This window comes from Cornus florida, unplaced genomic scaffold, assembly GCF_030987335.1.
Source record: "Cornus florida cultivar Cherokee Brave unplaced genomic scaffold, ASM3098733v1 CherokeeBrave_3.0.0_Hap2_Chr07, whole genome shotgun sequence".
NCBI lineage: Eukaryota > Viridiplantae > Streptophyta > Magnoliopsida > Cornales > Cornaceae > Cornus > Cornus florida.
Window position 1 is genome coordinate 18,411,486 of NW_026775577.1, and position 108,400 is coordinate 18,519,885.

At 34.0% G+C, this 108,400-nt stretch overlaps 8 protein-coding genes and 1 non-coding gene across 18 annotated transcripts; 3 read left to right on the forward strand and 6 right to left on the reverse strand.

Moving 5' to 3' along the window:
- Window positions 1-14,847: 14,847 nt before the first annotated feature.
- Window positions 14,848-16,868, reverse strand: LOC132266663 (jacalin-related lectin 34-like). Its single transcript, XM_059767596.1, has 2 exons — window positions 16,721-16,868; window positions 14,848-15,732 (listed from the first exon to the last, which is right to left on the reverse strand). The coding sequence occupies exon 2, from the start codon at window positions 15,720-15,722 to the stop codon at window positions 15,165-15,167; it is 558 nt and encodes a 185-aa protein (XP_059623579.1). The 5' UTR covers window positions 15,723-15,732; window positions 16,721-16,868; the 3' UTR covers window positions 14,848-15,164.
- A 23,176-nt stretch (window positions 16,869-40,044) lies between these two features.
- Window positions 40,045-40,653, forward strand: LOC132316340 (uncharacterized mitochondrial protein AtMg00810-like). The gene has a single exon (XM_059814833.1). It carries the CDS (start codon window positions 40,045-40,047, stop codon window positions 40,651-40,653), a length of 609 nt encoding a protein of 202 aa, XP_059670816.1.
- Window positions 40,654-47,258: 6,605 nt separating this feature from the next.
- LOC132266664 (bZIP transcription factor 44-like) lies at window positions 47,259-48,325 on the forward strand. The gene has a single exon (XM_059767597.1). The coding sequence runs from the start codon at window positions 47,772-47,774 to the stop codon at window positions 48,240-48,242; it is 471 nt and encodes a 156-aa protein (XP_059623580.1). The 5' UTR covers window positions 47,259-47,771; the 3' UTR covers window positions 48,243-48,325.
- Window positions 48,326-50,445: 2,120 nt separating this feature from the next.
- TRNAH-GUG (transfer RNA histidin (anticodon GUG)) lies at window positions 50,446-50,517 on the reverse strand. Its single transcript has one exon. It is a non-coding gene; the product is annotated as a tRNA-His (tRNA).
- Window positions 50,518-56,370: 5,853 nt separating this feature from the next.
- Window positions 56,371-60,152, forward strand: LOC132266668 (transcription factor bHLH110-like). Its single transcript, XM_059767605.1, has 7 exons — window positions 56,371-56,729; window positions 57,294-57,870; window positions 58,711-58,848; window positions 58,932-58,997; window positions 59,129-59,194; window positions 59,406-59,465; window positions 59,843-60,152. Exons 1-7 carry the CDS (start codon window positions 56,602-56,604, stop codon window positions 59,951-59,953), a joined length of 1,146 nt encoding a protein of 381 aa, XP_059623588.1. The 5' UTR covers window positions 56,371-56,601; the 3' UTR covers window positions 59,954-60,152.
- Window positions 60,153-60,990: 838 nt separating this feature from the next.
- LOC132266666 (phosphatidylinositol/phosphatidylcholine transfer protein SFH12-like) lies at window positions 60,991-70,920 on the reverse strand. 7 transcript variants are annotated; one of them, XM_059767599.1, is made up of 16 exons: window positions 70,847-70,920; window positions 70,607-70,676; window positions 70,212-70,350; window positions 69,550-69,802; window positions 68,645-68,744; window positions 68,286-68,552; window positions 67,927-68,004; window positions 67,268-67,369; window positions 67,136-67,185; window positions 66,811-66,910; window positions 66,598-66,693; window positions 66,127-66,243; window positions 64,688-64,805; window positions 62,100-62,500; window positions 61,545-61,631; window positions 60,991-61,447 (listed from the first exon to the last, which is right to left on the reverse strand). In XM_059767599.1, exons 3-16 carry the CDS (start codon window positions 70,237-70,239, stop codon window positions 61,430-61,432), a joined length of 1,815 nt encoding a protein of 604 aa, XP_059623582.1. In that variant the 5' UTR covers window positions 70,240-70,350; window positions 70,607-70,676; window positions 70,847-70,920; the 3' UTR covers window positions 60,991-61,429. The 7 variants fall into 7 exon arrangements, with proteins under 7 accessions (XP_059623582.1, XP_059623585.1, XP_059623584.1 ...); XM_059767602.1 differs by having other exon boundaries at window positions 66,598-66,684; window positions 70,607-70,920; XM_059767601.1 differs by having other exon boundaries at window positions 62,100-62,494; window positions 70,607-70,920.
- Window positions 70,921-71,672: 752 nt separating this feature from the next.
- On the reverse strand, window positions 71,673-76,407 carry LOC132266669 (disease resistance RPP13-like protein 4). Of its 4 annotated transcripts, none has more exons than XM_059767610.1 (3): window positions 76,314-76,407; window positions 75,659-75,768; window positions 71,673-74,457 (listed from the first exon to the last, which is right to left on the reverse strand). In XM_059767610.1, exon 3 carries the CDS (start codon window positions 74,442-74,444, stop codon window positions 71,886-71,888), a length of 2,559 nt encoding a protein of 852 aa, XP_059623593.1. In that variant the 5' UTR covers window positions 74,445-74,457; window positions 75,659-75,768; window positions 76,314-76,407; the 3' UTR covers window positions 71,673-71,885. The 4 variants fall into 4 exon arrangements, with proteins under 4 accessions (XP_059623593.1, XP_059623591.1, XP_059623589.1 ...); XM_059767608.1 differs by lacking the exon at window positions 76,314-76,407 and adding an exon at window positions 76,057-76,262 and having other exon boundaries at window positions 71,673-74,450; XM_059767606.1 differs by lacking the exon at window positions 76,314-76,407 and adding an exon at window positions 76,057-76,262.
- Window positions 76,408-77,266: 859 nt separating this feature from the next.
- LOC132316341 (AAA-ATPase At2g18193-like) lies at window positions 77,267-79,306 on the reverse strand. Its single transcript, XM_059814834.1, has 2 exons — window positions 78,350-79,306; window positions 77,267-77,758 (listed from the first exon to the last, which is right to left on the reverse strand). The coding sequence occupies exons 1-2, from the start codon at window positions 79,304-79,306 to the stop codon at window positions 77,267-77,269; spliced, it is 1,449 nt and encodes a 482-aa protein (XP_059670817.1).
- Window positions 79,307-97,501: 18,195 nt separating this feature from the next.
- Window positions 97,502-100,296, reverse strand: LOC132266670 (AAA-ATPase At5g17750-like). The gene is made up of 2 exons (XM_059767611.1): window positions 99,196-100,296; window positions 97,502-98,210 (listed from the first exon to the last, which is right to left on the reverse strand). The coding sequence occupies exons 1-2, from the start codon at window positions 100,210-100,212 to the stop codon at window positions 97,764-97,766; spliced, it is 1,464 nt and encodes a 487-aa protein (XP_059623594.1). The 5' UTR covers window positions 100,213-100,296; the 3' UTR covers window positions 97,502-97,763.
- Window positions 100,297-108,400: the final 8,104 nt, after the last annotated feature.

The following is a 108,400-nucleotide window of genomic DNA, read 5'->3' on the forward strand; positions in this document are numbered from 1 at the left end:
GCAATCCATTTTAGAGAAATATGGAACTTTGACTCAGCCTCTAAGTAAATATGGAACTTTGACTCCATTTATATGTAATTTTCCCTTCTTCTTATGGTGCTGTCCACCTTCGTAGCCGTAACCAGTGGAAGTGGTGGTCGTTGAAGTATTGGACTGCTCAGGCTTTTGGCCACCTGGCAACTTCTTCTTTATCTCATCTTTTAACCCTTTCTTCCTTCTACCACCATGTCCATCATCCTCCGACTACATAATAACACACATATATATATATGAACATACAAAATATTGTAAGAGATCAATCCACGCATATATATATACTCCGTATATACACACACACACATCAACACACAAACTTCTAATGCTATGTTCGGTAGACATGGAGGTGGAGCTTTGAAATTGAAATTGGAATTAGCTAGTGAAAATGGAGAAAATCAACTTAAAAAATTGAATCAAAATTTTCTTCAATTCCATCCATTTCAAGACTTCAATTTCATACACCCAAACACAATCTTATACTATTCTAATTTCAATTTGATGTTAAAGATGAAGAACTGTAGTCCATTAATATACATCTGCTACTCAAGTGAAATGTGTCAAACATTTGAAATGACTTGCTTGGTTCAGTTTTTTTTCTTCTTAAATATATATATATATATATATATATATATATATATATATATATATATATATATATATCAAGAAGTCAATAATTAAAATGGTTTTCTATGACTATCTATAAAATCTTACCATATATATATTTTTGTACAATTATATGATTCTCAATTCTGAAAAACAGAAATTGCTGTCGAAAAACTGAACTAAATAGAGCCTCAGTGTTTACACAAAATATTTCATTAAATTATTTCTTATTTTTTTTTATTTTGAAAATTAAAATCACATAGTGAACTATGGACATGGAAAATATTTTAAACTCTTAAGTAAAATAAATGCTTGTTTGGCATGAAATTTAAATCGAGCTGCTTAGTTGCAAAAGTATAACATAATATAAGGAAGTTTCTAACAATTATTATATATAAATATGTAGAATACGAAAGTAAAGATGACGAAGAAATTACCGAGCTTGAACCGGGCTGCGGGAGCGATGAAGGATGCCACCGTGATGGTGCCGCTGCCCTTCTACGTCAGCTCCGGCACCGTACATACCCGTGTGTTGAAGCGGGTTGCTAAATACATCAGTTAGGCGAATCGGGTTACCATATTCATCAACCGGTCTGCCATATTCATCAGTAGGTAGGTGAATCGGGTTGTCGTATTCATCAACCAGTCGGCCATATTCATCAGTTGGTAGGCGAATCGGGTTGCTGTATTCATCAACCGGTGTGCCATATTCATAAGCAGGTAGACGAATTGGGTTGCCGTATACATCATCCGGTGTGCCATATGTTAGAAAACGTGCTAATTTTAAAAACTTTTCGAGGGATTTTAATTCATAGATCTTGATTCATTACATAGAGACAAGTTTAATACAAAAATAAAATATGATGTATCATTCAATTAAAAGATTGAATACTTACATCAAAATTTGAGTAAACCTTAGATCTCTCCTCTAAAGTGAATGTTCTCACTTATTGTAGATCCCTTTTGTTAGACTCCTTTTCCACGGATCTCCATCTTCTTGGTAATAGTCTTACCTTTAGAAATCACTCATAAGCCTCCATGAATGACCTTGGAAAACTAGGCTTGTTGGAGCCTCCATTAGATGAGAACACTAACCCTAATTTTCTAGAGAGAGAAAATTTATTCCTTTTTCCTTCTTCCAAAAATCACACCCCAAAAATATACATAGACGATGTATATTTATAGGCAACAAAAAGATAAAGAAAAGGAAACAACAAATCCTTCTCAATTTCTAATTCACATGTCTCAAATCTAATAGGATTCCAATATCAAGTTGGGCTATGAGTGAGAATCCATTGGGCCTATTATTTTATTGGCTATAATGAATTAATAATTGGCCCGGTCCATGGACCCAATTCAATTAATTCATAAATTAATTTCTACTTCACTAAAAGAAATTAATTAAACTTCAATTAAATAATAAATAACCACTAAGTCAATATTGCACTTTGACCCCTTTATGCATAATTAGTTATCGGATAAATAAAGCCATCAATCCGACTACTTAATTAATATATATATTTTGGTACCATTGATTATTTCTGACTCGATCACAATAAAACATTTGTTTGACAAAAATAATAATTTAAATAAATAAATATATAATAAATCATTTTGTCTAAAAAACATATGAAGGCCTTCGAATTTACTTTGTGATCAACCATAATCAACACAAAATAAATACAAGTAGCAATGATGCAAATAATGAAAATATAACCATCTAACTATTAATTACATAACTACCCAAAGTGTCGATCTAAGGATCACGAAGAATCCGCCGAACAAATCAAAGTAATTATTAATTAATAAAAGAGTTTATAATTTTCTCATACTTAAGAGTCAAATGCCATGACGGTGATAGGAAGCAATTGCATACGACGGCTCTCGCAATATATCTCAACCTAACGCGGATTCAGTTCAAGTCTTAATTAATTATGAGTCCATCCATAATTACCGACTATGAACCATTTATGATTACTATTTATATTCATGTATTGATCGCCATCACATATATATATAAATATCTCTTGTAATCAAGTGGACACTATCAATTCTATAATGAATCGAAACATAATACATTGAATTCACCAATTGTATAAAAACATAAATATTTCATAAACGTTAGGAACATATGTCACTTTAATCCAAATAGAAATTTGCCATGCCAGGGCATATAAATCCCAACAGCTCCCACTTGCCCTCATAGCCAATTCAAATTGCACCTAACTCCAATGTTATCTAGATGATGATCAAAATTATTGATCAATGACACCTTTGATAATGGATCAACAAAGTTGTGTTCCAATGCAATGTTCTAGCTACAAGTACATTTTCTTGCCGGACAATATCATGTAGAACATGATACTTCCTCTCAGTGTATCTTGTTCCTCTATAGAACCTTGGGTCATTGGTTTGGACTACTTCTACACTATTGTCGCAACATACCTCAATAGGCAGGCTAGTATACTCCACAACCTCTAAATCAGTGAGATCAAACCAATAGGCTTCCTATACCGCCTTAATGCTGCAATATATTCCACCTGCAGGTTTGAGTCAGCAGTTGAAATCTGCTTAACAATCTACCAACTGATTTCCATTCCATTAAGTGAACATACACTAAGTCATGAACCTCATAGTATCTACTTCTGATTGAAAATCAGAACTAGCATACCTGACTAGGGCCATATCATCATATCCATAAATGAGTATGATATCCTTAGTCCTCCTTAGGTACTTAATGATATTTTTCACAACAGACCAGTTATCAAGTCCAGTATTGGACTGATCTCTACTGACTATCCCTACTATGTAGCGGATGTCCTGTTTGGTATAGACCATGGCATATATGAGACTCTCATATGCCGAAGCATATTATTCTAGTCTCATTTGCTCAATCTCCTTTGATAGTCTTGAAAAACTACTTACTAGAGAGAGCCATCCATATCAATAAAGCAAGAACTCATTCTTTGAGTTATGCATACCAAACCTGGTCAAAACTTTATTAATGTAGGATTATTAAGATAAGCCTAATTTCCTTTTAACCTGATCTTGCAAAAGCTTGATCCTATGAATATAACTTACATCTTGAAAATCCTTTATTTAAAAGTAATTGAACAATTACATTTTTATTGATGACAAAACTTCCACGTCATTATAAATGAGTAGGATGTCATCAATATATAGAATTAAGAAAAATAATGACATTCCCTTGTACATTAATGATTTATTCACTAAGAAATCTTCTGGTATCTTTTTGTAGATTAACTTGCCTTCCATAGGTATCACCCTACTAGAAAGTTCTACAAGATCTCAGAATTTATTAGAATACATAGATTCCAACTCTGATTTCATAGTAACTCGCCAAAACGATCTGTATCCATATCGGTTCACGCTTCCGTGTAGCTTACTAGGTCCAACTCATGTTTAACAGGGATGTCCATAACGGTCTCACCTAAAAACATGATTCTGTCGGATTGGATAATTATTTTCCCACTACATCAATGTACCGATGAAGGAATCTGTGTACTAGATGATGCTAACGCATCAATAGGGAATTCATCTATAATTCTAAATCTCTATACTAAGTGTGTTCATATGTGGTACATCTGGCACTCATACCATATTCTCTAACACTATGCTACTAGGTATGTGATTCATAATATGATTCTCCTATAGATAAACAGTGAGTGAAAACAATCAACTTTTATCTTTGAGATCATAAAATAATCCATCCTAGTGACATTTAGAGTAGCTATCAAATCTAGCATGCCTATGATCTGCTTCCAACTTACTTGTCCATATCAAGCGCACATGTGCAAGACTACCCCATATGTGCATATGATTCAAACTAATATTTAGTAAAAAAACACAGCTCAACGGTATCCTTGAGACAGACTAAGATGGAATGCAATTCATAATGCGCATCGATGTCATTAACGCTAAACTCTTAAATGAAAGAGATAATGTAGCATAGCTGATCATAGATCTAACCATGTTAAGTGGAATTCTGTTATTCATATTTGACACCTAAATACATTTAGCGTCAATTGCGGAAAACTGGTACATAATACCCTCATTGACCATATAGTCTTTGCACTATCCCAAGACATACTCATATCCTCGATCAGATCGAAGTGTCTTGACAAGTTTACCTAATATGTGTTCCACATCAGTCTTAACCTTCTCAGAAAATACCAAGAGTTTAAGACTTGTGTTGCATTAGATAAACTTATCCAAAACGTGAGTAATCTTGCTTGGATGTTCATAAGACCACACGTGTCAGTGTGTACCGACTCCAATTGTCCTTTATGTCTGTTTCATCTGGCTGATTAAGCCCTAAGAGTTATCTATCCTTCAAAACAGGATTCACAAGTTTGGTTTAGGCTCCTCTGCCTCACTAGGTAATAAACCTTCTTTGACCAATCTTTGAATCTCATTTTGATTGATTACAACCCAAAAATAGACACCAAAAAATACAATGAGTTAGGAATAACAAATTTTCTCTTAACATTCAATCTAGAATATGCAACATTAGTTTCTACATCCTGCAAATCTTAAGAGTTTGTGATTATAGTATATTAACCATCTTTCAATGCACCAGAAGCAATCGCATATCTATTCAATTTTATAAAACCAGTTTTAGAAAATAACAACACAGTTTTTATAAACCACAAGTGAAACAAAAATTAGATAGCATCTAACCTCTGTGCATAAAGATAATTCTCTAATACTAATATCCTCATACTCTCTAATTTCAGATGTAATACTCCCACTGACTTAGCTACAACCTTGACATCAGGTCAAGTACAAATATATTCCATATCATCGAGGCTTCTGGATTCTTGAAATCCTTGCAATGAATTGCAAACATGTTTAGTGGCTCCAGAATCTATTCATCAGGAATTCATAGATACAACTACATAACATGACTCAATGATTAAATATATATTTTCCTATGCCACGTCATTGCTTAGACAGTTTGTCCTTTAGTGTCTTAGTTAGCGACAAAAGAAACAGTTTTCTTTGCCCTCAACATACACTGCCTTATTCCCTTTAACCTTTTGGATACCCATGTTTTGTGCTAGCCTAGTCCTATTATCATCCTTCTTTTTTACTTTGCCCTTCCACTTGGGCCTAGAAGAAGATAGTATAGACTAGATTAGATTGATAGGAATATTTATACTATTTGATTATCCTTTCATTTGTTACCAATTCTATAAGAATATTAGCGAGTATGAACTCAAACTGATTCCTTATTTAGTTCACTCTAAAAGAGTCGAACGAGTTTGGTAACAAGGCAATAATCATGTTAACTTGAAACTTACCACCCAAGTCAGCCCTATTGATCTCCAGTTAATTTTTTAAATAATAAACAATCATTTTCCAAAATTCGATTTCATATTGGAGTTCCTTAGGCTATCTTGATGCTATTCAAGTCTGATATAGTACTTTAGCATACTCTCTATCTAATCTCACCAAAACATCTTATTGACATTTAACATGATGCTTGAAGAAAATAAAATAATGTAAATGTTAGCTTTGGAGCGTATTCGAGGTAATCTCTAGAATATTGCACCAAGTCATCTCATTTGCCTTATTTCACTTATTCAAAGCATTAATGTTCTCTTGGGTATTTTAAAGTAAAAAGAATTAGATTTAGGAGTAGTAAATACATTTGTACCCTTATGTTATGAATAAAATATCTAAGTTCCTTTCCCAGTCAATATTAATGAGGTCCAATTACATTGAATATGTAAGCAAGCAGATAAACTGGATTAGACATAATTAATCTTAATATAAATGCATTCATACAATATGCAAGGTGAATTATTAATACTGTCATGCATATTTAAAATTAAAATGAGTTTGTTTACCACATAATATAATAAATCTCAATCGAACAAGAGATCATTATCATTATTAGTAAACAATCTCTTTTAATTAATGCGAGTCCCTCAACCCTGTAGTATAATAAATCAACCAATCAATATGTCAATAACTTATCCTGATGGAGGAGTTCATTATTACTATTGTTAGGATTCATTTGCTATTTGATGAGCACTTCCATTAAAATAATAATATGTGGGTCCCTTAACCACTGCATGAAAAATCGGATAATCAATACGCCAATAACTTATTCGGTTGGCGAAGTTCATTATTGTTATTGGTGGGCAAATCCCATCATCTTCGTATATCTTAAGACAATGCCTTGTCTATCTATATGAAATGATTCCCGATTATGTTTAGCCTTTCTAAAATCACCTAGTGTAGACCACTCCGTTGGGGAGCTAACACTATTGATTTTAGATTGAGTGTATAATGTTATTAAAGCTCTAATAAAAAATAAAACATTAAATATCTTGTCATTATAATCTAGACTCTTTAAATCATGCGTAGGGCCTTATTTTTAAAGATCTAATTACAATGAACATTTAATATTATTATTTTTATGAGATAACCATTCTTGTAATATTAAGACTCTTCAAATCATGCGTGGGGCCTTATTTTTTGAAGACCTAATTACAATGGTGTTAATAACGAAGGCCATGGGGCAATATATAAAAATCCCCGCTCCTACTCAATTTTTTTTTTTTTAATCATTCATAATTAGGGTTTTCATTTTATTCAAATACATGATATGATGCATGCTAAACGTCTTGATTTTAATCCAATTAAATTTAGAAAATATTTGGACTTTAAATGATTCACTAATATTTAATTTGAAGCACACTTTAAAAATAATTTACAAAAAATAATTTTTCGTTTCCCAATAAGTGCTCTCAAATTAATTAGTAATCAAAATTCAATTAATTTTCATAATTTAATTAATATAAATCAAGTCATTTAATTAAATATCATGGATCCAATGCATGAATAATAATAATAAACAATTATTTATTTCATGCATCAATTAAATAAATAAATAACAGACAGAAACAATTTAAATGACCAATGGATTCAACTTTTAACATTTAAATACTATTCTTGTTGTACGGGCGTCCATCAACGGCTTGTCAACACCTGTAGAGAGCTGGTACGCGCTAGGAGAAGCAAAACAGCACTTGGAACGCACCCGGAGGGCCCCACATGCGCTCACAAGCGCCTGGGGCATGCACCAGGTGAAGGCACGCGCCCCCACGCGCCCCCATGCGCTTGCACGTGCCTGGAAGGCGCTGCAGCTCATGGCACGCGCATGGACGCTCTTCCACGCGCCTACACACGCGCGTGGAAGATGCTTGCTTTACCTGGCGCGTGTTCCTCACGCGCCAGGTAGTTGACCTTTTCAACTTGACTGGCGCGTGCTCCTCACGCGCCAGTAATTCCTTCAGCTTCAATTTGGCCGATTGCACCACAGTTGCACTACACAGGATTATTTCTCTCATGTTGATTACAATCATTGGCTTCTATATGTGGTTGCACCTACTTCTGGTGGATCGCGAAGCACTGAATCATCTAACATTCCTTCCGGCACTGCCCTTGTCGCCGACGACGCTCCATCGCCGGATAATCACCGATAATTTTAAAAAAATAATTTTAAAAATTCCAGAAAATTAAATTAAGCCCAAAAATTCCAGAAAAAATCCGAAAAATTCTGGAAAAATTCTAGAAAATTACTGAAGCATAATTTAACCCTCTTGGACCTTCTTGAATCTTCATAGCAACCTTTGATGAATATTACATGGCTTTAAAAATATTTACAATTTGAAATACAATGGCAAAATTAAATTACATCATTGAACTTTCAAACGGCTAAATCAAAGCCTTAATTACAGTCATTCAAAGATAAAATTACATTTAATTAACCTATAAGCTTCATCCATGGCCCAAACATACATCATCATCCATTCACAATTATACATACATCATCATGTATCAACATATTAAATCATACATCAATATATATATATATAATTTGGATCCATGATGATGATTTTGATAAAAACATGATCTCTAGTAATGAATCAAACCATGCTCTGATACCACTGTTAGGAAACGTGCTAATTTTAAAAACTTTTCGAGGAATTTTAATTCATAGATCTTGATTCATTACATAGAGACAAGTTTAATGCAAAAATAAAATATGATGTATCATTCAATTAAAAGATTGAATACTTACATCAAGGTTTGAGTAAACCTTAGATCTCTCCTCTAAAGTGAATGTTCTCACTTATTGTAAATCCCTTTTGTTAGACTCCTTTTCCACGGATCTCCATCTTCTTGGTAATAGTCTTGCCTTTAGGAATCACTCATAAGCCTCCATGAATGACCTTGGAAAACTAGACTTGTGGGAGCCTCCATTAGATGAGAACGCTAACCCTAATTTTCTAGAGAGAGAAAATTTATTCCTTTTTCCTTCTTTCAAAAATCACACCCCAAAAATATACATAGACCATGTATATTTATAGGCAACAAAAAGATAAAGAAAAGGAAACAACAAATCCTTCTTAATTTCTAATTCACATGTCTCAAATCTAATAGGATTCCAATATCAAGTTGGGCTATGAGTGAGAATCCATTGGGCCTATTATTTTATTGGCTATAATGAATTAATAATTGGCCCGGTCCATAAACCCAATTCAATTAATTCATAAATTAATTTCTACTCCACTAAAAGAAATTAATTAAACTCCAATTAAATAATAACTAACCACTAAGTCAATATTGCACTTTGACCCCTCTATGCATAATTAGTTATCGGATAAATAAAGCCATCAATCCGACTACTTAATTAATATATATATTTTGGTACCATTGATTATTTCTGGCTCGATCACAATAAAACATTTGTTTGACAAAAATAATAATTTAAATAAATAAATATATAATAAATCATTTTGTCTAAAAAACATACGAAGGCTTTCGAATTTACTTTGTGATCAACCATAATCAACACAAAATAAATACAAGTAGCAATGATGCAAATAATGAAAATATAACCCTCTAACTATTAATTACATAACTACCCAAAGTGTCGATCTAAGGATCACGAAGAATCCGCCGAACAAATCAAAGTAATTATTAATTAATAAAAGAGTTTATAATTTTCTCATACTTAAGAGTCAAATGCCATGACGGTGATAGGGAGCAATTGTATACGACGGCTCTCGCAATATATCTCAACCTAACGCGGATTCAGTTTAAGTCTTAATTAATTATGAGTCCATCCATAATTACCGACTATGAACCATTTATGATTACTATTTATATTCATGTATTGATCGTCATTACATACATATATAAATATCTCTTGTAATCAAGTGGACACTATCAATTCTATAATGAATCGAAACATAATGCATTGAATTCACTAATTGTATAAAAATATAAATATTTCATAAACGTTAGGAACATATGTCACTTTAATCCAAATAAGAATTTGCTATGCCAAGGCATATAAATCCCAACTATTCATCAACCGGTTTGCCATATTCATTGGTTAGGTATCGTGAACCGGGTTTCCGTACAATAGATTGGCGAATCGGTTTGCCATACTGGCCTCTGTATTGTGCCATACCTTCAAAACCCTAAAATTAAACTCAAAAACTAAATTGAGAAGAAAAGTTGAACGCTGGTTTATAACTATCTGATATGACTATAAAGGTAGTATAGTATTGTCAAGCTGCATGTCACGTGAGAACTACACGTGTCATGTGAGAAGTAATTTCTGCTGACACGTTAGGATTTGTGTTTACGTGGCAGTGTTACAAGGAAAAGCAAGAGGATACATTTCACCGCCACTACATGTGTAATTTTATTTATTATTTTTTTTTATTGTAATTTTCACGTGTCATGATCTCATTAGACTACATGTCTTTTGATAATGAAATAAATAAATAAAGAAAGAAAAATAATCGTGGATATATCAAACTGATACCTACCTACTCTAGTGCATGCGAAGTATTGTTCTAACTTTAATTTGATCCCAGTCTAAGTGACTAAGTGTATCTATGTGTGTATATACGTACAATATACGAACACAGACAATATATATACCTTGTCTGGATTTTGGACAAAAATGTTTTATAGTTTTAATTTCAACAATTAAAAATCTACCCTCGTATCCTGCATAGTTTGACTTGGATTTCAAACGGTAGTTTAAACTGTGAATATATATATATAGTTGATCTTTAGTACTCTAGATTTGCAAAATCATATAACTTCGATAAAATTGTTGCAAAATGAATCAACGCAAATAACTAAATCATGATCGTAGTGTACTTAAATTTTATCTGGCGGAAAAAAGCTATTTTATAGTTTTAATAACCGGAATGTTGGAGGATTTTACCCGATTAATCCACGTACCCGTGTAAGAAGCATCCCTCCAATACATTGGTGATTGATTCCACTTGACGGATTGAAGACTTTTTAGAAGGAAAGGCCTAGCATGAGGGAGAAGAGCCTGTCAGTTTAGTCAAGGTGACTTGCGTGGGAACCACACAAGGGCTCAAAATGCATGTATATAATATGCATACATACATACATACATATATATATGTGTGTGTGTGTGTGTGTGTGATTGTGAGTTTGCTTGGGTGGTAGCAGGCAAATCATCCTTGGCTACCAAACAAGACTCTTATCTTCATGTAAGACCTTTCTTCCTCTCGCAAATCTATATAGGTTGTAGAGATCAGATGCAAATGTTTGGTTCCAAGGCTCTATATTTATAGCCAATTAGAGAACATATATAATAGACGTACATGCATATATGAGATATATATATTCGGATAAAATCTAGCTTCTTTATCAATTTGCCCATTCCATAGTCAACCCTTTTCTCTTTCCTTTTCCACCTCTCATCACAACATCGATCAAGTATATCTTCCCATCAAGGAATGGAATATATTCGATCTCTTTAAAATGTGGGGTCACAATGTGTAAAAGTTTTGATATGATTAGGTAAATAGTATTCTAGATTTTTTTCGTAAGGTAAAATCAATAAGAATTAAGCATTCACATTGTATAAAATGCATTCACCTCAGCTCTGGAATCCATCATTTTTTACGTTACACTAAAAATTACTCGATATTATATAATCTCTGAACCGTTGATCCTAAACCATTATCATGTGATACATCAATAAATACATGAAAGATGTGAGCTTTATTTATCATTTTACTGACTTACACACGCATATGTCCTTTTTTACCTCAAATATACACACGTACCTTAAATAATATATACTATAAATATATATATATATTTCCTTCTAAAGTGAACAGTTTCATTCCACCAAAAATATGCAAATTGTTCCAAATTATACTTACAGAAGTAATGACAAACTAACACATCACCTCTCTATTTTAAACAAACACATTGTAACTCATACATATTTCCTCTGATTAATTAAAACCAACTTCAAAAAAACATATACCCAATCAGAAATTCAAATCAAGTGTCTTAGAAGGGGTATGTGGGCAAAAAATAATTAATTTTGCAAGTGCCCTTTTACCACAAATATATATTCTTTTTAGGGCACTAGTAGAGTGTTGTTCACTCCAATCGTGAGCTTTCCATGTCAATGTCGATCATGTTGATCGCGTACTGGGGATGAGGGCTCGACCAAGTTGGTATGAGTGAGTCTTGACCCGCCTTAAAGGATTTGATACTCTCACTACTTGCAACATCGCATGTTCGCTCAACATTCATTTGTACTGCTTACCATTAGTTATCTGTCTTATAGATTAATTCACTTGCTAAAGTCAGCACATCCATGTCGTCAAATTCATCCGAAATAGTAAAATCACGGACCCATTTGCTCAAAATTTAATAAAAATGTTGTACCAAGGTTTTTTTTTTTTTTTTTTGTTGTGTGTGTGTGAGTAAATGTGAATTTATATAGAGAAAGTAAAAATAATTACATATTTGCTCAAAATTTAATTAAAATGTTGTACAAAGGGTTTTTTTTTTTTTTTTTTTTTTTTTCTTGGTAAGTAAATGTGAATTTATACCGAGAAAGTAAAATAATTATATAAAAACATGGGTATATGGTATACCCCAGGCCCCAATAATATTAGAACAGCCCCAGTTTTCAAAGGTGGAGTCCAAAACCCATACGGTAAAATAAGCATTTAGTTCATTCCAATCGGGCCCAATGGCCCAACTACATCAATTAACTACCAACTATGAGCCTTTGAATACATCGCGACCGTGACCAATATTGAGTGCAAGACGAATGAGCCTGTTGGAAAATAAACTTGATTTTAATATTTAGTATTTTCAAGTATTTTGTATCCATGATGCATGTGTGAATTTAGCATGGGTAGTAAATTATTTTAGTAAGAGTTGGTGTGATGTTGAAAGTCATGTAAAATCAAGAGTTATGAGAGTTGAGCCTAATAAATATTATGTTAGTGGGAGTTATGCCTATCAAAGATTATGTTAGGGGGAGAAATGAGAGTTATGAGCATTTACATGCAATTGATAGATATATATATGTTCAATCTTAAGGGCTATATAATCATGTACTCTAACAATTTTATATGAGAATAAGATAAGCTAGTAGAAGTGGAATAAAATAAATTTTCAAGTATTCCTCTATGTCCTCTTCTCTTCCTAAATATTGAGTGTTCTGTGTCTATCCCACATATTTCTAACAAAGTGATATCAGAGTAAAAGTCAACTTAGCCATGAGTCGGAGGGTCGATAGAATGTGAAGAAATGGTTTGTTTGAGTAGGATCAAAAAAGGATTTTGGCAGGTTCCATTCACTGACAATTGTTGCTGCATAGGGACAGTTGCTCCTATTGATCGATCGATTGAGAACAGCCGAAGTCACACAGATTCGATAATGGACTTCAAAGTTTAAAGATCGAGGAGGAAGGGATTTGTTTCTGAAGATTCGATAATGCCAATTTGTGCCAGTGAATGGTCAGACAATCTAATATGTTTGTTGTCTGTTGATAGTCTATCCTTGTCTGTGCATTAGAGTTAGTAGATAATACCTGATATAGAAGACCACATGGTCGCTAACTATCAAAAAATACCATTGTGTCACTCTCATTGTTGATTCTGTGTTTGATAAGTGATTGTGCCAGGCGTCTGTTCTGCATTAACTTTCTCCAAAACCATGAATAAAATCCATGTACTGGAAGTTTTAATTTGAAAATTTAAGACAAATAGGCAAATTACACAAATCACCCTCCAGGTTTTCATCATGTAAATAGAAGTTGGAGCAGTAATCCAGAAAGCTCCAAGTTTAACATTTGAGCATAATGGATTGGGGTAAATTTACATTTTTGACCTACCGAGATTGTGTAGTATTAAGTTCTCTCAACAAATTTGGTTGGGACTCTTTTTTTCTTTCTTCCCTCTCATATATATATATACACACACACACACACACATAGGGGGTTTTGACAAGAATAACCCTATTTATTAATCTTCTTATGTTTGTAAGTTAGTACAATTATGCAATTTTGGACTCATGGAAAATCTTCTCCCCAATTTTTTTTCCCTCCCATCCGGCATTGACCGAGCAGTTGTCAGTTGGTTGGATTTTTGGCCGGAATCTATATTTTAATTTTGGCTTCTCATCGGAATTCATAGATTCGGACCGAAATCATCCATAGATTCCGACCAAAATCATTCTCTTGTCGTTGATCTCATCTTATTGAACTTGGAGTAGTCAAATAAACCATGAGAAAGTTGAGTTTCATTAATTCTAATCTGAATGCATGTTTTAAATCTGGTCTGTATATATGGTACTAGAAAGCACTTTTATTTCAATGTTTTCTTTCTTTGAAGAACCAAAAAGCCAGGCTTTCCATGATCAACTTGGAATTGATGTTATTGATGTTCATTGTTCGTTAAAAATTAACTCTTGGTTACTGCGAGAAATGGAGATGGCCGTTGTAACGGTTATAATCTCAAATAGCCGTTACTTCACATGTTGTTTTCTGAGTTGGGCCAAAAGATTATATCCTTTTGGGCCTTCAGGTCTGTAATTTTTTCTTTGGGCTATGCCCAATCACCGATTGTGATTCTCTTTTTGTTCCCAAGTTTATTTACTTTTTGGGCCTTTAGGTGAGTACTGTAATTTTTTTTTTTTTTTTTTTGTTTGGGCGCTGTAAATATTTTTACCGTGCACACACGGTTGCTTGAGCTGCCAATAATAATAATAATAATAATAATAAAAACATATTGCACATAGTGAAATATAAGGAAAAATAAAGACAAAAAATAAAAAACAAAATTCAACCAACAGCAAATATTTATGTAGTACTCAAAAGAACAAATAACACTTCATATCACAAACTATATATAAACCCATAACACTTTATAATACACTGTATAAACCACCGCAAACATAAAACTTAGCGATGCTTATTCATTAGACTCCATATTTTCACGTAACACCCCAGACTGCTCACTCCTTTCACCTAGAAACAAGCATACATATATATACACACATATAAACTATATATTATATTATATATATATATATATTTAAACCCAACACAAGACATACATATAAACTACTACATATATCAAAGACACCTAAAGTTGCCCACTCCAACCTTCCTAGCATCACATATCATTTCTTCTCCGGTGCTCACCACCGAAGCGTGGGTCCTCCTCAGTGCCTCTTTGTCCGGTGCCCGTACCAGCTGCCCTCGTGCCAGCTCCGGTGCCATGTGTGCCCGGACCGGTTGCTGCTCTAGTGTCACCTCCGGGACCACCATAAATGCCAGTGGCGCCAGTTGCTCCGGTGTCGAACGCTCCACCTGTAGTACTTTCATACATAGCCGTAGGATCATATGCACCCCTAGCGCCGGTATCATGTGCTCCTCCGCCTAGACCAGCATCATATGCACCAGTAGGACCAGATATTCTGGTGCCAGGAACGTAGGTCCTCCCGGTGGCTGCTCCGTATGCACCGGTAGTGCCGGTTGTTCCGGTGGCGGTGGTGTAGGCTCCGGTGGTGCCAGTAGCTTTGTACTGAATATCTTCACATTGGAGGCCGGGTCTGTCGTAGTAGGGGTCTTGATATTCGTCGGTTGGGCGGCCTTGTTGTCCGGCGTGCTGGTCTCCGAATTCGTCGATTAGGCGACCTGGTTTGTTGTACTGGTCACCGTACTGTGCCATAGCTTCAGACCTGAAAAACTTGTAATATATGAGTCAATTGAAAATTGGATTGAAACATAGAATAAGAGAGTTGATGAAGAGAGATCGATGTTGATTTGAGCTTATATATATAGGCATGCAAAGGTGGTGGATAAGGATAAGTTCAATCTGCATGCAACGTGAAACAAGGTGGTGACACGTTAAATTTGGAGGTTGGTGTACGTGGCAGGTTTTGGATGACACGTGTCTTGTAACGTGGTCTTGGGATGACACTAGTCATTACTTAGGTGTTCAAATGCGAGGAACCGGGATCTCTAGGTCAGACATGGGTATGACAGTAATTTGTCATCCAAATAAATTGAGAATATCTTAATTAAATTAGGGATACAAGAATAATGAAAAGGTGATATATTTTATAATTTATTTGTCTGATAATATTACCGTATGTGTCGATGTAATCATGTGCAGCAATAATATGAATGTGTACATCAATATCAATGCATCCATTATAATATTTTTGAAGTAATGTGTTACATTTTTTATTTAAAAAAATAAACAAATTTCGATTCTAGATGCAAGAATGAGAGTCAAAATTAATAATAAAGTATGAGAGTCAACTTTATGGTCTTATGTATAATACTTATGAACTTAATTTGTAACGCACTTGATGTGTTGCATAGTTATCAGGTGATTGATTCAAGACTTAGCATTATAAAAGATACTACATGTTAAGCTGGACTAAACTTATTATGTTGTTCATTAATATTGAAAAGGGCTTATTTAACCAAATATATCTATCTATCTATCTATGTGTGTGTAGAAAAGATTTGAAATAAACAAACATGATATCATATATATATGAAAACAATTCATCTAGATAGTAATAATTAATCTCCCTTGGCAATAGTTATCTGAAAACACACACATTTGCCTGTTGCACTATGGATAATGTCAAGCTAATTTCCATCAGGGACATATATATATGGAAGAAGAGAAGGCCTAGCATGAGAGAGAAGAACCTGTCAGACTAGCCAAGTTGACTGCCTGGGAACCAAACAAGGCTTCAAAGCACACACAAACACACACCTTGGGTGGTAGCAGGCAAGTCATCCTTGGCTACCAAACAAGACTCTTATCTTCATGTAAGGCCTCTCTTCCTCTCTCAAAACCAACCTCTGCATGCAAATTCTTGGTTCCAAGATATCTATTTATAGAGAATTAATATGTGCATGCATGCATGCATGAGTGACTAATGCATGCATCATCTAGTAGCCAATGAAAAAAGGAATATATTCTATTCAAAATGTAAGGTCCAAATGTGCTTTTTATTTGATTTATTCTTAGACCTGAAGGAAATGGAATTTCAACGGCTAAGAAAAGCGATTGAACACTTGTGTACTGGCACTGGTCTGGTCAGGTCAGCTTCCACAACTTGCACTAGTACCGAATCAATTTGGCAACCTGTAACTCCTTTAAAGAGCCACACCAAAAGGTTAATGTACGAATTAAGCTCCTTCAAGTAAATCTGTGGGCAAGTCAAGCTTTGATTAATTGCCTCATTTATTATGACTGAAACTTACTGTTCCTAGTGCTGAACTTTCGTGCAAATTTGATCTTTAGCACATTCACAAACACGAGAAATTATTATGTGTATGGGAGAAATTATGAAGTGGTTTTGAACCATTTCATACTTGGTGCATGGACCATTTTAATAAAAATTAATATATTCTTATAGGTCCACCCTTGCTCGCCATGATATGAAGCCTGTTTTTATGTGAATTGAGTGTTGGCATTATGATAATATTAGTTGATTTTATCACTCGTGCCATTATAACGTTAATCTCCACTCACATCAAATATAGAATATTATTTTTTTAAGATGTAAATATGCATAATAGTGGAAAATGAAGTTAATAAATCATAAACTATATGTAATAGAGGAAAATGAAGTTAATAAATCATAAACTTATTTGTTCATAATCTTCTTTTTAATCTTATATTAAAAAGTGTCCATTGCACTTATGAATTATATATAATAATCATAATGTCAATTTTAGAAAAAATATATATATAGGTATTCATATCTTCACTCTCTTTTGTGCACACAGATCTGGATATATCCACCACATTCCAAATTTCGACACATGTCAATTTTAATTTTAATAAATTACTTTAAAGACTGATTTAAAAATTGGAGAATCAAGTTCAGGACCCCACCTTTCAATTATTCTCTAGCATCACATTAATTTCATTGATATAATTTATTTACTTTGCTACAGTTATTGATACGACGAGCCACAAATTTTGACCTGAATCTTTTTCTCCCTTTCCATGTTCATGACTAATTTGACATTTGGCGCATAAAAAGCAACACAAAATGAATAAAGCAATGACTGAATAAAAGTTTCAAAAGGCCAAAAAAATTAAAAAAAATATAAAAGTTTCAAATTCTATATGCTCTATAAAGCTTTGATGATGAATGAACCATGTCAAGATAATTTGTTCTCTATGCATCAGAAAAAAAAAAAAAAAAAAAAAAAAAAAAAAAAAGGGGATAATTTGGTCTCTCTAGTCCATGCCCTTCCATTGTTCTTCACTTTACAACATTATCGAACCATCCCGATCATGATCATATGCCCCCACGTGAGGAAGACGAATTACCTTGTCATCCAGAAGGCATCGCGCGAACTCTAAAAGATAAAAAATTAATTAAAAAAAATATCTCTCTTGCAAATTCAATCAATTGGAGCTAATTTACTTTGTAAAAATAATGCCAAAATTTAATTTCTAATCATACCCGTATAGATGAATGACATTTAGCCATAATATAATCTACATTGACAGAAAATATTTATATTTTTTGTCTGAAAATTAACAAAAAAATATAATCTATATTTTTTTTTTTTTTTTTCCAGTTGAATAGTATAATATATGTAGTATGTACTAAACGTTTTAAATATCATATAATTAACTAAATAAATTTTTTAAAGGGTTTTCATATTTATTGTTAATCATTTTATTTAAACAAAAAATAGTTATAATATGACAATGTAAAATAATGTCTTCACAATCACTCTCTTTTGAATAAGTTTATTTTTCTAAGACATCTACCTATACAAGTGAACAAATTTGCCTTGGACAATCTGAAAGGTGACATAACATTACAAACTTAAGAGCAAACTCCCAAAACAAGGAACCAGACAAACAGTCCAAGATCAATCAACTAGGCATATCAAGCAAGTACAACTTAGAATAAGTATAAACATAACTTAGAATAAGTATAAACATAAAATTAAGGGTAAATTAAATTAACATCTTTTGAGGGTTGGACATTTTTGTCAGTAACAAAAATTTTAAAAATGACTAAGTCATCTTTTCTTTATATTAAAAGATCCCAATAATCTTTGATTAGGTGTTTTTCTTAAAAAAAGGTAAGATAATATAGTGTTTACAAGATAAAGAAGAAAAAAAAAAAGGTAATAGAGTCTTTTTATTTGATAATTTTTTTTATTAAACTATTATTTATTTAGATAAGGATATGAAACGCATTTCTTACTTTTAGGGGAAGTCAAAGTAATAAAAGTCAAACGCTCAATCGATGTGTAATTTGCTCAAACCTAAGGATAGATCCATGTAATTTGTGAGTTGCGTTGTGCGAAGATTGTGGACGTAATTTGGATTTTAAAAACAGTTAAAGGGAGTGAATAAATGTGACGTGATGTTTTACCCAAACTTTTACTTGAATTAATTTTACCGAATTAAAACAAACCAATCAACCGACGAATAAAAAATAAATGTAAGAAAAGTAAAGTTTGAGAGGAATTTTAGCAAGGAAAGCCAATTGAAAAAATCTCGAAAGCTTTCATGCGATCTCGAGCGAAACAATCTACTATATATGAAACAAAGTACAATGAATTTCGACTCAGCCTTGTTGACATTTTACCGCTTGTAATCCAGGATTATACAGATTGTACAACTGTAGGGTTGAATTATTTACTCCTTGATTTAGGACTAATTGGTAGGTAATTAGTTTCCCGATTATTGTATATTTAGTTACCTATTTTAGCTAGATATTATTCTATAAATTGAATGTAATACCATCGTGAATAATATTTTTGAATAAAGTGTTAATTCTCATATTCTTTCTCTGAAATTCAAGATGGTATCAGAGCCATCATTGAACCGTATTTTTTTATTCTCTTTGAATTTAGCTTTGAAATACACAGACCCATACACAGCCAATACATCAACAGGCATCTCATATCCATATACAATCATCTCAAATCCATATACACAGAAATTATCAACCCTGAAATTCACCGATCTGCCATCGCAAGCCACAATCGAACAAGCTGCACCGTAAGCCGCAGCCAAACTGCTGCCTACCACTGCCTACAATCTGCCATCGCCGGATCTGAATCTGTCGTGAACCAGTCGGATCTGAATCTGCCGTGAACCGCTGCACCACTGCTTGCCAGCGACTCTTCAAACGACAACAAACCGCTGCACCTCGAATGCCAAATTACCGGATCATAGCTATCGCCGGATCTTCATCGGATCTTCTCCATCATCACCGTCGTGTCACCGGATCAGGCCACTCTCTGCCGCTGCCTCGCCGGATCGCGTCGTGGTTCTCTGCCGCTGTCTCGTATCCAATTTTTTTTTTTTTTTTTTTTTTATATATTTCTCTCTGTTGCTTAACAGAGACTAGCTTGAATATTGTTTTTTATTTTTTTATTTTATTAATATATATATATATATTGAATCCTTTAGGACGAAATCTGTTCCTATTTTTGTTCAATCTGAAGGTGTTTTTAATGCAGGGATTAGTCTTACTGAATCCAATTATGATATTTGGTCCCAACTGATGGAGATGCATATTGCTGAAAAGAAAAAACTTTCCTATATTCGTGGCAAGACTAAGCCACCTACTGAATCAGAAGATGGTTATGACAAGTGGTATGCCGAAAATCAGAAAGTGAAGCGGTGGCTATTAATGTCCATGACTCCAGAAATTATGAAGCGTTATTTACGCTTACCCACTGCTAACAAAATCTAGAGTGCTCTATTAAAGGACTTTTATGATGGGAATGATGGGTTACAAGTTTTCGCCTTGAACCAAAAGGCCTTCACCGCCAGACAAAATGGAAAATCTCTATCTGAATATTATGGAGAGCTAACTGAGGTTTTCCGATATATGGACTATCGAGATAAAGTGGTCATGAAAGATCCGGATGACATTGAAGCATATCGAATTCACATCTTTCTTGCCGAATTAGATGGTGATTTTAAACAAGTTTATGGAGAAATTCTACGCATCGATCTCAATCCAGACTTGGAAGGCTGCTACTCTTTGGTTCGACGAGAAGCGGTACGTCGTGCAACTCTGAAAGGGGAATCCGAAAACTCTGAAGCTTCAATCATGATGGCTCGAAACAGGTCTAAGCAAAACTGGCAGGACCGTACTAAACCCAATCAATCTAAAGCCACCAACGGTGTAAATAAGTTTACCTACAAATGCAACCATTACAATCAGACTGGTCATACCAAAAGTCACTGTTTTGAACTTGTGGGATATCTGGAATGGTGGGATCATAGTCGTTGAAAGAAGAATTCAACGAAGACCTCCACTGCAGCAGTTGTTCAGACAGATGATGCTAGTGTTAAAAAGGCCTTGGGGTTGGTAGTAACTGGAGATAATGGTAGTAAGGTTTTAAATATTTCTACACCTGTTGTTAATAGTGCATGGATAATTGATTCTGGTGCTACAGATCATATGACATTTGATTCTAGACAGGTCTCCCCTATTAATTCCTCCTCACAACAATTTGTTTCTATTGCCAATGGTACTTCAACCCTAATTATTGGGGAAGGATCTTTGACACTCACTGATAATCTGCATTTAGATTCTGTTTTAGCTGTTCTATTTTTATCTTCTAATCTGTTGTCCGTTTCCCAAATAACCACAGTTTTATCTTGTGTTGTAATTTTTTGGCCTAATTTTTGTGTGTTTAAAGACATCCAAACAAAGCAGACGATTGGTTGTAGTATTAGGTGAGGGAAGCTGTATTACTTGGACTTGATGTCAAAAAGTTCCGACAAATTCTAACAAGCATTGACAATGGATGGTTCTAAGGGGAGACAAAGAAATCTGAAATCTGGCTGTGGCATTGACGTCTAGGGCATACTTCCTTTGGTTATCTGAAAAAATTATTTCCTAGTTTATTTGAAAATTTTGATGGTTCTAGTTTCCGCTGTGATGTTTGTGAACTAGCAAAGAACCACCGTACTTTGTTTCCATTATGTTTGAATAAAAGTCCACTTCCTTTTATAGTTATACATTTTGATGTTTGGGGTCCGTCCAAAGTCACTACTTTAGATGGATCACGTTGGTTTGTTACTTTTATTGATGATTGTACCAAGATGACCTGGTTGTGCTTGATGAAATCCAAAAGTAAAGTGAACTTATATTGTTTCAAAAGCTTCATAAATTGGTTGCAACTCACTACAATGCACATGTTCAGGTTCTCCGTAGTGACAATGGTGAAGAATATAAGAGTTTTGACCTTCAACAATATTTAGAAGCACATGACACTATTCATCAAACCACTTGTTTCAATACACCCCAGCAGAAACGGGGTTACAGAGTGCAAAAATCGCCACTTGTTAGAGGTTGTTTGTGCTTCCTTGATAGAAGCTCATATGCCGTTATCGTATTTGGGAGAAACACTTACCTCTGTAGCATATCTAATCAATTGAGTACCTTCTAGCTCTATTGACTTCCAGACACTATTGCAGGCTCTCACTGACGCAGTTGTTGCTCCAACCGTCCCAAATCTACCTCCTCATGTCTTTGGTTGTGTAGCATTTGTACACCTCCATAAGCATCAACGCAACAAACTAACTCCTCGAGCGTTACAATGTGTTTTTCTCGGATATACTACTCATTAAAAGGGGTATTGCTGTTATCACCCTCCAACTCGATGAATGTTTATCACCATAGATGTTGTCTTCTATGAAGACTCGATGTATTTTTTCTCTGTGTCTGAACTTCAGAGGGAGTACCAGAAGGAAATTCAAACTCTAGATTATGATTATCACACTTTTGAGGTTGAGGACGGCGATTCTAATGGTGATGACTCACAAGTTAGACCAGCCAATCAGAAATCAAGCAAATTAGATTTGAGTGGTATAAGTTTGGATCAAAGTGGTGATGAATGCCCAGAAATGAAAAGGATGGCACCAACCCCACCGTTGTTCGAGTTTGAGTCCCTCGCAACTGATATATCAAACCAATCACCTGCTGAGGATGTTCCTGATTTAGTGCCTGAGCCACTCAGAAAACAATTACCACAACGTCACAGTGGAGGTATTCCTAAACCCACATATGAACCCGAACTTTCTAGTAAAGTTAAGTATCCCATGAGTCATTATATGTCGAACCATCGTTTGTCAGAATCAAATTTATTATTTGTAAATCAATTATCTACTGTATCTATTCCTAACAGTGTGCAGGAAGCCTTAGCTGACCCTAGGTGGAAAGCAGCAATGAAAGAAGAGATGAAATCCTTACAGAAAAATAAAACTTGGGAACTCATTGATCCTCCACCAGAAAAGAAACCAGTAGGGTGTCAATGGATTTATACTGTGAAGTATAAAGCCGATGGCATAGTTGAATGCTTTAAAGCAAGATTGGTGGCAAAAGGTTACACCCAAACTTATAGAATTGATTACACAGATACATTCGCACCTGTAGCCAAAATCAATACAGTTCGTGTCTTGTTGTCTTTAGCTGCGAACTTGGATTGGCCATTACAACTATTTGATGCGAAGAATGCCTTTCTGCATGGTGAATTATCTGAAAAAGTCTACATGGATCTCCCACCAGGATGCATGATACCCGAAAAGTATAGTCGGAAAGTCTGCAGGTTAAAGAAATCATTGTATGGGTTGAAACAATCTCCAAGAGTATGGTTTGGAAGATTCACAAAGTCGATGATAGCCTTTGGCTACCGTCAGAGCAATTCAGACCACACATTTTGTGATACTGTAATACCCCTAGTTTTAAAAAGGATAAAATTGAGATTTTTATTTATTGATTGATTGATTAATTGATCTAATTATGTGATTTAGTTATTTTGTTTTTCTTAAGTGATTAATAGTGTGTATTTAAATTAATATTGTTTAATTGTGAATAGTAGATGTGTATTTAATTATTTATTGTCTTGAATTTATTTATGTGTTTTGAGTGATTATTTATTTGCTTTCCTTATTTGTTTTACGTGTAATTAATTACTTAGGTTTAGGGTGTTACGATTATGTAATTATGGGTGCTGACTTATAGGAGGTTGGAATTAGGGTTAAGTTTTTATGGTAGCTTACATATTTAACTTTACAAGTCTGCTAGGGTTAAAAACAAACCTATGCACGTAAGAATTCTTAAAAGAGAAAACAGAGGCACGCATAATGGTTTTGAGAGGAAACTATAGGGGCCACCAGTTAAAAGTTCAACCGTGACATGAAGGTCGTATCAAGGAGGAAGGAGTGGATGGATTGTGGTATTGGAACTGAGCAGTAGGAAGGTTGCCGGTCGTCCGTTCGTCGGAAACTCCATAGACGACATTGTAAGGTTTCAAACCGAAACCTAAAGGCAAGTTTCATTCTATCTCCTTCCTGTAAACTTGTGTTCTGTGCATTCTATATGGTCTCCAGGAAATTAATTTAACTTTAAAATGGAAGGTTGATACAAGATTATCAGACTGTAACCTGTTGCATGCTTAATTAACTGGGCTCAGTTCTCTTGCATAAATTGTGTTGTTTTCGGTTTAGATTTTCGTCAATTGATTTAAATTGGAACATGAAGGGCTTTTAGGGTTGTTTAGACTCTAATTGAACCTTGTAAACTTTAAAAAAAAAAAAAAATTCAGAACCGAAGGATGGAGTTCGCCGGTAGCAGAGAGGGCAAACAGGGGAACCATAAATTGTTTCGTTTATGGTTTATATTTTGTCAATTAATTCATATTCAAATTGGAGAAGATTCTAGGATTGTTAGGACTTAAACGGACAGTAAAATTTATTTAATTAATGTGCTTGAATTTAAAGGAATTTAATTGTATGAAATTGAATTTGTTTTATGACTGTTTTTACGGTTGGATTATATACCTGTTTTAACCATGATTTCTCTTGAATGTACACTTGTTTTGAATCATGTAGTAATGCAAAATTACTTCTTATAATTAGTTGGGATGGTCTGGAACTTAAAACAATGGGTTAGGAACTTGAACAGGGGCAACCAGAAAGTTAGAAAGTGTCCGGAATTGAAGAAGACGGAGGTTCAAATAATGGAGCAAGCTCTATTCTTCAAAGGAGCCGGCTCCATTGAGATGGAGCAGGCTCTAAACTATTTTAGAGCCGGCTCCAAGAGGATAGAGCAGGCTCCAAAATATAATGGAGCCGGCTCCATTTTTGGTAATGCACAGTAAGTGCGTTTTTGTGATTTTTCTGATTTCAGGGGCTTAAATGAAATTAATGGAAAGTGGTGTGGGGTTTTAGATGTTTAAAATCAACCTATTAAAACCATAAAATAGTTAGTATATGCTAGTGTTTTAATATTAATGGACATCATGAATTTTTAAAAAGATTAATGTGCATGTTGTTCAGGAAGGAGAAAGTCTTAAATTTCTAGTTTGGTTAGCCAATTGAATGGACTGAATTGAAAGATATTTTAGGGATGTTGTACCAAAGATATTTGTGATATATTTAAGTTCCATGAGGTTTGGTTGGGTTGTGGTTGTGGACGTCATGTAATTTAAATACATTGTTGCATGCTATCAGGAGTGGATGAGTTTTTATTTGCCGGTTTGTTTTAACCAGTTTATTTTGGTAAATATAAAATACCATTAGGGTTGTATATAATGTGTTGTGAGACTTCTTAGTTGACATATTATGTCAAGGACAGGTTTTAACATGGAGGATTTAAAAGGACGTCATGTAATGAAACAATAATTTTCATGCCGTCAAGGATTAAGAAGGATTTTCATTACTAGGCTTTGTTTTAATAATTTAAATGAACTAGTATGAGAGTATGGTTAGGGATGTCTAGTATAATGTGCTCAGCTCATATTTCTGATAGCCATTATACCATGGTGTGGGTGTTAATTGATGAACTGTTGAAATTTCTGTTTTGTCAATTGGATGGATATGGATGGTTTAAATTGTCTATCAATGCTTTAACAATTTAAATGGAAGTTTTATGATTATAATCATATACTGGATGCATAATTTGGTTATACATATAATAGACTGTATTTATGTTTATTTTGGAGTATGGTTGATGAATATTTATTATTAATTTGTCAACTATATTGGATGGAGGATGGTATGCACCGGTATGGGACGGTGGCATACTAAGTATGGATTAGTTCAAACACTATAACCTACCTATTCTGGATTGAGGTGTGAATTTACCATAAAGGTTCAGTCCCACTCATATTTGTGTCATATTAATTATGAATTGAATGACCTATTTTGGTTTCTGGATGGATTGTTATATTTATATCAGACCACTACAAAAGATGGATGATATTTTGTATTAGGAGTATACGGACTTTATATACATATCATTATGGTGCCATGATATGAGCTTGAGTCTCAGGACCATGGTTAGGGTGCGTATATCACCTAGGATGGATAACTGGACACAGATGTTGTTCCCTGGTAGGTCTAGATACACATGACCACAGTATGTGAGATTTGTATGGTATCTCTACTCAGGCTGAAACAGACCTATTGGACTAGTGAGCGTCTTATAGTGTGTATCTATATCTATATGGACTATTTTAGTTATTGCCGAGCTATCTAGGATGTATCTGCGTATCGGGTTTATGTATGGATTGTAGTAGTATGGAACTTGCATGTGGGCCTGACCCACCCTTATTTTTCAGGTGTTCGTGAGTACCAGACTTAAGGCTTGATCGTGGTGATGCAGATACAGACACTCACTCTTCCGACTATATAGGAGTTTCTTTCTTATTTTAGTTTTGTGTTTTAATTCTGTATTTCATTTACAGTTGAGGATTATTAGGGGTCCACTTGGTGGATTCCTGAGTTGTAAGGATTGTAAGGTTTAAATTATATTAAAATTTTATTTGAAGGATTTTTCGTATTTAGGATTCTTATCAGCTTATTATTATTTTATCTTATTTCATTTTTTTTTTTTATTCTGTGTTCAATTACATATTGATTGTTTGGTATCCCTCGGATCTGTGCTCAGACTTGATCACCCGTGGCTCTAGAATCGAGGGGTATCATAGATACCCCCGAATTTCTGGATGCAGGTTGGCCAAGCCCACACCCGAATACCCGAGGATATCAAAACAAATAACAATAATCGAACACAGAATACAACAAATGAAAATAAGAATAACCAAAATGCTGATCAGAAACTAAAACGATAAATAAAACCTTACAATAAATTTACACTAATAAAATCCCCTGACACAAGTAATCCTCTAATTGAAATTATAACTTGAGAATCAATATTGTGGACCCTGGAAACCAAAACTGAACAATCAATGCTCTACAATAAGATACAGAAATCCCAAAGGAAACTACTATGTAGACAATCCGGAAGAGTGAAGTAAACGGTCCCTACTCAGCACGAACAATCCCTACTCCTAATGAATACCTGAAAAATGATGGTGGGTCAGACCTACAAACAAGTTCTATTCTACTATAGCCCAAGCAGAGGCCTGATACGCAGATACATCCTAGATAACCTCAACAAGAGCTATATAGTCCATAACTATATATATATATATATATATATATTTCCACACTAAAGAACTCTCACTAGACTACAGGCCAGTTTCAACCTAACTAGTAGGTAACATGCAAAACGCACCCGAAGTGGGCATGAGTACCTAGACCTAACAGGGTACACCTCAAACCATCATAGCCAGCTATTTATCCCACTGCATATACGCTCCCTAACTATCGACTCTGATACTTAAGCTCATATCGAGGTACCATAATTATATATATAAATTCCATCTAAAACTAATGCAGTGCCGCTCAACTGTTTGTTGCCAAGACACGACATTTAATTAGGATTTAAATATTATAATTAAATCTATTTCCTTAATCCAGAATAGGTAGAAGTTAGCGTTTTGATCTAATCCGTACCTAATATGCCACCGTCCCATACCGGTGCATATAATCTATAAAATCCATATAATTGATAGAACAAGTAAAGCAGTTCAACAATTAAAATCCAGAATAGGCAGGGGTTAGCGTTTTGATCTAATCCGTCCCTAGTATGCCACCGTACCATACCGGTGCATACAATCCTTAACATCCATGTAATTGACAGAACAACATTTAATGGTTCATCAATTAAAATCCAGAACAACATCCATGAAATTGACAGAACAAAATTTAATAGTTCATCAATTAAAATTCAGAACAACATCCATATAATTGACAGAATAGAATCTAATAGTTTATCAATTAAAAATCCAACATAAGCATAAATAAAGTCTGCTAAGTATATGACCCTCTTATGTATCCAAAACAAGATTTAAAAATCATGTCACAGTCCGTTAAATTGCTAAAATAAAATAAAGTAATTAAATCATTTTTATCCGTTAACAGCATGCACAATTGTTTAAACTTTCATACTGTTAAATCCATTAGCATATAGATATTAATTATGCAATATGGGGTTTAATATTACATGAAATAATGTTTAGAATCCTTAATATTAACCCAGAACAGTCCAGGAACCCCAAAAATATCAAAATAGTACTTAAAACCACGTCCAGCACACATTTAAGCATGAGAGCAAACTCTCAAAAGTTGAGAGCCAGCTCTCAAGCAATGGGAGCCGGCTCCCCTACCTTGGGAGCTGGCTCTGTGACTTAGGGAGCTGGCTCCCTCAATCCATGGAGCCGGCTCTCTCTCTCACAGAGAGCCGTGGCCAAAAAACTTAGGGAGCCGGCTCCATTCCCTTGGGAGCCAGCTCTGTCCCTACTTTCTATCATCATCTTTGTCTTCGACGATGTTAAAAACCCTCTGTACTGTCTTAGTTTAAGTTCCTAGAGGTCCAATTATGTTCCAAATCATCCAGAAAAATTATAAAACCCAATACGCAACATTACAAGAAACTTAAAACAGAATTGAAACAAGTTATACAGAAAATCAATTTCAATCATTCAACACATATATTACGGTTTAAAAACTGAATTAACATGCATACTTAATCAATTTTAATATTCGTTTAGTTCCTGGAGACTACCTAGGCATGCACAAAACACAGGTCCAAGGAAAAAAGTAAGAAATATAACTTACCTTTGGTTTCAGTTTTGAAACCTTAAACCGTCTTCTCTAATATTTCTGATGACTCCTTCACTGCCATCTACTGCTCCTGGTTCAACCCACAAGCAACCCTCTTCCTTCCTCCTTGATCCGACCTTCAATCTATGGCCAAAACCCCAACTGATCCTCTCAATTTCTCTCAAACCTCTCTATATTTTACATTACCTCCATTGATACGTGACTAGGGTTCTAAACCCTTGGCAGACAAAACATAAATATATATAGGCTTATTCAAAACCTAATTCTAATCCTACTTACACCATAAGTCAGACGGAAAGAAAAATTAAAATATAATATAAAATAAATATTTATATAAGTCGGCTATCCCACATGATTTCATAAAAGTAAATAAAATCCTAAAACTATATTATACATATATAATGAATAATAATATTAATTTAATCATTAATAATAATTAATAATTAAACTAACCCCAAATACATATATACCCATATATATATGTATAACCATCCATTGGTATTAACTGTACCCCTTCAACCTCCTATCTAAGTAGTCCATGCAACCATAACGGTTGGTCTATTACTACTTTCCAAAGCCAACTCTTTAAAAAAAATTAAAATTAAAATTAAAATTAAATAATTAATCATTTAAACTAACAAATCTATAAACTAACAAATAAGTTATAAGAAATTTCACACAATTAAACCACATATTTCAAATAAATAATTAAGCAAATAAAAACTCAAAGTCACATAAGCACATAGCCACATATTTCATTAAAATGCACAAGAAATAAAAATTAAATTCCAATTATATCTTTTGGAAAACTAGGGGTATTTGTTAACCCTAAAACCAATTTTGACGATCACAAAACATTAACTGTGTTTTAAGGACTAACATTTGCCTTGGGAACACATAACAGGTTTGTTACTTGAAGTCTAAAAGCGAAGTGGAAATCAAGGAAAGGTAAAGCCAAACAAGATATATGCACTCCAAAGACAAAAGAAAATGAGTTATTCACTTCAAACTTCAAAGGTGAAACACAGAGAAGAAAAGTAATCAAGTCTGGCTTTTCAAATGAGGTAGATAGGTTTGGAGAGTGCCATAGATTCAAATGTTAAAGTAACGTATGAATGTCATAAAGCTCTCACATCCTAGGATCATTCAGTCTTCATATCATGATAACATCATATAATTGTTCATATATCTTTGAAGCCTAAGAAAAATAGGAGGATGGAGGTTCACAGTAGGTTTGGTTTGGCCAAAAGTGTTTCAGCTGACCAAACATGAAGGTTCAGCTGATCGATAAGGTTTTCACAAAATTATATATGTATCAGCCGACCAAAGATTATCCATCAGCCGACCGACAATGAGTTTTCTTAAAGTCCCGAGAGCAGTGATTGTTAATAACCGTTTCGGCCGACCGACGATTGGGGATTTAGCCGGCTAACGAAAGGATTTCAGCCGACTGATGCATAGTTAAATTCAAATCAAACGGTTACCTGTGAACTTGGATTACTGACACCTCATCTGCAACAGCTATATTGACCTTTTCTCTCTATAAATAGGAGCAGCAGCTTGTGTTATAATATACACCTACAAGAAAACAAGTTGAAGAACATTCAAGAACTTCATTCTAGAGTATTCAAGGCAATCATTTGATCACTCGTTCCTTATTAGAGATTTGAGCTTCATTTCATTCATTTACTTACTCTTGTTGTGAGTTTACAATTGTAAATCTATCTTGAGAGAGATTCAATCTTGTACTTCAATTACAAACTTTTCTACAAACTTGTAAGGGTTGGTGTGACCCGAGAGAAGCCTAGGAAAAGGGTGTTCTCTTAGTAAGAAAGGGAAGCAAAGACTTGCTTCATGTGAAGGTTTGCTCTCCACCATTAAGGAGAAGTTCTAGTGGATTGGGAAGTCTCAAGAGGGGTCTTGAGCCGAGGAATAGGAGTTTTCGAACCTTACTAAAAATCTCCGTGTCAATTGTTTGCAATTTCTTATCCCTATCTCTCTGACATTTATGTTTTGAATTATTATCTACTTTAATTGATTATTGCATAATTGTTTATCTCTAGTTGAAATTGTAAATTATTTTAATTGGTCATTGGCTCTATTCACCCCCCTCTAGAGTCTATTAGTGTTTAACAATTGGTATCAGAGCTTAATCTCTAGTTAAAGATCTAATAATCTTAGAGAACGATCATGGCCAATTTTCATCAAGAAGGTCAATCTAACAATAGACCTCCTTGGTTTGATGGAAATGATTATAATTATTAGAAAATCAAAATGAGAGCATTTCTAAGAGGTCTAGACATCGATGCTTGGAAAGCCACCGAATAAGGTGATCACATTCTAACCAAAGTTGTTGATGGCCAAAGAGTTCCAAAAATTTATGATGAGTGGACTCAAAATGAGCGTAGGCTTGTTCAATATAATGTCATGCCTATCACAAATCTCTATTGTGCTCTAAGCAAAGACGAATTCAATAGAGTTTCGGATTGTGAAACGGCCAAAGAGATTTGGGATAAACTTGAAATTACATATGTTGGCACTAGTTATGTCAAGGAATCTAAAATGAACATGCATGTCCATAAATATGAATTATTTACCATGAACAACAAAGAAACAATTAGTGAAATGTATTCTCGTTTTACTAACATTATCAATTCTTTGAAGGCTCTTGGAAAGTCATATACATCATCCGAAAATGTGAGAAAAATTCTTAGGTCTTTGCCTAAGAATTGGGAAGCTAAGAAGACCGCTATTCAAGAAGCTAAAAATCTCAACACACTTCCTATTGATGAGCTCATTGGTCCTTTGATGGCATATGAGCTAGAGATGAATAATGGAGATGACAACAAGGAAACTCACAAGAAAACTCTAGTTCTTCAAGCCACTACCAAGGAGGTTGAAGTTGAGAAAGCTCTCGATAATGAAGAAGAGAAAGAAATTGCACTCATCACCAAAACCGTGAGAAGAGTTCTTCAAATGAAGAAGTACCAAAAGAGCAACAATATCAAAAGAGGTGGTTCCACAAGTGAGCAAGGAAAAAGAGAAGCACCTACTTGTTTTCATTGTGAAAAACCGGGGCACTTCAAATCGGATTGTTATGCATACAAAAATGAAAAGGAACGGAAAAAGAAATCCCAAGCCATGCGTGCTACATGGGAGGATGATGATTCAAATGGATCCGGAAGTGATGATGAACTCAATGAATTGGTCAATCTTTGCCTCATGGCCGATGAAGATGAGGTAAACTCTAACCATGACTCATTTGATTTAGAAACTACTTATGATGAATTAGTTGATACTCACAATTACTTGCTTGATACTTTTAAAGAATTGCATGATGAATTAGGCAAGATGGTTCCAAAGTGTGCTAGTCTTAAAAGAGAAAACTATATTATCTCTCAAAAGGTTGAAAAATCTCTTCTTGAAAATGAAGCATTGAAAAGGAAAAAGAATGTGAATTAGCTAAAGAATTAGCATCTATTGATTTAGTTTCCGAAAATAAGTCCTTGAAAGTCATAATTGAAGATCAAATTGAGACTTTAGCCAAGTTCACAAAAGGTAGAGAGAATTTAAGTCTTATGCTTGGTAAGCAAAGAAATGCTTACGCTAAGGATGAGCTTGGATATGATCCTCACAACAAAGATTCTTATTTAATAAAGAAGAGAAAACCTTTGAACGACTATTTTGTTAAAAATTCATCTCAAAGTCCAAAATGCAATTATTGTAAAAGGTTAGGATATAAGATTAATCATTGTCCCATTAGGCCATGCAAAACAAAAGAAATTTGGGCTATTAAAGGAACATATATGTTTTTTCCTAACTTCCATGGACCCAAGAAAATGTGTGTACCAAAAGAAGATTACTTAAATTCCTTTTGTAGGTTTGCTTGAAGACTTTATCATCATCCAAGGACAAATGGTTCATTTATAGTGGATACTCAAGACATATGACGGGAGATCGTTCAAAATTTCTCTCAATCAAGCCTCACAAAGGAGGAAACGTCACTTTTGGAGACAACTCAAAAGGCAAGGTCATTGGCATTAGATCTATTGGTATCTCTTCTTCCCTATCTATTGATGATGTGTTACTTGTCAAAGGCTTAAAACATAACTTGTTTAGCATTAGTCAACTATGTGATAAAAGTTATGATGTGCTTTTTAAATCGGATAAATGCATTGTTAAAAAGAATAACAATGAAGTGTTTCATGCTCTTAGAAATGGTAATGTGTATACTTTACTTTTATGTGAATTGCATAATCAAGATGTTAAGTGTCTTGTATCTTCAAATGAAAATAGTTGGTTGTGGCATAGAAGATTAGGCCATGCTAGCATGGAATTGATTTCAAAATTATCTAAACATGAGTTAGTTAAAGACCTCCCAAAGACTAACTTTTCAAAAGATAAAACTTGTAGTGCATGCCAAATAGGCAAACAAATCAAGTCATCATTCAAAAGAAAAAAGGATATAACGACTACAAGACCACTTGAATTAATTCATATGGACTTATTTGGTCCGGCGAGAGTAGCTAGTCTAGGTGGAATACTCTATGCTTTTGTCATTGTTGATGACTACTCTAGATTCACTTAGGTATTTTTTCTTACACACAAAAATGAGACTTACACAATTTTCTCTAAATTTTGTAAAAGAGTCGAAAATGAAAAGGAGTATAGGATTAAAACCATTAGAAGTGATAGAGGTAGAGAATTTGACAACCAAGACGTTGAAAGGTTTTGTGATGAAAATGGATACAATCATAATCTTTCGGCTCCTAGATCTCCTCAACAAAATGGAAATGTTGAAAGGAAAAATAGGTCTCTCCAAGAAATGTCTAGGACTATGTTGAATGAACATAATTCTCCTAGATCTCTATAGGCCGAAGCCATTTGTACCTCGTGTTATATCATAAATAGAGTCATCATTAGAAAACTTCTCAATAAAACTCCTTATGAACTTTAGAACAAAAGGAAGCCAAACATTGGTTATTTTAAAGTTTTCGGATGTAAATGCTTTATATTGAATGATAAAGACAATCTAGGGAAATTTGAACCTAAATGGGATGAAGGTATTTTCCTAGGGTATTCTTCTTGTAGCAAAGCATTTAGAGTGTTCAACAAAAGAACACTTGTTGTTGTGGAATACATACATGTCGTATTCGATGAGTCACAATTACCCCCTACTAGATGGTCATTGGATGATAAAGAGGATGTAATTGAGATTGAAAAGAATTTTGAGAATCTTGATCCATACAATTCATCTCTTGAAGATCTCCCCAAAAATGATCAAAAGAAAGTCATCCTCATAAAGACACACTTCCTAAGGATTGGAAGTAAGTGCCAAATCATCTAATAAATCAAATCACTGGCGATCCATCCAAAGGAGTAAGTACTAGGTCTCAAATTAATGATATATGCAATTATGTAGCTTTTGTCTCCCAACTTGAACCAAAAAATATTCATGAAGCCGAAAATGATAAGTCTTGGATCTTAGCCATGCAAGAAGAACTTAACCAATTTGAAAGAAATAAAGTTTGGAAATTGGTTCCAAGACCTAAAGATAAGACTATCATTGGAACAAAATGGGTATTTAGGAACAAAAAGGATGAATCGGGAACAATTGTGAGAAACAAGGTTAGACTTGTTGCTCAAAGGTATAACCAAGAAGAAGGAATTGACTATGAGGAAACCTTTGCTCCCGTAGCTAGGCTTGAAGCCATTAGAATGCTCCTTACATTTGCATCCCATAAAAACTTTAAGTTATGTCAAATGGATGTAAAAAGTGCCTTCTTAAATGGTTTCATTAAGGAAGAAATGCATGTAGAACAACCACCGGGATTTGAAAGCTATGATTGTCCTAACCATGTTTACAAATTGTCAAAAACATTGTATGGTTTGAAACAAGCTCCAAGAGCTTGGTATGAAAGACTAAGTGGATTTCTACTTGAAAATGGTTTTATTAGAGGAAAAATTGACAACACTTTTTTTACTAAAACCATTGATGGCAACCTATTAATTATTCAAATATACGTTAATGATATCATTTTTGGATCATCCAATAGTGTGCTTTGTGAAAAGTTCACTTCTAGCATGCAAAATGAGTTTGAAATGAGCATGATGGGTAAACTTACCTTCTTTCTAGGATTGCAAATCAAACAAACACTTGATGGCATTTTCGTTTGTCAATCCAAGTATGTTAAAGATTTGCTAAAGAAATTTGGCTTGGAGGAAGTCAAACATGCCAAAACTCCCATGAGTTCATCTTTGAAACTTGATAAAGATGAAAAAAGCATAGATGTAGATATCAAGAAGTATAGAGGCATGATTGGTAGTCTTTTATATTTAACCGCAAGTAGACCGGACATAATGTTTAGTGTATGCTTATGTGCTAGATTCCAATTTTGTCCTAAAGAATCTCATTTGTGTGTTGTTAAACGTATTTTTCGCTACTTATGTGGTACAACAAATTTGGGGCTTTGGTTTCCTAGAAATACTTCTTTCAATCTTGTTAGCTATTCGGATGCCGACTTTGCCAGATGTAGAGTTGATAGAAAAAGCACTAGTGGCACTTGTCACCTCCTTGGTCAATCACTAGTATCTTGGTCTTGCAAAAAGCAAAATTCCGTAACTTTGTCAACGGCGGAAGCCGAATATGTGGCGGCCGAAAGTAGTTGTGCTCAAACGCTTTACATTAAGCAACAACTTGAAGACTTCGGACTTAAATTTGACCACATTCCTATAAAATGTGATAACACGAGTGCTATTTGTATTTCAAAGAACCCTATTTTGCACTCAAGAACGAAGTACATTGAGATACGATATCACTTCATTAGAGATCATGTTTCAAAGGGCGACATTAAATTAGTCTTTATAAGCACCGATAAGCAACTCGCTGACATTTTTACCAAACCCATTCAAGAGGATACATTTTGCTTTATCAAAAGAGAGCTTAGAATGGCATATGAAGAGGATGTTCTTTCCAGCAGTTAAAATTGTGATAAAGGGCATTTCAGCCGACCGAAAATCAATCATCAGCCAACTGAAAGGCACAGGTTCGGTTAATCGAAGTTGTCTTGTCAGCCAATCGAAAGTCAAATCTACGATCTTTAATTAGGGTTTTAAGCCATTTTTTATTTCATTTTTCCTTTTCTAGGGTTTCTCTCTCTTCCTCGCCGTTGGATCACCTCTTCTCTTCCCAAGCTCTTTGCTAAATCTTAATCTCTCACACCTCAAGTTCATCTCCTCTGGTAAGTGAATCTCACGTTTTCATCAATTGATCACCCCTTCATTTAAGCACGTTTTATTTCAATCACTGATACATGCACTCTCTATCAAATATTCCAATTTCAAAATCAATCATGCACGAATTCTAAGTTGATTTTGTGGGTTAATGTTTATGAAATCCTAATCTCATTATGTGTGCTCATCTTAGGGTTTCCATTTATCTCTATCTCATATTTGCAAAACCTTAGATTTCACTGTGCCTAAGATTTGGGGATTTCCAAAACTCTGTGTTCATTGTGTTATTCTTAAGTCTAATTTGTGCAGAACTTTGTGGGTTTGCATTGGATTTGATTTTGCCGTATTTTTGTCCTATCAAAATCCTAGAATTCTATTAAGGCATGTTCAGTGTTATTTTTATTCTATGATTTTTATTCTATTAAGGCATGTTCACTTATTCAAACTCTTCTAAAAATTTCTGAGTTTGACTGCATATTCTTGTTATTTCTCTGTCAAAATTTAATCGGGCATTCAAATCATTTTCAGATCAATTTGATGTAGGATTTCTGTCAAAAATTGATTTGTGTTTGATTACTCTATTGATTTTCTGTCAAAAGGAATTTTCCAAAACTTCACCAAATCATATCATCCTCTGAGCCTAGGAGAAACCCCCCTCGCCCATCTTCCAAACGAAAGAAAACTAGTCGCACTGAGCAAGCCGAGGCTAGCAATGTTGAAGCCCTGCCAGTTTCCAACCTTACTCTTTTTTAGAATCCAACCATGAAAAATCTCTATGACACTAAGTTCTTTCATAGAAAAGTTACTTTCAGGAAAGTTTTGTCAAAATCCGAATGTGAGGCCCTTCATCTGAACACTTACGAACTTTTTGATGCTATAGGATTGGGAAAGTATGTAGCTATGAATGTCCCATTCTATCCTCGTTTGGTTTGTCTCCTTTACACCCATCTCGAAAAAATTCCACATACCTTGCAAGTAGAATCCTTTGTTGCAAGTACTAGCTTTACCTTAGATATTCCTACCATTCGAACAATTCTTGACTTACCCGAGGGATCCATCAAGTATTTCACCACCTTCAGGGGAGGAATTCAATAAGCTTGAGGCCGTTCGGCAAATGAGCTACAATAAGCGGATCACAAATACTCACATAGTTCATGCCAAACAGCTCACTTTAGAAGCTCGGGTCATTTATAACATTATCATGTATGCAATCCTTCCCAAATCCGGAGGTCGCTCTGATGTCTCATACATGGAGGCATTCCTCATTTGGTGCATCCTTAATGGTAAGGATTTTGATCTTGTTTTTCTCATGTTTTATCATATTCTTGAGTGCCAAAAGAGTGAAGACAAACACCTTTTTTATGCCATGCCATTGAGTCTCATCTTTCTAGCAAAGGGGGTATCCATTGGACGAGAAGTGAAAAAGGATCAAGGGCCCCGGAACAAACTCACATCCACCACTCTTGGATTAATGGGATTTAAAATGGATAATAGTGGGCATTGGTTCAATCCAATTGAACGCGCTTGGAATGAGGCCTTAGAGAGGGGAAAGCTTCGAGATGATGGAGAATTTCTCGTCCCTCCCAATATTCCAGCTCCTGTTGTGCATGAGGATGATAACCATGATGAACCCCTTCCAGTTGATCCTTATGTTCCTCTGCCACCTCCACAGATCGATCCAGCTATTCTCGAGCTCCTCACGCAACAAAATGCTCTTCTTCATGAGCATATCAGCATCTCTCGCCGGACTGAAGCTAAAGTCAATGATGTGGTCGGTCGTCTAGACACAATTGAGGGTGATGTCAACGCCATCAAGAAGAATCTCGAGGAACTGCGTATGGCTGCTGATCTTCCTCCCTACTAGTCTTTCTCTGCATTACTTTTCCTTATTTTGCAGTCTTTATTTTGCTTCTTTATGCTATGTTTTCTTTTTGAGGATGACAAAAAGGGGGAGAAAATGTAGTTGATGTTTGATTGACAATTGGTTTATTTTGGTGGTGTTTGGCTGAAACTATGTTGATGTGTTTCTAGTTATAGTTGTTGACACAGGATTATTCTGGATAGACTGTTTTAACCTTGGACAGACTGTTGTACTCATTTTTCTAAATATCAATGTTAGTCTCTATATAATTCTCTGGATATATCTACTTGTCAATTTTATATACAATGCATAAAAATAGGGGGAGACTTATATGAAAAATGCCTACTTCCAGTTGCAGCCTTAAATTGTCTTTAATTACCTGCTATGAAGTACAAATAAGCATAATGATAGGGGGAACATGTTTAAATGTAACTCCACTTATTTCTAAAACACATCAATGTTTTGTCCTCATCAAAAATGGGGAGATTGTTAACTCTAAAACCAATTTTGACGATCACAAAACATTAACTGTGTTTTAAGGACTAACATTTGCCTTGAGAACACATAACAGGTTTGTTACTTGAATTCTAAAAGCGAAGTGGAAATCAAGGAAAGGTAAAGCCAAGTAAGATACATATTACATACTCTAAAGACAAAAGAAAACGAGTTATTCACTTGAAACTTCAAGTGTGAAACACGGAGAAGAAAAATAATCAAGTCTGGCTTTTTAAATGAGGTAGATAGGTTTGGAGAGTGCCATAGATTCAAATGTTAAAGTAATGTATGAATGTCATAAAGCTCTCACATCCTAGGATCATTCAGTCTTCATATTATGATAGCATCATATAATTGTTCATATATCTTTGAAGCCTAAGAAAAAGAGGAGGATGAAGGTTCACAGTAGGTTTGGTTTGGCCAAAAAGTGTTTGGGCCGACCGAACATGAAGGTTCAGCCGACCGATAAGGGTTTTCACAAAATTATATATGTATCAGCCGACCGAAGATTGTCCATCAGCCGATCGACAATGAGTTTTCTTAAAGTCCCGAGAGCAGTGATTTTTAACAACCGTTTCGGCCAACCGACGATTGGAGATCAGCCGACTGACGAAAGGATTTCAGCTGACTGATGATGTTCCATCAGTCGACCGACGCATAGTTAAATTCAAATCAAATGGCTACCTGCGAACTTAGATTATTGACACCTCATCTCCAACAGCTATATTGACCTCAAACAGCTATATTGACATCTTCTCTCTATAAATAGGAGCTGCAGCTTGTGTTACAATATACACCTACAAGAGAGCAAGCTGAAGAGCATTCAAGGCAATCATTTGATCACTCATTCCATACTAGAGATTTGAGCTTCATTTTATTCATTTACTTACTCTTATTATGAGCTTACAATTGTAAATCTATCTTAAGAGAGATTCAATCTTGTACTTCAACTACAAACTTTTCTACAAACTTGTAATGGTTGGTGTGACCCAAAAGAAGCCTAAGAGAAGGGTGTTCTCCTAGCAAGGAAGGGAATCAAAGGCTTGCTTCATGTGAAGGTTTGCTCTCCACTATTAAGGAGAAACTCTAGTGGATTGGGAAGTCTTAAGAGAGATCTTGAGCCGAGGAGTAGAAGTTTCCGAACCTCGCTAAAAATCTCTGTGTCAATTGTTTGCAATTTCTTATCCCTATCTCTCTTACATTTATGCTTTGAATTATTATCTACTTTAATTGATTATTGCATAATTGTTTATCTATAGTTGAAATTGTAAATTATGTTAATTGGCCATTGACTCTATTTAACCCCCTCTAGAGTTTATTAATGTTTAACGGTATTACACATTATTCCTGAAGAAACAACAGGGTAAGATCACTGCACTCATTGTATATGTAGATGATATGATGGTTACAGGGAATGATCCTAAAGAAATGAAGGCTCTCAAGATATACTTGTCCAGAGAATTCGAAATGAAAGATCTAGGTCCTTTAAGATATTTTCTTGGGATCGAAGTATCTCGATCTAATAAAGAAATCTTTCTATCTCAAAGAAATTATGCCTTAGATCTATTACAAGAGACTGGCATGACAGCATGTCAACCAGTTGAGACACCAGTGGAAGAAGGACTGAAGTTATGTGTTGAGTCCAACCAAATACCTGCTAATAAAGGAAGATACCAAAGACTTGTAGGGAGATTGATGTACTTAGCACGCACGAGACCGGATCTGGCTTATGCATTGAGCATTGTTAGCCAGTTTATGCATGATCCTGGAGAGCAATATATGAATGCAGTTATGCGTATTTTGAGGTATCTAAAATCTGCTCCTAGAAAAAGAATTTTGTTCACTAAAAATGTTGATTATCAAAACATAGATGCATATACTGATGCTGATTGGGCTGGAGCTATAGATGATAAGCGATCTACTTGTTACTTCACTTTTGTAAGAGGTAATATTGTTACATGGAGAAGCAAGAAACAAAATGTTGTTACTCGCTCGGAGTGCAGAAGCTGAATTCAGAGGTATGACGCTTGGACTTTGTGAAACTTTGTGGTTAAGACTTCTCTTAAGAGATTTGGGTTATTTACCTGGGCAACCGATTCGACTATATTGTGACAATAAAGCAGCATGTGATATTGCCCATAATCTAGTTCAACATGATCGTACGAAGCATGTCGAAATAGACAGATTATTCATTAAGGAGAAATTGGATAAAAAAATTGTGGAGTTGCCTAAAATGTGATCTGAGGATCAACTAGCCGACATTCTCACCAAAGCAGTCTCAAATCAAGTGTTTTCAAAATTTTTAGACAAGTTGGGCATGTGTGACATCTATGCACCAACTTGAGGGGAAGTGTTGAGATTTTACCGCTTGTAATCTGGGATTATACAGATTGTATAATTGTATGATTGAATTATTTACTCTTTGATTTAGGGCTAATTGGTAGGTAATTAGTTTCCCGATTATTGTATATTTAGTTACTTATTTTAGTTAGGTATTATTCTATAAATTGAATGTAACACCATCATGAATAATATTTTTGAATAGAGTGTTAATTCTCATATTCTTTCTCTGAAATTCAAGAAGCCTCACACTCTATCACTCTACCAAGAACCAATTGTTGTCTGTATGAGTGAGCGATCACACTCTCGACCCTAGGCTTACTTCCTTGACCCTTGTAAAAGGATTGCTAGTAGATCAAACAACACTCTGCGAATACTTTAACTACTTCAAAGTGTGATCGCTCACTTATATTCTTCAAATCAGAATTTGTTGAAAATAAAAAGAACTTCTACTTTTTTGTGAACTGTATCAATTGATCTTTAATGATTTAGACTTCGATCAGAAAAAGAACAATATCCTAATTCACTCGTGTGCGTAGTACGTATGTTCTCGCTATGAAAAATAAATACTCAAGAAAATCTCATAAATTTGGCTCTCAAAATAATGCTAAAATTTGTATGCAAAAAGATCACGTGTTTATATAATTTTTTGACAACCTATTTACATTTGGAAAACAAGTTAAATTCGCGCATCAAAGTCTCCCAAAAATCTGATAAAAAATGTAACATAATTGAAATGTATACGAAAAGAACCTCCAATTTGGTTACAGGGAATGTGCAACCGGTTCCAGTATATCGCAACCGGTTCCGTGAGGCATATTCAAAAATGTATTTTAAAAACAACAATGCAACCAATTGCGTGAGAGCACAACCAGTTCCACAGGGGCAATGCACTTTTTGAAAAAACTGCATTTGAAAAACTTTCGAAGTGCCTACCTAAAACTCGCTAAAGATGAAATAAAGTGTTTCACACACTTACCTCATCTAATATGTTATTCGATCATATTACAACTCCCGATCATTTCTTCTATTTAACTTCTGAACTCGAGACTCAAGAAATAATTTTTTTTTAGTAATCCATCCTTATAATTTGTTCAAATATTACATTCCCCCCGCCCGCGTAATTACTAATATGCATATTTTTAGTCTCGCGGTCTCACCTGCATGTAGGAATAATTTTGGGCGGGTCATCTAGTGTGTTTTAGTGGGCTATAGTTCAATGGGCTGGCTTTTACAAATTGCCAATGGGCCAGGGCCACACATTTCTCTTTTCAGTCCATTGACAGCGAAATGTACATCACCTTAATTTCAAAACTTTAGTTTCAATGTGCAACTTAAAACATTGGTACTTGGTGAAAATGTCTCATTCTAAAAAGTACTCGTATTGTCGTAATAGAATCACAGCTGTAAAAAACTTAAGTATCCGTTTGAATCGAAGAACTTCAAATGAATAAAATTTGGTTCAGATATTAAAGAAGCATAGTTTAAATTAAGATATTCGGGTTTAAAGTCAAATTTATTACTCGCATAATTTATATTTGAAATTTTGACTGATAATATTAGAATTACTTAGAGTCGATTTGACAATAGTTTTGTTTCGTGTTTTATTTTGCTGCTGGTATATTTGTAAGTGATCGTAACGAGTTTGGTAACTTTTGTTACAATTTGAGAAGTAGTGCATTTGTTGCCGAAATTTTTTTTTTTTTTTTTAAATATCATTTTGGTTTTCAATTTTGTAACTCTTTTTTACCAAACATGTTTTCATGTTTTTGCTTCCAGAAATCTTGCAACATATTTTTAGGTTACCAAACATGCTTTCAATCACTGTTGAAACATTGCTCGATGTCTCGGATGAAAATAAAAACACAAGTCTCACACACTCATTTGCTTTGTTAATAACTTGAAGTTTCAACCTTTCATTTGGAAAAAAAAGAAAATATCACTTGACCTAACTGTTTCAATAATTTTATTATTATTAGTACTCGGCAAGAGCCTTCCATAGGTTACACTTTTAAGGTGTTTGATTGAGATGGAGGCCATGGCCATCTAACCGTGGAGTACTAACGAACTAAAAAAAAGTAAAATCTATGTTCGAATTAGGTCACCTCATTTTTTCGATTCCCTCTCGCTAAATCTCTCTTCAAAGCTAGCTTCACATATTTCAATCCAATGATGACATGATTGAATCTGGACAGCAGAACGTGATTAAATCTAAACAACAAAACGTGATTGAATTTGAACTGTAGAATTAAGGTATGCAAAGTATAGATAAAATATTTGACTAAAGAACATCTTGAAAAATGAGGCAAAAGAATGTTCTCAAACAAAGTTTCGATCAAAGGTATCTCTACCTTTTAATTAAAAGGTTGAGTGTTGGAGACCTTAGTAGAACAAAAGTATGCAAAAAAATATGTTTGCTCTCACATACATATACTTGAACTCTTGAACTCTTAACCTAAAGAACTACATGCAGCCTAAAAAACTATTATTATAAGTTAAACAAATAAAAAAAACAAAAAAATCTCCGCACATGTCTAAATGTTCTCCCCCACCCCTTCCTAAATCACATGTCTAAATGTTAATAATCTAAACTTCACTCCTCTGCATCTAGTCAAATAAGCACAACAATTTTCATTTTCCTTTTTGTTTAATTAAATGCAACATTTTTTTCTTCCCTCAAGAACAAAATTTCAACCCTATTATTTTAAGAGGTTATAGATCAAGCATGCTCTTATTTAAGATCTAAACTTCTTTAAACTTTAGATCATTTATATTATAATTACAATTTGCTGTCAAGTGGTAACAAAGACTTTAATTGGCTATCATCATCATCACAACCTTTTTCAATCACACCTCCAATTATAAAATTTGAGCATATATACACACACACACACATATAATTAGTTGGCCACATGCTTTCATCATCTCTCTTAATTAATACTAATAATATAAATAACTCTTCTCAAACAATGATCAATTATAAAGAGTGAATGACATGATATGTGAGCTCATGTATCATTATTCATTTCTCTTTTTTAGTCAATTAAAGAATAATTTTTTACACCTAATTCATCCCACTTATTTGACTCCACTTCATATGGCCGGTGTGGTGGGCTGCAATTGCCATGCACATGAACAATCTGTTTTTTGCTTGTAAATTAGATTAATACAAAACTTTTTTCTTTTTTTTTTAAAAAAAAAAAATTTGAACTAAACTAAATTTACAATATTAGGTTATTTTAAGTCTAGGTGTTGTTTGATAAAAATGAAAATTAAATACGGAAAGTTTTAAGAAAGTTTTTAAGTGGAAATTTAAAAATAAATATTTTTTGACATATTTTTGAATTTTCAGTTTAGCATTTAGTGATAAGTGATATCCTTATTGCTTAAATTTTTATCCCATTTTAAGTAGCGTTTATCCATTTTTAGCGACATTCAAAGTACGTTATTAAATACACTTAATTGAATACACATTTAATTTATTCAAATTTAAGCACTGAATTGAATTATCAAACGGCACCCTAAACTTAAAATAACCATCCTCTCCAAAAAAAATTTGGGGTGTTTTATTTTCTTTTTTATTTCTTATTAGTTCATCAATTAAAAGGCAGCCAAGGCATGGTGCTAGGATTGGAAATTGGAGGGAAAAAAAATCTAATACTTGGGTATTATTTTCAAAAAGTGACAACCTAACTTTCTTACATGTTCATTGATTTAAAAATTCAAAATAATAGAAAACAAGTACAAAAACTATGTGTGTCCTGATTGCTTTTACTCAATTTTCTAATAGAACTAGAAAATAATTACATCACTTGCATATTCACACGAGGAAGGGAAAAAAAAAAAAAAGTGATTTAGAGAAAGTTGATGATAATACGAATAAGGTAAATTATATAAATGAGAATTTTTTTTTTGAAAAGCTAGAATTAAATAAAGAATATCTATTAAATAGAGTCATTTTTCGCTGAGGCTAAAAAAGTTAGAAGTATGCATTCTTCCTTTTGTATGCAGAAAGACTATAATTTAGAAATTTTATTTTTAATTTGATTTTTAAAACATGATTTTCGTATCAAACAAGTTGCAACATATAGCTTTAATATAGGGGATTTTTTTTTGAAAAAAAATGGAGGAAAAAAAAAAAAAAAAAAAAAAAATTGAAAGAAAAGAAGAAGAAGAAGAAGGTGTGATGACAATGACATGACTAGTGGGGAAATTTCATGCTATTATTGATGATGTAAGCCTTTCCGTGTGCTTGCTTCTTTGATCAATTTTTGTCAAAATACATATTGGAAGGACAAGTCAGAGGGCACAACCTTTTCTTTTTTATAATCTTTGCTACTGAACAATATAATATTATATACCAAGTACATTACAAATCTCAAAAAGGTATGAACTGGTTAATTAATTAATTAATAACATGATTTAGATATTTAAATTTTAATCTGGTAGCTGGCGGATTCCATATACAATTGGACAACACGTAGTGGGCAATCCTTTTCTGACCCAAGATAAATTTGTGCCAAAGTCAGTGGTTCTTTTGAAAAGATTAATGAAAATAATATAGATAAGTGAGTAAGAAACTATGGCTATATACTTCAGATTGTGACCGAAATGTGACACTTTATCTCCTACCAATTATACAATTTAAATGTTAGGACAAGTATGGCTCATTAAGTTTCGTAAGGAATCTTTGGACTAGAAAAATGAGAAAGAACTCAAGAGGGACAACATCTCTTTGGTTCTTCTTCTTATTATTCTTCTTCTTATTAAATCAAATCGAATTGCACATTCTCCCCCCCCCCGCCCCCCCCCCCCCCCCCGGCGCACACACACACAAAATTGATCCTTTTGTAATAATAACTTCAAAGAGAAGTGTTGAAGAAAGTAAGAAATTAATTGAGAGAAGTTATTAGACAGTCTTTAATCAAATCATGTAGTTTGGTCTAATTTAAAGTTTTGTTATTAAGAAAAATAGATCTATAAAATTTATTATTTTCAACGATAGTGATGTCAAGTCTCTTAAAACACTCTATCATCCAAGTGTACGTAAATACTTGTTTAATAGTTGGGTAAAGTGCAAAAAATCCCCCTGAATTATTATCTTTTTGCAACTAACTCCCCTGAACTAAAAATTGTCCCCCTAAACTATTGATTTGTTACAATTAAGGATAAATTTATCACAAAATACTATTTTACCCTTTGTTATTAAATTTGTCATTTCTTATTAAATTATTTTTATTATATTTTCTCTTATTTAAATATTAATTATACTATTTACCTTAATTTTATAACTAGTATCAATTGATTATAAAAATGAAAAAAAAAAATTGTAGCTATCCTTTTTCTAAAATGATTAACTTATTATAATAAAGCTTATTATACTCACTTTAAAAAAAATTAGTATAAAAAAATATATCTTTTTCAAACAATATTCATGAAAAATTAATAAATTATATAAATAAAAAAATATCTTCTTTTTAATGCAATATATTCATGAAAATTAAGAAATGAATTAAATTGTTTCGAAATTTTCTATTTAAGATTTTTATTTAAAAAATTAAAGGCAAACTTATGCAAATTTAATGGAGAATATTTTATCAAATTATTATGAATTTTTTTCATAATTTATTTTAACATGAAAAATATATCAAGTGTAATTCAATAAGAAAGGGTATTATGGTCATTTAATGAAAAATAGGTAAGACAATGGGACATTTTATAACTAAATGTGATAGTTTAGGGAGTTTTATGCACAAAATATAGTTCAAGAGAGTTATTTGCAAATTTAAACATAGTTGATGGAGTTTTTTGTACTTTACCTTTTATAATTTAATTAATAATAAGATACTTAAAAAAAATCTTAACATGAGTTTTGATTGAACTATACTGACTTATGGTACAGGACTATTCCAATCAAAACTCATTTAATTATGAAACAACATACTTTCATTTCTATTTACTCTCTCTACATATAAAAATAAATTATAATCATTTCTTAAAGAGTGATGATAATTGCACTCCACTTTTAACTAAATATATTCGTCTTGTTGTATTGTTTTAATAAAGTAAAACACTAACATACTCCTCATACCATAATACCTAGTTTTTTTAATAAAAAAAATTATGAACACATATAATTTCACTTTAAAATTGAAAGATTGGAGTGCATTAGGTAATTAAAAGGAGTGTTTGGCTCCTTTATCATTCTTCATATTCAATCAATTTAAATTTTTTTAGTAGTGATCCATATTTTTCTATAAATTCCACCACCAACACTATCTCAAGCCTCTTTCTCAGCTCTCCTTTTTTTACCTCTTGAATTTCTCTCTTAGATCTTAAGTGAAGTTCTGAAACTCTGCTCTCAGAAACTGAAGTCAGACTCTCCTCTTCTCCCCTAGCTTTCTATCTTCTCTCTCAACGGACACACACACACAGATATATCCCTCTATCACATACATAAATACATACATACATATATATATACACACACACATATTTGATGCATAATATCTGTTTCTTGATGTTTGACATATATTGATGTCTCCAGTAATCAGTGAAGTCCTCCTTTCTGGTTTCACCATAAACTCCACCCTTCGTCGCAGAAGCCACTTGGTTCAATCCTTCTCTGTTGTCTTCCTCTACTGGTTCTACGTTTTTTCATGAACACATCACATCTCATCAACCTCTCCATTAAATCTCATTAAAATAAATAGACAACTCTTTTGGCGACGATAAAATTTTCTTTTTGCAACAAATTTTTACTTTTTGCGACGAGTATTTGAACTAAAATGGCTTCTTCTAGCAAAGCTGCTTCAGGGTCAACTCAGCTACACAATTCAGGTTCTGAAGATGATTTGCAGCAAACTATGGATCAAAGGAAGAGGAAGAGGATGATATCCAATCGGGAATCGGCACGGCGATCGCGGATGAGGAAGCAGAAGCACTTGGATGATCTGATGGCCCAACTGGGTCAACTCAGGAATGAGAACAATCATATTCTCACGAACGTGAATGTCACCACTCAGCTGCACGTGAACATTGAGGCTGAGAACTCGGTGCTCCGAGCTCAGATGGCTGAGTTGACTCACCGATTGGACTCACTCAACGAAATCATCAACAGTTTGAACTCACCAAACAATGATCAGTTCTATGAAACAGAGGATGCCCAGATATTCAATGGTGGTGATTTCTTGAATCCATGGAATTTGATGTATGTGCATCAGCCCATCATGGCTTCTGCTGATATGTTCATGTACTGATCATGATCATAATCATGTTCATGACCTTCATTGTTGAATAATCTTGGGTTAAATTAATGATTATCTATGGCTTGTTTGTATTAGTGGTGGTGTTTTGTTAGATTATTAATAAAACTAAGGAAAAAAAAAAAATTTAATTTAAGGTGAAGGATGGACTTGGCAAAAAAAGTGGGTGATTTTTTGTGAGTGGGTTAATATATATATATATGTGGTTGAAGAATTGTATCTACATGTAAGTGATCTATGATTATTGGTTAATATTAAAAACTCTATTGGTGAATGATGAGTTTGTGGCAATAAATTGTTGTATCAACCTAAATTTAAGATTGTATTTTCAATATATTACTCCGTATGATTGTTGTTGATGTGAACAAAATTTATATTTGGAGTTTTAGACAAGCAACATTATTTGATTGTGGATATATGTTTAACATATTGGATGTATGTATGTGTGTGTGTGTGTGTGTGTATATATATGCATGGGGTATGATATGGACAAGCTTAGTGGACCACTAAAATATGATTGTTGGATGGTATGTGGTTTTTTGTTTGATCCTGCTTGAATGAATTAGAAAAAAAAGGTTCAGTGGACATGAAAACATAAATGATAAAGGTTGACATCAAACTCTCATTATTGGTTAGGATAGAACAAAATCAAACGCCAAAAAGTTCTAATCCATAAAGCAATCCAAATACAATTATGTGTATTATTGATTGTTTTTTAGGGCTTTTTTTCCCTTACTACTTCTACTCCTTGATAATATCATTTTTTTTTTCATTGAATATCTAAGGAAAAATATCTAAAGGCGGGATTAGTTTAGTATATTTGTTAGAGTGAATTAATTAAGTTTATTGATAGTGCCATTCATTTCTGGTTATCAATGATCTTTATTAATTTATTTTGACAAATAAATCAAAGTAGGCGGTTTTATTGTGTGAAAGTCTACAATATTCAGAGATATCGTGTCCTAAAATTTCAAACCGTTGAACGTGGTCGTGGAAGCCACCTAATTGTTGATCCAACAACTAAGAGATTTTGAAAGTACGTAGTCTTAAAATATTGTAAACTTTCTTATAAATGCATAATAGGGTGAGGTTATTCCCCAATATGTAACATAAGCAAATAAATAATTCTCCTAATATATATATATATATATATATATTATGAGCGAAAAAAGCTGATTTCAATGATGGATAATAGAGTGATCCCACTAAAACAGACCATTATATTGTAGTGCCAACAAAGGCCATTAAAGCTAGCCAGTGTGGTTGAAAACGTTGAGGCAGTCCCCTTCAATGATGACATGTGCGTAACATAAGCTTTAGCAATAGATAAGTTTAAATGTGAATCTTATTTATTATAAAAATTAGTTAATTATATATAAATAGGTTAGAAAAATTGATTAAATAATCATTTTACTTCTTACTTTGGCATAAAACATGTAAAAAAAAAAGAAAAAAAAAAAAGAAAAGAAAAAAGAAAGAAGCAAACTGGTTAGAACTAGAAAATTAAACGCAACGTAGGCTTATTTCTTTTCTTTTGGGCACAGTATTGGAAGACTGTTAAGTTTAGGAAATGAATCATGAGCTCTCTTTAATAATTATTTTAAGCTGTAATTTTGTTTTATTTTACAAATTTTGAAAACAGAATGAGAACCCTCTATTAATCATTCAAATCATAAACAAAACATCTTGTCAAAAGAAAGCACTTTTGATAGCATGCCGATTAATTTAAAATAATCAAAAGGTAACACTTACCGTAAGACTATGTATGTGGCTGACCTATCTTACGTCGAAAGATTAAGAAAGTTGGTGGCCTTATGACAGGAGAGCTAGCTACTAAGGCCCTACTATTTTTTCAATTTATGATTATAAAGCAAAACATGAGACATATAACCAGTACAATGATTATAAAAAATGCCAGTGAGCTACCAATAACTACGACCCCCGATTGAGCATAATATATTGTACAATTTTATTTTAGATTTTGCTTTCCTGATTTTGTAATTTAAAATTGTTAAACTTAATTGAGATAAAAGGATGAATTTAATAAAATCAATCATACAAGTGAAGCAATTTGTTCTCTGTATTTCTATAATATGGAAAATCAATAATGTCCACCACAAAAAAAAATATAAATAAATAAATAAATCCTTCAATTATTGGTCAACAAAAAAATCCATGGTCCAAAAATATTGGTTAGTGTGGCTGCTGGGATTCGAGCCCAGGTCTCCACGGCCACAACGTGGAATTCTTACCACTAAACTACAGCCACTGTGTTGTTAATTTTGTCCAAAAATAATTTTTATTTTTTATTTTAGGGCCTAAATGAGTCCAATGCAGGTTGGGCCGCAAAAGGAAGATAGTAAACCCAAAGTCATTAGTCCGTATTAATCTTCAAAAAGACATTTGCAAACCTATTTGATCCAATCCAGTTTAGAGTTCTTCTTGTAGCAGCGTCATAAAAAAAAATTGGACCAGGTAGGTGGCCCAACAATATCTAAAAACCTTGTATTTGAACAACTTTTTACTAAATTCAAAAAACCAAAAAACAACTTTTTACCACCACCAAGTTGTGTGGTCTAGTGGTATCCGGAGTCCGTTTCTATTCAAAATTATTTTGAAAGTTATTTGTCACGATTAAAAAAAGAGGTGGTTACGTAATATGTTACTTCTGGATCTTTATTTATTATTTTATAGGGTCAAAATCACGTAGTTTCGAAATAATAGATTTGACCATAATGTTGGTGTAGATATATAGAAAAATAATGTTCATTTTAAGCTAATGTCCAAACTATTTTTTTATTATTATTTTGAAAAATGACTTAGCTCACTAGTGCATGCACAAAAAGTGGCATATGTGTGTGCAAACGCACAGGGCTGGCCCTTAGGGTAGGCAGCCCAAGCGGTCGCCTAGGACCTCCAATTTGAAAGAGCCTTAAATTTAGGACATCAAAAAAAAATAAAAAAATAAATAAGGCCTTAAAGGGCCCAAACCCCTTATATATATGTGTGAGTAAATAATCCATGAATCCGTGAATCCGATTTGTGTGGATCGGATTGGATTGCTACACCCACAAATCAGTGGCAACTTAAAAAAAATATCAAATCCGTAGCTCACGGATTGGACTATTAAAAATCCAATCCAATCCGTGAGTTCGATTCGATCCAATCCCTGAAATTTATATATACATTTTTAAAGAATATATTAGTTAATTTAATTAGTTAATGATAATGAAATGTACTCTAAAGATCTATTAGTTAATAATTATTTAAATATATGAATTAATATTAATAAATTAAATTTTATTTATTGGGTTAGGGTTAAAAGATAAATAAATAATAAATAACATTATTTATAAAAATAAAATAATAATAATAATGGATAATTTAGATAAAACTTAATCCGTGAAATAACGGATTGGTGGCAAATTAAATTTTTTTTAATCCATTGAGAGTGAATCGGATTAGAATTGATCCCTAATCCGATCCGATTCGTGACCATCCCTACTTATATATAAAGAGCCTCGTATTACAGAGGTATTATTTTTTTGTGCACTTGGTATTACTTTTTGTTCAGAGGGCACTGAATTAGGTCATTTTTTAAACTAGTAAAGAATATATTTTTGACATCAATTTAAAATGAAGAGTGTTTTGTTATATTCATACCAGCATTTCAAAATCCATGCACATGTTATCCCTAAAAGAAACACAACTTTTATTTATTATATGCATGACTTCAAATGTTTTCCCATATTTCTTTCTGTTTATTTTTATTTTTATTTTTTTTTATTTTTTATTTTTTTAAGAACACAACACATGCAATTGACTCAACAACACTATAATGTCAACCGAAGCACTTTTCGATAAAAATAGTAAAAAGTATTTAAAAATTGGGATTTTTTTTAACACATGAATCGTTTTAGACATCTCAGATTATGACTTCATTTTCAACTTACTGAAGTCTCGCTCTCTCTCTCTCTCTCTCTCTCTCACACACACACACACACACACACACACACAGAATAAGAGCAAAGCTTGATTCCACGTTTCTAAATAGGCAATGATACAAAGGCTTTGGCTCCATTGTAGACTTGGTAGATAAACAAACATTATAGACAAAGATAGTGTTTGTATGTATGTATGTATGTATATATATATATATATTGGCATGGAAAGCAATATTATCCATATATAGTTGTATTATTTTCTCTCCCCAAGCTTATTAAAGATTAGCCCATACTGATAAGCTCTAAGGCCTTGTCTTTTTCGTAAGCACCTTTAATCCCACCAACTTTACACCTCATTTTCAGGGCTTTCCCACGAAGCTTTGTTTCCTCTACATCATGTGATGGAATCACTTTACATTAATCATTTAGATTTATACCAAAAATTAAAGCTAATTAATGAATATTTAATTATAAGCCTAAGTATTGCTTTGGATGCCTATAATTTCATAGCTAGTGCGTGTAATCGAACTCAAATACAAAGTTTTAATTTTCAAATGAGCAATAAATTAGTTGGTACAGGTCCTCATTTTCAATCTGGCCGGTGTTCAAGTCTTTATAGAGGCAGGGTATAACGGGTATTGAGTAGTGTTGTATACCGACTAATTTGTACCTATTTCACTTCCTATAATTAGGATCTGATATGGGACACCTCCAACATTCTCCTCTACCTGAATTCGCAATGTTTTCGTTGCGATCAAACTATCCTACCTACCCCATTAAGGTGGTCACCTGGATACTTTTGGCTCGAGCATTTGACGTGACACTGGATTAAGAATTGAATTTAATTCTGATACTAACGGTAACGAATGGACGCTTACCTGCTGACCCAAAAATTTAAACTATTATTATAGTATTGTAACGAATAATGTTATATACTTATTTATATTCATTTAACTACCCATTCAAATGTAATGTGAGACACCTCTTAAACGAAAAATGTTAAAGTTCACACTTAGTACAAACTTATTTTTCATTCTTATGTAAACATTTGAGTTAATCAATATCGTACTCTATATATATTTGATTTTTTTCATGATAAAGTGAGGTTGAATTACACTACTATAACAAAACCAAATTTTTGACCATGGTTGACTAGCTATATATATAGCGAAAAAGTGGTCCCCAGATAATGATAGCAAAACGAATTATTATCAAGTGGACTTATATATGTTATGGTTTATAAATATACGTAATATTATTTTAATGGGGTCGAAGCATAATGCGTATACAACTAAGATTCCAAATTTGTGGCTAGTTATGCAAGTGGATTAGAGAGACTAGGGACCTGTTTTTCTATTTTGGAATTTCAAAATGGCTAAAGGTGTTGCCATGATGGGATGGTTTTGCTAATTGTTATCCCCACACACACATTTATAAACTCAATCACACAGACCCATATTTTAAACTAAGATATTGCTTGCAATAAAAATAAAATAAAATGAAATGAAAGATATAAGTCGTAGCAAAGTTTGATACAATTATTTAACCACATTTATAACTTAGCAATATTTTTTCACCATTCAAATTGTAATGTCGGGATACAAATTCCTAAAAAAGAATATGTGGGTTTGTGTATTTGACGAAGCCAAAACTAAATTGATTGAATTCTCAAAGTAAAAGTGGAACATAGGTTGCATAAAATTCTAATATATTATTAACGAGTATATGTATTTATAATAAAGAAATCTTAACAGCAAAAAGAAAAGTTAAAATGCTAAAAATATATTTAAATATCTTAAGAAATTAAAAAAATAGAAAAAAAAACCTAACACTAAAAACTACTAAAACCTAAAATCCGAGGAATTGTTACCAAATTTTTTGAGATATTCAACTATCTTGAAAATGCTATTTCAAAGCATAAACAATGAAATTTAGCTAAAATACGACATCCTAAGCATCAAGACTTCTACTTTTTACGAGTTAGCCCGAATCCGATCGAGAATAGGTTCATTGAAAATGTCCCCAAAAATGTTTTAGCCAGTCCAATTGACTTCGTTAATCCAAAAAGTCTCTATAATCATTGACAACTCGTTCTATTACAAGGACAATAGTTTTTTTATCACAGTGGACAACGCTTTACACCACAGTTTTGAAGTGTGGTGGTAACGGCCATGGTAGTAAATTGCCAATTTTCTACCACTATGTTGGACCATGGTAGAAAAAAAACCTTCTACCACGGTGTTGGACCGTGGTAGATAAAAACCTTTTTACCACGGTTCTAGACCATGATATATTCGTGATATATTAAAAACTCTCTACCACGGAAAAAAAATCATGGTAAAAAAGTCCTTAGATTTTTTTTTTTTTTTTTTTTTTTTTTTTTTTTTTTTTTTTAAAATAGTGTAGCCCCTATCTAATTAAGGAGGGCTTTTTTATTTTTTTTATCCTACTACTACTACAACTACAATATAGCTTTGTAAAGATCAAACAGAAGCAAATCCTAAATAAATCAAAAATAGTATCATAACCAAAATAACTTACAACTGATCAATAACATCAAATATATAACCAATTCCAAATCATGATTTTATACAAATAAATAAATAAATAATAAAATAAAATAAAATTAACCATATACAAATTTCAAAGAAGTACATGATCTATACCTTATATCTTTACTTAACCAAAATAAAACAAAAAAACTTTCTACCATGGTTATTTTAATACCGTGATAGAAAGGGTCTTCTACCACGGTTCATACGGAATCGTGATAAAAAGTGCGTGGTAAAAAAGCTAATTTTCTTGTAGTGTTAATATAATTTGCCCTCCCAAAATAATATATATTTTTTTAATACATCCCCATAGGCCATATATAGTAATATAAAGATTGCAATTAGAAAACTAAAACTTGAGATGACTTAATGAAGTTAATTTGATAGAGTCCAGGATGTTTTGTTATACAATTAACTAGTTAAGGCCAAGCTTTATTAAATTAAATGTTGCCCAAATAAATGGAAAAATGAGAGTGAATTAAGGGTGGTTGGAACCTGGAACTAATTAATGGAAGGCAGGTACAGTGAAGGAAATGCCAAGAGGGAGAGGACAAAATTGCCCATAAACTCTGTCACACATTATGGATCCCATCACTTTTACTCTTTTTCCTGTCTGACCAACCTTGTGGGGATAATTAATATCTCATAATTACAGATTATTTTAACTAACATCTCATAATTACATAACTTGATAATTGACAACTTAATCTTACTTTCTGTCAATTTAATTTTCAGTTTTGCGCTACTGCATGTACTAATCACCATTCACCACAACTCTCTCTCTCTCTCTCTCACACACACACACACTCTCTCTCTCTCTCTCTTTCTTGAAAGTTTTTTATAACACTTTTGGTGCCCAATCAATTGTGGTGTGTTACAATCATTTGGATTCAGTAAGTTACAATTAATTAATCAATTATTATCAATATTAACCTTGTGTCGATCATCAAACTTATTGTTATTTTTTTGTTGTGTATAGTAACATTGTAAATAGATTTTAGATTTTTCATATGAGTGTTCATATGTTTATAAATTAAAATTTGTCCTATGCAGTAGAGCGTCATCGACGCATCGTACTATAATAGAAAATATCAGTCTAATGGTAGATTACAGAGTAAAATACAATGACACCCAACTACATGTTTTAATCACACAACTATTAATAACACAAAAATGAGAGAGGTTAAAGAAAATTAAATTTTAGAATATACAGTAAAAAAAGTAAAAAATAAAAAGAACTCAACCAATGATATCATATGATATGACATCACGCTGCCGCAAGGTCTAGTTATAGCCAAAGGTAGCTCATTTCACCGGTACAATAAAGTAGTGTTGGGTCCTAAACTAGGTTAAAAAGTACATGGCCTTGATTTTTCATAGAAAAATAAAAATAAAAATAATAAAATAATAAAAATACATGAACCTGATTAAAGTTTGAGATGTGGCTATATGGTGCAGAGCACATAGATGCAACCTTTTTATGTCGAGTCTACTTTCCATAATGTCACACCATGGATACCGACAATATGCTATGTGATAAAAATGCACCTGAACATGTGGGGTGAGACAGAATAGTAGCCATGATTATTCTCTAGTACCACTTTTATAGAGAGAGAAAGAGAGAAATCTATATAGAGAGAGAGAATATCATTATACTACCATATAGTATAACATTTCAATTCCAACTTTTGAAAACTATACTTTAAGCTGAGAGGCTTGAAATAAGAGTACAATAAAAGAAACAAGAGAGACTGTATTATAAACCTTCTCACTTGTTTCTTTTGAATAGAAAGTTTGGCAAGAGTCAATAATATTTCTATTTTGGGATCTTCTTCAAGTCCTAAACAAAAAATCATTATGGAGTCTGAAAATCTTCATCAACATCATCAGCTCCAGCCACAAATTGTTGGGTTGTGTTCTTCTTTAGCAACCCAATCTGGCTGTGGAGTATCAACCTTCAATGATTGGAGTCCAAGCATCATACCGTAAGTATAATCATTCTTCCAACCTACCACTTTTTTTTTTTTTTTTTAATTCTTTTCTCAACTGTTTAACCATATATAATTTAAATTTTACTCCAATGATTTAGGTTTATTTTGTTATTAGGTTCAAAAGTACCTCAAGAACATGACTATTACTTGTATTTAACATAGGATAGCCGTTTCTTTTCCATTTATTGAGGATTTACGGGAGGAGGGAGGAATCAGTGAAAGAAAATCCTCCTGTTCCTATTCTCTTTTTTCCTTCTCTTATCGATCTCCTTCTATTCGCATCATTTATTCTCCTGTATACATGATCCCCACCATTATATTGTGTATGAAAAAAATTAGAGACAAAAAAAATTTCAATAATAAAGTAAAAAGCGAGCTTCTAGTGCTCTTCACATATAGGCACTTTGCCGAAGCACGTTGTTCTTTTGTTACTGTTTTAGCAGTATTTTACACCACTCAAAATATGTACTAAAAAAGAAATGCATAATAACACCTTCATTTCAAATGTCACACTTATAATTGTACTAATTATAGCTTATCTTCTATGGTATGATGCAGAAATGTGAGTGACTATAGCACATACATGAATGAAATCCTCCCAAACTCATCAAGGGACTACTCAAGGCCAAAGAATGCAAATTCTACCATTCAAAGCACTGGTTTTTATGATAAGAGAAGCTTTGCTGACCAATCTGCAGCCAATACATTGCAATTCGGAATGATGACGACGAGGGAAGAAACATCAGAATGTCTCCCCAAATTTAGTGACATGATTCATAAACATGACCAACTATATGTACTTGATCTTGGTGAGACTTCTCCAATCATCGAGCCGTTCTCATATGGTGAAAGTTGCGGTATGTTGAGTGGTTTAGCTCCACCTAGGACTACTTATAACTTTGGGCATGATCCAAGTACTACAAGTATTTCAAATTTGGATTTTTCTTCTTCAAGAGGTTCAAGTTCTCTAGGTCTGAACTTGGCTTTGGATCTCTTGACCTCTACAAATAATAGTAATGGCGGGAGTTGCAGCCAGTCTTCATATGATAGTTTTGGTTTTCTTGGAGAAGATGTTTCTTTGGGCCAAGTTCATGTGGAAGAATCAAGTGATACTCCATCAAGTAGCTCAAACAAAGTGGGTACTTTCTCATATTTTCTTCTCCAAATCTCTTATTAGCTAGTGCTATATTAGTTGACAATCATATTGTGTGTGTGTGTGTGTGTGTGTGATAATATTAGTTGTTATATAGTAAATTGTATCATAATTGTGCTGTTATTAGTATGCTTTAAAGTTAAATTTATGAGGGGAAAGAAAAGGGTCTTGACATATTGTTTGAAATATTACTTATTCACTGTTTAATTTAGCATAAAAAAGCATACATGCAAGTGGTATTGACTATTAATTGAAGTAAATTTTGAAATACTTGCGTGATATATATATAGTTGGTACTTACCAAAAAAGAGAGAGAAAAATAAAATAAATAGAAAAACTATGCATTCTTACTAAATTTGTGCATGTATGTATTGAATTTCATCCTTATTGTCATACATTTAACTTAATATATAGGCATGTATATTACACATGCATGTTGATATTATGTATGTGATTGATTCCATCCATTCTCATATGGAATTAAGATGAATGTATGTAGATATATATTATATATAAATTTGTATGTTGATATTATATATGTAATGAACCTGTACACACACACACACACACACACACATATATATATATATATCTGAAAGGTGTGTACATATTTTTGATATAAGCATCATATTATAAATGGGGAGAAGGAACAAATTGCATGCAAGAGTTTGTAATATATGCTTAATATTTAACTTTATGTTTCTACATTTCTATATGTGGAATCTTAATACTAACTTTGATAGAACTTCCATTTATATATATATATATATATATATATATATATATATATATATCAACTAAACTTTAGTCTTTCGGTATAAGGCATCATCTGCAGCCTCTAAGAAGGAAGTTAGAAGAACAAAGAGAGTAATGGGTAGCTCATCTTCCGAACCAAAGCCATCTCACGAAGCAGCTAAGAAGTCTAGACTCACGTCACACTCTCCATGTCCACCTTTTAAGGTGTTAATTTTGAACTAAATAGCTACCAAATTAATTTTGTTTTTTATATATAAAAATAATTTTATACTGTGACACTAAATTAGGTAAGAAAAGAGAAATTAGGAGACAGGGTTGCAGCTCTTCACAGATTGGTGGCACCTTTCGGCAAGGTACTCTCACAACCCACTAACTGTGTGTGTGTGTGAGAGAGAGAAAGAGGAGAGAGAAAGAGAAATATTTTATTTGTTTGGCCATGCCAAGCAGCTCATGGTAAATTACTTTTGTAACGTGGAACATGCAGACTGATACAGCGTCCGTACTAACGGAAGCTATTGGATACATACAATTCCTTCAGAACCAGATTCAGGTAGTCTCAAAAACTCTATTTTCTCTTGATATTTTTTTATTTTTATTTTTATTTTTATTTTTTTATATAAAACATTAATTAAATGAGTGAAATTAATAAGACATGCATAAGGTTAGAACCCTTGAGTGTGTGTGTGTGTGTGCGTATATATATATATATATATATATATATATATATATATAACTCTGATCTTCAATTTAATTTCATGCAGAAACTGACAGTGCCATATATGAAGTCATCTTCCAACAGCCATTGTAGAACGATTCAAGGGGTAAGAAAATTTATTTTCTAAGTATTTAATGCAAGCTAGTCTTTGTCTAACATGGTATGTACATGTGTTGTTTAATGTTATATTAATTTTTCATTAATTTTGTAATCAAACTAATAAGTATAAAAATCTACATATATATTAAATTGATAATATTTCTACTTAGTTAATACATTTATAATTATTTTTTATCAGTTTTCATCTTTTAAAAATTTTATTTGACATGAAACAATTAATTCGAATAAATTGCAGACTCTCGTACTTTTGATTCATAATTTGAACAACCAATTCATAGTAAAAAATTTATTTACTCATTTATTATAAGTTCAATAATCAAATATTGTACTTCTCAGTACTTCTTATTGTTCACTATGTGACAGACTCCAAACATGGAGGATGGAGAGGAAGAATTGAAACAAGACGACCTCAGAAGTAGAGGGTTATGCCTAGCACCCCTATCATTTACGTCATATATATCTGCTTACAACTGAAGTGTATATATATATATGAAGCCATCCCCCTGACCTCCTCAGTAATGAGACCAGTATGCTGCTACAAAAATGGTAAAAGATCGTTTGTAAACAGTATGAAGATTTTTCGTGTTTTAGTGGATCAAATTGGTCATTCTCTAAAATGTTTCTAAAATAGAGCACCATTTAATCCATTAAAAGCTGTGTTGCTTCCAGTTCAGTTGATATGAGTCTTTAAGACTGCTAATCTGACTAGGGATAAAAGGACACCCACCTCATGCATTGCCCTTATTATATGCTTTATTTTCCATGCTTAAAATTAATGTTATATGTATTTTGAATTCTTTTTCCTGTGATGGAGGGTTTTCAAGGACTTGGATGCTTATTATTTTTCAAATGCTCCTTTTGGTTGTTAGTTTTTTTTTTTTTAAGGACAGTGACCTAGCGGTATCAGGCTCCTACTTTCCAAGGGGAAGTCAGGGGTTCGAATATCAGTGCAGACACGTGTGTAAGTACCAACTAAGAATCAAAGAAACAAAAAAAAAAGAAATTAAGGGCTGCGCTTCTCCAAAATGCCATATATATATATATATATATATATATATATATATATATTTTAAAGGTTGTCTCAAAACTTTCAACATACCAAGCGTGCCCTTCATATTTGAGAGTGAAAAAGAATACTAACCATATCCTAAAAACAAATCGTTGCCCAACGTTTATATTAGGAGCTCTTTGAGAATACAGTTCAAAATACTAACACATTAGTAAAATGAAAGTGATAATTTATGCTCTTCGTTTCTTTCTTTTTGTTCTTTTTGTTCTTTTTTTTTTTTTTTTTTTTTTGTGTAGAAGCATAAGTAAAGGTTATTATGCCAAACGAGCCTGTATGTAGTTGCTCCTTTTCTTCTTCAGTTTATAGCTCATGAATCCTCACAAACACAACACAATCTTGAACTAGAAAAAACCGGCAATAAAGGGCAACTATTAAAAATGGCAGTTAAAAATGGCTTTGGGGAGACAAAAATAAACTGGTAAATGCACAAGAGAAACTAGAGTAAACAAATCAAACATACATTTTGATTATGAGAAGAATCAAAATTACAATTTGTTTCTGTAATCAGGACCCAAGAACCATGGAACGGCTGAATTTCACTTCGTTACCGTCTCATTTTGGGTGCTGTTTTTGCTAATATTTTACATTTCCAGGGTCACCTTGTCCTTGCAACAGAGCCAATCATCACCTAGTACTACTAACCAACTGCCTAAGTGATATATAATGTATCACACTTTGGTCACCCTTCTACAATCAAACCATAAGGGCAATGGATATTGATTTTGAAAATCTTGTTAAAGATTATGACTCAATATCTATTCTAACTGCATTGTACACTCAACCAAAACCTTGGAAAACAGATAGCATTTGGGCGGTCTTGGAAAACAGAACAGCACCACACTACCGGTTTTCCCAGCATCCCTAAGCATCCATTATTCCCTTCACCAGCCGAATAGATTCTGCATTACAAAAACAAAAAACAAAAAACGAAAAGATGAGACAGCCTCAGTGAGATGCATGCAAATGCAGATGGAAAAAACAAGTTGAACGTGTTACGGTTTTAGATAATCCCAATTTCTTCTTCTTCTTTTTATCAATATAGGCCATGAGCTCATCTTGCCGGACGAGAACATCCCCCAAAGTCTGCATAAACAATGGCAGTAACAAGTCAGAACTAATTCTAATACAGTGCTTTGGTTTTCAAAATAAACATCTTACTGTTTTATAGCCTTCACATTACAATATATTTTATACAGTATATGAGGTCAGCAAAAGTGACCAACCTATAGAAAATTTCACAAAGTAATCTAGCACTTTTATTTTGTATTTATTAAGAACTTTTTCCTTTTAGAAAAATTGGGCAGATTGACTTCTCCCCAGTGTGAGGACAACAAAATATATTATTAATATAATCATCTAGCTCTAAGCTACCTCTCCATTGTTCTGTTCCAACTAAACGAAATCTTATGAGACAAACACGAAAATAAGGAAACCATCAGGTAATTCAGCAACTCCTATGGAGCCCAAACTAAAAGTGACAGAATGTTAAGAACTTAGTAGTGCATCCCGGACGATAAAAAGAACAAAAGGAAATCAAGTAAAACAAGAAACCTTCTTGGTCGCCATGAGCTCTTGCTCCAAGGCATCAACCCGGCTTAAAGCAGCATTCAGCATTTCCTCCTTCTCAGGGGGCATGGCTACAGGTTTTGCACTGAGAATGGTCATTTTCTCTTCCAATTCAACCATGCGTCTCACGACAGACAAGTACTCCCCTGCACCACAGATGGTAGGTGCTCGTAACTGGTGTGGGTGCGCCTGTCCTTTCATCATTGTATCATCACAGTACATGGGGCTGGAATAAAGAGTGGCATTGGTGAGCCTCTTGGGCATGTCGCGGGCCAGTCTGATCATGGTGACAACACCCATAACAAAGGACATGAAACCAGTGGAGCTCTGATTGCAAAACCCTTCAGGAGCCTTGCAAGGATCATGCATTGAGAAACAATCTGCTGCTATACAACAGAAAAGTCAATATGTACTAAAAAGGTTGGGCATAAGTATGTGCTTTTAACTAAATGGTTGGTGCTTTAAATTAAAAGAAAATATCTGGAACAGACCCCAGCAGAATTTGCTGGGGAAAAAAATTACAATAATCAATGGACTCAAATACAGATGAAAATGGTGGTTTCATTCTTCTTCTCTGTAGACTGTGTTTTCAATTTTTATTCAGAATAAGAAAAGTTCATGTTCATCAGACAGTAATATGGTTTAAAGTAAAAGATTATTGAGAAGGAGTGGACTTCAAACAGGAATTAAGAAAGGAGTTGCACATATGCCTAGAGTGGAAAGAACTTAAAACCAGGCGGGCATAACATAATGCGTTAGAGAAACAGGGAGGAAGAGCAAGACATTTTATGCTTAATGCGGGGAGGAACTAACAGGCACAGGGACATGTAGAGGGAGTTTAACAATTCTGTGTTTTACAGGTCTTGCTGCTCTATCAGATTTCGCATTTTTCACTCCAGTTTTAACCGTGTAATATTTTTTAATGGTAAAGATCATCTGAGTTCATTCAGATAAAATTCACAGAGACATTCGTTAGCTTTGGTATCTTGGATATTGTCAATTTCATCTCAAGTCTAGTAAATATACTTTAAGCAACTCACAAAGACTTATCCAACTATTTGAGATTGCCTATATATATTATGTTTACACCTAATTTAGAAAAAATAATAATTTATGTTTACATCTAGAATCATGATTAAAATTGTTTTTGTTGATGACATAGACACTTCTAAGAGAACCAATAGTAGAAAGGGAAATGCGAATGGAAATCTAAATAAATAAAAATGTTCAAAAATTAATAAAACTAAAGTATAATATATAGATGGTAAATTCACTAAAGATAGAGGAAATGACAATATAATAGTAACAACTAAAGACTTAATTATTACTCAAAATAACCACTTTCAATATTGAAGAGAGAAATCATGTAATAAGTAGAATTGGAATCAGATTGGACAAAATTGAGACAAGTTAGACATATAAAAAAGGTTAAAAAGGAAATGCTACAGTATTAGGAGTAGAATTTAGATGTTTAAAAAAATACAAAATAATCAATCCATAAGTGAAAATGTTGATATCAATGATAGCTATACAAAAAAGAGACATGAATATTAATCAATATATAATAGATAAATTAGGCCTATTAAAAAGAAGTTAGAAGAAAGTAGTCTTTGATGGTATATACATGTACAATATAGACCGATATAAAGAGCAAAACTAGTTAAAATAAAAGGTAAGAGAGAAAGATATATATCAAAACTAACATGCGACAAAACAATAAAGAACAGTCTTTTGGAAATTAAAAATAATAGGATATATAGCTAGTCATATAAAGAGCAAGGGCGAAAATATTTTATATGGCTGACCCAATTCGGTTGGCATCCAGGCAAGGATGATGACGATGACCATGATGATAATGATGCTGATTGTACATTAATCAAGGGATTTTAGTAGATCTTTACCAAACATTTTGGCTCATATGTATGTATGTATGCTATGACATCACTTTCTCAAAAAAGAAGAAAATTTTGTCTGACATCAATGAGGTACCATGCGAGAAAAGTTGCAGTTGCAACATATTAGACTAGTCATCTTCCAGTCCTAGAAATTACAAGTGGGACACACTGAATGATGGATTCTGACATAATTGACACACAACGTATCTCTTGATTCAATTCTTAAATTGCAAATTCAGGCTAACATGGTCAACATATTTATCCATTACACTGTTCAACTATGCTCTTTAAGCATTAAATGACAAGTACACATAACAAAAGGGTCATAGCAATGTAAATAACCAAACTAAATTGAGGCACATCTGAACCGACCACCTCAAGACAAGATTGAGACCCAGGAAACATTACAATGTCCCGAACTAGTGCCAGTTAGTTCTGAGCCCACGTATTGTGTTTGTGTGCGCGTGTATGTGTGTGTTCTTCTATCTTTTTTCTCCAAATATAGAGCGCATACTTTGTTATATAAATTATACAAAGTAAAAACTTTCTTCCCTGATGGTGAATTTTGCAAAATTTTACGTAGTGACTTATGCACTTCCCAAATTTTATGTCATAGCCACTGGAAAGCATTAAAATAAAGATTGCAAATGCATTCAACCAAAAAACCAGGCAATGTACCTTTGGAGAAGGTAAATCTGTCATTATTTACCATTTTTGCCTGAGATGTTTCAACAGTCTTATCAACCATTGGGACTTCATACCCGCATGGTTTATGGCAATTTTGGCTAACAAAAACCTGTGATTTTTTTATTCAAACAAAAATGTGAAAAAGAAGTAAGTCAGATGCATTCTTGTGATGACAAATGAGGGGCAAACAGAAACAAATCCAACAGAGATTGAATCAAACGCAAACTAAGGAAACCAATGATGTTTAATGTGCTGGATGTACTCCAACACTTTTTAAATAGCCTTTCTATTGTAAGCTTATACTTTGTAATCCATATATAGCGAAGTGTGTGTGAGTGGTGCATAAAGAACATTGATGAAAGAGAATGGAAATCAATCACTTCATTAGATTTCCCATTACAAGTACCAAGAGTAACAAAATATGAATAAATAAACAAACTGGGCTAAGGACATCATGAGGGAATAACATTATAATCTGTTGGCACAAGTTCCACATCATGGTGATCCAGAAAATCAGCTTGGCTGTAAAAAAACAATGATAATAAATAAAACCGACGTCACTTCTGTGACATATAATGCTAGAGGCCTCCAAACTGTCTCAGCAGTCTAGCTGCCCTACCTGATATAATTCTTTTTTCAGCTAGCTATCAATTTATACATGGACATTGTTAACAACCATCTACTCTAAAAGCTTAAACTATTAGAGAGGGTGTAACTTTGATATTTAAATCCTTCAACACGGCCCTTCATGTGTGGCCTTTTTTGGTCCAACGCACGTTTCAATTTTGATTATCAGGGTGATGGTGAGGTTTGAACACAGGATCATGCCTGATCTGATACCATGTCAAGAACCATCTACTCTAAAAGCTCAAGCTATTAGAGAGGGTGTAACTTTAATATTCAAATCCTTGAACAGATATCTTTTTTTTTTTATAAGTAATAATAATATAAAAAAGGCGCTCAAAAGGGGAACGCGTCCCTATTACAGAAATAGAACCGGGACTAAGACCCCAAGGAATCCAAAAAAATAATTAAATCATCAGAAGAAGAACAAGAACTCCTCTTCACATAAGAGAATAGAGAGCAAAGAATGTGATGTTTCACCATTGCCGTAGACAACTCTTTATCTTCAAACATTCTACTATTTCTCTCCTTCTAAATACACCACAAAACACAATGTGGGATAACTCTCCAGAAATCGCGTACATCCCTTCTCACGCGACAACCTCTCCATACATAAATCAAATCCTTAGTAGATCTTGGCATTACCCAACACATGCCAAACAACCCAAAAATAAGATTCCAACAGTCATTCGCCACAGGGCAATGCATAAGGAGGTGGTCAACAGAACAGATATCTTTTTATTTGAATAAAAAGATTATACATGATCTTTTTTCAATTTTTTGTAAAAGACTTAAACAATACTTACTGCTTCATGAATAGGAGAGAATTTTGGATGCTGTATATAGCTACTTGGATGTCTTAGAGAAGAAGATTGCAACTGATCCACATCTGATGCTGCCTCCTTAATGGAAGAGTTAGACCCCTATTACAATAATTATAAATACAAAGGAATCTAAGCAATTCACCACTGACAAAAAGAACTTTTACAAAGAAAGTGTAATAAGCCCATAAATTATGATTTAATAATATTAAATAAGTCATCTACATCTGAAGATGACTTCAGATTGTAAAAGTCACATCCCTGATTTTATTAACTAGAAATATAACATAAGATAATTCATTCATCAGTGACAAGAAAAACTTGAACAAAAGACAGTAGTAAGCTAACTGAGTAATAATACAGGGGCAGTCTATTAAAATTGCTAGCAACAGAAGGGCATATTCACAAACATTAAGAAAAATGAGATACGTATTGAAAGACTTGGTCATATCATACCTTTGGGTTCTCTGTTTCATCCTCAGACATTGTTTTCTCATCTGTAGCTTGATTTCCGGCTATCCTACTACATTTGGCTTCACCATTCTGCACCATCTGCTAAAATTATTGTCACCATAAAATTGCAAGTCAAAGTGAAAACTGAATACTATAGATTGTCAATAATCTTGTATATCATTTAGAGGTTAGTAAAACAAAAAAGTACTAGAGAACCTTCAAAATTTCTGGGTCCTTCCACGGCCCCTTATCAGAACGCATACAGCCTCCTTGATCGGCACAAGTACAGGTACCTCCTAAAAATTCTGGCAATTCACTGGAACAAAGCCAGAAAAAGGGGGATATATAAACAGTTCTATAAAGTGAAATAGATAAAGTGAAAAGCTTTAAATTACACAATGGAAGTTTATTTATAAAATAAAAATAAAAATAAAAAGACGTCATATTTCATATAAGAGGATAAATTTGAATTATTGCAAAAGACAAGAAAATGAAAATTGGGAAAAAGTGCAGGCTTTGAATCAATCTAGAAGATGCTTACCTTGCATCAATTATTTCAAGCAACTTGCTCTGGTACTTGTTACTTAGAACCTGTTGAATAATTCCATTCACTGATTAATTATATTTCCTTGATTGAAACTAGCAGTTCCAGCAGAGGTAGGTGACGTCTTACATGGATCTTTGCTGTAGTTTTAGGATCAAGGAAAGACTTAACAGTGTTCCACAACATTCGAAATCCAGAACCCGCGTTGATGATGAGCATGCGATTCAAGGTCTACGATGAAGAAAATTTTGCATGTGACATACAAAAGCACATCATCAAACTCCAAGACCATAGACAAAGCAACAGGGGCGGCTGGACCCTTAGGCGACTTAGGCCTCAAATTTTTTTATTTCTTTATATTATATCCTTCCTAAAATTTTTATTTCCTACCCTAACAAATAGATATTTAATAGGGACCAAAAGATTTTTTTTTTTTTTTTTCTCTCTCTCTCTCTCTCTCTATTTTTCAACAGAGGTAACAGAGGGTTTAGTAAACTTTTTCCACCGGAATTTGTAAAACTTTCCATAATCTTATTTTAACTTTATCTTCTTTGTTCTTTTTTCCTTATTATTGCTTACATATTTCCCATCCTTTTTCATTAAGTATAAGTTGTATAACTCTAAGATCGATTATGTGACAAGAAAGATAATTGGATTGACTATATATTAGATATTAAAATGCCACTTTTATATTTTTTTGGCCTAAGGCCTCAAATTATATTGAGCCGCCCCTGCAAAGCAAGATGCTGGTAGTATAACATTGGAAAATGATAAACACAAATCAGTACCTCTGGATAATTGTCATTATCAATCTTCTGAAGGCATTGGATAAGTTCCCTTGCTGCTTTGTTGAAATTTTTAAGTCCCTAAGGCACCAATTGAAGTATTAATCCGAATTGCTTTTTTCAGAATAATCAACTAACAATACCAATATGCCTACTTTGCATCCAACTCAGAATAATATAAACTTTTAAAGATACTTATCGTTATTTCAAAGATCTATGACAAGTAATATCTATTTCAAGTAAGTAAATAGAGAAGTTTTATTTTGGTTATAAAACTTGGGTTTAATCTAATCTAATTTTATTAGATTATGTTTTTGGACAAAACAAATTTAGTTAACATTAGACTAGCTATTCCCTCTTACCACTCCTTGCACATCCAGGATGGTAGTACTTTGATCAATGTGCTTTTTAGCTGCAACTGAACAAGCTGGGAACTTGACAGCAAAGGTCCTCTCAAACTCCTGTACATGGTATTTTACATAGCGGTCCATTGTTGTGGCTTGCATCAGCTTTGTGGCGTCTACTTTCCCCAGTCTCTCAATGTAAACTGGATGGCCTTCCTTATCCACTCCATGATGTCCTTGGGGATAATGTTCCTTGACTTCATTGACTTCCTTAAATTCAAAATCCTTTAAAAAAAAAAAAAAACAGAAGGGAGGACAATGAAATTCAGAAGAGAGGCATAATCTTGGCTAGCATTAAGAGTTCCTCCACTAAATACCTCCATGATTGTATCAGCCCCAAATTCCTTCCTCCAATTAAGCATATCGGCCCACATTTGCTTTGTTTTCTCAATATCAAATTTCCTGGCCTTCAGAAATCTGTGTAATCAAAGAGTAAATTAACAAGCTCATGTCGCCAGGTTAAAAACAGTAGAGCAGTGATGTTCCAACTGCTTTTTTATGACATAAATATTCCATGTGATACTAAAGGTACTCAAATCATTTACAGTAAAATACTACTAACATATTGCTAAACAAGAATCTCAAACATTCGACGTCTTTATATCCACATATAACCATATTCTCATGGGTGATTAAAAAATCAATTAAAGTAAATCTGACAATAAAATTCAAGAATTTAAGCACTATATTGTGCCCATACTTGCTTTAATCTTGTGAAGTTTACCTCTGTACATATCTATGAAGCTATACAATTTGATATTTGAACTTCGGAAAATTTAGTGTAGTGGCAATTGTGAAATTTCCATATTATGTACCTTTTAATTACACAAGCATACACTACAAACACAGTAAATTTATGATTACGTTCATTACCGATTCCTTCATCACATGGATGAGAAGGATTTTGGAAGAAAATGGCAAGGTTAAATTAAGGAAGGTATCGATTGTTTGATTCTCTGGGGTCTCTTCAGGATTTGAGATCAGCAAGATAAAAGATACCACGTATGTTATTTATTACCTCTCTTTGCACTGATTCCACCACAATGCTACTCCATAGATTAATATGTATATATCATATACATATTCTATGTTCTCCATCTTATTCTCTAGCAAATTTGCTAATGATAACCCCATCATAGATTTGAACTAAATGTATCCAAGTACAAAATTTAAAACCATGTGTTCATTTAAAAAAAGATATGAAAGAAGGAAAGGAAATGACCTGAGCATCATATGATAATCATCGTGCCTAGATGGTAGTAATTCATCCAATATAAGTGCTTGGCGCAAGGCATCTACGGCCTGTAATTCCTCAGCATCATACTCATCCTCGATTTCGGCGGACATGACTTTACTACTTCTCCTACCTTTTTTGGCAAAAGAATGTCTGAACTTGGTGGAGGCACTAATTGCTGCTTTCTTGAAAGACCCAATTCTAGTCTTCCTCTCATCCTCATTATTTTCAACATCAAGATCTGTAAAGAAATGATAAAAAAGGAATTAAGCCCTAAACATGATGTATCAAAATATGAACATGAAAAACCTAAATATAATTAACTGCCATTGCTCTTGCTATTTGGTGTCTTATTGAAGCATTAAGATTACAAAGGCCAACAAGGCCCGTCGAAATGAGAGGTTCTTGGCAATTTATTTCTCCAATAATTTATAACTAATGTCCAATTCCAGCAGAAATATTGCTAATATAAATATATTAGACGAAAGAATTCATAAAAATTTAAAATTACCTCAACTTTGTGGTTTCTGAAAATAAGCATAAATCTCCATGACTTTTATTGTTAGCACAAATTAAAACAAATTCAACTTAGTGAATCAAGAAACAGATTCAACTTAATGAATTAAGAGAAAGAAAAGTGAAAAATGTACCGGGTTTAGGCGATAGGGGTCCAGACATGTTGTCACTTGGAGATTATCAGTTAATCAATGAAGTGACAGCAACAAGGTAGAAGAATCAAGCACTCAAATCACAAATAAAGATGCCAGAAACCAAGCCCTAGCCAAATGCCTGCAAATCCCACCATTATTGAGCCATAAAATCAGACAACATTACATATATTTGCAGTATATCTATCACAATCTAAAACGTTAAAATCAAAGCGACAACACAGATGCACAAACAAGAAAACAGTCTCTATCACACAACAATTCAAATTTATACTATATACAATGAAAATTTGTAGTGTGTATTTTGTAATTGGATAATTACATGAAGAAAATTGACAAGTAATGAAGAAGAAAAAAAGTTGTAGCAGAGAAATTACCTCTGGAAAATGTGAGCGTGAGGGAGGGAGTGGAGTATAAATTACCGAATATTGCTCTGAACATGAAGCCCTAAGAAAAAGGCGGAGAGGTGAGAGAGAGAGGGAGTAAGAAAGTGTGTGTAATACATCTATAATGGTGGAGAGATAGAGGTATTTAGGGCTTTGATTCATTTGGGAACAGAAAGAAAGCACTCTGTTCCCAAAATGGAGAGAGAGAGAAAGAGAGAGTGCAAACCATACCGCTCACCCAACTCCTCCTAACGTCTCTTCCTTCTTTCCCGGTAAAATGATTCAGTATCTCGCGACTCATTTTGCTCGAGTACGCTCGCAATCATGTATAGGATTCTCGAGGCTTATTATAACGAAGACTCTTGGGCTGGAAAATCCAAGCCCAGTGAAAACAAGTGTGTTTTTTCTTTTTCTCGACAAGAAAACACATTTACACTATATGTCAAAATAATGCAATATTTATTTCTTGAAGTATCATTTTGCGAGTGCGCACACTAATTATTTTTTAAATGTGATATTTATTAATTTGAGGATTGATACTCATTATTTCAAAAAAGGAATACTCTTTAACATGAAAATGTAACACTATTTTCTCCAGTTTTGATACACAAGAAAGTACATGAACTATTTATAGTAAAAACTTTAGGATTGTTAAAGACTTGCGCCTTAGTGTCTCATGAATCATCAAGTTTCAAGATTGATTCTTGATAAGTGCAAACAATTCTTTAGGGGATTACGCCTGCAGACATAGTTCGAGTTTTAACCAATCCGTGTTAGGGAAACCTTGCACGAGTCCCGTAAATTAGTCGTGGCAAAGCCCGGACACATCGATTAGCCAAAATAATAACACTGGGATTATCAAGCTTGAGTTTGAGGCAGTCATTTTTGCCAATAGTATCAAACATTAGGTTAGAATACAGTTCATCCCTTACTAATATTCTTAATTATCAAGGACCAACATTGTGCCATCCAGAATAGGCTACATCAATGTAACATAAAATTCTTGATACAAATCTGCTAAAAAAAAAAAAAAAAAAAAAAAACAGCTGCACTGATATTTCAGAGTAATAAACTTCAATGACAACATATATGACAAACAATCCATCACCTTTTTTCACACACTACCAGTTTACAAATCTGTAAAAACTGATGAAATGAAGACTACAAGTTTAAAGATTGATATGCGACAAGTGAACCCACACATTCAAGACAAACACTATAAACAGATAAAATTACATGAAATCTTCTTTATACCATAGTTAAATTAAATCTAGTTCTTGTTCTCTTCCTTCTTCCACGTACCCCCTTTAAACCCAATGCCTTCAACCGGGAATGACTCCAACTCCGGACACCAACTAATATTCAATCTTCTCAAGGATGGCATTGCTTGCTGCACCACAGACCATTCCTCACTCAAATCGGATAAAGCTTCTAACATTAAGCCCTCGATTCTCCAAACAGTATTTCCGTTCCCCCAAAACCTCTCATTCATCTTTGCAAGATTCCCAGAGCAGATTGATAGATATCGTAGAAACGGAAGTGAGAGTGGGTTGAGCCAGATTGGGCTTACCTTTCCTGGATAAAATTTGAGGCACAGTTCGTGGAGTCGTTGAGGAGGAGACAGTCTATCAAGTTTCAGTATGAGGTCATTGTCATTACTCCCAAAGCAACTAATTGTCAAAAATTGCAGTTGTTGGAGGTTTACCAACACATTGACCTCATCATCTCCAATCTCATCACCTTGACTTAGTCGTAAACTAAGTTTTCTGAGCTGAGTCAACATTCTCAGCTCAGCAATACGACAACCCTCTAATTGGCTTGGTCTAGCAGGCTTAAATCCCAGCAATTCCTGAAGATTTGACAGCCTCCCTAAGCCTTTGGGCAAGTACTCCAGCGAACCACAATGGCTTACGTCTACGACAGTGAGTTTTTCAAAAGTCAAAATACAAGAAGGGAGCATCCTCAGATTTTGGCAGTAACTTACATCCAAAATCTGAAGCTTATGAAGCTTCTCTAGGGATGGTGGTACTTGGAGCAATGGATGGGTGTTGCTTAAGCTGAGATAAGTTAGGTGTTGGAGGGATCCAATCTGATCTAGCAAACCCGCGAGAGGCATTTCAAAGATTGATTTAGAAAGATCCAATACCTGCAGGTGCTGACATTCACAGAAGTTCTTTGCAATGTTTGAAGCAATCTTGTTCACTTCACCACTCCGGGTGGTTGTCAGCAATGCTCGCAACTTCTGATTGCCAATAAAGTATTTTCCATTCATGTCGCTTCTAATACCCAAATGCCGACAGTTAGCATCACATGGAATGGAAAATGCATCATCTTTCGCGATCTGGATCACCAAGTCACGAACCATGTCATGGGTTTTGCAAGTGTGGATCATTCCACTATAAGCCTTATCAACCACTTCTATCAAGCATCGATTCGTTAACTCTGAGAAACAATTTTCCCCAGCTTCAGTTGACATTCTACTGCTTCTGAGTGGGACAAAACCCACTCCCATCCACCAATGGATCAATTGCTCTTTTGATATGACACAATCCTCTGGATAAAGCGAGAGACAGAGGAAGCATGACTTCAGGTAAGGTGGGAGCTCATCATAGCTCAATTGCAGTGAAGCCATCACAGAGTCATCGTTTTCTGCCAATTCATCACGGAAATGGTCTGCAATTCTCTTCCATTCATGATAGTAGGGATCTTTGCAGAGCATCACTCCTCCAACTGCTTTGATTGCTAATGGAAGACCCTTACACTTTTGAACAATATCCTTCCCAACATTCACTAGCTCGGGGTGATTACAAATGCCTTGGGTCGGTGCAAATGCAATCTTACGAAACAGTAACCAACTATCATCTTCATCAAGGAACTTGGGCCAATGAGTTCTTGCTTCCGTGACTCCCATCATTCGAGCCACTTTCTCCTTTCTCGTGGTGACAATAACGCTACTTCCATTTCCTTTGGGCAATGCTTGATAGATTCTGGACCACCAAGAATTATTGGTGTCCCACACATCATCCATCACAATCAAATACCTCTTGCCTAAGAGGTATTGGTTGATTTTCTTCAACAACTCAGTTTGATCATCTCCCACACTAGCATCTCCTAGGCTCCTTAATATGCTTCTCAAGATATATTCTTCAGTGAATGTTTGAGAAACGGACACCCATATTCTCCTCTCAAGACGATCCTCCATACTCCTATCATTAAAAACTTCCTGAACTATAGTTGTCTTCCCCAATCCGCCCATACCAACAACCCCGATTGCTAAAATACCATCATTTGCTTCCAACAACCATCCTTTAATCTTCTGTTTGTCCCCTTCCAGCCCGACCACCTGGGTGTGGTCGTACAAAGGGGAGCTCCCTCTGGCCATCCGGTTCTCATGTGCTTCCATTGTGTATGTTGTGGTCGAAAGCAACGGGCCAACGTAAGATATGATGTCCTGTTTGATCTTTGTGATTTTCTCATTAATTTCTTTGAGGCGTTTCCCGGTTAGATATCGAAATGGAAGTTTTGAAGGCCTGAAGCATATTGAACAACATTTGAAAGCTTCACCACCATCATCGTCCTCCGAATGAGATTGGCAATCCGCCAGTATATCTTCAGCTTCATAAATCAGATCTCGCAAAGCAACCAAGACCGCGCGAAGAATCTTGAATTTCCTCTTGAGCCTGTCTGCATCTTGAAGGAAGCTTTGCATAAATAGCAGCTCACCCTTCAATCTCTCGAACTGGTCCCTGTATTCGCTCAATACGCGACTCTCCTCAGCAAGAGCTTTGAGCAGTTTCTCCAGGAACACAGTAACAACTGCATCCACCATTATGTTCTGCAAACTTATTTAGAAACAAAAGAAAATCACGTGTCTTGAACATCTGAATGTATCAAAGAAATGAGAATAAAATATCAAGACAGTTGACTTGTAAACTGGCATGTAATAGAAAAGATTGGACAAAGAGAATTCATGTGGCCGACCCTATTCATATCTTAGCCAAATTATATCAATACTGTGAAGGGTATACATGGCTATTCCTACATACATACATAAGGATTATTCAACCCTTTGGTGGCATTAATATTTTTAATAATCAAAAGCCCAGGAAAAAAAAAAAAACTGCATCCACCATGTCTATGTTCTGCAAACTAATTTAGAAACAAAAGAAAATCACACGTCTTGAACATCTGAATGTATCAAACTAATGGGAATAAAGTATCAGGAGAAGTGACTTATACACAATCAATTAAAAACTCCTCACTACTTATAGCCAAATTATATCAATACTGTGGGGGGTATACATGGCTATTCCTATATATACACATAGGGATTATTGAACCCTTTGGTGGTACTATAATAATGCATATTATCAGTAGCATGATAACATCACTAATGAAATTAATTGTCAATTATCATCCAACGTTATTTCATTTATATAATTTTCTTTTAAATTGATGTTCCCTCAAATGCTATCATTGCAATGAATCCTATATGAAAAAGAGAAATCTTATTCTAATAATTGTACAAAATTTCACTAGTTATGCTTACATAATACATATACATATATATTCTTTTCTTTTCTTTTCTTTATTTAATAGCAGTCACTATGAAATCAAGATAAACAACTATATATCCAAACTTATGTAGAAACAACAGAGAATCACACCTACCTTCCAAAAAAAAAAAAAAAACAAAACAGAGAATCACATCTCTTGAACATCTGAATTAATCTGAATGTATCACTAGTGGGAATAAGATATCAGGATAAGTGACTTATATACAGTCAATTAAAAACTCCTCAATACTAGTAGCCAAATTATATCAATACTTTGGAGGGTATACATGGCTATTCCTACATACATAGGGATTATTCATCCCTTTGGAGGTATTACTATTGTTCATATTCAAAAGCCCACAAAATATATATACATACATATATATTCTGTTTCTGAAGAGGAGTCACTATGAAATCAAGATAAACAACTGTCAAATAAACAAAAGAATTGCATCAATTAACAGAATAGGATAGAGAGTACACTCACAAAGTTAAATCAGCAAAATGTTTGCCCAGTAATGAGACAAGAAAGAACAATGGAGATCCTTTTTGTATGTCCCTCCCCAAAATCAGAAACTCCAAGAATCTGAAGCCTAGCTGTTAAATGAAGAACAAAAAGGTAAAAAAAAAAAAACAAAAACAAAAACAAAAAAAAAAAGAAAAAAAAAAAGAGTAAGAATATAAACATCATCTACCACAATTTAAAGTTGATCCATGATTGAAATCTATCATCTCTCTCCTCAATTATTGAAACCCAAAATTTACATTAACATCCCCAAATGTGTTTCTATTATACATTTGCAGGGGCATGTTTGTAATTTGATAAAAATTATGGGTCAACGAAAAAGCAAGTCATCCCTTAACTACTAGAATCATTAAACATACCTCTTCAATCCAGCCACAAGAAGGAGATTTGGGAATCTAATAGATAGTGAGTTGAATTGAATTTCAACGAAAGATTAACAAGAACTTCATTCATCGAAAAATGGAAAATAATCAAACCAAGTTTAAAGATGTTGGGGTCTTAATGCAATCAACTAGACCTGCCCTGGGCCTCTCCTCTCTTTTTTATGTACTCATGCTTGTGTGTATTTATGTCTAATCTGTGTGTATATATCTACATTCAGAAGATATATACCTACCAGGGGCGGTGGGACCAACACGGATTGAAGAAAATGAGCAGCACCACGGGGAGGAAAGTTCCATCACATAGGAGAGAAGATTCTCCTCTCTTTCCTACTACTGTTCTGTGACCCAAATCACGGTGGCCGTACTGGGTCTGCCTTCCATATAGAACCATCTTCTTAACCGTTTCAATTTTTAATGAAAAGGCTGACTATTCCGACACCGATTAAAAGATAAAAGTCTAAAATTTATCCATGAAATATTACTATTAATTCTCAAATTTATGCATGAAATATTATTATTAATTAACTCTAAGCATGTTTGTAATAATTATTTTATATAAAAATATATATATATAACATTTCAACAATAATTATTTTAAATTCTTAATAAGAAATGTAATTTTTATTTTTATACATATTTACCTACATCAATATAATATAGAGAAAAACTTTCTTGCGCCTGTTACACCATGCAACATGTATATCCAACAGTTTAATACGACCAATACAACAAACATGTTGGCGCTTATATTACATAAACATCCTGAATGTGCCTATTACGTTGCACGGTGCAACGGGTACAAAAAAATTTTTTACTCTAAGTAAACCTAACTACAAGATGCACTTTAATCCAACAAAATTAGACCAACATATATTTAAGCAAGTATTAATTCCATTTATATTCTTAAAATCATGTGATGCCTGATGCTCCTAGCAGATAGAATACAATACATTCCTTCAAAATAGGTACTCCGCTTAATGAAAATATCAATATATTAACTATTTATCGGAGGGACAAGACTTATCTACTTACAAGTGAATAAGTAATTCATATTGACAGCTGATTAAAGGCCGGTCTTCAATAGGTACAGTAATAACAAGCTATAAACTTTTAATTGTAAAAATTTAATTTATTCACAATAATACATTGTTATCGATCTTTCAATATTTTGATCACTTCGTCATCATCAATTCAGATTTTTCTCTAACCCTTCCTTTTCTACAGTTTCTTCCAGCTTTTTTTCAGCATTATTGTTTCTTAGCCTCTTCCCTTCAGACCCTTCCTGAAGTTCACATCCACCATTTTTTTCCTTCATCTCATTGGCTTTAATCTGCTTATGCTTGAGGAAAGTAACAACTCCACCTAGAGCAGCATCAGTGTCCTCACTTTTCATTAGTTCCTCGGCAACTTCAGCAGGAGTGACCTCTACATTTTCTATTAGATTTTCTATCTCCCCAAACAACCTGTGTTGATCATTGATGCCAAGGTAATTGGAGGCTAAGAGCTTAAATCCTTGAATAGTACAATATGACATGTGAATGTGCATGTCCATGCGACCAGGGCGCAATAGGGCAGGGTCGAGCCGGTCCTTATGGTTCGTTGTAAAAATGATGATTCGCTCATCTCCACAACTCGACCACAATCCATCTATGAAGTTTAACAGACCAGATAATGTCAACTGCAGGAATAACATATAAAAGTGAGTGGTTAGAGAAAATTAAAAGGAGGGTAATAATTATTTTTATTTAAAAAAAAAATGATATTGGGAATATATATGCTTAATTATGGACGCACTGAAGAAAAAGGTGTTGGTGTACTAACATCTGCAACATTAGTAGCAAGATTTCAGGTTTGATACGGACACAAAAGTATGTGTCTACAAGTTTAGGAATTCATATAATGGGTGTCTTTGGTGACCAACTAATTACAAGCATGGTTTTATGCTTTTTAGAGTAGATTTTAGTTAATACAATATTAAGGGAAAGCTTGTGTTGAATCAAAAGAAGACCAGGGATATTGATGGATTTAAATTTTAAACCTACGTTCATCATCTCTAATAGTTTAAACTTTTAGCGTAAATGATGATTCACAACAGAAAGAAATACTTCAAAAAGATATATAAACTACGGGTTGTATTTGAGTTTTTATAGCCATTTTGAGCAAAACAACTAAACTCAAACCCTACATATGCTCACATTGATGAAAGAATATATATATATATATATATATATATATATATATATATATATATATGTATGTAACAACTAACCTTGGTATTAGGAACATCATTTCCGAGCTCTCTATCTTGCATCTCCACACTGCAATCTATGTCTTCAATTACAATTATAGACCGGTTGGTCGTGGAAACCAGTATCCTCCTCAGCTCAGAATTGGAGTACAAACTTGTAAGCTCCAAATCATATATATCAAACTTGAGATAATTCGCCATGGCAGCAATCAAGCTCGATTTTCCGGTCCCGGGAGGACCATACAACAAGTACCCTCTCTTCCAAGCCTTCCCCACCTTCTTATAAAACTCCTTCCTCTTCACAAACCTCTCCAAATCATCAATTATCGCCATCTTCATCTCCGAATCCATCGCCAACGTCTCAAACGTGGACGGATGCTCGAGGTGGATCGACCCCCACACCCCGCTGCCACCATCATCATCATCATAAGGACAATCTCTCGTGTAGAGCTTCACGACCCTGTCATTATCTCTTATTTCCTTGGATTTGGACAGAACAAAAGGCAAGTACTCGTTGAGTACCTTTTCTTTGTACTTTTTATGGAAAACGAGCTCGAAAAAATGCTTTTCGTTGTACATGTTGTTAGGTTCTATCACCACAAACTTCCACTTGAGCTGGAAATTCTGGAACTCGTCAACAACTTCTTCATTTTTTTCAATAGTCACGTTGAGATTCTTTTGTCTCGAAGTCTTACCGACTTTGAAACGCTCTGTTGATGGGCTGACCTTGTTACGCAGATAGATTTCTGCAGCGTCATAGACTTGGTTTCGGGAAATTCCCGAATTCTCATCTATGACGATTGTGAGTTGATTTGAATGTGGAGTGAAGAAATAGACGAGAGCGGATTGAATGTAGGATCGGATGGGGTCCGGTACAAGGTCCGTGGTGAGGGAGCGGACGAGCATTATGGAGGCGGCCAAGGAGGCGTAGGTGGAGAAAATGGTGGCGGTGGGCGGCATTTTTGGGAGGGCGAACATGGTGGTGGTGGTGGAGGTGTGTGTTGGAGGGTCAGTTATATGTGAATGGAAGGTAAACACGGCACATGTTGAGGGAAGAAAAATGAGCACCACATTTACTCCGATAGGGAATGGAAGAGTGGAGAATTCGGTAAACACCAGAAAATTTGAACCTAAACTTTCCTCACTTTTAGCCTAACTATATTCTTTTTCAAAACATGTAGGTGTATTTGGAAAGTTTTGATAATTGTTATGATATTTTTTTAGATCTTAGTCGACAGAATATTTTTATAATAAGTACTACTACATGCATGGTCGGCCTTGCGAATTGAAAAATGAATTATTAGATTAATGTACAATCAATTTTTACATAATTTGATACTTTTTCACAATTTCATTTATACAGTTTAATTTCAATGATAATATAAAATTTTAGGGTACAAAATTCGTTGAAATCGGTAAATGGGTACGAACTGATAGTTTGATTCCTGTATGGTTTGATTTCGGTTTCAAAAATAAAGAATTATTAGTGTACGATTCGATTTCAATTTTAGGTCCAGTTTCATTAGTACCGAACCCTAAATTATATATATATATATATATATATATATATATTGTATGAGTTAAGTGTAGAAAACTTCCATGTAATATTAGTTTTGTGCACAAATAGTCCATTCGTCCATAAAATTTTTAAAAAATGTGTAAATAAATACTTCTGACCACTTTTTGGTCAAAATTGACATAATATAAATTTTAAAACCCTAATTTACCCTTTTCTTCCTATTATGCCCTTTTCTAAGGGGCTCCCGACCACCACATCACTACCACAACAATTGATGGTGGCAGCTCCACCACCATAGTCGCCACACTCAAAAACCACCACCACCGCCCCCACACCTAATACAATGAAAAAAAAAAGAAAAGAAAAAGAAAAAAGAACTTCAAGCTCGATCCTCCTCTTCTGTTTCAATTTGGATGATCACTTTCGTCATCAAACCCACCTCTCTCTTTTTCCCTCTCTTTATCTCCATTTCTTGCCCCCAAAAATCAATACCCATTCTTCATCCCCAAACTAACGATGGACTCCTCAGAGAAATTACTGCTGCATCAATGGCTACAATTCAATTTGTTGTGACTCCACAACTCTTGCAAAGTCTTTAACAGTTGCATTTCTATTTATCCAAAAAATATATATATATATGAAACTAGGTTTGAACCCAACAGTCCCTCTAGCTATATTCGGCGATGCGTGACATTGGCGAGCAAGGATTCTGATCGACAGCGATGCATGATGAACGGCAGGACGGCAGTGCTCTGATCTTACCGAAGGTGGTAGAGGACTGAAACGGTTGACGACGATGGTGGTGACTGTAAGAGTCACAATTCCGACGAAACAATCATGTATATATAGGTATATATATATACCGGTGTCCCAACGTAGGTTGGCGCTGGAGTGATTCTGATGGTGGATAACAACCGGAAAGAAAGTAAGTCAGAGGCTCAGACGAGCTACACAAAATTAAGACCCGTTTTATCAATACAATAAACTCCAGTGTGAAGCTCTGAGTTGAGCTACAGAGAAGATGAGTGTGAGTGATACTGAGGGCGACGAGTGAATGTGACGTGCCCCTGCTGTTGGTGCGAGTAGATCGATCTAACGCGCCTTTGTTGTTGGTGCGTGTAAATTGTGACGTCCATCGGTGTAACTCTGACTGCAGCGACGAGGTTGGTTCATGGCGACGGCAAGTTCATGATTAATGGCTCACGACAGTGATGACAACGCGTGAACGTAACGTCGGCGAGGAACAACACCAACGAGTAAGGTCGGAACAATCGGGGAGTTATGCGATTGACCGGCATGACTGCAAGCTTGTGATGATATGCTTGAACGATGAGCAAAAAAGATGAAGCAACTGATCAGCGGTGCGATGGGTTTGATGGGGAAGACGAGTTGCAGTTGGTCTTCTATGGTTCTGGTGGCTAGTAGCAAAGGGATGATTACGTCTGTGAGAAGCTGACGGCGCACGGCTGCTTAAATTTTGTGCGTGAGTTTGGAAATTGTCTAAAATGATAATTTTACATTGAATGAATTTTTTAATATTATTTCATTTTACTGATAAGAGGGTATTTGTGACAGCATTGGTTTTTCAAGCCAGTGCGTTCTGTGATGAACCGAAAATTAACCCGATAGCGGATCCAGATGTAGAAGTAAGAAACAAGACAACGGTCTCCCAAGGCACAACACACTTCTAAGACACTTTGATGACCTTCCAGGAGGTCATAGAACTCAATGAGAACTGACGCGAAAGCAAAAGATTGAAAAAATAACAATTAAGCCTATAAGGGCAAAATAGTCAATTTTAAAAATATGGATTCGGGTGCCACCAAGCATACCGTTGGAAAGGCAATGAAAAACTAATCAAGATGGACTCAAGAATTGCATAATTCGAAATCCGAATGAAGGAGAAACGGCATGACGAAGAAAAACGAGCATTAAAGGCTAAAAGGGTAAACTAGTAATTATCCAGGAAGATCCGGGTGTAACCGAACACGCCGTTGGAAAGACAGCGAAAATTAAGTCAAGTTCAAAAAAAATTCACTGATTTGGAGTTCGGACGAAGGAGAACGAGCGAAAACAAAAATTGACGTTACGACGTCAAGATGGGGCACCACGAGCACCCCACGAGCATCCCATGAGCATCTTGACAAGCACCATGACATGCTGGGAAAAAAAAAAAAAAAAAAAAAGATTCAGCCAGAAGTGAGAGCCGAAACGAGGTCTGAAACAAATTTTTTTGAAAAAACACGAAGAAGAAACTCCCCTTAAAATCAAGTTTTCTATCCGAATTCACGAAAGAAAACGAAAAAAAAACTCACTGTAAAATACCCAAAATGCCCCTAGATCAGAAGAGGGTCAAGATGGCAAAAAACTGCTATAGAATCTGTCCACATCTGAGAGCAAAAAGGGGCTATCAAACGAATTTTTCTGAAAAAACACAAAAAATAAACCCCTCTCGAAATCAAATTTTCTACCCAACCACGTGAGAGAAAATGCAAAAAATACACTGTGAAATGGCCAAAATGCCCCTAGATCAAAAAAGGTTTAAAACTAAAAAAATGCAACTTTGCATCAAGTATGCATTTGACCCTAAATGCATTTCTTGGTTGAAACGAATATGCACACAAGTGTAATAAGTGATTTTGAGCGCACGGGAATAGTCTGCGGCTCCCGAAAAGGACCGATGCAAAATCCAACCCCCTGACGGCCAAATATGAGAAAAATGGACTTGAAATGGAAAATTTGAAATCCAAAAATAGAAAATGGAGTCAAATTACTGTTTGGCCCTTGTTCACACTTCATATATGATTAATGAGACTCTATGAAAAAATAAAAACGGAATTCCCACACCCGATGCAAAAGTAATGAAGCAATGACTTATGAATTTTCAAGATTTTCATAACATTTCATGAAATCAAGAATTACATAAGATGTACTATAAATATCATTGGCCTCCGGCCTCATCTCACACAAGTCAAATACATCGTAAAAGGTGTACTTATGTACACATTACATATATGGAATCAAAGATACAAGTTTAGACATATAAGATTACAAAATGACATTTCATGCTAACATTTGCATGAAATGGAAACTTAAAAACTACAAATCATTCAAGGAATGATGAATATCACGAACCAAGTTTTCGTACCTAAAAAATGTCCCTGATAACTTTAGGGTGGGTAACATAAAGCTACTCGTGAGAAATGAGCAAGTATAAACCTAGCATTTTACAATAATATCACCTTAAGGTGAAACATGTTAAAGGGGTTCATGCCACCTAACGTCTATGTCAAAATGAGACTCAGGGAGCATCCTGAGCTACCTTAGAGTATTTCTAGCATAAGCCTCATCATTCATGTAATTCAACAACATAGAAGCACATAGTATGACACAATAAGACATAGGTATTCAAATTTCTCAACTTGGAACCTAAAATGCGAAAACAACCGAAACGGTTCATGCCACCTAACGTCTATGTTCCAAATGAGTCTAAAGAATCATCTTAGGCTATATTGAACAATTAAAACACAAATTACAATTTCAATGCAATTTAACTAACATTAGAACTTCTAATACAATGCATTAAGGCATAGATTATCAAAGTTAACAACTTGAAATCTAAAATACAGAAACAACAAGTTATAACAATTTAGTACTATTAACTTGTATTGAAAAACAAGGCATGCAAGTATACTAAGCACATGTATACTACACCTAACTGAAATGTCAAACACCACATCACAAGTTATAAATAATCTATATTAAATAACTTGGAATTGAATGCGAAATCAAGTAGTAGCGGAAAGATAAGAACATACGGTCTCAATGACCAAGTAAGCTGATATCGAGTTACTAGCCTGCAAGGTAATACTGCACTAAACCCGGAATCAAACCGTATATTGGTGTTTTAGGGTTACTAGCTCTCAGGGAACCACCCAGTGCGCACTATATGTTGTAGGAGGAGCTCTCATCCCCCATACTAAAGCCATGCCCTAGCCGTAACATATTCCAATGTCCATGTAAGCTTTCTTAAAATCAACAAGTTGTGTATCAAGGCATATTACATATACTCAATACACTTAATCAACTACCATGTATAAGCAAGTCATGTAAAAATACACAATACATGTCATATGTCTTCAAGCTACAATGGCATACGACATGTCAAATATATATATAATGTGCATATAAGCAAATTAAATTATAACTTTAACTCATGAAATACCATTATGTAATCATACAATAAGTTCTAAATTTATAAATTAAGCATAAAAACAACAGCAACGCCTAATTACCTCAATGGAAGCATATAAATGGAATTTAATTAAATTCAATAATTAAATTCTCAAGATTACAAAGCAACTCTAAATATTCTAAAAATAATATAGGTCGAAGGTTATATCAAGACCTAATTTAATATCAAGTCACAAGCTAATTCTACCTTAGTTACAACTAGGCAAATTAAACTCCATACAAGAAAATAATTAAATAAGATTTTCTAAACTCATTCAAATATTCTCAATTTAATATATGTTAAAGAACATGTCAAAACATTATTTAAAATCAAGTTACAAGTTAATTTTACACTAGGTACAACTGGGTGAATTAAATTTCATACAAGAACATAATTAAATAAAGTCTTCTAAACTCATTCAAATATTCTCAATTTAATATATGTTAAAGAACATGTCAAGACATTATTTAAAATCAAGTTACAAGTTAATTATACACTAGGTACAAGTAGATGAATTAAATTTCATACAAGAAAATAATTAAATAAAGTCTTCTAAACTCATTCAAATATTCTCAATTTGATACACGTGAAGAAACTTATCAAGAAAATCATGAATACCAAGTTAGAAATTTTATCAAGCTAATGGATTTATTAAATAGGTTTTAATTAATTCTTTTAATTAAAATCTCTAGATTTCAAAACTCATCCAAATGCTCTCAAATTAAAGTATGTTATATAACATATCAAGACTTGATTTAATAACACGATACAAGTGAATTTTATGTAAGCTACAATCATGATAATTAAACCTTCATACAAGAAAAATAATAAATGAAAGGTTTCAAAACCTAATCAAATATTCCCGATTTAATATATATATATAATTATATGGCATGCACATCAATAATATCAAGTCGGAAATCCAGTTGAGTGAATAGTACAGTTGGAATAAATTAATTAATCAAATTAATTAATTATCTCTAGATTTTAAAACATCTTTGAATACTCTCAATTTCACATATGTTGAAGAGTATGCTATGGCCTAATATAATATGACATCACATATTGATTTCAAACTAGATAAGGCCACATGAATTAAATTTTCATTCAAGAAAAATATTAAATAAAAATTTCAATACTTGTCCAAATACTCTCAATTTAATATATGTCAATGATCATATGAAAGTGTAATATATTATCATGTCACATGTTTAAACCAAGCTACAATCAACCGGGAGAATCAAATCTCATACAAGAAAAATAAATAATAAAATTTCTAGATTTGATACAAAGACATGTAAATGAGTTGTATAAGCATCAATATCATACAATACATCAAGAATATAAAACTATAATACCCCTACCTCAATTTGAGATGAAATCTTAAATCCCCACCGAAAGAAAAGTGTTCCGACTCCTACAATACTCCTAGGTTATGTCGGGGACAACGAGAGAAACAACTTTAACCTTTGAGGTACCATGAAAATCTAAACTCAAACTCAAAAGTGGTCAGAAATGGATTCTAATAAAGAGGAAAGGTAGAGCACAACGAGGCCTACGATAAACGTTACGGTGGAAGACAAAATACAAAGGAAATCAAAATTGGAGAAGAAGAAAGAGTGGTGGCAGCCCCTTGAGCTCCCACGGCTACCGGCCAAAAAGAGGAAGAAGATGATGAAAAAGTGATTTTTCACTTTAAGACATTCTATTTATAGCAAAACCTTAAAAGTGTTCCGAAAGGGCCCCGCCAAGCCCGGAAAAGTGGAATTTGAGCAGACGAGCTCAAATGGCGAAACTCCATGAACAAAAAAGAACCAAGATGAGAAAATATGAATAAAAGAAGAAACGGGGTCGAAAATTAAGTCTCGAGCAGAGAGATATGCCCCGAACAAGTTCGGCGGCAACCAAGGTCAGAAATCCTTGAAAATGACCGAGAGGAAATTCTAAGAGTATACTACTCAAAAAAATATGAAAATGATTCTCGTACGAGGATTCAGACTCAAAATAGGTATTTTGTAATAACTTTGGTTAATTGCACAATGGCCCTTACAAAAAGGGTTAACTGCAAAACTGGCCCAGAATGAAAATATCTTCCAAAAGATATTTTTTTAAAAACCCCTGGAATAAAATATCTTCAAAAGATACTAATGAAAAACACCCCGAGAAAAGAAAATGATTCTGAAGAATTATGCATCCATACTTCTATGGACACCGGGAACAACCAGAATACTTTTCTACAAAAGTAAAGATACATATTTTGTAGAAAACACATAGAATGAAGATACGTGAAGTTAAAAACCAACTCCGAGTATGAAAAGTGAGGTTGTGACAAAAAGTGACAAACGAGGAAAAAGACGAAAAGTGAATAGTGTCCAAAAGGTGAAAATATAGAAATGACTTGGTCCTTACAGGAAGTTGTCAATCCAAACGAAAGAGTCTCGGAAATCATTTTCAAGTACTTGAGATGACATCAAGTGACGAGAAACAGAACTCAGAAAAGAAAATTAAATGAAAAAAATTTATCCGTAAAATTTGAGAAAAATGAAAGGGAGGAAAATGATCGAGTCATTACAGTATTAATGTTTTTTTATACAAATAATTGGTATTTGCACCAAATTGATAGTATAAAGAGCCCGATTTTATAACACACAAGGACTTTTTTACACTATATCGATGGTGGAGGAATTTTTTTACACTTAACCCCCTATATTGTATATATGAAAAATATGTGATTTTTGGAATAACCTTTTCTGTACTTTTATTACGAAAAGTTACATGCATTCAATACTATATTCTACTATTAGTCATGCTTTTCAATAAGATACAACATAATAACTTTCATTTATTCAATGTTAATTATTTTTAATATTAATTTTGACACTCATTTTAGCATTCAACGTTACATTCAAACATTTGCATTAACTCATTAAGGTACTATCAGTCTACCACAGGCTTGGGGAGACTTTTAATAGTGTCTTATTACAATTTTGTTTTTGGGAGGTTCTTGAATTTGTAAAATTGTGGTTCAGAACCGAATCGAATTGGTCTTACAGTCGGTTCGGTTCCATAGTCTAACGATTTCGATTTTAATTTGTTAAGAACAGTTAAAATCGATTCGAATCCAATTTAGTCTGGAACAGAATTCAACCAAACTGTGTGCGCTCCTATTCAACCCCATAATTAAAATTAGGGTTAAATGCTCCAACACCTCCTCAAGTTTGTCTTTATTGGTCACAGATAAAACTAGTGAAAAAAAAAGCCTAAATGTGATACCCCCTAATTTCGGAACATGGGTTGATCAAGTCCGCGCACAAAATTAGGAGATATCAAAACAATTAAAGTATTTAAACAAGCACAGAGTACAAAAAGAAATAAAAAAAATAAATAACTCGCTAAAGGAAAATCTTTTAAATAATAAATCCATTAATAACTCTCAAATGGTTACAACTCGGGAATCCCGTAATTCAAGGACCCCTTAACCAAACTCCACTATCCAGAAATTTCATCACTACATACTGAAGTAATAGTATCCTACTTTGAAATAAAATAGAAAGAATGGATAAGTCTTCCAGTTACGGATCCTCAACCTTGAGACTTGGAACTTCTAATAACCTGAAAAAAATAAATCGCGGGTTAAACCCTGCGAGCAAGTTCACTCTACCAGGCGTCTGAAAACCAATAAGCATATCATCTCTGATCAAAACCAAACCTAATAAAGTCTTTTTATCTTTAATATACAGTGATATACATATATATAATTGATTATATACAATATATCTACACCATCTATAACTAGGTGCATTAAATTCAAAACCATTATCAATGATTAAATAATAATCATACCAAGTCCAATCCACAATTTCTTCTTAAAGAAACTCCTCTAACCTGAATTCCGTCATAGACAACAATTTAATAATTTAAATAATAAAATATATTTAAAAAAATATTATATTAAATTCCAAAACCAATAATGATTTTTAATTATTTAAATCACACAGACACTATCTAGGCTTTAACAATTCATCTATGTCACCATCAGTATTATTTTATTAATATGTATAAAAATAATACACTAACCTGTCAGTACTAGACTATTCTAATTTAAGAATATCTAATCATATACCAACTTATACATACAATAATCATAGATGATATATTTTAATCATCTAACACATAGCAATATAATTACACTTTGGCAAATCAACCATACCATTATAAATATATTTATTTATATATTGGCAATTCAACAATGCCTCCTTTAAGTATGTTTATTTATACATTGGCAATTCAACCATGCCTCCACAAGTATATTTATTGGCAATTCAACCATGCCTCTACAAGTATATATATTTATACTAATAAACTAGCAACTCATCCATACTTCCTATGTATGTATTTTATTCATACAAATACTTAGACAGCATATTTACACCTATAGTAAATCATCCATGTACAAATTGTAGGCTCAACGATAACTAATTTATACATAGATATAGATATCTTATGCGGATTATAAGCACATTCCTAATTTAATAACCAGTCTATCCAGATACATCAAATGAGAATAACAATACTAATAATCTTAATAACATACATATATATACACATATATTATATAATATATATGTGTATAATCTTTCCCTAATAATCCTTGATTATTTAAATTCTGCATATATATATCCTTTCTTCCATACTAATCATAATTTAAATAAATCATATACACACGTATGCAATTATATATATATATATATATATATATAGATATATATATATTCACTTCCTTCCGTCTCGTAATATTAATTAAGTATATTACGCGAATAAATGAAACTAAAAATATCGTAATAGCATCCTACAACCCTCAAACACCTAAGACACCTCCTTTACTAATAAATGTCAACATTAACACGCTTGAAGTCAATTCTGGGACATCAACGGACTCCACAGCAACCTCCCGGAGCATCAAACACAACTGCACGCGCTCCCACGCGCCGCCACACTCTCCCAAACACATCTCACGCACTTCCACGCGTCACTCTTAGTTGACAGCTGTCTTCACGCGCACCCACGTGCGGTACACGCGCTGTCACGCGCCTGTTCCTTCTTTTTTGCTGATGTGGCATACTCTGGTTCGCTACTCTCCTCTCTACTACGTGAGCGCACCTGCACCGGATCAGCCGCTCCCTATCAGCGCATCTCAGCCCTCCAAAACATGGGCGCACCATACTACTGTGATCATCAATACATCGGATCATTTCAATCATCATCCTAATGAATCAGCGGCCCAGATCTGCATATAAACCTATCCACTATGCTCGCTACCACACTTGATTATCCACCATTCTTTATTGCGCCGATTCACAGACCTCAATTGCATACATATATATGTATACATAAACAGTATATGTATATATATAAATTTTCCAACCAAAAATATAGAAAAATTAATTCCAATAAATTCCTAAAAATTTAGAAAAATACCAGAAATTTTTTTTAAAAATTTCAGAAATTCCAGAACCATAAATAACCCCCTTGGGTCAAAGATCAAGCATAATAGTTGATTTTTAAAATAAATACAACTTATGCATCAATAATTTAAAGTCCAAATTTAAAAGAAAAATAAAATATAATAACTCATTCTTTTAATTAATCCAATCTAACCACGATTTAATCAAATAAAATAATATTAATGCTTTGATTTATCTGTTCTAATCACGATTTAAATTAATAATTTAATTAAAACCTTGATACTTAAGGTGAAATCCTTATAAGTTCTAAGAGGAAAGATAGAGAAGAACTCGCCTGAAGGTTTCGAAACGAAACCGACGCTTCAAGCTTTAATTATCTCTTCCAATTCCGACGTCCTCCTTTTCAGATCCGACGTCCTCCTTGTCAGCCCTTCTTCTTCCTCTCTCTCTGTCTCTTTTATTTTTTTAACGTGTAAAACCTTTAACCCTAAAGCCTTATGTGTATTTTTATACACCTTAAATTCCAAATCATATTTCAACTAGTATTATGAATTAAAATAATAATCTTTAAATAATTTATATCTATAAACATATATTATATTACATATATATATATATATAAATATATATTCCTTCCATAATTAACTCATTAGTTAATTAAATCATATATACATATATATATATCAATAAATATATATCTATATATATCTTTCCATAACAATTATTAATTAATTATATTTATATATAATTATATATATATATATATATATATATATAATTAATACAAAAGTGATCATTTAAATAATTAAATAACCACGGGCCTTCATTAATTAACCCAATAAAGTTTCATACAAGCCCAAGACCACATCTTTTGGTCCAACTTTCCTTAAGCCCAATCCAATTAATTTAAATAAATAAGATAATTAATTAAATACTGAAATTAAAATAACTAATTACATGAAGCACATAAACAAACAAGAATTTACAACTAAGTCACACAATACCAATAAAATCAACACACCAATAATTCAATCAATAATCAACCACACAAACAATCAATCATTATACATAATCACGAAATATAATTCAATTAAAATAAGATAATTAATCTAGCACTCAATAAAATAAAATAAATCATTGAAAAATAAAATAAAATAATTAATCCTAATTAATAAATCCTTTAAAAATATTGGGGTATTATACTAAACCTCTCCTCAGGTTTGGTTAATTGTGCCCTGACACCCCTTTCCGTTAGTTGATAGTTAGAAAAGTCAAAAGTCAAATAATTAAAAAAATATAATACTAAAACTACCCTTCCCCAATTTAAGTAATTTTAATTTAACACAAATATCAACCTAAATTAACTTAGATATATTATTTTAATTTAGGCATAAGCCATGAATCAAAGAAGTACATGTACTATATGTGTAAGAATTTGGAATACACCCATGATTGGACATATCCTGAAAAATCCGAAAAATAACATCTAGTGTTCCCAATCTGGTTTCATTCATGGTTTCTTCTTTAAATCAATCCAATGAAATTATTATGAAATTGATTTTGAATCATTATACACAATTTAGCTATTAAGCCAACAATATAAATCGACTACAATATAATTACTAATTAATATACTTTATATAATATTCATAATATGATGTCATCGTTTTTCTCTATTTATTTCATCTTTTTTTTTTCTTTTTCCTCTGCCTTCCTTCATTTTATGAATTGAATCATATAATTAGTTTTACCACTCATATGCCTCAATTAAACATCCAATAATATATTAATATAATTTCACAATATATTTAATATATGTTTTAATTAAACATCCAACTAAATTAATGGAAAATGAAACTAAAAAAATCAAAGTCTGAATCATCTATGGCTTAATTGGTCTCAAACTCATTTATGACCTCATACATCTCATCTTCACTAGTTAAGGGTAGTTTTGGCGTTATATGTTTTATAATTAGTTGACTTTTGACTTTTATAACGGTTAATTAATGAACGGGGCTGTCACGGAAAAGTTAACCAAACCTGAGAAGAGGTTTAGGCCTTTTTATTTTCAGTAGTTTAATCTGTGAGCAATACAGGTAAATCTAAAAGGGGTGTCAGAGCATTTAATCCTTAAAATTAATGAAGGGTCTATATTTTAAGAGACAAAATAAGATTTGAATAAACCTATTCTTAATTTCAAACTATAAAATCTATATGATACGTTGAGGTGAAATAGATGTATCATTCACAGTAAAATAATTCGAACTGATATGATGACTAAGATCATTAATGTAGTAGAGTTTAGACATAGCTTGTTTGGTATTTGCAACATTAAGGCCTCTTGAATGTGGAGAGCGTAGTAGCATTTTTTTTGTAAAATTTGGTAGAATTTGAGCCAAAATGAAGATTTGTTGACTTGTGGTCCAAATTCTAGGCAACAGACCCGTTTTAATGGTTCTCGGTCTCTATTGTAAGAGCATCTCTAATGCTAAATGCCATTTCGGGCTGCCAAATCTATATTTTGAGAGGAACTACATTGTCAAAATACTATATTTTAGCAATTTTGCTCCAATGGTGCATTTCATCCAAAATGCTATATTTTAGCACAACAACCATTCTTTTCAACTATAATTCCGAAAGTACCTTTTTCAACTACCAATTTTCAACACCAATTTTTTTTTTTTTTTTTTTGTGCGTATTTTATTTAGTTTATTTGCCTTATTAAAAATAAATTAAAAATTAATTAAACTTGTAAATTATATAAAAATAAATGGGTAAACTTGTCATTTACACAACAAACAAACCCTATCAAAACACCACAAAGGCTCCACATTTGTTATTTTTCGGCCGATCTAGAGAGAGAATTTCCAATCCCCAATTTCTTTATCATCTCTGTCTCATGGATCTACCTCTGTATCACCACCCCAATCTGATCTCTTCTTCTGACTCACCATCAACACTACTTCCCTTTGTGGAACCCTTATGCTCCCTCGCAATCTAGTCTAGAAACTCGGCTACTGCAATTGCCATTCTCTGTCGGTCCTTGTTGTCTTCATCGCCGCGCTTGTGGCTCTTACTCAGTTGGTCTAGCTAGGGGCTGCGGTTTTCTGTATCTTTTCTTTTCTCTCTATCTCTGTCTGGATCTAGCAACAACATGACCATTTTTTTTTCTTTTCTTAAATAGTTGAATATATGAAAGTTTGTGAATTTTGAGTTTAAATTTTAGATACGTGTAAGGTGTTGGATGGGTTTTTGAATTGTTGGACAACTTTGGGTTGAAATTATATATTATATGTGTGTGTGTGTGTGTTGGGGGGGGGGGGGGGGGGGGGCGGGGGGAACAACTTTTGGATTGAGATTATATATTTTTGTTGGAATTTCAATGGCATGATGGCAGAGAGCTTCGGAACGGTTGCCGGCGAGCAAGGGGAAGCTCGGATGAGATGGGCAAGCCGTGGAGTCAGTTCCTTTGACGTGGGAGTGGAAGTCTGATTTTTCTTCCTCTGGTTCAGACATTTTCTCGGACTACAGTGAAAGGGAGACAGACGGATATGATTGAGGAACGGCGTCGTATGAGAAATAAGAGGTCTGCCAAAAAATTTTGACAGCCTCTATATTTGAGAGGAAATTTGAAAATCTCAAAATTTGAGAGTCCAAATGATCAGAGCCCATTGGAAAGCTTTGTTTTTTACTCAACTCTCATATTTTGAGTTTGAAATCTCAAATGAGAGAGCATTGGAGATGCCCAATACATATGAGGATGCCATGACTTGTATTTTTAGCGCCAACGAGTAAAAATACCAAAATCAAGTGAAAAAGGGTAAAAGCTTGTATTAGGGTTTAGAATTGAGATCTGTTTAGTTAGATGAAAATTCATAGTAAAAAGTGAAAGCAAATAAAGCATTATTGATTTATCAGGAGGAAAAAAAAAAAAAAAAAAAAAAGAAAAAAAAGCATTATTGTAAATTAATAAAATTTCACAAGAAATGTATTTTTTGTTAAAAAAATTAGTTGATTATGAAAAATTTCTTTCGCTCAAAATTTTCTATTTCTTTACTATTGTGCTTAAAAAAAACCTCATTTACTTTCTTAAATACTATTTCGATGAAAAATTTCTTTCGCTCAAAATTTTCTATTTCTTTACTATTGTGCTTAAAAAAACCTAATTTACTTTCCTTTCTTAAATACTATTTCAATCTAATAGATTGAATAAATTAAAAATCTGGTTTTTTTTTTTCCTGTAATTTTAAATTAAAAATCTGTATTTAGTTGTATCCTGTGATTTTTCATTTTATTTTCATAGTATATTTATTATTCAATTTTGTGTGTTGCCATGTTGTCACAACAATTAATTATTTTGGTAATGGATTGGCTTCAGTGGTGAAGCCCTAGACTTAGTGACTCATAAGGTATTATGTCTAAGGTTCCAATCCTTTCAAGTGACATCAATTCCTTAAGAAAAGCGACCAAATCCGGAACATCCCATTATCGAAAAAAAAAAAAAAAAAAAAAACGTTTATGATGTCATTACCCTCCTTATATACATTTGTATTTTCTCTTATACCGAAACTTGTCTTCATTAATCAACTCCAAAATGGTTCCACATTCTTAATGCTTGTTTTTGTATGTGTGCATATATATTTATCTGTTAAATGCTAAATCAATGTGAATGACGTTTGTTATAGTTCAGTTAGTTCCTGCCTAATACTCACAAGGTTGGTGTTTTTTTCTTTTTCTGTTTTTCTATTACCCAAATAATGTTCAATGATTTGCTGTGTGTTTGGTGCATCATTAACTTGCTTTAATCGGTTCAATAATAGCCCACCTTACCTTTAACTTGGTTCCACTAATCGTTTGGATTGACAGATTTAGAGGGATTTGGAGAGAAAAGAAAGGAAAGAATAGTGATGAGTGTATTTAGATGGGAAGAATATGAGAGAAAAAAAAGGATTTGGAGAGATTTGAAGGGATAGCAATCCCTCCAAATCCCCCATTTGGAATCCCTCCAAAATTGACAAGATTTGGAGGAATTTGGAGAGAAATGGAGCAAATTACAAAAGGGGCAAGAGAGTTGAGAGACAGCCGGTTGAAGCTTTGATTTGTGAACGGCGACCGAACTGGACTGGAATAACAGGTGATAGAAACTGATGGATATGGGTTTTGATTTTTTTAACAATCTGAAATGATATGCGGATATGGGTTTTGATTAGAGTTGCAGAAAGAGAGAGAGAGAGGGAGGTTGAGAAGGAGATGGAGGCTATTGGGGGGGCTGAAATATATATATATATATATATATATATATATATATATATATATATATATATAGTTTGCAGTTGCAGAGAAAGAGAGGGGGAGCGAATTGCAAAATAAGAATTATAGACCTTGATTAGTCGATTTTGGAAAAAAATTTAAAGTAAAACCCATACATACAAGTTAGCAGTTGCAGAGAGAGAGGGGCAAGCTTGAAATATATGGGTTTTGATTTTTGGAACAATCTGAAATGATATGCCAATATGCAGTTGGAGAGAGAGAGAGAGGATCAGAGATAGAGGTAATAAGAGACTGAAATGATTTTGCCCTACTAACCTAACCAAAAAGGGTAAGATGGTATTTTCATTATTATACTTTCCCTTCTTTTCTCTCCTTTGTGTTATCCAAATAACAATATTACCAATTCTTTTGTTTTTTCCTCTCCTATCTATCCAAACATGAATATAAATTATAGCTATCATTTCCTTTCTTTTCTTTTCTCTTATAATCATTTCCTTTCTTTTCTCCTATGTATCCAAACGAAGCCTAAATGTCGTTAGCTTACTTTATATAGTCGAAGTTCCAACTCTATATTTAATTCTCAAAAATTGAAATTATATTTAATTAGGTAAATTGAATTATATTGCTATGTCAATTATTAGGTTTGGCTTAGTTATACCAATTTTTTAGTTGTCAAGTATTAGGTTTACCGCCTCAATATTTTCCTTTTTTCTTCTTTTCCTTTGAATAAGTGTATCGGCACCATAACACACTCACCTTTCAAATCAGGAATGCGATTTAAAAGCAATACCTCACCATAACACACTCACCCTTCAAATCAGGAATGCGATTTAAAAGCAATACCTTAAGGACTTACCTCCTGAATTTCTGTCAACGCCAATATACCTATGGGGCATCTCAATATTTTACTTCAACTTGCATAATGTAATACCATTGACAAATTTTAGAATTCTAGAGTATAATCTTTCAGTATATATATGTATACAGGGACGGACCCAGCAGGGGACTAGGGGGGGCAGATGCCCCCCCTGAATTTTTAATATTTTCATTTTATACCCTAATGTTTTTAAAATTTATGAAAATGCCCCCCCTAAAATTACAATTCGCCCCCACTGGATTCTTTTTTTTTTTAGCATTTTATACTTCAAATTTTGATAATTTATGAAGATGCCCCACTATAATTATAATTTGCCCCACTGATTTTTTTTTTTTCATTTTATACTTAAATTTTTTTAAAATTTATGAAAAAAACCCTACTAAAATTACAAAAATAAACCCATCATATAATTTTATACCCACAAATTAAAAATTCGCCCCCCCTCACCAAATTTTCTGGGTCCGTCACTGTATATATATATATATATATATATATATATATATATTCCTTGGTAAATAAACTTGTTTTAAAGAATTTTAAAGTAATTTTTTATCCTTTTGAAAAAAATTAAACATAATAGTTTTAAAGTAATCTTAAAGTTGCAAAAATATGAATAGTCATCTGTCGTGAAATTATATATATGAAGCTCTTTCAAAAAGTCACGTGAGTATTTTTAAAAGTCACATCAACGTTGCTCTTTTTTGTTTTTTTGGCGAGTCACATTAACTTTTTCAAGTATTACATTAGTATTATAAATTTTGTCCAATCACATTTATATCGGACCAAACCCATAAGCGGGACGGCCTAAGAAGAGAACCAAGCCCATTTACTCCCAACTTGTAACCCAAGAAAGAGAATTAGGGTAACAAGCGTACTAAATAAAAATAAGGAAAGAAAAAATGTGTTTGGCGAAAAAGAGAAACTTTCCATCATTAGAAAGAGAATTTTCCTTGCATCTACAGGAGCTAACGGCTCTTAATTTAAGTATTATTTAGGGGAGGGAAAAAAAACCAATATATGTATTTTTTTTTGGCTGATTTCTGACCCAAATAGGCCATCAGAGCTGTTGCATAGTTCTCTGGTACCTTCTTTTTCTTTTTCTTTTTTTTTTTTTTTCTTCTCAAAAAATATAAATAAATAAAAATTTGCTTGCACGCCTCATCGCATGCCCGTGATCGCCAACTGGGTTGTTGGATTCCACAACCCAAAATTTGGGCCCACAAAATAGAGATCCCCATTGGACTTTAATGGGTCGTCGAATTCAACTTGGGCTCACAGAGACTTGGTTCCGCGAGCCCCATTGGACCTGCTCTTAGGCAGGTCAGTTCGGGCTTGCTCGAAGGTGATGGGAGAGTTGAGCAACTTTTATGGTTTAATAATAGAGGAAGTTACAAATGTACAAGGAAACAAATACAGAAGAATTCAAAAATACTATGAGACAATAAAAAAAGGGTTAATTTAATAATAATTTAAAAAAAATTTAGGCCTTAATTACTATAATATAAATACTCATAAATAAACCCATAAAAAAAAAATTTAGGCAAATAATTACAAATACGTCACTTTTCACTATTCATAAATATATGTATACTAAATTACCCTTAAGAACCACAATTTAAAACATTTACTGAATAATGTAAAATCTATACTGAATAATGTAAAACTTGTACTTAAGCAAAGTAAAACCTTTGTTAAATAATGTAAGACGTACACTTAAGAATATAAAAATCACACTTAAACAAAGTAAAACTTCAATGCACTTAAGTATTGCACGACCATTAAAAACTGTATGCATTAGCAAAAACTGTATGTCTAAGTCTGACAATAGGTATCATTAAAGGTAAGGAAATTCTAGGAATAGAAGTACGTGATAATCTACTCACACAAATCTGAAGTTTTAGGAAAGTTTTTTAGGTTTGGGTTTGGGTTTAAATTGTTCAAACCCACCATAATAGGCCCAACCTAATTTACATAAAGAGGAGCCTAAAATAAGTCACAATCTCTGAGAAAAGTAGGAGCCTCACAAGAATTATGAGACTTAGAACTAAACCTGCTATTAATACATCCTATTATTGGTCGGAAGCCATGCCCACAGTTTGGAGCTTATTTGGTTCCTGGAATTCAATCCCATCCTTCCCTTCATCCTCAGTTTTATGACTTTCAGTTCTCTTCCGCTCGAGGAAACCAACGAGTCCTTCAAGAGAGACATCGGCATCATTGCTCTTCATGAGTTCCTCTGCAACTTCTGCAGGAGTAACATTCGTTGTCACCATCAGGTCTTCGATCTGTGGATAAAGCCGATGGCCGCAGCCATGGATGTCAAGGTAATTGGAGGCCAAGAACCTGAATCCATGAAAGGTACAGTAAGACATGTGAATGTGCATATCCATCCGTCCGGGGCGCAACAAAGCAGGATCAAGCTTTTCTTTGTTGTTCGCTGTAAATATGATGATCCTCTCATCCCCACAGCTAGACCATAGACCATCTATGAAGTTCAGTAGTCCAGAAAGTGTGAACTGTAGAAAATATAAGATGATCAAGAAGTTGAAGTGATAAGATCAATAGCATAGAGCACATGCAGGAAATATATGATTCTTTTTTATTACTATTGTTGTGACAAGAAATTCAAACACACACACTTCTATGGGACTTGAATTCTCAATATTTTATTTTTGAATGTAAAAAAGTAACACAAACCTACAATCTTAAATGGTATAAATATATGATATTCAATGATTCAATAAGGACCTTTAGACTCGGGCTATAACATAAACTCTCAAACATTCTCAATCACCTACAAATCACAAAAAATATAATTTAAAATATGATTCGAATTTAAAATATGATTTGAATTTAAGGCATCTGAGATAGTAACCTTAGATCTCCACATAAGACCGGCCCTAGGGCCTGGGAGACCCAGGCAGTCGCTTAGGGTCACCAATTTGGGCTCAAAAATTTGTATTATTAAGATCTCTCAAAATTTTGGGCTTCATATTCACTTCGAACCTCAAAAAATATTAGGCCAGGACCGGCTTGCCCCTACATCTGAGCAGAACCCTAGCGGAATAGTAACAAATAATGTTGAAGTCAGTTTACTCTTCTAAACTAAAAATTTTAGGAAAACAGCATATATAGTAGTATGTTAAATAATTCTCTTTGCAAGACAAAAGAGGTAACACTCAGAAGTAATGGTAATTGAACTTAAGTATGTATAATGAGCTATGCAGTTAACCATGCTTTGCACTAAGAGAGGCAGTCTAGTGACACTTTCCCTCCTTAATTTTATACAGAGTAGTAGAAAATTAAGAATTAAAATTTTCGATCACAACGAGTGTGTTACATAAATGCGCGAGTTTTATTTATTATTTTTTTTCTGTCGAAGGTTAAATAAAATAAATAAATAAAACATGTTGCTCTTTTTGGGATTTTGAGGAGGTAGAAACAACATATATCATAATAGTTACAAACATGCAAGCAAGTAGAGATGGCACCAAAACTGACCTGCGGATTAGGTTTACGTTGTTCAAAACCTACTGGCATAATCAAGTGTCTATCTGGCAATTCCACACTGCAATCAATATCTTCAATCACAAGTATGGATTTATTTCCAGTTCCAAGCAAGATTTTTCTCAAGTTTGAGTCACCCCTTAAATTCATGAGCTGCAAATCATACACATCAAACTTGAGGTAATTAGCCATGGCTGCAATCAAGCTCGATTTCCCGGTCCCCGGAGGGCCATACAACAAGTAGCCTCTTTTCCAAGCCTTGCCCACTTTCTTATAGAACTCCTTCCTCTCAACAAACCTATCGAGATCATCGATCACAGCCTTTTTCGAGTCCGGATCCATAGCCAGTGTGTCAAAGGTTGACGGGTGTTGCAGATTGATGGAGTCCCACATCATTGGCCCATGATGAAGTGACAAAGTATGCAGTTTCACAACCTTCTTTTCATCCTTGATGGCCTTTGCTTTGTTGATTAAAAATGGCAAGTAAGAGTCCAACACTTTGTCCTTCTTGTGTTGTTTGTCAAAACTTAGCTCAAACAGTTTCTTTTCACTGAGACTTGTCTCACCATCAAGTCGACGACCATGACCAGCTATCCTACTCTCTGATTTCTCATGAATGAACTTCCATTGAAGCTCAATCCCTTCGAAGAAATCAATAATCTTCTCACACTGTGCGAATTTGACTCTTAAATTGCTCTCTTTTGGGCCTTGGAAAATCTTGAGCCGTTCGGCGTCGGGACTGATCTTCGTGCACAAGTAAGTTTCACAGGCATCATAGACTATATTTGGGGTCATACCATTGCTGTCTTCAATGATAAAAGTGACACGATTGGGTGGAGACTTGAACAGAAAGTGTTTGATTTTGGAGAGGACAAAGGATTGGACTTGGAAAGGCACAATTTGGTTGAACATGGTTTTGAGCAACATAATTGAAGCAGACAGTGAAGCATAGGCCGTGAACAATGAGGATGATGAAGACATTGGATTCATGCCAGCTCCCATGGAAAACATGGTGCCAATCACTTGTATGATGAGGGCTGAACACGGTTATGCTTTTACAGACAACAATAAGAGAAACCCTTCTGATCAAGAAAACTTATATACCAATTATTAGGATCAAATCCAATTAAATTACAATGTCAATTAAATTACAAATTGACAAGTATGACCCCAATTCATCAATCAAGTGCCAATTGAGGTTAGGATGGTCATTTTACTTCTTTTTGATCAACCAATCCATTTCCCAATCTCACCATCCTAATCAGAGTGACATGGCAAAATTGTCTGTTTGTGGAGAATGTTTCTGAAATAAGTCTCTCAGAGGATTAACGGTGTCTTTAATTGCTACAGCTTTTGAATTTTGAACGAATCTTTCTGCCTAGTGATGCTTTTTTCCGGGAGAAGAGGATTTGACAGCGTCCTACTTGGATGTTTGTCGCTTTTGCTATAGCTTTTGAATTGTGAACGAATCTTTCTACCTCTAACAATGGCATTTCAATTTTATTTTTCCATTCTCGTACATTTTAAAACCTTATCTCTATCTTTATTTCTCTCTTTACTTTTAATTTGCTTTGTTTCTGATTTCAAGTGCTCAGGACTGGTCTGAGCTTTAAAGCTTCAGTGGAGTCTTGGCTGGCAGCAAAAAGGAAGCTGAGATGCGCGCAGAAAGTAAAGTTAGTCCAGCGTCCTTTGAGTTGCAATCGAAGTGGTCTTATTGTCGGTTCGGTTGCATGATCGAATGGTTTCGATTCTAAAATTGTTTTGAAATTATTAAAATCGATTCAGTTTTGATTTAGTCTGGAATCGCATTGAACCGAGCTATGTGCATACCTATTCAACACCCATAATTAAAATTAATGGAGTAGACCCATAATTAAAATTAATGAAGTACTTCATTTTAAGAGACAAATAAGATTTGAATAGATAGACTTGTTCTTTGATCTATAAAATTTAACAAGGGTCTCATAATTTATTGTACTTAGAAAAAGGTGCTTAAGTGTGTTAGTGCATTTTTTATTAATGAAAAAATAAAAAACTATAAAATCTATATGACGTGTTAAAGGTAAAAAATTATTGTTTCCTTTGTATTAAAAATTACTTTTGCTCAAAATTTTTGTGTTTTGTACTTTTTGCCATCCAAACTAAAGTGCTTATAAAAAACTTCATTTCCTTTCCTTTCTTAAATACTATTTCCATCAAATTAAATGGAATTAAAGTGAAATCTTTAGCCATCTTCAACCATGAATGTAGTCTGTAAATTAAATTATATTAAATCTCTGTGTTTAGTTATATTGTGTGATTTTTCATCTTATTTCCCTTGTATATTTCTTTTTCAATTTTGTGCTTTCCCATGTTCATTTGTAATTTTCTAGTAATTTTCTAGCATTACACTCCTTATATTCATTTGTAATTTTCTCTTATACTCACATGAACCTTGTCTTCATTAATCAACTCCAAAATGGTTCCACATTCTTAATGCTTGTTTTTGTATGTGATAGGAAAAAATAAACCTAACCTATCTTGATTTAACGATAGAGGCAACTAAGTGTTTACCAGTCGCCAAATCTCTTCTACTTTTGAAAGATAATATTTCGTTATCAAGGATAACGATTTCCATTGGATAAGTTCCATGTGATAAATTTCATGGGATAAGGATTATGATATTCCTTTATCAAGAATAAGGGAAATGACGATAAATAGGAAGACGATTCGGGAATAAGGTACGACGAAGAAACTATTATTAAATCCTTGTCTTTCTTTTAGACCTCCGGTGACTAACTTGATCGTCAGAGAGCTTTTGGCAGGCACCACACCGGTGCCGTCAAGATTCATCGATCTTCTACTCTCTTCTTTGCAGGAAAACGGTGTCGTATCGAACCGCATGGATTTCACCCTCAACAGTTGGTGCCGTCTGTGGGAACGACGATTCCTTTAAATCAATTACTCGGTTGGGTATATGCACTTGTGGTCCAGTATGGTAACTGGAACAGAAACATCGTTGCAGGGATCCAGTCAAAGAGAAGGGTCAGGTGAGTACCCAGACGTCCCGAATGACCAGGAACGGCTTGCAGCGTTAGAACTACAGGTCCAAACTCTGCATCAGAGTATGGACCAGTTGATCCAACAAAATGCAGAGATCCTGCTACATCTTATCCTAGCGGGACCACCACCTCAACAAGAATTGTCCGACCCATGTCCTCCCAATCTGAATGATGGGGGACAACACGAGGAGGACCGAGAAAACAATCCTTCTCACAAGTTCGTGGCAGAACAAAGCCAAGTCGGAAACCGACACAGAGAACCTCCTTCCCCGCCTCCGCGGAATCCCCGATCTCAAACAGGCACAACCTTCTGTGTTAAGGAAAAGACAGAGAAAGTTACCTATTTCGACCTTCAAATCGAGGATCTCAAGGCTAAAATGGAAGATGTAATGCAGGCTATGAAAAGGAAAGGTCCTAAAGCCATAGATGACCTGGTGCAGAGGACCAACCTACCATTCAGCCCCGCCGTTATAAAATGCCCCATGCCTAGCAAGTTCAGGATGCCCTAGTTCGAAAGCTTCGATGGGACCAAAGATCCCCTTGATCACCTGGAGAGCTCTTATGCATTTGCACGCCATGCCAGATGCAATCATGTGCCGAGCTTTTCCTACTATACTTAAGGGATCGGTAAGAGTTTGGTTCAACAAGCTGAAGCCAGGAACCATCAACACCTTCGAAGAACTGAGTAAACAATTTGTAAGCCACTTCATTGCAGGTCAGAGGCACAGGAGGCTGGCCACCTACCTGCTTACCGTGAAGCAACAGAAGGGCGAGTCGATCCGGGAATACATCACTCGATTCAACACAGAGATGTTGCAGGCAGAAGAGGTGGACAATAAGGTAGCTTTGACCGCTTTCATAGGAGGACTCTAAACCTCCAGATTCTTGTTCGCCTAATCCAAAGAACCTCCCACCAGAATGGCAGAGTTGTTAATCAGAGCACAGAAACACATGAATGTTGAAGAAGCCATGAATGCACGAAAGGGAAAGGAATGAGAGGACAAGAAGAGGTTAGCCCCTCTCACCAGGGATGAAAATGATACTAGCTATAAGAGATCATCTTCAGCCAAAGCGATATGACATATAGTGAGGAGGACTCAGATAAGTATACCGACTAACAATCTCACAGCTGGAATTAGCCTTATCAAGTCATTCAAAATAAAGACTGGGGGCATCTCAGTTCATCATTTCACATGTTATTTTATTTTCCAATAAGGTTACCATCCCCATTAAGATAGATGACCCTCAATTTTTACACGATAAAATATTACGTTTTTAGTTACCTACCTATGTGGTAATATTAAGCTCATAGTAATCTATTTTTCTCATTAAAGGAACCAAAGGCCAACAACGCATTCCTCCCTCATTAAAGGCACAAGAAACCGATTACTTCTTTTACACAGAAGGGTGAGAATCTTCCTTCATTTACTAGAAAGACGAGACGACTACCTCTCGTATTAAATGGATCACCCTCCTTCAGACTACACCTCTTTCCCCCCATAAAGGAACGAATGGTTAACTTCATCTTTTGCCCTCGGTAAAGAGACGAAGGGTTAACTACTCCCTTATTAAAGGGTGAGCTCACAACGCTCGAGCAAATCTATTTCCCTTATTAAAAGAAGTAATCATCAAGCATGTTTAGCTCACTAAGACTTAGTATTCTCGACGCTTGACAAAAATCTAATTCCCTTACTAAAGAGACGAGCTGGGTGAAGCTCGTAAAACCTAATTCCCTTACTAAAGGGACGAGCTGAATGAAGCTTGTAAAACCTAATTCCCTTACAAAAGGGATGAGCTGAGAAAAGCTCGTAAAATTTAATTCTCTTACTAAAGAGACGAGCTGAGTGAAGCTCGTTCCCTTATTATAGGAGTGACGAGCTAAGTAAAGCTCGTAAAATTTATTCCCTTGCCAAAGGGATGGGTTGACTGAAACCCATGAAGTTTACAACTAGTATATTGGATTTTCAAAAGAAAAATCCAGTTTTACATCACTAAGAGTCATTGACCATGGATTTGAATCCACTCCCTTCCAAAACAGAAACTTGATTTGGTATCTGTGTTAATTTCACCATTGGGAAGAGTACCCAAGGGAACATTACCCAAGGGCAGAGTACCTAAGGGAAGATTATCCGAGGGAAGATTACGCAAGGGAAGAGTACCCAAGGGAACATTACCCAAAGACAGAGTAACCAAGGGAAGATTACCCAAGGGAAGATTACTCAAGGGAAGAGTACTCAAAGGAAGATCACTCAAGGGAATATTACCCAATGGCAGAGTACCCAAGGGAACATTACCCATGGGAACATCATCTCAATGAACAGTACCCGTGGGCACTGTTCCCGAAACAGTGCCGGGGGCCAAAAAAAAAATTCTACTGTTCAATGAATAGTACCCACGGCCATTGTTCCCGCAGGAACAATACCGGGGGCAAAAAAAAAAATTTACATTCCCAAAATTAGACAAGCAAGCTTGGGAATGAGGAACAACTGATAAGGAAAAATAAACCTAACCTATCTTGACCTAACGATAAAGGCAACTAAGTGTTAACCAGCCGCCAGATCTCTTCTACTTTCGAAAGATAATATTTCGTTATCAAGGATAATGATTTCCATTGGATAAGTTCCATGTGACAATGACAAATCTTATCAAGGATAAGATTTTCATGGGATAAGATTATGATATTTCCTTATCAAGAATAAGGGGAGTGACGATAAATAGGAAAACGACTCGAGAATAAGGTACGACGAAGAAACTATTATTAAATCATTACCTTTCTTTTAGACCTTCGGTGACTAATTTGATCGTTGGAAAGCTCTTAGCAGGCGCCGTCAGGACTCATCGATATTCTACTCTCTTCTTTGCAGGAAAACGGTGTCGTATCAGACCTCGTGGATTTCACCCTCAACAGTTTGTGTGTGTGTGTGTGTGTGTGTGTGTATATATTACATGTGTATAAATATATATGTATTATTATCTGTTAAATGTTAAATCAATTTAAATAACTTTTGTTATAGTTCAGTTAATTTCTGACTAATACTTGCAGAGAACGCAATTTTACTTGGGCACCACTCACAGGTTGGTTCTATTTATGCCAATTTTTTTTTTTTTACTCGAATAATGTTCAATGATTTGCTAATTTAAATTTAATGTGTTTGGTCATTTATAAAGGAAATAAGAAAGTTGATTTTACATGTGTTTATTCATGTGGTGTGTAATTAAATTGCTTTAATTGGTTCAATAATAGCCATTTTACCTTTAACTTGGTGTCGTTAGCTTACGTTAGTGTTGGAAGTTCCAACTTTATATTTAATTCTCAAAAAAATGAAATTATATTTAATTAGGTAAATTGAATTACATTGCTATTAGGTTTTGGCTTTATTATACCAACTCTTTAGTTGTCAATTATTAAGCTTTACTGCCTAAATATTTTACTTGGACTTGCAGAATGTAATACCATTGCCAAGTTTCAGTATTCTAAAGTAATTTTTTTTTTTTTTTCTGGTAAATAAACTTGTATTAAAGAACTCTAAAGCAATTTTATATATATTTTTTTCTTTTTTGGAAAAAGATTAAACATAGTTATCCATCCACTATACATATGAAGCTCTAGCCATACTTGATATATACTGGCCAAGAAATTGGTTTACTAATTAACTATTTTTATTAACAAAAAAAAATTATTATTTGACATGACCCATTTTTTTGTTCACTAAACAGCAATTTTGTGTCAGAATTGGTGACTATTCATTTTTTTTTTTTTTAATATAATCCATTGATATTTTGCCTTCTACAATAAAAGGCTAAGGGTTTTAGGCCGCTTAGGGAGCTTCTTACAGCCTCAAAAGTTCCTTCCAAACTTGAAAAGTTCATTTGAAAAAAATTGTAACATTTACTTACACATTTGTAAAGGACGTTTTCAAAAAGCAAATGGTCAGAAAGTCTAGGGATATCAATTTTTACCGCCCCGTCCCGTCCCGTTAATAACGGATATGGAAACGATGAGCATGGATACAAATTTTGTACCCGTCGCAGGTCACGGGGCGGGAAAGGGTTCAGTATACATATCCTAGGGGCCCCGCCCCACCAAGTATATAACTATATTTAATATATATATATATATATATATATATATATATATATAATATTAATAACTTATTTTAGCGGCTTACTTAGTTACACATCTCTTACAATCCTAATTTGGGATGTAAATTTGGTATTAAATTTGCTTTTATTTTGGTTATTGTGGAAGTTGAAGCTTAGAACTTCTTGTGATTTGGTTGTATTAAACTTTTATTTTTTGTTTATTATGTTATCTGAATTATGTTATGTGCATGTTATTTTATTTTATTTTTTTGTTGGGATACATAATTTTATTTATGTTGTGTCATTCCCAGTCTTTCCACATTTAAATACCAGGAGCTTAAGTTCCAAAAAGTGGGAGAAAAAAATTTGTTAGCGGGGCGGGCAATGGGCACAGTATTTCCCAACGGGGCGGAACTGGACATGAAAATCCAACCCATCGCGTGTCTCGGGGCAGGCATAGACTTGACAAAAATTAAAAGGGGCGGGGCGGGATTTAGGGAAACTTGCTCCAAACCTACCACATTGCCATCCCTAAGGAAGTTCATTTCAGAGAAGTAAACAAAAATGTGCCTTTTAAAACCTCATTTCAAAAAGCCTATTTTTTAATAGATAAATATGTTATTTTACTAATTTGCCCATATGTTTTTCATAAATTGACAAGATTGTTCAATATTCTTTCTTAGTCTTCCGTTCCACTACCGCCACCTTCCACCACCACCACCTTCCACCATAACCTTTCGCTACCACCGCCACAATCACCATACACTACCACCGCCACCAACCACCACAGCCACCACCTTCCACTACCACCACCACAATCTTCCACCACCACTACTGTTGCCACCGCCACTTTCTACCACCTCCACCATTACCTTTCACTACCACTGCCACCACTATTGCCGCCACCACCGCCGCCGCCACCTTTACCCTCCACTACCATCGCTATCGCCACCTTCCAAGCTTCCACTATTACTACTGCCGCCGCCACCACCCTCAACTGCAACCTTCCACCACCACCGACATCATCACATTCCACCACCACCCTTAACTGCCACCACCATCGCAATTGCTTTATGCGGCCACCATTAATACTAACATTGTCATCGCCTTCCACCACTGCCACCTTCACACTTTCTTATTGGAGGGTTGCAATAATTGTTAAGGACAAAGGATATTATTGTCAAGAAAAAAAAAAAAAAATTTAAATATTAAAGTAAATTTAAGAAATGTGCTCACCAAACAGTCTTTTTCTTATAAATTCCTTCCAACAAAATTCCTTTCACAAAGGTCTTTATCAATAAAAGACTTTTAATATGAGGAAGCTCCCCCAAACAGGACCTTTGTCTTTTGTAATTTTAAGTTCACTTTCAAACAATTTTCTTTAATTTTGATCATTGAAATATAAGATTTACTTTTTTAAAATAAAAATAAAAAAAGAAGCAAAAAGCATGTATATATATTAAGGACTTGTTTGGTATGCGTTTTGTTTTAACTCGAAACAAAACAAGTGTTTTGAATAGTAATCGGAAGCATGTTTGGTAACATCTATTTGTTGTAAGATTTTTTGAAGCAAAAACATGAAACATATTTGTTAAAAAAGTGTTGCAAGTTTGAAAAATATAATGGTTAGTTTAAAAATGTCGTTTAAGAGTTTTTTCTTCTTCTTTTTTTTTTTTTTTTAAATTTACTGTTCAATGCTATAGTACCAACCGGTACAATGCGAATACATACAAAAACACCAAATTGGTGTTCAATATTCAGAAAACGTTTTAACACTATGCAAAATAAAAGAGTTTTCACCAAACAAGCTTTTTTCACTAAAACCCAACCAAACAAATCAAAAGCCTACCCTGCAAAAGCCCACCAAAATTACAAAAAAGCCGAAACCAAAAACTTGGCCCGGCCCATAAATAATTAGTTTAAGATAGGTACGATACATCAGTTCAGGGCTTGCTCAACAATATATGAAGGTGATGGACATCCGACGTTTGTGGCTAATACCAGGGGAAACTACAAATATGTGGGCCTTTGAAGTCAATGTCAGGAAATTTCAAAAAAATCAATTTTACACCCAA

What these genes read in the sequence shown, in the direction of transcription:
- LOC132316341 (XM_059814834.1), bottom strand. Translation starts at nt 79,306, where the DNA reads ATGTTCGCCCTCCCAAAAATGCCGCCCACCGCCACCATTTTCTCCACC. An exon ending in ATGATGTTCCTAATACCAAG is followed by an intron (nt 77,759 to 78,349) that starts GTTAGTTGTTAC and finishes TTATTCCTGCAG; the next exon opens with TTGACATTATCTGGTCTGTT.
- LOC132266669 (XM_059767610.1), bottom strand. Translation starts at nt 74,444, where the DNA reads ATGGTGGATGCAGTTGTTACTGTGTTCCTGGAGAAACTGCTCAAAGCT.
- LOC132266668 (XM_059767605.1), top strand. Translation starts at nt 56,602, where the DNA reads ATGGAGTCTGAAAATCTTCATCAACATCATCAGCTCCAGCCACAAATT. An exon ending in CTCCATGTCCACCTTTTAAG is followed by an intron (nt 58,849 to 58,931) that starts GTGTTAATTTTG and finishes ACACTAAATTAG; the next exon opens with GTAAGAAAAGAGAAATTAGG. An exon ending in TCCTTCAGAACCAGATTCAG is followed by an intron (nt 59,195 to 59,405) that starts GTAGTCTCAAAA and finishes AATTTCATGCAG; the next exon opens with AAACTGACAGTGCCATATAT.
- LOC132266663 (XM_059767596.1), bottom strand. Translation starts at nt 15,722, where the DNA reads ATGGCACAGTACGGTGACCAGTACAACAAACCAGGTCGCCTAATCGAC.
- LOC132266666 (XM_059767599.1), bottom strand. Translation starts at nt 70,239, where the DNA reads ATGTCTGGACCCCTATCGCCTAAACCCG. An exon ending in ACCCCTATCGCCTAAACCCG is followed by an intron (nt 69,803 to 70,211) that starts GTACATTTTTCA and finishes ATTTCTTTACAG; the next exon opens with ATCTTGATGTTGAAAATAAT. An exon ending in AAACTACAGCAAAGATCCAT is followed by an intron (nt 67,186 to 67,267) that starts GTAAGACGTCAC and finishes ATTATTCAACAG; the next exon opens with GTTCTAAGTAACAAGTACCA.
- LOC132266664 (XM_059767597.1), top strand. Translation starts at nt 47,772, where the DNA reads ATGGCTTCTTCTAGCAAAGCTGCTTCAGGGTCAACTCAGCTACACAAT.
- LOC132316340 (XM_059814833.1), top strand. Translation starts at nt 40,045, where the DNA reads ATGGTTACAGGGAATGATCCTAAAGAAATGAAGGCTCTCAAGATATAC.
- LOC132266670 (XM_059767611.1), bottom strand. Translation starts at nt 100,212, where the DNA reads ATGTTTTCCATGGGAGCTGGCATGAATCCAATGTCTTCATCATCCTCA. An exon ending in AACGTAAACCTAATCCGCAG is followed by an intron (nt 98,211 to 99,195) that starts GTCAGTTTTGGT and finishes TATTTTCTACAG; the next exon opens with TTCACACTTTCTGGACTACT.